This window comes from Maniola jurtina, chromosome 15 (assembly GCF_905333055.1).
Source record: "Maniola jurtina chromosome 15, ilManJurt1.1, whole genome shotgun sequence".
NCBI lineage: Eukaryota > Metazoa > Arthropoda > Insecta > Lepidoptera > Nymphalidae > Maniola > Maniola jurtina.
Window position 1 is genome coordinate 8,838,697 of NC_060043.1, and position 118,133 is coordinate 8,956,829.

The window sequence follows — 118,133 nt, forward strand, 5'->3', positions numbered from 1 at the left end:
TATTTGTTTGTGGCATCGTAGCTCCTAAACTAAAGAACTGATTTTAATTAAGTTTTTTTTTTGTTTGAAAGGTGGCTTGATCGAGAGTGTTCTTAGCTATAATCTTAGAAAATCGGTTCAGCCGTTTGAAAGTTATCAGCTCTTTTCTAGTTACTGTAACCTTCACTTGTCGGGGGTGTTATAATTTTTTTAATTTACACTTGTTTTGCTGTAAGTTTTTAAAAAGAGTAAGCCTTGATTTCTTCCGATATCTTGAACAATATTATCGCTATATTTAAATAAATTATCACAAACTATTAGAGACCTTTTTCTTGAATCTCTCTATCTAATGATGAAAACCGGATCAAAATCGTATAGTTTAAAAGATCTAAACATAGGCAGCGCGAAGCGATTTTGTTTTAGACCTGAGTTTATACTATGTAGAGATAACTAGGTACCTGCATATTTTATATTATAAATGTTTAGAATTTAGAGAAACATGAGTAACGTAGTAATTATTTAGGCATACAATAAACTATAAGTGATAAGTACTAAGTAGGTTACCGTAAGGATTTACTGAAGAAACTTACTCAGTTTCTAAAAACTAACTGAAATGTGTAACATTCCTCCTAGTAACTAGGTAGTTTAGTTATTCCTAACTTAAACCACTATTATTTATTCTGAGCCAAAACATAAAACATTGTGAAGGTGACCTAATCTCCTACCTGATTCAAGCTTGGAGGTAATGAATAACCGGCAATGGAATGGTAAAAAATTGGTCAAGTGTGTATCAGAAATCAGATAAATATTTAAGATAGGGATCCGTAGTCTTGCTAGCTGCTACAATTTTTAAATGGTCATTATTTCGTAAATGGAAGCTTTTTCCAAAAACTGTCTATGAAGCCTCATAATGACTAACCTATGCAACGAGGTATCACTTGAGGTCGAGAGGGTTAATTAATTTTTTTATTCGGTTTTTGTGTTTCGGAATCCGGAGTGCCTAACCCTATTATTTTTTTCAAAATTTTATGCCTGTGTAGCGGTAACATGTTTCATTACGGTGCTGTTTCAAATTTCAACCTTAGAGCTCTAATAAAGTTTCTATTTAAAATGGATGTGACACAGAAACAGACACACAGACGGTAGGTACGAATCTATATTCTTGAAGGTTCCTTGTTTTACTACGGATCCTTAAAAAGTTAGCCAGCCTTCAAACCACATGTGTTCAAACTGCGAAGTCGAGGTTATTGACATACCTCTACCTACCTACTACGAAATACTGGACGGCGATCGCCGTGGTCGAATTTGCAATATTATACCAACATATACTTACAATATCATACGACCGTTGCCGAACAGTGACGAAGATTTCTATGCGCATTATTAATTTGGTTGTACTGTACCAACCTATCTACTATGCACGTTTGAGGCTTTGGAGTGACGTCCATACAAACGGAGTTTGATTCTTATTTATATATATTTTTATGCATTATTGTTTTTGATCGATCGTGCAAAATGTAGAAAAAAATACCCGAGTATGAAACCCCCTCAGTGCGCGAGTCTGACTCGAACTTGGCCGGTTTTTATCAATCTGTAAACTGTTTCGTTTACAAGGCTTCAAGAGTTGCAAAAATATACCTACAATTTGGAAACTCTGTCAGTGAATACCTACGTACTCGTAGATCTTGTTGGTGCTCCAAACACAGCCAGGTGTTAGGAATGCGGTGAATGTTTCGGCGCGGTTTGGAGGGCACCTTGAACGCAGCCATTGACCGTGGTCAGGGACGCGACCCTGAGTCGGCGTCACAATCCGTGATGTAACGCTCTCTACAATAGCGGTAGTCTATTCAACCAATTGAGGTAGACCTACCTACATTCGTTTATACGAACATACAGTTATAGAGCATGTTATATTCACGAATAGTTGTCTGTACTCGTGCCAATAGCAAATAGTATAATAATTAGTACTTACCTAAGTATACCTACTTATACAACAGCCGGATGATGGGTAGGACGACAATATAATAGATAGTTAAGTAGGAGATAGGTATATTTTATCAAAAAGCAAACTATAGTGTGTTACATAGTTACATAGATAGTTATATAGATACATAACTACTCATAAATTATTATTATTTACGTCTCTGTATCTATACCTACCTATTATATTATCATTAAATAATATTATAAGCTTTTACACGCGACTTCGTTCGCCTGGATTTCGATTTCATTAAAAATCCTATAGCAGTCCTTGTAGGTAGTTTTTCCCGATAGATCAGATAGATCTATATGCATTTCTCGAAAAGGATTTTCTGTCACTAATAGCACAGTCTTACGATATAGTATAGCGACATCCCAGAGTGCTATAAATATACGAGTAAGTATGTAGCGCGGTCGAAAAGTAGTAAAAAATAATAGGTAGGTATAAGAAGTGCCTTCCTTATGTCCATCTCCATTCTCCAGTGATATCGCTGTGTTGAAATCCGGTAAAAAACTGAATTGTGTTGGCGTTCTTACCAGCATAATCTTCGAAACACAGAAAAAGCTATGGAATCTTACCAGTTTAACATATATAGGTGGTACCTACCTATTTACCACGCTAGGTAGGTACCACCTACCTACTTAACGATCAATGACTAGACATAAGTTTAGATAACTTAGGATTCACGGACGGAGTGACTAGGTAAAATAAGTGACACCACCACCTCGCATAAAAAATACATAAGTACCTAGTACCTACCTATATGACGCTTGTGCGATTAAATACAGGTTGCTTGGAAGCGAATCGACAAGGAAAAAACCGGCCAAGTGCGTGTAAAGCCACTCGCAGTATAGGGTTCCGTAGCTGCGGACCTAGAGTTGCTATTTTACAGCAACCAACACCTGGCAAGAAGAGGAAAGATGAAAGTACTAAAGAAGACGGACGGACATAGCGAAACTATAGTGTTCCTTATGTTAACTAAGACCCTAAAACTAGTCAAGTCCGTAACTGCTAATACTATTCTAGATTTTCCTAGTAATTTAGGATTTAGAGACTAAGAAATGCAACTCGCGTAAAATTAACATTTTAGGATTCATTATTTCATAAACGGAAGGTTTTGTCGAAAAACTGTTTCAGATAATATAATCATTTTGAAAACCTACCTATTCAAGAGATCCAATATCTTTTTATCAACTGACCTGAAAATATGGATTTTTCAAATTCTGAATAATTATATTTCATATATCTACTATAATATAGTAGTGGCTCCGAGTACGTAATAGTTACTTGTCTACAACAGCTGTGTTGTAAAAATATAACGACAGAACCCTAAAATGACATTTTTAAAATAAATGTAGGAATTCATTACATATTCAATGCCACAAAAACTTGTTATCATTATTACCTACCGCTCTGATTTTAGCGATAGGTACAGTTAATTGAGATTTGTTATAATATATACCTACCTATGCACAAGATAAAGTTAAACAGCACTAAACGCGACTACTACCAGCGAACTGCCGATAGATATAGTAAAATTGTTTTTCTGTCGTACGGGATTTTAACATTGTGCTATTATTTATTTATGAACTCAAAGTTTTTCCTCTTTCATTTGATATCCCACTCGATACAATAGCAAAAAAAAAAAAAAATTGAATACCCTCACTTTTTTGGATGTAACATCCGTCAGGTCGATTTTTTCATATAAAATATAGCCTATGTCACCCGGCCCATAATAAAGAATCGATTGACACTCCACTCCATTCATCAAAATCAGCTCAGTAGTGTAGACGCTACGGTCGAACACGCATAAATACAAACTTACATATATAGACTGCTAAAATCATAACCCTTCCTTTTAGCTTTGCCGTAGTCGGGTAAAAACAGTAGCAATATAAAATATTATTTATTATCACCATTGCAGAATAGAACTAACTATTTTTGTGAATTTTATGTAATTGACCAATGCTCCAGTAGCTATAGCCAATCACATTTTTTTTTTGGATGGTATTTGTATGAAAAACATAAATCATTATCAGTTATCAATATGGAAGAATTTAATGAAGTAGTAGGTACACAACTTTTCAGACTAAACAAATATTAAGTGATAAATAGTAAGGTAACCTAAGAATTCAAGGCAGAATTTCAAGGTGGAATAAAAGAAAAAGCAATGTTTTATCCTTTTTATTACATACACAAAAGTAATATCAATGTAAAGAAACATTTTGGTCGCAAACAAGCCATTATAATTAAACACAAAACTTACAGCTAATACAAAGAAATCAATTAGGTAGATAATCTTAGAAAATACATGATTGATTTCAGCGAAGCACAAAACTTTGCTGCATTGATAATTATTTTTAATGCCATCAATTAACAATGTACTCGCATTACTAACGATGTATTTTTGGTTTTACTTATAGGTACAGTAATAGCAATTCTAAGTATTTTCGCATAAAACTTTAATCGAACTAAATTGAAGTGACTTCGATAATAATTAATTATTATCACTTGAATTTTCATTCAATTTTGGTTTTATTAAAGTTTTATGTATACGGGTAAAGACTTAAAGTAAACGTAAATAATAAACATACTGCGCTCCGCTTATCGCCATTCGGGGTACTAAACAATTGATCGGTGAAGAATCTATATCAGTACCTCTAACGCATCGACTTTTCCGTTTTCAGCTACAGTAATTATTAACAGGGCTCTCTCCGTCACTCGCTTCATACAATCGTAGTTCCAATTTCATTTGAATATTAAGCAACCAAAGTCCATGAAATTTTGCAGACATATTCTCGAAACTAATATCTGTGTCTGTGGTGTTTTAGATTTTTCTAAAAATATTTAGTTTCAAAATTACAGGGGCTCAAAGATTTGTATGTAAATTTTTAAGACCGCGTAACTTTGAAACCGAATATTTTAACAGAAATCTGGACTAACGTTTGTATGAAACGAGTGACGGAGAGACTCCTCTTAAATCAACTGTGTTGGAGTGTGTCGTGATTCGCAACGCATCTAAGCGGCTATAAACCGATCGGACAGATTGGTGTCAAGTGTGCACGTCTTCAAATAATAAAAATATTCATGAAATAAAAAAATATCTCAGCCTGGAATATACAAAATTAAAAAAAAACTGTAGTTTTTTCTAAACATGTCCCCGCCTATGATGCCCTTTAGTACTGAATTTTAATGAAACTTTGCAGGCTTCGACGCAGTCGGATTTATTAAATAAATTCTACTCGTAAATTTTCTTAATTTTTTGGTAAATCGTGAATATTCTCGAAAATTTGTTAAGGAATTAGGGCTAAGAGGTACGAATTTTTTTTTTCAACTTTCGTTTTCATATCATTTTCAAAATATACCATCCACTGCTACTGCTACAACAAAGACAAATCTAACGACCCCTCATTAAAATTTATTCATCAATTTAGGCACTAGAAAATGTGTATTTATTTCCAGTGCCTAGCCTCCGCCATATTGTTTCTTAGTGCCGGCACACACACAGAATAACTCCCACAGCTAGACGAATCTAACGACACCACATTTACTGAAATCTAGATTGCAGACGCCAAACAATTGTTTTGGATACAAGCTACATACACCCGAAATACATTATCCTCCTTTGGTGCAGTCAGATAAAAAATGTGATTGGGCACGACACACGACAACATAATTGCATAGCCTTTATACCTAGTTGTACTGATTACATTTTCAGTCACTTTTCAATACACAGACCCCTGCAACTTCCCAAACTTTTTCATTTTCAGATAAAGAATGCGATCTACCAAGCCCAACGAGTCAGAATATTTTTCACAACCATTATTATATCTTACACCCACACATTAATTTTATGTATTACATGCAACACATTATATTGTTTCGAATACGATAAGATGCATGCAGACACCAAATAACACCTTATATAACCTATAGTAATATGTACACGAACATTACCATTATCTCCCACCCACCAGTTAGGCACAATTATTATATGGTCGGCACGTATAATCTTACATTTCTTTACATTTAGACAGTCTAATTTCATAAGTTATGAAATCCCTATAGAAAAGAAGAATAGTTGCTTGAAAGTCATGCACTCAAACGGTGCATAAAAACATCAATACAAAGATCATTCTAGAAACTAATTAATTAGTTTTAATTACATCATCCACAATATATGTTACATTGTTGAGCGATCGCTTCACAAATATAATATCATACCTATGCGAAGTACTTAATGACATACATAATAAGATGGTAAACAACAACTTGATAATAAAATCATGTAGGTATACCCATAAAATTGTTATAATATTACTTGAGTAGAGTCTGTCTAGTGAAAGCTGATAGTGAGAAATAGCGACAAATAAAAAAAATAAAACACATTTTAATTTTCACCCTTATAGGATCACTTTGTTGTCTATCTGTCCGTCCGTCCGTCCGTCCGTCGTGTCTGTCAAGAAAGCTATAGGGTACTTCCCGTTGACCTAGAATCATGAAATTTGGCAGATAGGTAGGTCTTATAGCACAAGTACAGAAATAAATCTGAAAACCGCGAATTTGTGGTCACATCATTAAAAAAAAAATTGAAATATGTTTCAATTTTTAAAGTAAGATTACTATACCAAGTGGGCTATCATATGAAAGGGCTTTACCTGTACATTCTAAAATAGATTTTTATTTATTTTTATGCATAATAGTTTTTGATTTATCGTGCAAAATGTTGGAAAAATACCCGAGTACGGAACCCTCAGTGCGCAAGTCCGACTCGCATTTGGCCGGTTTTTGTTATAGTGGCAATAGAAATGTACACATTCTGCCCGGATACAGCCCGGTGACACACAGACGGACGGGCGGACAACGGAGGCTTAGTAATAGAGTCCCCTTGGCACCCTTCGGGCACGGAACTCAAAAAGCACTAAAAATTCACTATCAGCGTTCGTAGAGAGATTCTAGAGCTATGATGTCCCGTAAAATTGGCTCAACCTGACTGATGTATGAGAAAACAACATGTCTTTTTAGTACATTAGCGCTGGAATTGTTTTTACTGGGTTTGACAATAACGTCGGTTCTTTATCATAATGAGTAATGCCCCGCTACTCTCACAGTAATGAAACAAACCATAAGTTAAAAAGATTATGTGAACATATTTCTAAGCTTCGGTCTTTGTAATAATTAGGTGGGCGCGTTTTTTTAACTCTCGATGTATAAGAATTGCTTCTCTAAAATCTAACTCAATATGTATACAGTACCTAATTTAATATTAAAGTAGGTATATACCTACAATGTGTATATACAATGTATGTAAATATCAACTCTGGATTATGAACTTCGGAAGAATTTCATTTCTTTTTTTACATGACATAAACGCGAAATCATTAGGTACTACTAATAAATGTTTGCAGAAAAGGTCAAGGAAAGCAAGACTTGCCTCCATCCTCATTTTAATATTATGTAGAACAGCGACAGCCATAGTTGTGGCGCTTTAGCCTGAAATTGTGGTGCTATAAAAACTATCAATTTTAGCTAATTAGCACAAGATTGTCAGTCAATCGTAAGTAGGGTTGGCACTTATTTAAACAAATGTTTAGATTTTTACTAAAAAAAAATCAATTTCAATAAGACTGTTTCAGTCTGAACTCTGCATATAATAAATATGATGTCACAGGAGGCATTTTTTTTATAGTTCCTGAGTCAACAAAAGCTAGAATAAATCCCTTTGTCAGCGCTCGTAGACCCATTGATGTAGATCACGCGTTATATCCCGGCACCATCATGATTTTATATAAAATGGCACAGTATAATAGGCCGTTATAAATAAATAAGCAAAGTAAAGAAAAAATCGGGCATAAAAAATAAATCGACGACCTTGCGAAGCAAACATTTGCATACGAGCAACAGCTCTGATTAATTTTACGAGTTCAAAAGAACTTAAATTGACCAATATCACTGATTGGAAACATTCAAGATCAAAACCTTACATCCATTATCTAACACTTACATGCCTATCACACTTAACACAATTTTACTGATATAGATATCTCGTCAACTGAAAAGTGTATACATGCATTTTAACATGGCAAGAGTAATAATGTTTTGTGCTCGTTCTATACAATAATACATTAATTAGAATGTTCAGATCATTGAAGAAATATCGATTAATTACTTAATAACAGTCAGCAGTTTATATAATATTAATCGTACACATGCTCCATTAATAATAAACCTTAACACCGACAAAAATCCATTAGTTCAACTCGGTAGTCAAAATAATTCTATCTATTTACAATTAATAGGTACACATAATATTAGGTAAACAGGATAATTATAGTAAACAAACCTACTGCCACAAGGGTTGCCAATTCTCAAGAATTCTGGCATTTTCATAGTCAACTCAAATAGTAGTTTAAATCCGAAGACCGTGCAGACTACAGATACATAGACAGCTTACACGAAAGAGCAATAATGTACTAAGTTACCTTCAGTTCAATGTCACAACTCAATTATTTATAGGCCCACTGGACTAACTTGCGAGTTTAACTATTTAATTAAAATTAAATAATTAAAATAATTAATCATATTAAATATAATGCTGTCACTTCTTGTAATAATTATTACGTAGAAATAAACGTAAAGTAGACATCATAATATTTAATTTGATTAGCTGAAAGGTCATCCATATTTTCAATGCTGTGGTAAAGATGCCACACATACAACAATAAATGTTCGCAAGCTTATTTGTTCACAAGATTGCCTTGCACATGTTTCATACATCACTTACAGCCGTATTCACAATCATTACTATGAGGCTATGAGGTCTCACAGTGCGCTCGAACGCATAGTGTAGGTTCCACCAATCAGATCATTGTAAATGACGTGATACAGTAATCTGATTGGTGGACCGGTTTGAGCGCAAACGTTACTATGAGATCTCATAGTAACGTTTGTGAATACGGGTGTCAGTACTCTTTTGAATAAACCCGAAATTCATATTCTTCATGTCTACAAGATTATAGTATATGTATGTATGACTCTTTTTAAGTAAAACAGTTATGCAGTACTATAAGACAATAAATTACGAGTATGTATTTAGAAACACAAATTCATTTATTTTTATCTAAATCAGATATCAAACTATTTACATTATTTTTGTATACTTAATTTTAATTTACCCTGCTAACAGCACAACTTGCCTCCCAACGAAACAAGTATTGTCAATTGAATTGGCCTGTATCCTTATATCAAATTACATCACCCTGCCTTTATAAATTCGCCCATTAAGTTCACTTTATCTACCATCAATTTTTATCAAAGGTTTTTGAAAATGATACGAAAAAACACTATTAGATAAATAAATTCTTTGATTTGATTAAAAATAACTACCCACATAAAAATTAAATGATTGCTCATAAATAAAGAATTTGAAAACTATCACAAAATTATATTTTTGGGTTTTATACTCATAATTTCAATAGAAAAAATATTGGACTTACCTAGTTACTTTTTCTTTATGATCTTAAACTTTTGGCAACCCTATTTTCGTCCTTTCTTCGTCCTTTATATCTAAGGAATAAATGAATTGAAACTGGGCATTATAAAGCTGTGATAGCCTAGTGGTTAGGACGTCCACACTTTAATTCGATCGGGATTCCATCTCGGGCACGCACTTCTAACTTTTCGGAGTTATGTGCGTTTTAAGTAACTAAATATCACTTGCTTTAACGGTGAAGGAAAACATCGAGTGGAAACCTGCATACTTGAGAGTTCTTCATAATCTTCTCAAAGATGTACGAAGTCTACCATTTCGCACTTGGCCAGCGTGGTAGACTATGGCCAAAACCCTTCTCATTCCGAGAGAAGACCATTGCTCTGTAGTGAGCCGACGATGGATTGATCATGATGATGAAGATTATAAAATGTTTTATTTATTTATTAAATAGGTATTCGTAATCAACAATATTTCACAAAAATGATTTCGCAGGGTTAATCTTTATTGTTCATAGGTTCCAGCTTAGGTCATCACTGACAGGCCTTACACATCATCAACTAAAATGGAGTACGACAAAATCTGAGGACCTATGAGCCACTAACAAGACAATGGTGCTAATTCTGTTGTACACAAATCTGCAGAACCGTAACTAGAGCTTGGCATCAGGCGAAAAACCAGAGGCATAAGACTTCTATAATAAATGCGTCCTCGAGGAAGACTGCAAAATGCGCAATATTAAAAGAACTTTGGGACAGTATTTTTAAGTACATTTGTTTTTCTTCGAAACGAATTATTTTGTGATCGCTACGGTCACGTCAACGCAAGGGTTATTTAATTGCGCAAGGCGCCAGCTAAATGTTATATTTTTATGGTTATTTTTAACCCCCGGCCCGAAAAGAGGGGTGTTATAAATTTGACGTGTGTATCTGTGTATCTGTCTGTGGCATTGTAGCTCCTAAACTAATGAACCGATTTTAATTTAGTTTATTTTTTTGTTTGAAAGGTGGCTTGATCGAGAGTGTTCTTAGCTATAATCCAAGAAAATCAGTTCAGACGTTTGAAAGTTATCAGCTCTTTTCTAGTTACTGTAACCTTCATTTGTCGGGGGTGTTATAAATTTTTAATTTACACTTGTCAATTAGGTATAATAACAAAATTTCTCACTCGCTTCGCTGGCGCCTTATCTATTTACGACATGATTTTAACATGAACACATTCATGACATATTCATAATCTATTTTGTAAGAATACTTCTTAGGTAAAAATAAAATATATCCATATTTCACCCTAATCCATACTTAACGTTATACATTAGAAAGTGTGTCTGTCGGTCAGTCTATTAGTTTTAACGGTCCATCCGCTTAATTGACTGTTTTTCAGGGACGGGTACTTTTTGTCCCGGAAAATCATAAAGGATGTTTATAAACCTTAAATCCACGAAGACGAAGTCGCGGACATCATCTAGTAATAAATAAATTCGAGTGCTGCCAAGGGCCCTCCAAGCCTTAGTTACGGCCTTATATCTACAGTACATAAAAAGATTTAAGTACGTTCATCCAGACCAACTGTGTGCTGCCCTAAACCTGTGCAGTAGGTATAAAGTAAACTAGTGAATGACAATCCCACAATAAATATTACTTTATCGTAATGCATTAAAATTAATTATAAGATTACTAATATTTTAATACCTGATAACATTAACTGTGTAGGTATTTTTTTTGTAAAACCATTTGTATTATAGACTTTCATTCATTTATTGATGATTAAAACCCGATCAAATTGCGCGTCAGAAATCAGAAAACGCATATTGGGTTCCGTTCCTATGCTAATTGCTAAAAAATTTGGTGGTCAACGATAGTTCATTTCGAAAAACTGATTAAGAAACCTCACAATGATTTTAAAACACCTATTTAACAAGGTGGCATATTACTCCAATCACTCGATGGGGTAAGCTGTTTTTCGGGTAACACTTTTCATATCACGTTTTTTTTATATAAAAAATTATCTGTGGTATGGTTAGATTCCTGTAACAGTACTTTTCATCCTTACACCTCTAATATTTTATCTTTAAACTGGCTGGACACAAACAGGCTGGACGAAATGAAGGCTTCCTTGTTTTACAAAGGAATCTTAAAAATGAAAGCTGCATTGTAAATAATTACAGTATTGTAGAGATGTCCCAAATTAAAGTTACACTATTAGGCTTTTAATTGTGTCGTATTTTTAGCAATTTTAAATAAGTAATAGGCGTAGAGTTGAAATTAACACAGCGTGTATAGTTATAAATAATAAAAAAATCCAAAAATACATAGTGTTATATCTCGAATGATGGTACGGAACCCTTCGTTGTGGAATCCGAGTCACCCTTGATCGGTTTTTCTAATTTCTCCGGAACATCTCTAGTTTATTAACTTATTTTTTAGATACAATAATATTTTTAGGTAAAATATTTACAATATTATAAAAATAGAAAAGATATCAGTCGTGTACATTCTAGATGAGTAATGATTTTAGCGATCAGAGTTAAGTGCAACAAAATAGGTAAATGTTGATGCTAAAATGGATTTACGTCTACACATATTTTTTGATATTTAAGAGAAAACTGCCTAGTGCGCTCCCCACACAAATCTAGTTTGGTTCTCATTTGAATAGTAACTAACCAACCAAACTCAATGAAATTTTGTTAACATGTTTGTAAAGCTAACTATGTCTGTGGTATGGATGTTTGCTCTTGCTAAGATTTTGAAACCCAAATCAAACTTGGCAATTTTCATTACCTATCATTCCAACAAATCTAAATTATCAATATCAATTAAATTGCAATGGCTTTTTTTAAGCTCATTTCTCAGTATGGGATATAAAATATAATATAAAAGTCTGGTCAAAATAGTCATTCAAGGTTATAATAATTCGCATCTGAGCTAAATATTTGTATGAATGTTGGGAACACCAATATAAATGAAAAAAAAAAATTGTATTCAATTTTTGCATTTTCCAGCTAAATGGTAAGTTTTATCATAAAGAATTCTTTACGATTTTAAAATTTGAAGGAAAACTTATAGCTCGCAATATCTCAGGAATGGTGATTCTTAGAAAAAAAAAGTATAAGTAAGACAATTTTTGTAGATAATTTTATGATCTACAATGTTTATCTAACCTATTTTATGATAAAACTTACCGTTTAGCTGGAAAATGCAAAACACCAATTCTTGTGAACTTTGACCTTGAATATATATTTTTTTGCAAATGTGGTATTGTTGGTGACTTCTGACCATTCATTTATAATGGTTTTTCCAATATTCTTATCAATTTTTAGCTATACACTATAAAATATATAAATAGACTATCTATAAAATATATCCCACAGTGAAATATGAGCTTTAATGGTAAGATGGACTAAGTAGCATTCGCTCTGCAGAGTGACATAATGAAATAAACATGAAATATTTTTAAATAAAAAAACATAAAAAATAAAATTCTGAAAATGCACAGGACACAGGTGTTATTGTTAGTTTGAGAAGTAAAGCAATGTGCCTAATTCTGTGAACTAAAATCACAGGTCTAAATGTATTGCGATACATATGGTACACATATAACTGGGATTTCATTATGTTGCAGCCGAGCACTAGATTTAGACCTGTAAATCTAGTTTCCTTTAGAGATTGTGTACAACAAACGTAGCCACAATATCTGAAACTAAGAAATAATGAAATTAGGCCTATGGAAATAGCGACAGTTGATAAATTTCATCTAAAGATTTAAAAAGATCAGCCTGTAGGTATCATACTCCATATAGCATAGCATATGAAAATTAAGTATTATGTACACACCTCATTGTGATCACTGGTCCAGTTATAATATAATTGCAGTCATCACATTGAAGATACAATTACACTACAGAAAACACTGATTAAAATGCATTTTAGCAAAGAAATTTTCATTATGACTAATGAATTAGGCGCACAAAATATTTACACGGTGATAATCCAGTTGGATATATAATATGATAAATGATATTAAAAACTATACCCTTTTACAATGTTCTTTGTAGAAAAGGATAACATTTATTTTTAACCACGTCACTTTAGATAAAGATGGAAATATATATATAAGTGCATTTCTTTATAATCTATTGCTTCAGATAAGACTAAATGATAAGTCAATATTTTATTTTATTTTTCGTTTAACTTCAATAATATTTTATAGTCAATAAGACCAGGACTTCCCTTGTTTGGGCTTTAACAGAATAACAGTGTTGTGGTTACAATTTGTATCTACAGTACTTAGCAAAATTTCAGCCTTTTCACATTTTATAGACACTGTGTTAGTTATGTTCGATTTTAAGACATACCTACTTTCTGTAAATGTATGTTGTGTTTAATATGTGTTGGATTAATTAAAACTAATTCTATTCTATTGTTAGTTTTTGTGTTTACTGGAAACACATTTGTAGCGCCCCACACCCAAGTCTGAGGGTGCGTTCTATAGGCCGCACTTATACCTAAGACAGTATTAAAATGAGACAGATGTATATCTCTCGCATAAATCTCTCTCATTTTAACTCAACCTTAAGTCTAAGCAAAGTCAAAGTGCGCTCTATAAATCTCACCCTAAGTGCTCAGGAGCATACTATCGAATTGTGACTAGTTTTGTTGTACACTTAACTAAAATGACAGGTGCCACAGATAATGAAATGTATTGCGGTCCCTTTCATATTATGGTTCCCGTAGACAAGGATAGCTCTTGATTTAGACCTATCAATTTAGTTTAGAGATCGTGTACAACAGAATTAGCACCATTGGGATGTTCTCCTGAGTTGCAATGTATCTGTTAGGTTTCTTGGTTTAATTTTATCTAAATTGAAAGACAATAACGTAATAATGCATTATTAGATGTATACCTGCCCAATTTCACGATTTGTGTGCAAGACTTAGCACCATTAGAGAAACAGCTGCATATAATAATAGTTGCATTAACAGGGCTCTCTCCGTCACTTGCTCCATACAATCGTAGTTCCAATTTCATTTGAATATTAAGCAACCAAAGTCCATGAAATTTTGCAGACATATTCTAGAAACTAATATCTGTGTCTGTGGTGTTTTAGATTTTTCTAAAAATATGTAGTTTTGAAATTACAGGGACTCAAAGATTTGTATGAGAATTTTTAAGACAGCGTAACTTTGAAACCGAATATTTTAACAGAAATCTGGAAAATCACAGACATAGATATTAATTTCTAGAATACCTATGTCTGCAAAATTTCATGGACTTTGGTTGCTTAATATTCAAATGAAATTGGAACTACGTTTGTATGGAGCGAGTGACGGAGAGACCCCTCTTAATACAAGATTTGTGACAGAAAATGTTGATAGTCAGATTATGTGGGCTTTTGTATGCAAATATTTTAATATTATTTAAAACTTTTTAAGACATCCTTTCCTAGGATATTATTATTTTACAAGTGATTAGCTATGTGATATGTCAAAGTTTTATGTGTAAATAAATAAGACATGTACTTGGAATAATAGGACTTGTATATTCAAATAAGACAAAATGTGCAAGATATTGGAAAAATGGATTGTTGATATCACCAATAATTGCAAATCTGCTAATTAGAATAACATTTGGCACATTTATATTCCTACATTATTAATAACTATTACTTATAATTCATTAATAATAAAAATATTAACTGGTATACACAGATAATAAAATTGTACTCACTGATTTTTTTTTAAATCTGCTGAAAAATGGATTCTACAATTTCATACAATAATGTGGTCATCAATGTGCATGACTGAAACTCATGTAAATTATTAGGTATATATACTTAGTTTATCCATTTAGATTCAGTAAGGCTACTATGCCTTTTCAAATTTTCACTGTTGTCCTCACAGTCAGATTTTTTTCTTTTGCGAGTATCAAACCGGACACCAGTTTCTTGGACGACCCTTTCACTGTTCTTAATCGCTGAGATAATATTCTCCTTCGAAGGTGCTACCAATTTTAACTCATCCACATTTTCATTGGCCGCTGGCTCTACCAAGTGCATCACAATTCTTTCTAAACGCTTGGGGTGCTCAACAGGAGCCTCATCCAGAGCTGCAGTTTTGTCATTCTCTAACTTATCAGTATCTACCATCACAGAATACTTCCTTTTCATCTCATCCATCATCCTCTGCCCATATTCCTCTCCTATCACACTGTTTACACAAACAAAGCTTTGAACTTTTTTAGTTTCTTTGTCGATTTCAAGGAATCCTCTTGTCCTCATGTAAATGAAATGACCGGATCGTGACATCAGCCTGTAATAAGACTCTCCGAACTCCCTGCTTTGGTCGTACATCTGACGTAACACACAAATAACCCAACGGACATCATCTTTGTGCATGAAAAAGAAAGCAGACGTACCCGTGACCTCTTCTGTCATGTAACCAGCTGCCAGAGAGATGCTTTGATCACACTGCACTATTCTGCCATCAATTAAATGCCTGGTCCAATACTCCGAGTATGCTGTAGGTGGTAACATTCTTGCCGGCAAGCTATTGGTTAGTGTATGGACCATGCCTATGAAAACATAGTCATTTCCACTGGAGGAAAAGGTGCGGTGATGTCTCACCCGCTGCCTCTTGATAGTTTGTTCTTCTTGCACCCCATTAGCAGTGGCGCGGTCTGAGCGACGGAGCACACCATCTATTCTACAGCGCTCATACCTAGGAGGGTCAGATCTGGCACCAGCCCTCATTATTCTTATGTGGAAATTATGATGTTGTTCAAATAACTTTGGACTGCAACCAGTCTGTAATTCTACTGGAAAAATGTGTTGTCTTAGAATATCTTTATCTTCAGGATGAACATAATGATAAAAGTCTTGGCCTAAGAGATCTATGTAGCAGTATCCCAACTTCTCCTGAACGTTGTGGGATACGTTACAAATGCGACCCATGCAAGTCACAGCCAACATGAAGCCACCGATGAGATCAAAGAATTTAAGTATAGCAGATGACCATGTTTCCAGATGACGGCATTTGATAGAGTCGCCGAATATGTGTTGGTTCCGTAGTTCGCTGGCCACGAGTCGCAGCACGCTGGTTTTATCCACCTTTCGTTGTGAATGGACGATATCAGACAAAAGGGTCATCATTTGAGCGATTTGAGAATTAAATTCACTTCTTCTGTGTTTCTCAGCAATAATTCGCGACTGACGATCGCTCGCTTTAGGGATCGGTATATCGGGAGACTGAGCATCTGACGAGGAATCCCCATGGCTTGTTGTAGCTTGTAGCTCAAACGTTGGAGGGATGGCGACAGCCATACCCGGTAACCTTGAGTGGCTTGTACCGGCGGTGGACGCCATCATGACTGTCTGGTCAAAGTTCCCTTGTTTAGACGCCATTCATTAACATTAACAAAATCTATGAATATAATATCAGAATAAACATCGTAGGTAACAGCACTTGTGATTGAATAGCAAGTCCGTCACACCACATCACAGCTGTTTACATTGTGTTATTCTGCCGCTGTACGATCGTAACACTTTTAAAAATTATGATATTATTCACAATTCACTAATAGGAATAATAATTCCTTTTTATTAGAATCAAGTTCAACACACTACAAAAACCAGTAACAAGTGCGGCGCAGACCAAACAACAAGCAGCCTGCAGCAAGCGCGACTCAGCGTGAAAAGTTCTCTGTGGATTTCCGAATTCCGATTAATCAGTCAGTGTTTCCACTCACGATTTTAGTTTTACCCTAGTCTCTATAAAAATTTGCCCTAATCCGCTACACCTCCTCGGACGGAGCAGGAGATATAGACCTTACAATGCACAAAATCAAAACCTTTTCCTTGTATATCATGGACTCCGCAAAATAACGCCTGCTAACTGCTTTTAAACATAGGTAATAGTAATAAATAAATCTAGTACTTAGATACAGGAGCGTTTATTTAATAAAACCAGTGAAGTTATAAAACAACAAATGACATTTCCCGGAGTTGCAGGTTTTTCTGCTTTCGTAAGATAGACTCTATCTTTGCATGCACATAATTTTAAAGAACAATATAATGTTTTAATTTTCAGTTTTTAAATTATAATGGGTATCATTTCGTGATAGTTACTCAATCTTCAATCTTGATAAAAATGGTTGGTCATAATTTATTTGTTTTCTTATGTAATATGTACCACCTGGAGTTCGCTTTTACCTTAAATTACCCTAAATCCTTGTCAAATTTCAACATAAAAAAAAGCCACAAGTCATACCTAATATTATAGCCGTTTCACCCAAAATAGGGTGAAATTCGTAAGTCTTAAAACACTGGATTAATACCTGTCACATGTGTCAATGTCAAAATGAGCCAAAGAGTAATAACTAAAAGTGCTTTATGTTTTTTAAATTCGTTTCACGGTTACGTACGAATAGCTCGTATACAGTAGAGGCGGGTAAGATTGGTATAATAGCGATGTAACGCAGGCATAATAATATTATATTCATCAAAGGAGTACCGTGTAGTCCTGTTGGACCGTTAATGGGGCCAACGGGATAAGAATAAAATTATTAAAAATCAGTCCCGTTAAATTCAAATTCAAAATATTTTTATTCAATTAGACTTTTACAAGTACTTTTGAATCGTCAACAGCTAAACTACCACTTAGCCGTAGTTAGCCATTGCTATAAGGAGTGCACGTAAATCCTATATAGCATTTTGAGGTTTACAGATTTGATGAAATATAGTTAATTTATTTATCACTAAAACGCGCTCCATTTAAGGCTGCACCATCACTTGTCATCAGGTTTGATTGCAGCTAAGCGCTAGTCTACATATTATTTGAAAAAAAAAAACAATCGATAGATCAAAATGTTAGTTTTTTTTTAATTTAACGGGGCCAACAGGACTGATTTTTAATAATTTTACTCTTATCCCGTTGGCCCTGTTAGCGGCGACACGGCTAACGGGGCCAACAGGACTACACGGCACTCCTTTGAGTGCAACGTGCACTCACGAGGAGTGTAACTTCTGTTTCGTCATTAGAAGCGATGTGTGATTGTCGCACAAAACAATCAAATGAATCGACATTCAACAATATTGATTGATTTTATTTTTAATTCCGTGGCGGCTAATATTGCGCTATTGCCACCTCTTTCTCGGTGTCCTCGATAAACTAGTGAATATAATATATGAATCACATTTTTTGCTTGCTTTTAGCCGGCCTAAGGCTGGCCATAGTAGCCATAGTAGTAGTATAGCGCAAATTAAAAACTATAATTCCATATACAACTATATCAGTTGGTTGGTTTTATCTGCGAGAAAAACGCATCCGTTGAAAAGATCTTTGTCTCAGTAACTAGTCCTTTATACTGCGTTTCGTTAGTATAGTTATTATCCAGGGTCTTGAATTTAAGAAGTGGAGCCTTCAAGATGCACCATCAAGAGCCCTCAGTGTGATCTCGATAGTCGATACTAATTACTAGAATAACTTTGGTATCATTTTCGAATATGAATCATATTTTATGGAATCATATTGACATCATTCAGAAGAAAAAACCAGTAAAATGATGGTTTTTTTTTTACATATAATATATTTAGAAAGAAAAAACTTGTTGCTTTTGTACACTACAGAATCAGGAATGTAGTAAAATCGGTAGCTAGCTACTAGACGTTTGAACAGATAGGTAGGTATTTTTTCTAAGCATATAACTAAATAAAAAATGAAAAAATGGCTTGCCAATACCAATACTGAAATGAATAAAAATTGAAATCAAATTTGGTTTGTGATCTTGGAACTGTTGCATGCAAATAAAGTACAAATAAGTAAAATAATATTTTTTATTATTGAATCATGAATGTAACAATGTAGAATATTTCTTTGGTCATCAATCATTATTATATATAGTATAAAGTACATCTGTGAAGACACTGTATGAATCAGTCATTTTGTGACTGTCGCGCGATTTACCTATTCTGTGGATACTACAGCTGATGTTCTATTTCACGAAGACCGTTTGGCTATGTTTGTGCACACATTGTTATAGTGTGTGTGGCGCTCAGTTTCGACGGTGCGACGCAGTTTACGTTACGCACACATCCAAGGCTGAACGGTCAACGTGAAATAGACATCTTTACAAATATTTAATCGCGCTGGATGTGTGACGTCGCGTCGCCTGGGCTCAGTTGGACCACACCACGCTTTCGATCCAGTCGAGGTATCGCGACACGCGCGTGTACACGCCGGGCACGGGCGAGCCGCAGCCGCGACCGTATGAAGTAACCCCCACCAACCTCAAAAACCCGTCATTTGTCGTTAATCCCATGAGGGGTCCACCTGAATCACCCTGCCGACAATAAATAAATTAGTTTATCTAAATAAATAAAAGGACAAGCTGACTGACTGACTGATCTATCAACGCACAGCACAAACTACTGCACGGATCGAGCTGGGCATGCAGATAGCTATTATTATGTAGAAATCCACTAAGAATTTTTGAAAATTCAACTCCTAAAGGAGTAAAATAGGAGCTTGAAAGTCCACGCGAAGTCGCGGGCATAGCTTGTTGTTTTTATAATCAAAATAATTGGAAAATATACCTGAGTACGGAACCCCGGTCCGCGAGTCTGACCCGCACTTGGCCGGTTTTCCTTACTAAGGCGAATTACGTAAGCGACGCCAACTTGCTTTGTCCGGCGCCTTCGAGGTTTTTTGTATGGAGTGTATAACTCCATAATTTCATGACGGCATGCATATACCTGGCACGTGTCGCGCAGGCCCTTCGGATCGCCGGCGCAGATCTGCTCGTCGGAGATGCCCTGCGGCAACTTGCGCCATGAGGGATGCGCCTCCTCGCACTTACTCTTCGAAACCACAACCACGGTTGCCTTCTGCAGGTATGGATTCCTCACATTGCCTACAAAATAACGAAATCATCTTTTATCCAAGACGTACTGCCAATATCCGTCCTATTGTTGAAAAGCAGCTAGCCCCAAAATCTTTTTTGGTCAATGCCAAGAAAGGTGAGAAAAAGAGATATTTCTAGTTTCAAACCCTCGTAGCTTTAGTTTTAAGTTTACGTAATTAATAATCACCACTATATCATCTTTCAAATCTAACAAATCGGACAAACAAAAATAGTACCTATTTTGAATAAATGATTTTGACTTTTGTGTAGGACCGAAATAAAAACTAACTAAAAAACCTTATACATATACACATAGACCATAGTATACCTAAGTACTTTTTAAAAACATCAGTTTTTCCAAATTCCGGCGTTTTTTAGCAGTAACTCAATAACTTCTTGGAGTACATCACTTTTTAGCAAAGACGCGGACGGTAGCAATCGAATACTTTACGTGGTGGTGTCAGAGGTCACGCAATACAATCCAATTGAAGAATAAACTCACGTGTGGTATTGGTTCTGCCCCAACCAGTGATGATGAGAGGTACCGAGGGGTCTTCGTTCTTTGTATACAGACAGATGGGGTTCAAGCTTGGCGTGAACACGACGGACTGCTCCAACCTACAATAATAAATTAGTTTCACCCTTAAACAGTAAAAACAAAATATTGAGTCTGAAGGGAAAACTTCTAGGGCGATTTTGGGATGGTTAGGTAAAAACTTCAAGGTTGCGTCATAATACTTAGGTAGCACTCGGTACTCGGAGTGCCGATGATCAAGCCATCGCCGGCTCACTACAGAGCACGGGCGCCATAGTCTACCACGCTGGCCAAGTGAGGATTGTCAAACCTTACAAAGGCTTACCTTTGAGATATTAGTAGATATAGACTAATATTATAAAGAGATAAATAGATACCCGGCGTGTGCTACTAAGCTAACAAAAAGAATGTGAATGATGCAGTGTTTTAGGGGTCTAAAAGCACCTTCGCATTATTACCTTTCTAAAGAAAACGGCTTGGGGCATATAGTTTAGTAATAAAAAAACTTACTTGAGCAAGGCTATGTCGTTGTATTTCAAGCGTCTCACGTGATGCGGGTGCTTTATGATCTGCTGAATTCTGACGTCAGAGTCGTTGTTCCACTCGCCGTCGCCGAGGTATATCACTCCCATACGAGCTATCGCAGGTTTTATGCTGTAAGACATTAACTCGAGTAGGTAAGTATTCACTAATATTATAAAGCCGAAAGTTTATGTTATGTGTGTGTATGTTTGTTACTCCTTCACGCAAAAACTACTGGACGGATTGGTCTGAAATTTGAAATAGATAGATAATATCCTGGATTAGCACAGAGGCTACTTTTTATCCCGGAAAATCAAAGACTTCCCACGGGATTTCAAAAAACCTAAATCCAAGCGGACGAAGTCTCGGGCATCAGCTAGTAAGTACCTATTTATTATACCTACCTCCCTCCGTGTCATAATGTCATACAAGTTTTTTTTTGGGGGTTTCTTGATACAACACTGGTTGGCTTCCAGACCCATCTGTCTAAGACTCGACTAGCGTTTCTTATCAGATACTAGACGATGCCAGCGACTTTGTCTGCGTGAATTTAGGTTTTTTGAAAATCCCGTGGACCCTTTTCCGTGACAAAAAGTTGCCTATGTCAATTTCCGGGATGGAAGGCTACCTTTGTACCAAACATAAAATCGGTTAAATGGATGGTGCTTTAGGGATCCCGTAGAAACTCTTTGATTTTCCGGGATCAAAAGTGGCCTATAGTCTTCCTCGGGATGTAAACTAACTCTATAGGTACCAAATTTTATCAAAATCGGTTGAACTATTGGGCCGTGAAAAGTTAGCAGACAGACAGTCAGACACACTTTCGCATTTATAATATTATTATTATTATATGGAAGTATGGATGAATGATAATAATAAACCGGCGATTTAATGTTTTCCCACCACGTCTTTAATTTGATTTAATTTGAATGGACTTTACCTACTAAAAAAGCAGTGATAACCTAGTACTTAGTTAACACGTCAGCCTTCTATTGTGTCCACGGTTCGATCTTGGGCACGCAACTCTAACTTTTCAAAGTTATGCGCGTTTTAAGCAATTAAATATCACTTGCTTTAACGAAGAAGGAAAACATCGTGAGGAAACATGCATGCCTAAGAATTCTGCATAATGTTCTTAATAAAGGTGCATGAAGTCTTCTAATCCACTATATCTTCTCATGCTGAGAAGAGACCCGTTCTCAGTAGTGGCCCGTTGATGATGGTGATTACCTACTAACATACCTGTCCAAAGTGTCCACGCAATGCGCTGCCGTTAATACGTAAGAGTCCGATATCAACGAACCACCGCACCGGAATTCATATACACCAGTAATATTGTACCCAAGCGTCACCTAAAGAATAACCTCTGTACAAATATCTTTACAGGAAATCTGATAATTAATAATATATATTACAATTTATGGGTCATCATTTATTTATGAGTCATAGTGTGATTCGGTAAATCCATGTATAACTTTATCTGTACTCATATACATTATGTTGGGATTTCTATAAGTGTTTGGGGCAGTCTATCAAGATGACGATTCAAAAGGTTTTTTATTATTTTACCGGAGAAATATAGGAAATTTGCTTCTTATTATACTATCTTTTCTGTTTATAAGTACAGAAGTTGAGTTAAACATTCATTTTCTTTTTTACAATGAAATTTAAAAAAAAATGTAAAACACGTGTAGGACGATAATATTGTAAAAGGCAAAATAATAGCTGAAATTTGGCATGTTATCATTGACATCCTATAAGAAATGATTTTTGAAATTTCAATCCCTAAAGGAGTAAAATAGGGATTATAGGAATAAGATAGTTAAATCTGTGTAGTCCACGCAAACGAATTCGCGAGCATATGCTTGTAATAGACAAGCTATAAAAATCATAAATGGAAACGCTTTAGCCTACTAAGGGGTTGTTAACTTTGTGGCGTAATATGAGCAACGTTTTGATTCTAGGACCTATCACCTAGGTGTACTAGAAAAAGATTATTTAATAATTACTGAAACATAATTAAATAATAAAAAGCATTATTGATTGATTGAAGTATTAATTGAAGAAAAATATCTTACCATATGTGTGAATTCTCCAAGCGAAGCATTTGTCCCACCTGTTATATGTGATTCCAGGGATGGTAAGGTTGAGTCAACAATTTTCTGACACTCTGTGAAAATTATTCATACTTATATACCTACTATATTAGCTTATATTCCGGGGACGGACATAGGCTACTTTTTATCCCAAAAAATCAAAGAGTTCCCACGGGATTCCTAACGACCCATCCGTTTAACCGATTTGTATGAAATTTGGTACCTAGGTAGCTTGCGTCCCTGTAATTAACACAGGCAAATTTTTATCCCAGAAAATCAAACAGTTTCCACGGGATCTTTAAATACCTAAATCCACGCGGACGAAGTCGCGGGCATACTCTAGTACTTAATAATATTGAAAAATTATTCTCTAAGTCTTTCAAATACTACTACTACTAATATGTAATTAGTGCTACTTTTTGATCTCGTAATTACACATTTCTTTTGTTTGTTTTACTCGTTTTCCACGAAATATTATTTTATTAACGATTTTAACCTAAAGCCAACCATGAGGACGATACAATTTTTGCTAAGCTGGTATCATTATTTTTTTTGTTAACAACAATTTGGAACTAAGCAATTTCTCACAAAAAAAAACCGGCCAATTGCAAGTCAGACTCGCGCACTGAGGGTTCCGAACTCGGGTATTTTTTCCAACATTTTGCACGATAAATCAAAAACTATTATGCATAAAAATAAAAATAAAATCTGTTTTAGAATGTACAGGTAAAGCCCTTTCATATGATACCCCACTTGGTATAGTCATCTTACTTTGAAAATTGAAACATATTTTAATTTTTTTAATGATGTGACCACAGATTCGCGGTTTTCAGATTTATTCCTGTACTTGTGCTATAAGACCTACCTACCTGCCAAATTTCATGATTCTAGGTCAACGGGAAGTACCCTATAGGTTTCTTGACAGACACGACGGACAGACAGACAGACAGACAACAAAGTGATCCTATAAGGGTTCCGTTTTTTCTTTTGAGGTACGGAACCCTAATTAACAAAGGTCACTTTATTACTAAGACAAGTTTTCCTGTGTAGATTTATCTTTGATTTTAGATTTTAATTAAAGTAGGTATATATGGTTATACCTCTACACTTACCTCTGTCAGCTATTCTATCTCCACTTCCTGTAAAATATATGAAAGTATGGTTACAGATTATATCATCACTACATTACAGAGATAACATAGGCTATACTTTTTTATTGTATGTATTTACTATTTAGTATTTAAAATTTCACGCAAGTGAAGCAGAGGTGGGTTGGCTACTAAGCCGTTATAAATTGATAAAATTATTGAAATTTAAATGAAACGAGCAAATAATAATTACTGTGTAGGTATTTTATCCCATTACCATATTTTTCCTGCCCCATGGCACCAGTGTTTGGTCTTCGTCTTTTAGTTGATGTTGGTGGTTGGATGTATTTATGTGGACAGCATACTATTTCGACCTTATCAATGAAGCCACATCTACTAAACGGATGAAAGTCTATCGCCTGAATGAAACTGCAAATAAAACCAAAAAAACCGGTAAAGACCCGGGTCTCTACCTAACGGGGTGGAGAGGAGATTTGTTCAGTCGACCAATCAGATTGATATAGATAACGCGAAAAAATTATCACATCATCTTTTAAAAATCTGATTGGTTGACTGTACACATCTCCTCTCCTCTACACTCTCTCTCCTACGGAGACCGGGCTTTACTTCCTACTCAACAAATCGATAAATCAACATATTATTTTCATAATGTCATATTACTGAAGCATGGATTTCCGCGCGCAGGATTACGCTAGATTTTTCTTTTGCCTAAGTTTGATACAAATTTAACAATTTTTACCATCAAAAGAAGTAAAATTGTACCTATTTTGAATAAATGATTTTGACTTTGACTTTGATCTATCTCCATTTCAAAGTTCAGCCAAATCCGTCCAGTAGTTTTTGCGTGAAAGAGTAACAAACATAATTCCTCCATACATACAAACTATCGCGTTTATATTAGTAGGATGTATTGGTAAAAAATATATTTACTGATTCGCAGGAGATATATTTACAGGTTCGCAGGAGAACAAAAGCGACCGACATAGCTCAAAGGATTAGCAAGCTGAAGTGGCAATGGGCAGGCCATGTCTGTCGCAGAACCGACGGCCGTTGGGGCAGACGTGTTCTGGAGTGGAGACCGCGTACCGGTAAGCGCAGTGTGGGACGACCTCCAGCCCGCTGGACCGATGAAGACCTGATGACCTGAAGAAAGTGGCGGGGAGCGGGTGAATGAGGAAGGCGGAGGACCGTGTTTGGTGGCGCGCTCTTGGAAAGGCCTATGTCCAGCAGTGGACGCTTACAGGCCTGATGGATGGATGGATGATATTTACTGACCTTATAGCATTTTTACAATCCGTCAACAATTTACATGTTCCTCTTGATATTTCCTCGGTGGGGGCACATTCTTCACCAACTATTTAATTAAAAAAATGTAATTATACTTATCAATTCAAAGCCCAAAGAGTTAAATGATTTACTTTATAATATCATATGCATAGGTTAGTACATACATATACATTGAACCTAGATCAATTTGTCAATAATTTTGAAGTAAGATTCTCAGTTTTTACCTTCTCCAGCAATAATAACTTTAAATAGTACTAAACAGCACAAAACAATATGATCATATCCGTGATGCAACATGTTGGTTTAATTAATTGTTACTAATCACTAGATAAAGGCGATTTTCCTCAATCCATGAAAATAAACACTCTTGGGGAAATCCTACATAACAAGCACAAAAAACGTATAAACATCACTTCACTTTAGTCGCGATGTTATTAATTAATATGAATGTTAACTATTTTATATTTACATAATATTTATATTCTGTTGACGTAATCACAACCATACGGTTTGAGTGCAAATTGCAGACTACAAATTGAGAACTTTTCTACATACAGGCACGTTTGGGATATTGTGGGGAAAACCAGATCTGGGAAAAACTGTCTATAAATTTAAAATATTATCATAATCTGTTCAATACCTGGGGTTTTCACCATCAAAATTCTGGTACTTGTAAATGGAATAAATAATTACAAAAATAAATAAATAAAAATATTTATTTTTTGAATCACAACACTAGAGAGCTTTTCGATTGCTAACATTCATTGACTAGTAAAAGTGTACCTATTAAAATATATAAGTACTTGTACATAATATAAAAAATCATTGATTGTTCTGAGTATTGACTATGTATTAGGAAATGTATTGTTTACTAACTCATGTTATACAAAATATTATATTATAATTTATATTGATTGAAGACAATAATATTTTTTCTTATACTTATAAAACTTTTTAGTAAAATATATATAAATTTCGCATATACTCCAGATGGTAAATACTCTTTTAAATTACAAAGGCAGTATAAAAATGTACACAAATGTTACAAAAAACATTAAATAAAACTACACCACATTTAGATAGGACAATAAAATGTACAAACTTTACGTTAATCCCAGAGCCAAGAGTATAATTCTGCATTTCGCGCCCACCTAATCTATGGCTTGGACTAAAGCAAGACTTACAGCAAGAATTGCTGCAACTGTGAATTTTAGCCAATAATGAGTCTTTTTTTCAAAATTTATGCATTATACTCTATAATGCATAAATTTTGAAAAAAAGACTCCATATTTACTCTACACATCATTGTCAAAAGTATGGTTAACATATGGGTATAACCTTAGATTAAACACTAAAATCGTACTTTAGAGATGACAGTTGACACAGAATAATATGGCGAGTTTTTTAAAATTTATCCACTTAAGAGAGAGCCCGCACGGCGATGCGGCGAGTTGCGGTGCGTTTTAAAATCCGTAAATTTGAATTTAAATCGATCAAAATCTCGTGCGGAATTAATTCTGGAGTGCGCGTTCTTCTATGTAGTTTTATAGTTCACAAATATTGCGGAAAAAACAAACGGAAAACCGTGGTGCGCGCTAGCTCTAAGAGGGTTGAAATCACACTGTAGCTGTCAAATTGCGATGATGCTAAACCATCGTACACAGAACTTAGAAGAACGTTGGCAGTGAGATTACCTCTTACTATTACTATACTTACAATTACCTCGTCCGAATACTAATAGAATGACATTCTTCTTCTCTCTGGGCTGGTTTCCGCACTTAAACGTTTCCGTCTGTTGTGCGTGCGTTGCCCCTCCCCGCCGAAGTCTTCACTCCAGCCATCCAAGCTCGCTCCAGAAGCCAAGTAGACCGCCCAGGTTGCCGAGGACTTCATGGAGTGAGGTTGGGGAACCCAAATGGCGTTCTCGTTGTTAGAATGACATTGTGCCCAATTCTGTTGTACACAATCTTTACACTAAATTGACAGGTCAGCGCTGTGCCTGCGTTCCCGACACAGGCGCAGCAAATGCTGAGTGGAGTCCATTTTGGCACCACACACCACGCGTCCCATTTTATATTTTATTTATTTTAAGTTATTGTTGGTACCAAATAAACAGTTTTTCTTTCTTTCTTTTCTTTCTAAATTTAGAGCTATCCTTTTTCGTAGGGAGCATTATGAAAGGCTTACAAATATATTTAGCCCTAATCCCAATGCTACTAACATTTTTATATGTGGGGTAAGTGTGAACGAGCTGTCATGGCATCTTATTTGCATTTGACCGAAGTAATATCAGGATTCATAAAATGGGATGATGCCTATAGCAAAAATAAATTATTTCTTAGGAATTATTGAATAGAGTCTTCCAGAATTCGTAAAATTTTAAATTATCGATTTAACAAAAAAAAGTACGTTAAATTACGTCTAAATGTTTATAACGTCACATCTATGAATATCATACAAGCTCTCTTACTAAGCGACCTTTTTAACGTTTGATAAAAAGTAACTGATTTGACTAGTAGTCATCATTCCTATTATTCAGATTTCTTGTCACAATGCATGATGTACGTCAACCGTCAAGTCAGTATACCTAATATATAAAAGGAAAAGCTCCGACTGACTGATTTAACATGCAGATAGCTATTATGAAGTATATATCCGCTAAGGGTAAAATAGGGGTTTAAATTTGTGTAGTTAACGCGGACGTAGTCGCGGGGATAGCCTAGTTGCATTATAAAATGATTACTAAAATCTTTAGATTAGACTCGAAGCAATGCATTTCACGAGTTTCACCCACGTATGTAGGTAATTCGTTAAGGGTCCGGTAAGGTCTAGGTCCGGTTGGGCCACACCACGCTCTCGATCCAGTCGAGGTATCGCGACACGCGCGTGTACACGCCGGGCACGGGCGAGCCGCAGCCGCGCCCGAAGGACGTCACCGCTATCAGCCGGAACTGCCCGTCGCTGGCCGTCAGCCCCTGCAGTGGCCCACCCGAGTCGCCCTGCCAACAACAAACATTGCTACAGTGGCGTCGGGTTAAACGACCTTTTTGACAGGCCGAAAAATGTGTCTGTGCATAACTGGTATTGTTCTTCTAATAACGGTTTACTGCAAACATTTTGCAATATTTTGTCACCAAAATACACGAGAATTCGGAAAACAGATGTTTCTAAAACTCACTGCATATATCACCCAACCAAAACCTTATACTGTATTTATTATAAGTTGTAACTATTACAATAGCATTTTTTTTAAACTCTCACTTGCTGAAAGTGCCTTGTGCACTATATCTCCTGAGCAGTGGGCTAGTGTTCGTTGCGGTTGGCAGCTGTGACGAAAAAAGTCCCCTGTAACATCAAGTAAGGAGTACCTGGCAAGTGTCGTGCAGGCCCAGGGGGTCGCCGGCGCAGATCTGCTCGTCGGAAATGCCCTGCGGCAACTTGCGCCAGTTGGTGTATGACTCGCCACACTTGCTCTTCGGCACCACCGTCACATTCGCCTTTAGAAGGATTGTACTCTTAATGTCCCCTGTAATACAACCACAGAATAAACAGAGGAGTAGGTACTTCGTAGCCTTCACTTTTAGTTCATGTATTTGATTATCACTATTTCATAATTATTTTACAAATTCAACAACTGACAATCAAAAAGTGTACAATGGTTCTTATTTTCAATGAATGCTCTGTTTGAGTATTTATTTATCATTAGTGTCATAGTTGACCCTGCAGTGTGAGCGGCAGCCGTCCCATGCAATGGGGTTTTGTGAACAATGTAATAAAATATGTATAATGTATATACATTATAAACTGTGACTCAGTCACATTCCAGGCACAGCACTGTTTAACAGCCATTATTCTATTATTTGATATTCTAGATCTATAACTAAGCCACATATTGATTTATCTCTCCATTATCTATGCCCTAAAATAATAAATTTAGTCAAATTATATTTATTTTTAAAGTTATGGTGAAAAATCTCCATTTTAGGCAACTTCGTGCGTAAATAAACTATATAAGAAATTCACAGAAAGTTGTTAGCCAAAAGCCAATGTTATAGCATAACTCACGAGTTGTACTGGTTTTGCCCCAACCAGTAATGGTGAGCGGTATCGTGGGGTCGTCATCCATTGTGTACAGGCAGACGGCGTTCAAATTAACCGAAAACTGCACGGGCTGCTCTAACCTATAGCAGTAAAAGACACTTTAACAATAATATGCATGGAAAAATTCTTCAGTATGTTCAACATCTTGGATTTGGAAATGGATGTTATTTTCGTAATCAGCTACTTGAAAAACTTTAATGATATCATATTCATAACGCACGGCAACCGTGTGGCATATTTTGAAGGTAACCACATGGGTTATCATAGTACAGTTCTTGCAATTCACGAAGGCGAGTGGCTTATGCTTGTGTTTAGTCTATTGGTATAAGTAAGGTACCCTAAATGTGTGTGTGCGTTTGCGAGTGCTTGCTCGCGACTGATTGGTCCGACATGCACGCACACTTACGCAATGCCATGTATAAGACGTAACCACAAGTAAAGTTCACTCGCCTTCGTGAATTGCAAGAATTATACAATTCTTGCAATTCACGAAGGTGAGGCAAGTTCTCTATAACCGTTAGGGCAAACTTGCAGAGTGGAGTCGAAGCGGCTTTGTAGCAATTGAAACTCAGTTTTATTGAATTTGCTATATGGTTGAAATTAGATTGAATGAGAACAAAATATATAAAACGATTTTTTCTGTATTTCATTTTCATGCAGATTCGACAAGACTCGGGAATAATAACTATATTAAACGTGTGACTTAAGTATTAGTCGTTAATAGTAAGTTTAATTATTGCACTGCGCGAGTTAGCTGCATTATTGGACTACAGTCCCAGATAACCGTTACTAAGTGCAAGTTTAGATAACACAGTGCTATAAAAATAGAATACCTACTTCAATAAGGCTAAGTCGTCGTATTTAGTGCGTCTCTTGTAGTCCGGGTGTGTTATGATCTCCACTATTCTCACGTCAGTCTCGCTGTTGAACTGTCTGTCGCCGAGTTCTATCACACCCATACGGGCTATCGTAGGAGTCACTCTGCAAGACACAAATACCTATTAGACCCAGCGGCGCGCTCTGCGGTAAATTTCCATACGTCTACTCAAGGCTTTACTTTAATTCGGACTTTTACAGTGGTGCCTGATTTTTTGCTTTTTGCAGTGATCCTCGCTGTGCCTCGAAAAATTTATTGTCGTGATTTTTTGTTTTGTCTAGTGCTCCGATCCTGAAGTAACAACGAGTACCCGAGAATGTAGCTATAATAAGCATAGCAGTCCTATATACGTTAGCCTTAGACTGGGGGCATATTATGATGCGTTGCAGCGCCGCACCGCAAAGATTTCACCGTATCAGCGGGCACATGAGCGGTGCGGCGCCGCAACGTTGTTATGTCGCAGCGGCGCCGTAGCAGCGTTCGTTTACACCATATTTGTATGTATTCATAAACAACTGAGCGGTGCCGCTCCGACGTCGCAACGCATTCTCCCCTCCCCGCCTCGTGTCGATGGTTGCAAGTCCGGTGCGGCACCGGAGTGCATCGTGTGACATGCCACAGATATTTCTAAGTAAGACGACGCAACGACACCGCTACGGCGCCGCACCGCCGCTGCAACGCATCGTGTGCCCCCGCTGTAACGTATTAGCCCAAATGTTGACCCGCGTTTACGTACCGATCCAATGTGTCAACACAGTGAGCTGCCGTGAGTACATAAGAGTCCGAAAGTAAAGAGCCGCCGCATTGAAAATCATAGCCGTCCGACCGGTCGTATCCTAGAGCTACCTGTAATTTAAAAAAAAATGTTACCTATCTTCGCAAATGTCCAACCAAATGTCAATGGTTGGGCCAACACATTCAATTAGTAATAAAGACACTGTTTGGACTTTGGCCTAACTTATATTCTAATTTGGATTTCAATGACGAAAAAGATACCGCATTCAAATCGGTTAAGCCAGAAGCATAGGTATATACAGACTTAGATGCATACATACAGGTCGAAATAAGAACCTGCAGTTTTTGTATTGTTGAAGTCAGTTTAAAATACGATAAGTACATTTCTACACTTTGGGCCCGCTTATTTGCCCAATATTTTGCAAAAGGCTCAATGAAAGGCTGCTTCGCAAACAAAACGTTGCCTAAATCTTTCATTTTTAATTTTTAGGTATTTTAATTATATATTTATACTAGGTATTTACAAGCAAATCAATTATTTAGTCACTCGTATAAGTACCTCCTGACCGAAATACCTGTCTAATGATAAATATGAAACGCACTTACGGGATTTTACTATGTTAGAATAGAACCCGATATTTGAAACCTGTCTTACGGGAAATAAATTGACTCACGAACGAGATGTAAAAACCCGAATCCATTTTACATGGCTTTTACTTAACGGTTACTCTTCTACAAACCTGTTTCTCATAACTGGTAAATAACATTTATCATTGTACTAAGATCCAATCTGTTTAGATGGTTACAGGGTACCTAAGTAACTTGTGGAATTTGTATGATAGGATAGGTTTGTAGAATAAGATGGAATTGTATATATAGATAGAATTGTAGGATAAGATAAGGTACAATTAGGCTGACATGCATAAATGTAAAAGCCTATAGATAAAGGATTAAAAAAAAATGTACTAAGATCAACTTAAAATTAAAGCTACCTTCTAAAAACTTCAACTAGGCATGTAGAGGTGAATCCATACTAAGATTATTAATGCAAAAGTGAGTTGGTCTGTGTACTCGCTAACTTTTCATGGGCATCCATTTTACTGATTTATAATTTGGTATAGGGATAGCATGCATGCAGGGAAAGGACAAAGGCTATTTTGTTCTGGAAAATCAGTTTCTACAGAATTAATGATTTTAAGGTTATTTTGTGGTTTAACATTTTATATTGAGGATGACGGGTACATACCATGGGTACGGTAGGGTAAATTTCGGCAGTTAAAAACACCAAATTAATCATGGTGTGTACCCATTATCTACAATAGTATAAAACTCCGCAGGATTCTTACTAAACTGAAATCCACATGGATCTAGCTTGCATCTAGGAGATGGATATAGAAACACTTTTATCCCACCACCATCAAGTTATCACAGGAATTAAAAGAAACTAATTCCATGTGAACAAACTCGTAGGCATCACCTAGTAATTAATTTTTTACAACACAGGCTAAAATAATAATTTAGAGATAACAATGACTGTGAAGAGTGAGGGTTATCTCTATCATTAAATTATGTATGATTAACAAAACAAATAATGTTATAAAGGAAAATATAAGTACATACCATATGTGGGAATTCCCCAAGTGACGCTGATTCACCACCTATTATATGTAAACCTAGAGGTGGTATGGTGGTCTCGACAATTTTTTGGCATTCTGAAATTATTAATTAGGTATTATTTTAAGCAACAGTAACGAACCAAATTAATATTATAAATTTGCGTAAAAATTTGTGTGTATATTGCCTATCACAGCTTGACACAAACATAGTTTGCATCCTGGAGATGGATAAAAGCTACATTTTATTCAGAGAAAAAGGTGTTCCAACAGGATTTTTAAAAACCTAAATCCATGCGCATGAATAAAAAGAGTTACTTATTTAATAAATAAATGATATTTTTATTTATCGTCAGAACCACAGTAATTACTATTGATTTATCACTAATAAATCACATCACATCACACTAATATTATAAAGGCGAAAGTTTGTATATGTGTATGTGTGTGTGTGTGTGTATGTTTGTTACTCCTTCACGCAAAAACTACTGGACGGATTTGGCTGAAATTCAGAATGGAGATAGATAATATCCTGGATTAGCACATAGGCTACTTTTTATCCCGGAAAACCAAAGAGTTCCCACAGGATTTCGAAAAACCTAAATCCATGCGGACGAAGTCGCGGGCGTCAGCTAGTAAGAAATGAAGTTTGAAAAAAAAAACAAGAAAGCTCACCTCTATCAGCTACTCTTAATAATCTTGTATCTCCTGAAAATAAAAACATATATTTACCAGGATAAAAGTTAAAGGATTTTAAACTTAGACTTACATTCCAAATGCAGTTTGTTTGTTTAGAACCTAAAATTTAGGTCCTAAATCAATACTATTAACTTAAAACTTTAAATATCCTCTGACAGATCAAAGTTACAGCTAGGTATCCAATGTTATGGAATTGTACTAATTATTATATCTTCAAAATCTATTGAAAATATCAATCAATCCGCCAGTTTGCATCCACTGCTGGACGTAGGCCTTCCCAAGAGTGCAACAGCACACACACTCTCTGCCTTTCTCATCCATTGATAATATAATGTGTCCAAACAAAGAAAGGGAAATCATGTCTGCTGTTTTGTGACATTCTAGCTAGTAATATATTTTGATTATATGAATAAATTTTTTTGTCCTACAAAATCCCTTGAAAATAATAATATATCGAATCAAAATATATTTTCTAACTAAGATGTCACAATATAGTGGACACAACTTCGCTTTTTTTAGACTAAAGCCTATAGAGCATACTTTGACTTTGCTCAGTTTCAGTTTCTGTTAAAATGAGACGGATATATGCCAGTGATATAACGCTGTCTTGTTTTAACAGTCTGAACAAAGTCAAAGTGCACTCTTTATATCTATCTCAGCCTTAGTTTGGATGCATTGTATGTTGAATTAAAATATATTTCTAGCTAGGATATAAAAACATGACAGAAACTTTTCCCTTTGTTACTGGAGATACTTTATAATTAGGTTGTGGGACCTGTTACCTGTTTTTACAGTTAAGTGAGCATTTATATTAAGTGTGATTACAGCCAATTGTCAAACCCAAGCCTATATAATAAAATAATTAAAAAAGGTTTAAACTTTAAATCAATTTGTAATGTTTTAATTAAAAATAATAATGTAACATGGTACTTACCAAATTTATCCTGTCCAATGGTACCAGTGTTTGGTTTTGGCCTCTTATTTGGTGTTGGTGGTTGGATGTATTTATTTGGACAGCATACTATTTCTACCATGCCACTAAAACCACATCTACTAAATGGATGATGTTCTGTTTTTTGAATGTAACTGTATAAAAAATATAGACTAAAATTAGACAAAATACTTAATATAAACATTTCAGCCATTGAGATGGTGATCTAATCACCATCTAAGATGGTGGATCATGATTAGGATAATTGTTAGGTATTCCAAAAAGTTTATTTAATTTCACATATTATATAAATTTATTATAATGGTATATTTTATTTTTCTGTATTAAGTAGGCAATTATAATGATAAATTAGAACTAAATATTTCTAAAACTTTAATCTGTAAGTTTAATCTTTAGGAGTGGCACTACAGCTTTTATTATCTAACTGATCCCTTGAGATCGATTCCCCTTGATGGAAACCATTGACCAGCAAACTGGTCTGAATTGGCATTGTCTTGTATATTGTGTGTCTCATATAAAGTGTTAAAAAAATTGTAAAAATTAAGAACAGTGGACCCCCAGTAATACGACTAATGTTTTGCAGAGTTTTATAGAGTACTGCCTAAGACCCCCTCTAATCCGGATTTTTTTACAAAAGAGTACCTTGTAATCCGACAAATTATAGATCCAATGATTCTATATGTTAAACATACTCTGAAGTACAAATCATACTTTACTATGTAGGTCAAATTTAGTAAATTCAATAATAATAATAGACATGTCGGATTACAGGGGGTGCCGGATGACGGGAGGGTCCATTGTATAACATTTAATTTACTAACTTGATAGCAACTTCACAATCTGTCACCAGTTTACATGTTCCCCTCGATATTTCTTCAGTAGGAGCACAATCATCACCAACTAAAATGAAATAAGGGCATAAATAACTGACTTTCGAAGTACAAAACAATAATAATTAATCAATATTGTTGTAATTACATACTATAAGTCTTTACCTTCTCCAGCAATTATAACTTTAAATATTAATAAATTGCAAATTAAAATAAGATTATGCCACATGATAGTGTATTAAGTTCCCACTTATTGATTATTCACGGTTCGATTTTCCTCAATCGAAACAAAATTTAAACAAGATATTCTTCGATAAAACCGGTTTAACTGGTAGTAAATTAAATATCTAAGATGATATTTTTTTATGACTTCTCTTCCAGTTTAAAGTAAACAACAGCAACAATTATTATTATTATTGTCCATCAGTCAGCTATTCCCTTAAATGCGTTTTGAGTTTTAATTCTTACTGAATACCTAAAATATTCACAAATCACAATCAAACTGCACACTGTACTGTATATTATGTATATACGAGTATGTACTGTTGTATTGTTTAATGTTTTACTTCAAACTTCCAAAAAAGTGGCAGAACTCAGAAGGTAGGTACCTAATTCCACGAAAATTTTGCTCTTTTGATCGCTTTTGACTTTGAAGTTTGAAGTTTGAATTGAAGTTTGATCTTTTTTTTTTCTCTTTTGTCTGGCTTTACTTTGATTAGCCAATGTCAAGTTGGTATTTAATTACAAGTTAGGGAAACTTTATGTATAAGTTAAGTATAGACTTCGTCTGCGCCGGCGCCCGCCGACATACACGCGGCGCCCCTTTAGAGCGCTTCCCAGTCAGTTCCACCATCAATAAACACCAGCAGAACACAAAAACCAGCCACTTCTAACAAAAAAAAACACTCCAAAAAGGCATAACACGCGCGGCAGGAAACGCCACCACAGACGAAGTCCAAAAGTTTGATCTTTGGACTTCGTCTGTGATGGCGTTTGCTGGCGCGCGTGCTGTGCTTGTTTGGAGTGTTTTTTTTGTTAAAAGTGGCTGGTTTTTGTGTTAGTTGGTGTTTTTTGGTGGTGGAACTGACTGGGAAGCGCTCTAAAGGGGCGCCGCGCGTATGTCGGCGGGCGCCGGTGCAGACGGAGTCCAAACTTGTATAAATTCAATAACTTGAAAATATCACAAACTTGACATTGGCTAATCAGAGTAAAGCCAGATTTAAAGAAAAAAAAAAAAAAAGTTTGATCTTTGATGAACTTTGAATGCTAAAGTTTGACAAATAAATGACAAATGTTTGACAGCAATGAGAAAATATCATTGAAAATATAGGTATGGAAAATATGCAAATGCAAAATGACTTTTCTACTTTCTACTGTCTATGGTGATAGCGAATAAATGCAGACAACAAACAAAAAAGGGCAGTTTCTTTAATGTTCCGAGCTCGTTCGAACCAACACCGTAAGAAAAGGTAGAGACCGACTATACAAGTCCAACGTAATCAATGTAGCATGCTGCATTTCGCATGCCGCATTAGATTTTTGTGATGCCTGTTACAGGTATAATCCTTCATCCTAAACGCGTCCCATGCAATGTCAATCTGCGATATTACGAAATGGCGGAAAGGATCATAAAATTGTAAGTCTATGGAAAGGATAGTCTTACTCCACAATAGGTTTTTCATACGTAATGTGAAAAACAGTGTGTTCCTAACTAGATCCTTTGGGTACGTACGTACGAATCCAATAGAAAACGTTCAAAATTGTGGATTATGCGTGTCCGTGTTACAAGTTTAGAGTCATGCACATTAAAATATTGAATTGCACATTACGTTGCAGATGTGGGATTAATCTGTTCTTACTTTTACGCGCAAAACTAATAGTCATTATATTTAATGGCGGATCTACATGCTTGCGATAAACAGCAAACAGTTTGTCACCAGCATCTGGCGTTACCATAATGGTAATTACCCTTAAACCACAGACAACTTCCTCCTAAAACACGTCCTAAACGATGTAAAATGTTGCTATAAGTACCTAAATTGATTTACCTTTTAAAATGGGTAAATATCACGGTTCTGTCATCGTAACATAAAAAATAATTTAAAAAAACGTAAATAAGGTTCACGTCTTAAAATTAAATTTAAATGAAAAAAATTCATAGGCTGACTTAGGCCTCATTCATACGAAAGTATTTCAACGTCCGTTTAAAAAGCGTCCAAATTGAACAAAATAGGCATGCATTCCATGTAAGTGTCTGTTCACACGTAAAAAAGCGTTGACGTGTTAACCTATACGTGGGAATACATTTGTTCTATTTGGACGCTTTTTAACGGACGTTAAAACAGTTCTTGTGCAAATGAGGCCTTATTCTACTATTATCTATTTGTTTCAGTCAAGACTATTTGGAATTTAAATTGTAAATTTGAGTTTAAAATAAATTAAATAGTTATATGATATTATTACAAAAAAAAAATTTGGTGCAAGACGTCAGATGCCAATTATTTTATAGGTACTTTATAGTGATATTTTTTTTTTTTTTTTCTTCTCGTCTGGCTTTACATAGATTAGCCAATGTCAGGTTTGTATTTATAATTACAAGTTAGGGAAACTATATATTATGTATAAAATAATGAAAAATCGGGATTTGGAATTGGAAAGGAAAAGGATTTTTTTTAAATAATTACATAATATACATATATCTAAACATATACATAAATAATAATATAATATAAGTAACTATACATTAACTATATCTTGATATCATTATGTTCTATGAACAAAGATAAAACTTTGTAAACATTAAATGAATTTGTGTATAACAAACATAATATAGATGTAGGAAATGGAATGTGCAATGATTCGAGATTAGCAAGAAAGTCAGTTCGATCATATAGAGTGCATGCAAAGAAAACATGGTTCAAATCCCCATACTCCCCACAGGAACAGTGAGGATCGGGAACAATTTTCATCCTGTGTAAATGCGCCGGGGTACATACATGACCCAGGCGCATTCTACACAGAATAGAAGTAACAGTTTTTGAGAAAACTAACTGGCTGAACCATGGTTTCCTCGGAATGGACGTCTGAATTTTTCTATAATGTTTACCCACTGAACCATCGTTACTCCATACCCCATCCCACGCTTCATACAAATATACTTTGGATAAATTTATCAAATCAGAACAATAATTGGTGAATGGAACAGTATCTCCAACACGTATCGCCTCATTTGCCAATTGGTCAGCTCTTTCATTTCCGGGAATGCCCACATGGCTTGGAACCCAAGCCAACACAACATCACAATTTTTCTGTGAACACTTATATAAAAGATCTCTAATGCCAAAAACAATTGAAGACTGCTTATGGGATTTGAATGGAAATCTATTGATAGCTTCTAGAGCACTGCAGGAATCAGAGAATATGACTGTTTTTGGTATCTTTAAAATTAAAACATATTCTAAAGCTTTAAGTAAACCATAACATTCACCCGTGTAAACGGAAGCTTCAGGTGGAAGTTTAACTTGTTGTATACCCTTATATTGTGAATGATAGATCCCAATGCCAACGCAACTCTTATCCTCATGTTTAGATGCATCCGTGAACACATAATGCCAGTCAGGCCATTTATCATTGAGAATGTTTATAAATTCCTGTTTTGAGTTAGGGTTATTTTTTAATTTGGATCCTATGTCGAATTTAATTTCCGGGACAGTAATAAGACCCTTGTAGTTGTGTTGGTATAGAGGAAGAATAATACTTCGATGAGTGGGAGCTCCCAAACTTTCATATTTTCTAAGACTGTTTACAAGACATGGAGAATCTCTATTAGTCCAGTAGTTACCGGTATCAACCTGATAAGCAAGTTGACGTATCTTTAAAAACAAAGGATGAGAACTTAGCTGTAATGTACGGAAAAAGTATTTATCACAAAGGAACTGTCTCCTTAGATATAAGGGCGGATCACAACATTCTACCTGAAGACATTTTATTGGAGTTGATTTCATCGCACCCGTAACCAACCTCAAAGCCTTTGCCTGGATTATATCCAGCTTTTTAACTGCAGTTTTATTACCAGGATGTAATAGGAATGTTCCATAGTCTAAAACACTTCTTATTAAAGCATTGTATAGCAGTCTCATTGTAAAAGGATGAGCACCCCACCATACTCCTGTAAGACACCTTAAAATATTCAAATTTTTCTCGCATCTTAATAAAACATATTCCCAATGTGGAATTCCAGTAAGTTTAGAGTCCAATATTACACCTAGAAATTTCGCCTGATCTTTAACTGCTAGCGGAATTCCATTGTAATTAATATGAGGAGATGGTAGATTTCGCTTCCGAGAAAATACTACAACAGAGCTTTTAGATGGTGACAAATCTAGACCATTATTATGTAACCAACATTTTAAGGCATTTAACGCTAAGTTTAACAACTCACTAACATTATCTAAGGATGGCCCAGCAACATACAAAAGCAAATCATCTGCATATTGAAGCACATTTGCATATCTATTTACAGAAATGTCCAAATCGTAAGTATAAATGTTATATAAAATAGGGCTCAAAACAGAACCTTGTGGCAAACCCTTCCACACAGTTCTATAAATAAATTCATCTTCGACCGAATCTAGCGAATACTTTATATATCTTTCGTACAACATATTTACAATAAAATTAATTAATAAGTTAGGAATATTCAGGGCAAGCAATTTATGTTTTAGAATTGAAATATTTACATTATCGTAGGCGGCTTTTATGTCCAGGAAGGCAGCAACCAATGACTCATTTTTAGAGAAGCTTAGTCTTATGTCTGTGGTAAAAATGCTTAAGCTGTCAATAGTACATTTACCTTTCCTAAAACCAAACTGGTTTCTCGATAATAATGTATTATGTTCTAAAAACCATTCCAGCCTGATTTTAATAAGGTGTTCAGCAGTTTTAGCTAATACTGACGATAATGCTATTGGTCTATACGATGTTGGATCTGAACTCGGTTTATTCGGCTTCCGTAATAAGATCAAAGTTTGGGACCGCCAGGATTCGGGGACGATACCCGCCATCATAACGTTGTTGATCAAAGAAAGGTAGTACCTGAGACCATTGTCGTCAAGATTCGATAAGAAGGAATAAGGAATTCCGTCTTCACCTGGTGCAGAGTCTTTAGTCGTTGAAAGTACGCCTTTCAATTCGTTAAGTGTAAATGGCGAATTTAAATCTACATTACAATTATTAGACAATATGGGGGTTAAGGCCATGGGACATTCAGGTACATAAGGAGGACCCAAACGATCCATGACTTGCCCTGCTAGAACTGGAGATATTTTATTCTGTTGGGAATCTTTAAATGCAGATCTAAACCTTCTTATATTTTGCCAAACAATTGATGGTGAAACATTAGGACTTAAGGATTTACAAAACCTGTGCCACCCTTCATATTTTTTTACCCGAAGTAGCTCCTTAGTAGTATTAGCAATTTCTAAGTAACGCTCAAAATTGTCATCAGTCATATTTTGGCAAAATTGCTTCTCTGCTTCTTTTCTTTGCTTAACTGCATTAGTGCATTCTACATCCCACCATGGTGGTGATGGAATAAATTCCATACCACACCTTTTTACAGGAAAAGTTTCATTTGCAGCTTCAATTAATATTGTAGATAATGCTTGTGAGCATTCTAATATGTTAGAGTGACTAATTTCTGGTAAATTATTGATTTTCTTTTCTACAGCTACACTATACAGACTCCATTTAGCGTCTATCAGTTTATGTTTTATGCGTGGCTGTCTTACATGTTTTGGAGGTTTTTCAAAAGGGAAAGTAATGATTAAAGGGTAGTGATCACTACCACCAGTAGATTCAGCGGGAGACCAGATGAGAGATGAAGCAAGATCAGGAGTGCAAATGGACAAATCAGGAGCACTAGGTGTCCGTGCCAACCGAGTGGGAGACCCAGTATTCAAAATGCACAGATTATGGGAGCTTATTAAATCTAACAACTTTTCTCCATAGAAGGTTGATGTGGCACAACCCCATAATTCGTGATGAGAGTTAAAATCCCCTAAACATAAAAATGGTTTCGGTAAAAAATTAAAAATTTCACTAATTTCATTAAATATATCATTATTAGGACGAGAGAAATATACAGATACATAACATATACTATTTACAATAACTGCAATAACAGACAAGTTATCGCTATGTACAGGAAGAGTGATAGGTGTGAATGTCAGAGTATTTTTGATGAGTATAGCCACTCCACCATACCCATCAGGTCTGTCTTCCCTGAGACAAACATACCCCGGCATTTTGAATAAAAATTCCTTTCTCAACCATGTCTCTTGGAGACAGATGAGAAAAGGATCATGTTTATTTATGAGATGTATTAAGTCTTGTTTTCTACTGTTGAGACTCAAGCAATTCCACTGAATCACTCTGGCTCTGTGATCCATTATTATTAGATATTTGATATAAGGCTTCAATTACTGTGGCAACGTGGGACGGTGTAACTATATTCGATTGTGATAATAATTGAATCAATATTTTAATAATGTCTGCCATTTTCATGTTATTTTCAGTACTATTGTTATTAAAATTAAACTTCTGTTTAGGTAAAACAGGATCTCTTATTATTTCTGAGTGGGCAAAGTGGTCATAGCCTTTGCTAAGCTTTGAGGGTAATCTTGGCTTTGCGAAGACTGTTTTTTTATATGAATGAGGCACTGAGTTTGAAGTGGATGGAATGTTGGATTTTTGAGGACCATGTATATACTGTGGTGGAGAGGATGATACAGGTGTTGAAAACAAAGCTTCAGCATATGACATGTTTGAAACTGGTGGATGCATTTTAATTGCTTCCATATAAGAAATACAACTTTTGCTCATGGTTTCTTTAATTGCTCTTTGTCTGTTATGTTCTAAACATTTTTTATTTATAGCTTGATGCGCTCCCTTGCATAAGCAACACCGGTAATCCTCCTCTTCCACCTGACAAGTATCACCAGAGTGCCCTTGGGTACATTTATAACACTTTGGCACTGACCTGCACTGATTTTTCACGTGGCCAAAACGGCAGCATCGGTAGCACTGCACAGTCGGATAAATATACAATTCAACAGGTAAAGCCGTGTAACACATGTATACCCGGGTAGGTAAAATTTGGCCATCAAAGGTTATTATTACTGTCCCAGTACTAATGAATTGGTTTGTATCATTTACAACGATTTTTCTTTTGATCCGCCTTATTTTAATGATTGGACCACAACCAAGTGGAACACTCATGTTAAGTAATACCTCTTCTTCGGACCAGTCATTAGGTACACCTTTTACTACACCCATGCGTGTGACATTAAAAGTAGGTATAAATGCCCTATATTTTGCGGATTCAAGAATTTTGTTTGTCAAGAAATTATTGGCATCCAAGTAGGAAGAAAAAGCCATACTAATGCGATTCCTTCCTACCCGTTTCAAGCTTCCGTTCACAACACCATTGAATTTATTATGTTTTAAAAAGCGACCAAAAGTTATAGGATGCAGAGTAGTTGAGCTATCACTATTTTCGCATTCTTTTTGTATATGCACTACATATGGGGCACTATCGGATTGTTGGTAATAAGTACGGCCAATTGGCACTCGAGTTGGTAGTGAGGAGGTTCCATTATTATCGGTGGGGTTTGTAGATTCAGTAGGGTATGTCGGATTTGGGTTAGCCTTGTTATTATTACTATTATTATTAATTTCAAACTTGCAATCGCAACTGTACTGTTCTTTTCCATCTCTAGTTTTTGTTTTCCTTTTTCGTTTATTACATGTTAAACAAATGCGTGAGAATATTTTCCTTTTAAGAGTTTTGTCGACATTGGACACGACAGATACATCAGTGTCCATTGACGACTCAACCGCTGCTATTAGTATATCCATTTTTGATGTATTATCCAATGATCCCGAAGGATTTGACCCCCCTGGATCGGGGGGCCGGATGTCCATAACGTTGAAATTTAAACTATACTAAATTTTAAAACTTACCTATATATACAGCTATCTACTATGAAAATGTCACTAAAACTACAATATTTACACTATAAAACAACACCAATCGCTTTCCAAATTGTATTAAAAAATTAAAGGAAGAAAATTTCACGTCCGCTTATGTACGCAGTTTCCCGCCCTTTTCTTTATAGTGATAGTCTAGTGAACAATAATTACACTAGCGGCACGCTATGATGGCCGGTTTGACACATTACAATAGTGATGTGGAATGTCAATTTATTCTCGAACAAAAAACAATTAAGTTTTGTTTTTGTACCTGATTAAATAGGTTTAATAAAACAAAAATGTATATGTTTATTTAATTTATTTGAACGAACTGAATATTTGAACGAAAATGAATATACATACTTTATATGCACACAAGAAACATATGAATACAAAAGATACCAAAAAAGGTGCCACAAAAGGCCATAATTAATCAGATTCGTCCATACTACTATTTTCACTGTCGTCACTGCTATCATCACATACATTAATAATTTTATGTTCGTTTTCTATAATATTATCTATTTTCACATCTCTTTCATAATCTTCCCTTATTAATTTAACAGTTCTATTCACAACCTTTTCCCAGTCTCCTTTAGTCACATGTTCACAAGCTTCTTCTAATAATTTTAGCATTTTTTTTGTGGTAAATGGGGGTTCTGTATTGTGTCTTGCAGCATATCCCTTAATTTGAGCCCACACCAACTCAATCGCATTATACTCACAATGGTAAGGCGGTAACCGTATAACTCTGTGCCCATGTTCTAATGCTATTTCGTCAATGACGTATCGGATCTTGGTTGGTTTGTTTTCTTTTAAAAGACGTACTAATTCCGCTTTTAACATATTCATGTTTGCATCTACGCCATTTTTACGAAGCCATGCGACGATATCAGCTTTCTTTTGGGATTGGGCAGGTGGCTTGTCAATTTGCATCGAGTGGTATGGGGCGTTGTCCATAATTATAATAGATGGTTCAGGGAGGCTACACAACATTGAGGTAAACCATTCAGTAAACTTTTCTCCATTCATGTCTTCATGATAGTCTCCAGTGGTTTTTGACGCAAAAGCCATGAGAGAACCTTCGACAAACCCGTTGATGGTTCCGGCGTGACAAATTATAAGTCGCGATCCTTTTCCTACAGGAACTTTGGAAGTAGATGCTGCTGTGTCATCGTTCCAAGAACGGCCTACAGTATGGTTAGCATTAAGCCATGTTTCATCCAAGAACACAACATTTTGCCAATTTTTGATTTCTTTCACTTGCCGTAAAAAAGTATACCTTGCCATCGCTATATCAAATCTTTCCATCAATATTTTGCGTTTGTTACATTTTTTGTATCGAAATCCAATGGTCTTCAAAATCTTCGTTAAAGAACTTTCCCCACCGAAGAATAATCCAGCTTCCTTCAGTGAATGCACCAACTTTTTTCTTGTTGGATACTCCTTCTGTAAATAGTAGCCGTAAACATGTCTTCGGATAGCATCGGCATCAAAGCTATCGATGCCTACGACTGGTTTTGCTCGTTTTCTCTTTTTTGGTGTGTGAAGTTTATTTTCTTCTGTGCCAGTCTCGCCATATTTTTTTTTAGTTATCCGTCTAACAGTTCGTTGTCCAATATTAAGCGCATCAGCTACGCGTTCAACCACTGACGTTATAGGTAAAATTGGCCCTCCATTTTGAGCTTCACGATCGAAATAGTTACGAAGGCGTATTACGAACTCACGTGTCTGACTATTTAGAACAGTTCTCTGCGTACGTTCGGTCATATCGACGAAATCCACAACAAAGGGCTTGAACAGAGTCCAAATTAACGAGCAAGGGTCAACAGTAATGCAGTATCAATATTTGAAATCCAAAGCCAGGTCAAAACTATATCACAATCGCATTGCACTGACAGTTTATACTTTTCGAAGCAACGTCAATTCGAAACTGCTTTGTTTTGCATTGAGCATTGACGCGAGTTTGCCGGAGGTCGTAGTTGTGCTAGCCAGCGATCCTATGTGACGATCGTATTAGATTCCATTTTTAAAAATTTATTGATATTTTTTTGCGATTTCAGAGGTTTGTCCACATAGTGAAAATTGTTCATATTCACAAGTACATTCACCCCTTAAATGGTGCAAACTGATTTTTCTACACTTGTATACATTTAAGAAATCAATTTAATAAATAAATTTTGAGTCCTAAACCTAAAACTACATTCGATAAAATTTATGAATCTCTGCACATCACTATCGTCAATAAAGTAATACAATTATTTCCTTCAAAGTCGTTATCAATTAATACGGAACTTCATGAGCGGACAAACGTCAAACCGGCCATCATAGCGTGCCGCTAGTTTAATAAAGATAATATTTCCCAAAAGAACATAAGTGCCCGGCCTGGCCAGGCCTTTTTCACCCGATGTTTATCTTCTAACCTAACATAACTTTAGCCGAGCACTTAGGTTCTATTTATCTTAATTTAATAAATTTATCTTAATATCATCAGGTGTTTCATTTTCACTTTCGCTACATTTTTTTTTTTTTTTTTTATTCACTATAGGCAAGCGCTTGACCACAATCACACCTGATGGAAAGTGATGATGTCGTCTAAGATGGGACGCGTTTACCTAGAAGGTGCCTATTCACTCTATTCATATTTGTGATCGCAGTTTACAATCTTTCGACAGTTCACAATCTTGCTAGATAAATTATAATCTAACCGTCTTTACAATTTTACGTTGACGTATATAAAATAGAAAAGGGCAAAACCCCCAGCAACAAGCTATACGATGTATAGAAAGAGCGAGTCTACCCGAATTTTGTAGAAAAAACTTGTAAGTAAGGGTAAATTAAAAATAACATTGCAATACTGCAACGACGCGACGGTGACAAATTCTTCTCGGGACTTTTCGTCTATATGAATCAATGAATGCTGATGCAATAAACAGTAAACAGTCCTCCGTCACCGTCAGACATTTTCAATCTCATGGTACCATGGTACATTCATTGTACTTCTAGTTCCCTTATAGGAGTGTTGTGAAAATAATACGCAGTGCAGTTTTATATTTAAATTGTAAGTATACCATAGAAATAACCCAGTAGAAAAGTAAAATAATGATTTCTTGTTAATATTTCAAATGCCTAATGGCGTCTTTGTTTTGACGAGAATACTTTTTTGTAACTTCTCTTACAATATTTCATGAAAGTTGGTAGATATATGATATATCTGGTTTGCGACCAAGCCCCGCTTGGCGACTGCCGACTTTCATTAAATTGGATTTATTCGTAAATTCCTGCAGAAATAAGGATAAATGAGATATGATGAACAAGGATTGCATTGTCTAAATACCTACCTACCATCCAAATCGTCAGAGCCGTTTCCTTGAATTCCCGCTGGAACTCAGGAATGACGTCTTCAATGACTTATTATTGCGATTTGTAAATTAGCTGAAGCTGAATCAATGATTAGGTATATTATGTTGCTACAATGCCAACTATGATTTGCTGAATTTATGGTATTTTTACTGCAACTATGCGTTTTAGTCAGTAGCAAAAATGTCTGACAATCAATCAGAGGTGATTACGGTCATTGATGTATATAGGGTTAGTAAGGTATATAATATATGGTCATGTATATAGAGGGTGGGTAAGGTGTGATTACGGTCGTCACGCGTAGGTATCACGTATGACGTACTATTAGCCTATTAGGGCATTTGTGCACTCATTAGTATTCGTTTCGTAAAAATACGATTCAAAGTGGCTAACATACAAAACGTACACTACGCGTATGCACTCACTCGTATTTTTACGATTCGTACCTAATTGACGGATTTTTGACGCAAAAATACGGATCGTGTTTTTACGAAAACGAATATGAATTGAATTCCAATGCAAGCACAAACGCCCTTATGTCGATTAAATGTAATCAGCACGGATCACCCCTTTACATTAAATGCAAGAATAGGTAGCTGTAGGTATAGGTACCTACGAGGTAGGTAGTAAACTGTAAAGTTGGACAAGATTTACATAGAACCATTCCAAATATTACAAAGTTGATGATAGCTGATAGCATCAAATAGGTATAATCAGCCTGTTTGCGTCCATTGCTGGCCTTCCCAAGAGCGCGCCACCACATGACCACACATGATCTTCCGTCTTCCGCAACCACCCACGACCCGCTATCCTCTTAAGGTCGTCAGTCTAGCGAGTCGGAGGCCGTCCCACACTACGCTTGCTGATACGCGGTCTCCACTCCAGAACACGTCTGCCCCAGCTGCCATCAGTTCTGCGGCAGACGTGGCCTGCCCACTGCCACTTCAGCTGGCTAATTCGTTGAGCTAGGTCTGCCACTCTGGTTCTCCTACGGATTTCCTCGTTACGGATTTTATCCCTCAGAGAGATCCCTAACATAACCCGCTCCAGAATAAAATTATTAGTAGGTAATTAGTACCTACCTACTTAACTAAATAGTGAACACAATGAACACCGAGACACTATGTAGTGTCTAGGTAGGTATGTACCTACTATATAGTCTTTGATCACGGCGGAAATAGGTATGGCCAATGAGCTCGTTTTTATCGTTAATTTTATTTAGGTTGGTAGGTACCTAATGGAAACTAAGTAGGCAGGTACCTACTTACCTCACATATTTTTTAACTAGCTGATGCCCGCAGCTTCGCCCGCGTGGATTGGTCAGATCCCCTGCAGCATCAGGATTGAGGAGTTGGACTCCAAATTTTTTATGAAACAATGTCGCAAAGTTCCTCTATCGATTAAAAAAGAAATGACGCAAATCGGTTCAGAAATCTCGGAGAAATTTCGGTGTACATAGGTAGAAAAACACAACTCCCTTTTTGAAAGTCGGTTAAAAAAGTAGCCTATGTTACTCCCTGGTCAATTCTCTACTTGTCTGTGAAAATCCCGTCAAAATCGGTTCAGCCGTTCCCAAGATTAGCCTTTTCATACAGACAGACAGACAGACAGACAGACAAAAAATTTAAAAACGTGTGATTCAGTTATAGTATCGTTCAAATAACCATATGACCTTAATATGCGGTAGTTATTTCGAAATTACAGACAGACACTCCAATTTTATTTATTAGTATAGATTTGCTACAAGTACCTAGGTATACCGTATGCATGTTTTGTAAATTATAGGTACTGCCCTACCTACTTTGAGTAGGTAGTAGGTAGATTTTTTTGATCACACAATTTGATCGATTTAGCTCGGCTTTAGTAGGCATAGCGCCTAACTATAGCGCCCGCGCCAGAGGGGGCTTCACGTCAATGGTAACTAAGGTATTTTTCGTACTACGAAATAAGATTAATTGCTACTCCGTGGTTATATATTCCATTTGGAAGATAGGTACCCTTAGGTAGGGTCTTTAGGTAGGGTCTTTAGGGTAAAACTGTGGTACTAGTGAGAAGGTAATTAAATAGGTAGATATACAGCAGGTATATAAACCTAAACCTATTTTTTTTTACAGAAAGTGAATGGGGATAATATAAAAATGGATGAGGAACAGAATGGAGATGGAGAAAATGGGCCAGGGCGAGGTAAAAAATTAACATGTAACTACATACTTGTATACAGAGTGCAAAACAAGTCTAGTCTGAATACGAGGCGTACGACTGCGCATTGTACAAAAACAGCGGGGCCTGTGTCAGTCAGTCAGTGACCTCCGTAAACTGCCGTGTTGCAGCTTCAGATTAGACTAAGCGGTTTGCGTACGCTCTATCTACACACTGTAGTCTTTGCTTACACTGTAGGTACAGTCAAAGGCCGTTAGTCGTTAAGCACTTTAATAATAATCATATTCGCGTGGCGCGGTTATCCACTCTCTGTGTGAGCGCTGTTTCAACGCACAGGATACCTATGTGTTTATAAAAAAGATCATAAGTGCGACTGGTTTTTGATACAATTGCTACTCGAGTTCAGAGGCCGACAGACCTTTTAATAATCCATACTAATATTATTAATGCGAAAGTGCCTGTTTATCTGCCTGTTTGCTACTTTTTCACGGCCCATTTCTTTAACCAATTTTGGCCTGGTACAGATATAGCTGGGCATCCCGGCTCTTTTGCCCCGGAAAATCTTTGATTCCCACAGAATTAAAAAAAAAAATTTGAATCCACAAGGACGAAGTTGCGGGCATCATGTACCTAATAAATCACCCACGCTGACGCTCGTTGTATCAAACTGCCGTTTACGCTAGTTGTATCGGAAATGATTTTACAATAGGTACCTACATAATTTGCTGGTAAAGTTGCTCTTGATTCAGTGCTAAGTATAAAAAATCTAAAGTACTAAACTTCCTTTTCGCTTTGCCACAGTCAGGTAAAATAGACTTATTTTATCATCTAAAATAAGTCTATTTTACCTGACTAGCAAAACAGTTTTTTTTTAATTATATAGACTAGCGCTTGGCTGCAATCAGACCTGCTAGCAAGTGATGATGCAGCCTAAGATGGAGCGCGCTTGCCTAGAAGTTGCCTATTCACTCTTGACTTGAAGGTACCCATATTAAAGGTGGAAGGGAAAACTGATGCCGGAAGGGTGTTCCATAGTAGGGAGAAGAAGATATTGTAATGGTTGTATCATTTAATTATGAGCCATAAACGTGGCATAGTCTCCATTTGATTTGCGTTGCTTACTTATAATCACGTTTTGTTTGCAGGTCCTCACAGAGGTAGAGGTAGAGCTAGGAACCGTGGCTCTGGCAAAAACCAAAGAAATCAGTCTTTAAGCGCTAGAACCATGCAATACAATACCAACAGAGTAATGTACCGCGCTGGTTCAGAACAATCGCTAGCACCATTGATTCCTTCGTTGCTCGGTACGTACCTACACTTGTTACTTACCGAAGTTACAAATCTATGTTTAATATTTTTTTACATCTGCATAAACTTGTACTTACCTACCTACTTCTATTATATTATTTTATACTAGCTGTGCCCGCGACTTCGTTCGCGTGGAATCAGCGCGCTTTCTATAGCCACGGACGCTCAGGCGCGAGGCGTGTAGTACGTACTCTGTACGTTAAAAATGTTCGCCGTGATTCTTTAAATTGACATAACTTTTTTATTTATGAACCGATTGACATGAAATAAACACTAAATGTTAAGTGAAGCTTACTACAATATATTAGTGAAAACTGTATCTAAATCGAATAAGCCGTTTCTGATATTAGCGTGCACAAACACACAGACAAACAGACAAAAAAAAATTAATTACAATTTCGGGTTCGGCATCGATATAATAACAACCCCTGCTACTTTTTTTAATAAATTTCCATTGTACAGACACCACTTTTCTACAATTTTATTATATGTATAGATTATTATTATTGTATTCTGTCTTTCAGCTATGCCCTATCAGAGAGGACAACCGCCGCAACTGCAATATCATACCACAAATCGGGCCAATAATACGTACCAAAGGCCAAATAATCATGCTAGGTCGACAGTGAGACCCGAACATCATAACAATGACAGCGTACCTCATAATCATAATCGTCCAAAAAAACCAACTAATATGGGTTTTATAATGTTACAAAATCTCGCCAAATCAGAAAGCAAGGAAATCATTTCTCAAATTAACGATAAAAGGGAGGCGTTCATGAATCTATTACAGTCGCCCATAGAGAGGCTGGATGTATATGCTCTGGTTTTGGAACTATTGGCAAAGGTTTGCCAGTCATCATTTGATCAATTGAAGTTGACGATACTTTTGGACGTATGCAATTCGCCATTTATACTCAGTTTGCGAAACTATTTGATGGATCTGCCGTACTCAGAGCGCAAGTCTGCTAACAACATGTACTGGAAAAACCCTAATGAATTTTGGGTAAATTTTTTAACATTTTGTGAATGTATAACCACCTTATCCCCATCTATAGCCCTAGCCAAATGCAGGTCTCTCATAGATGGAACTTCGAAACTGTGTTTGGAAGCACTTGGCGAAAGACATGATTATAAGTTACCTGAGAATTGTGATTTGACACTAATAAAATTGCGCGAGGCTTTAACAACACATGAAAAAGAGAAAACAGTTGTAAGTATGATCGAAACATATTCAGAAGCTCCAATCTATTGTACATGTTACAGTCAAAACTCTTTAGCTATCAAAACTACTTTTAACCAATGAGTATTTTAAGACTACCTTCTTTATACCATTAGCCAAAAAGTAGTTTTGACTGTAATAAATCCAAATAAATTTAATAAAAATAAATATGTGAGGAGATTTGACTGACTTAACGATTGACGATAGTCTAAACGATTTTTTACCCATGTTTTAGTCATAACTAACTAATTTTGACCATCATCATTAGTCAAAACGAGTTTTGACTGTTTTAGTGCTGTTTTGACTTTTGACGTAGGTATATTGACTAACTCTGATATGACTATGACTAGCAGTTTTGGCCGGATAAGAGTTTTGACTTACAAATCTAACTGTAAAATTACATTGAGAATTTAATACTGATAGAAATGTAATAAAGGTGTACCTATCTAATAAATAATTAAAGTGCATAGATGCCTACTTGACTCAAGCATACCTATCCAATTAATATTATCTATTCGATACTAATTAGTTACTTAGGACGTTGATTTATCTAAATACTCACGCATGTACCGTACCTACCGTCACAAAATAACATGCATATTGCATTAGGTATATTTTTGTTGTTGTTTGGTTATTCTGATTTACACTAATTAAGCCCTCAAAATAACATTCATTTTTTTTACTTTACATTTTTTTCGAACATTGGATGGGAACTTTTAAGAGTTCCGTTAGTAGGTACCTTTCAGGTGCTAACGGAACCCTGAAAAGTTTCTACTCTTACTCTAATACCAAGCCTCCGCTGCCCGTCCGTCTGTCCGTCTGTCAGCGGGTTGTACTATCTCGTGAACCTTAATAGGTAGAGAGTTGAACTCAGAGATTGTGTATTTCTTTTTATTTTAAAAATGGCCAAAAAAGTTTAAAAAATTAAGAATGTTATTTCTTGTTCGATGGTAGGTAGCTTGATTTTTTATATTACTTCCATCAATATTTTGACGTCGGCTATTAAGTCTTTCTCTTTTATAATGGTGTAAGTACAATAAAGCATATTTCATTCATTCGTTTCAACAGACTGGAGAGCAGCGCAAAAAACCCAACGTAGACGATGAGGAACAGGAACCACCTGAGAGTTTTAGACAACTCTGTGTCATACCTAGACGAGGCGATTTGATTGAGGAGCGTCCGTTCCTTCGATCGAATGTCGTGAAGGGTGGTTATCGTGACGTCGAACACTACTTAGACGTGCAGTTCAGGCTGTTCCGTGAGGATTGCTTCGGCCCACTCCGTGAAGGCATACGTAAGTCATCTAATGAACTGGGCCTTGATTTTCTATCATTATCATCATCGTGTTTGCCAATCCGCACTTGGCCTGCGTGGTAGCAATCGAACTATACGCAGCTATACATTTCACGTAAAAATGGTCTGTGGCAGTGTGGACGACAGCGGCGAGGATGCTGAATGTGTCTGCTTGTAGATATAGTAGTGTTGCTCTTACCTACAGCTAGCAAAACTGAAGGTTGACTGACCCCAAGAGCCAATGCGCGACGGAATAGGCACCCCCGCCGTGGCCTCTCACTTCATGCCACAAATTAGATCGATAAATCACCCACTGCGCAGGTACGATATCTTTTTACGCGGCACCATCTGAAATTAGATTTCAATATCGACACTTCACCAAATATATTTACTGGATATTTTTGGGCATTTTATTTCTCGATCTATGATTAAGACCTAGGTATTACCTACCTACTTTATGTAGGGCTTTTGATAAATCATAATCTTTATTGCCTTTAAGTTGCAGTGAGAAGTTTAAAAATTAAAAACTATTAAATAGACCCAGGTCTATGTCTAGGTCCAAAATCAGGACTAGGACTAAGGCCTGACTAGCAACACTGAATATATATTTTAATACTTTCAATTACAGTTCAGTTTATACGGGATCCAACAAAAAGGAAATACGACCATATAAGGTAAGGTTTTTATAAATAATTTGCTGTCTAGGCACTACCTCTACCAATACAATTAAGCTAGAGTTGCGATTGCCGACCTATTTCAGCAGGTATATTATATAGCGTAGATAGGTAATTACAATTAGGCAACTGCCTACTCAGGATATACATTTTTTTTTTAAATTTATAGACTAGCGCTTGCCATCCCCCCTCACCCTTTCAGGTTAGTCCGCTTTCATTCATCCATCTTAGACTGCATCATCACTTACCACCAGGTGAGATTGCGGTCAAGGGTTAACTTGGTATCTGAATAAAAATATGGGCGAAACGTTCGCGTTAGGTTACTTACCCGCTCTCAAGTCGCGCCTAAAGAAATTTTACTTCCATTAATTCCATGTTAATGAAACCATGCTTAGGTCTAAGGCTGAGGCCTTGAGATCTATAAAGCGTACTTTGAAAACAAGATAGATTTAAAAAATAGATTTTGTCTGCAAAATTTCATGGACTTTGGTTGCTTAATATTCAAATGAAATTGGAACTACGATTGTATGAAACGAGTGACGGAGAGAGCCCTGTTAGGTCTGAACAAAGTCAAAGTGCCCTCTATAAATCTCAGGTTAAGATTAAGTATATGACTAGGTATGTACCTTGTATTAATGTTTTCTTTCTTTTTTTTAGAGTATTCCGTAACGTCAAATTTGTTCAACCTTATGTGTCGTCGCAAAAAGTAGGCGCAGTCGTGGAATTTGATGAAGCCACAAAGAAAAGATTTAAAAAAATGAACTGGGCCCATAACAAGCGTTTCATTTTTGGGTCGCTCGTTATATTCACAAAGGACAACTGTAAAAACTTGGTTGTGGCGACAATCCTTGATCGAGATGTGAAATATCTTGATAAAGGAAAGGTAAAGAAATATTTTGGATCCTAAATATCAGTTTGAGAGACGTGTGGTTCATTGGTGTTTTTGGTCTATTAGTGTATTTATGTCAGTCGATTCGCGCTGATTTTGCACGATAAATCAAAAACTAAAAATAAATAAAAATCTGTTTTAGGATGTACAGGTAAAGCCCTTTCATATGATATATAGTATATAATATAGTTGGTTATGTTGGTATAGTTATCTTATTTTGAAAATTGAAACAGATTGGTTTTAATTTTTTTTTTTTAAATGATGTAACCACAAATTCGCGGTTATCAGATTTATTCCTGTACTTGTGTTATAAGACCTACCTACCTACCAAATTTCATCATTCTAGGTCAACGGGAAATATCCTATAGGTTTCTTGACAGATACGACGGACAGACAGACAGACAAACAGACAGACAGACAACAAAGTGATCCTATAAGGGTTCCGTTTTTCCTTTTGAGGTACGGAACCCTAAAAATAATTAATCGTTAATCCTAAGAGTCGGAAATCGGAATCAATAGATTTCACTCTCTACATTATAAATAGCCAATATCACTCAGGGACAATGTAGCTGTCTATCGGTAAAAGAATTTTCAGAATCTTGTTCTGTATTCTAAAATCGGATCATTAGTTCCGAAGATTACCCCGTACATCCAAACTTACATTTACTTGTCTATAATATTACTGGCTTTGGAAGTCGACGTCTAAGCTGCTGGATTAGAATATACTTGGCATTAACGTCAATGGCGAGTAGAGGTGTGGGTACATCACTCCTCTTCGATTAACTGATAACATAGTGGTTGAAGAGACTCTGGAAGACCTTAGCAGAGTTTCTCAACAGCGGGGCCTAAAAATGAATTTGAGTAAGAAAAAAAACATGTCTGGTGCTCATATCCCGCCCCATCTAGTGATTGTTGGAGAACGGATTGTCGGACACTCGGAATTTTCAAACCCGCAATGCATAGCGTGCAAAACTCGGGTCAATGCCCACCCAACCACGCGGCATTGACTCCGAGTACCTAACGTAACCGGCCTATTTACGTGACGTTCGTTGACCTCTAGCGTCAATCAGCTGATGTTTTATTTGCAAACATATTCTGAACTTTTGAAAAACATAGGATTATTTTTATTTTTTCTCGCGTTTTTTTAATGGTACCTTATCAGTAATCATCTTCACCTGTTTTCGTTTTTGCTAGCGTTCTGGTTACACCTTGTATAAACCTGAGACGCACAATCCGGCCAGGTAAGGTCTTCCCGTCGCTGTGGTGTGTGAAAGTCCCCACAATAAAGACCTTGGGTTGTTTGTTTTTATTTTAAACCCAATGGAGAATTGTGGAAAAACAGTTCACAAATCCCCATTAGGTGCTTTAGAAAATGTCAATGGGGTTTAGTGGAATAGCCCCCTATGTCATGCAGTGGACACGTCTTCGGTTGAGGATGATGATGCTGAATATTAGTGTAAAATGCTTTTTGTAATAAAATAATTTCAGATTCCGGTATCAATGGTTGATGTAGAAGTTGGAGATGATCTGTATAAAAACGAAACTTACACGATGATAGAAAGTGAAGTATATTTCGAACCGTACTATCACGTACTAAAAGCTATGCAAGAGCCTTCTTTCCCGAATCACATAGCGATGAAGAAATACATAATTGATGTAAACGTAAGTTTAATCAGGTTATAGAATACTTAGGTAGGTAGGTACATATTAAGTTTTGATTCTCCTTCGAAGACTGTATTAATAAATTGAGCCACTGGAATAAAGCTTAAATAAGAATTTCGAATTTAGGCATTACAGTATTTTAAATACCTTTCTATATACTGAAATAACTTTACGTGTACATACTTATAATTATCCGTCGTATTATCCGCAGCCTGAACCCCAGCCTGCGAAATACGTAGATGAAAATAGATCATACACCGTGGAAACTGAACTAAATTTAAGAGCAAAATTTAAAGTATTAGATTTCGACACTTGGCCAAGCAGTGAAGAAATGAATTTGAATGAAAGCCAATATGAGGCGTACAAAATGGCTCTCACCCACGAGTTCGCCGTCATTCAAGGGCCTCCTGGGACTGGCAAGACTTATTTGGGTGTGAAAGTAGCTAAGACATTAATAGAAAATCTCAGATGTACCGCAGGGTCTCTTTTGCTTTTAGTATGCTACACGAATCACGCTCTAGATCAATTTCTAGAAGCAATCTTGCCTATCACAGACTCCATTGTACGCGTCGGTGGCCAGTCTCGGAACGAAGCAATGGAGAAAATCAATTTGAACACTATAAGGAAAACAGCGCAGAAAACGCCAAATTCGAGTCGCAGACTTTTCTTTGAACAAAGACAGAACTTGAAGGAATGTATTCTTAAATTGAAAACTGCTCAAGAATGCATTGAATCCTTGAACACGTCTGTTCTCAGTCACAATTGTATTAGAAGCTTTGTCCCGGAAAGTATAATTATTGGCGATTTTCATAAACGTTCTAATGGGAACTTCAAAGATCCATTATATTGTTGGCTATTCGAGAATGTCGTGTACGACTTCAACGAACCCATTACGCTCGAGGGTGAAGATACTGGAAATCCCAACAATAACGGAAATGACCAATCCGATAACAGACAAGAAATTACTTTGGATGACTTAGAAACAGAAAATCTAAGTAGTACTTTTGACATGAATATTCAAAGTTGCTTTTCAATAGAAAAGGCTCAAGAGCAGCTCAAATATTTGACTGCGCGTTACTGGAATTCAAAATCTAGGCAGGAACAGTATGATTTGCATAGAGAAATAATTATAACGCGATCCTTAATCCGGACATTCAAAGTAAGTTATCAATATCATATTATTAATCCATACTTCCGTACTAGTGTTGGTTCCAAACTTAAATGCGAAAGTGTGTCTCTCTGTGTGCTGGCGTTTCATGGTCCATCCGTTTAACGACATTTGGTACAGGATAGGTTGCATCCTAGGGAAGGACATAGGTTACTTCTATCACGCAAAATCAAAGAGTTCCCACAGGATTTTTAAAAACCTAAATCCATGCGGATGAAGTCGCGGTATCATCTAGTACAAAATAATTCGTAAGTATATAGCTACGTAGCACGTTGAATTGTTTCGAAATTGTCAGTATCAGCCAGGAGTTGAAGAGTTGAGGAGTGGATCTGAGAGCACGTAAAGGCGTTAGCCCTGCGCCTGGTCTCTCCTGTTGTGTTGGATTGCCGTGCCCACAGACTGAGAGTGAATGAATGGAGTGTTTGAGCAAACACTGGTTTGTGCAAACACTCTGTAATATCTCCTGTTTAGTTGACTGCTTTCTTTAGAGAATTGAGATTGGCTAGAATAGCCAGAATTAAGTTGGGAGCAGGAACATTTGTTTTAATTGGGATGATGCCTATTTCAAAAAAATATTATTTCATAGGAATTATTAAAGAGAGGGTCTTCCAAAATTCGCAAAATTCACGTCTGCTTTTAGTTTTAACATTTTAAATTATCGATTTAACTAAAAATTGCGTCAAGTGTTTATGACGTCACATCTATGTATTTCATACAAGCTCCCTTACTAAAGTGAGCGTTTTGACGTTTGATAAGAAGTCTAACCTTCTCGTGACATTGTAGGAGATGAGAAACTATCACCGCCAAGGAGTTGAAGTCAGCAAAGAAGTTAATTTGCGAAATCCTTCCCGTATCGACCCAGTTGATCGCTGGATGTTGTATTTTAAATGGACCAATTATGTAGCCAATGATCTACGGGAAAAGGTTCAGCCGCTGCAGGTATGCATCAGAACTTAACTGAATGACATTTGAACCGATACCTACAAATTTTTTTTACCGGTCAAGTGCGAGTCGGACTCGCACAGGGAGGGTTCTGTATCATCGTACAAGATCACTATGTCCTTTTTAATTTGCATGGCGGCCATTTTGAAAATTTTACTATTTGTTGTTTTATGGCTAATAGAAATATACTGAAAATTTCAACTCTTCATTTAAAAAAAAAATAGAGACATTTCTGCGGGAAAAAATATTTCGCTTTATGACGTCATTACCTTACATTAATACATAATTAAAAATAAATAAGTCTTGATTTTAATTTAATATTGAATTCTAGCCCCATGAACATCACATCATTTTATTACTAAGTACAGTCCAAAACCCTGTTGGTTTCTACATAATATTATAGTATCATACTGTAACACTTAAATCGCTGGCGACATGGCTTTGCTAACTGGGTAGAACTGACATTAAATAACACAACATAACACTTTTGTGTTTTATGTATTAAGATATTGACGCGCGCCTGATTATTCTTTTAGGACACTCTAAAAAGAGTTAGTGCTGAATACGAAGAGTCTAGAATGATAGTGGACTATGAGTTGTTGAAAAACTACAAAGTCATAGGCATGACTACAAGTGGGGCTGCCAGGTTGAGAAAGCTTATTCAGGCTTTGGCTCCACCTATTGGTATGTACCCCTAGCATCTTATATTTTTCATTTTATCTAGGAGCTTTTTTAGGGTTGCATACCGCAAAAGGAAAAACGGAAACCTTATAGGATCACTTTGTTTTATTGCCATACGAAAAAATGTATACAGGGTGTAACCATAACGCTAGTAAAAACTTAGCGTTATTATTATACTACGGGGGTGCTCTGTGACTTAAACACAATCCAATGCCGGTAGCCTTTATAAATAAATTGCTTATTTTGTAGTTTTACTGATTTAGTATTTTTCAAATCCGCAATGTATAGCGTACGAAATTCGAGTCAAGGGCATTGACTCGAAAAACTACTAACTACGACGACGCATGTTATTGACTCCGAGTGGCCTATTTACGCAATGTCCGTTGACCTTTAGCGTCAGTCAGATGTTTTATTTGCAGTATATTCTGAACTTATAAAAACACAGAATTTCTATTTATTTTTTCGCGTTTTTTGGGTATTTTTTATCAGTAATCATCAGTAATATCACTTGTCTTCGTTTTTGCTAGCGTTCTGGTTACAACCTGTATTAATCTATGGTGCATCGCTTACGGATTTCCGCGAGAATCAATTTGTTTGGCTTTCAGATACTTACTATAACTACGTATCTAATCCGTTTTTACTAACGAGTTTCTTTATTCAGTGATAGTGGAAGAAGCAGCAGAAGTCTTGGAGCAGCACATAATTACATCTTTGACGAAAAAGTGTCAACACCTAATTCTAATAGGTAAGCAAAATTGAAACATTTTTATTAGAAGGTCGGTCCAGGTTATTTTGATAGACTACCTAGGTAGATTTATGCAGCTTCCAATTATTGTTAACTTTTCAAAACTTCCTCCTTACTACCTGAAGCTGATGGCAGAGTTACTACAAATAAAATGGACTTTATATTTCAAAGAGACTAGTGCCTCTTTTTTATTAATGTGTTGGTACAAAACAAACTGAAAAAAGGCCTGTACCCTCCATATAAGATTTTACTTTTCACCAACATTGATATTTGAGAGTCGAAACATTTTAGCGTTAAAGTAAAATGGCCTTTAACTACCTTGTTTTAATGCTCAAGTTTGTACATACATATATACATATTTACAGCCAGCGCTCCAAGCGGAAATGTTGCGAAATTAAAATCAATGTTAGGTACTGAATTTTTCTGAAGTCTCCGCGCTCGACAGCGAACTCAACGCCGCCGTCGCGCGGATACTAATCCCGGACTAACAACACCGGACATACAAAGAAGCCCACTAGGGCCGTAAGCCAAGATGGCGGGCCCTAGCCGGTGAAATCCCGGCTAAAAGATCACCACCAGGGTACAATGTTGCCCTGCGCCTCACCCGGGTAAGGAGGCCATGCCTCGAGGCCCGTACCCCCGCTTGGCCGTTCCGACCAAACGGAGAAGACCTGCACTACTGAATTTTTGACTTTAAATCAAGGTCCGTTTGGTCTATTATTTTGTTTCGACTCTCAAATACTATCAAAATTGGTGAGAAGTAGAATCTCGTACTGAGGGCACTGCTCAAAATAAACGTTTTTTTTTTGTTAGGAGACCACCAGCAGCTCAGACCGTCCGCGTCGTACCTGAGGCTGGCGAAGCATTACAACATCGAAGTGTCGCTGTTCGAGCGCATGATCTTGAACGACATGCACAGTCGGCGCCTCGCCGTGCAGCATCGCATGCGACCGCAGATCGCGGCTCTCATCGCCCCGGCCATCTATCCCGACCTGCAGAACCATCCTTCTGTCGAAGACTTTCCGAACGTGCGGGGTGTCACGTGCAACGTTTTCTTCTACACCCATGATCACAAAGAACAGGTTCGTACAGAGTACTCAAAACTACGCAAAAGCAGTCCAATCTGAAATTGCAACATGGCGATTTGCGCCTGTGGATTATATACCTACCTAGCTACAAAAGCACGCTGAGATCTGTTTTTAGGTTTCCATACCCAAAGGGTAAAAACGGAGTCCTATCAATGTTACTCTGCTGTATTTCTGTCTGTCTGTAGAACGTAGACGAAATAACTACTTAGTTATAAACCTGAAATTTTAGTATTTGGTGTAAAACGTTGACCCGAACCTAAATATTGAATTAGAAATTTAATTAAATTATTTTTTAGGAGGGCTCCCATACATGAAAAAGGAGCCGGTTTTTTCTTTTTCTTAATGGAACAATGCGCAGTCATATGCTTCGTGTTCAGATTGGACTATGTACCTACCTATACCTACGTATCTTTAACTTTGCTAATAACTCACAGTTAAAGTTAACTTGTAGGGTAGGTAGTTCAATAAATAAATTAAGTCAACATCTTGACAAACACAATATGAGTTACCTTGAAAAGTTAGATTCTTTTGGTTTTATCTATAATAGGTACTTACTTAGTACTAATAAATAATGATATCTGCTTATTTTAGGTTATAGACGACAGTGCTAGCAAAACAAATGAAAATGAGGGAGATATGGTCCTCGGTTTGGCAAACTATCTAATGCAGCAAGACTACCAACCCGAAGATGTCACAATTTTAGCTGCATACTCCGGCCAAATGTTCTACATGAAAAAGGTATAATACAAAGAATTCGTATACAATGCAACAATCGAAGACAACATCTCAGCTTTATAATATCCATGTTACCGTCAAACTCTCATCCAGTCAAAATTACTTTCAACTGAAAGAAAACAGTCAAAACTAGTTACCTATACCGAACCCCGTTATTCAAAGTTAGTTTTGAGTGAATAATATTTGTCTTTAGTTTATTTAAAGAAAAATAATACTTTTTTTTTAATTAATTATTTTTATTTATTTATATGATTATTTTTAAAAGGGCTACGCCGGAAAGACTTGCTTCGTTGCCCGTTCATTCTCAACATGTCATTCTATTTCCGACAATGGCAGTATCATCTTCACAGGATTACATAAAAATCTTTACTTGAAAGTGTACAGTTTAAGAAATTAGTTAAAATAATGAGTTTGACATGAGTTACTCACAAATTAGTCGATACTAGGTTTACCTAATTTCTTAAACTGGACCCTTTCGAGTAAAGATTTTTATATAAATCTGTTAGAATGATACTTCCATTGGCGCAATTAAAATGCCATAAGCCTACCTTGTCGTATTAGTTTACGAATTGCGAAAAACCAAACTAAATATGAATTTCGCGGGTGCCCCTTAAATATGCATTTTTGAATTTCAGTCAAAACTGCTTTTGACCAACGGCGTTCGCTGAAACTAAGTATTTTGACTTACAGTCAGTTTCAGTTGTAAGTATTGTTGAATGGATAAAAGTTTTGTCTGTGACATCTACCTATACCTAACTTTATGATCCTTATTTGATGCCTTAATCTCTAGACTGAGTATTTTATATTTATTTTCAGCAACGTTTTAAATATTCCCACTTGTCAAAAGTGAAGATTACAGTAGTGGATAACTACCAAGGCGAAGAGTCTAAGATCATTCTTCTGTCGCTCGTCAGGAACAACGACGACAACAAAATTGGATTTTTGGCCATCGAGAATCGTGTCTGTGTGGCCTTGTCCAGAGCCAAAGAAGGTAATTAGTAATCCATACTAATATTATAAATGTGAAAGTGTATCTGTCCGTCTGTCTGTTTGTCTGTCTGCCTGTCTGCTAGCTTTTCACGGCCCATCTGTTTAACCGATTCATACGAAATTTGGTACACAGGTAAGTAGCTTGCATCCCAGAAACTGACATAGGCAACTTTTTTTTCGGAAAATCAAAGAGTTCCCACGGTATTTTTAGAAACCAAAATCCACGCGGACGAAGTCGGGGGCATCATCTAGTTACCTATAATATAACTCAACAATTCATGCAAGCCTTTTTCTATAACATATTTAGCGCTGGGTAGCAAACTCAATTATAATCAAACTGAAGATGTCTGAATTGAATCTACACTGGCGCGCTTTCCACTTGGGTAGGTACGTTAGACGAATTTAATTTACCTACCCAAATCCCAGAAATGTCTGTGCGAATGCCTAACGTTCTTTGATAATAGAACGTGCATCAAACTCTGTGATGCACGCAGGTAATAACGCACGCACTCTCTTACATCCTCTCCCTCGTTTTTTTGCCAGGATTTTACATATTCGGCAACATTGAGATTCTGAAAAGCAATTCACCGCTTTGGACGAAAGTTGCTGCCACATTAGAAGGCTTTGGTGCGCTTGGTACAAGCATACGACTAATGTGTGAAAATCACAGTAGTCAAATATCTGTTGTAAGTACTTACCTACTCAATTTATGGCTTTGGAGAGGCCATCGGCTTGCCATAGGTATATACTTTACCCACAAAAATATTTAGCTTTGAGTGTGGGTAAAACATTATCATCTAAAAAAAATATAAAAATACTTTTATTATATTTTCTTATGGCGGCCATTTTGAAATTCTTATTATTTATTATTATAGCGGCAATAGAAATACATATCCTGTGAAAATTATGACTCTCTACCTATTACGGTTCACGAGATACAACCCTCTGACAGACGGACGGACAGCAGAGGCTTCTTAAGGCGTGTCCAAACATAGCGCGGCAATCGTGAGCGGCATGCCGCGCGCGATTTCCGCGCTGTGTTTGGACGGCCGCCGCGCACGAATGCCGCGTGTTGCTGCCGCGCGCGAACGAGGTTGCCGCGCGCGTAGTGTTCGTTCGTCAGTGAAGGTGTGTGGACGTAAACGATGGATAACGAAACGGCAATTCGACTTATTGAAATATATGGTTCATTTAATGCATTATGGGACACCAGGCGCAAAGAATATCATAACAATAATTTAAGAGAAGACATGTGGGATGAAATCGCAAAAAATTTCGAGCAACCGAAAGCAGTTCTAAAAACCAAAATGAAAAGTCTTTTAAGCTCATACAGAAGGGAGAGAAACAGAGAAAAAACGAGTAACATTACTGGTTCGGGTAAGTTTAATCTTTTATTTAATGATATTGATGAAATGACAATAAGTACTCCTACAGCAAACAATAACAAAATGAAGTACTTGTAACAAAAGATTCTATTCTACTTACATATAGGTATCTAAGTTAAATGTATACTGTGGTATATGTAGTTCTTGGAATTTACGTAACCGAGTGAGCTTTATTTGTGGTTACGTCGTGTACATGTATAATTGTGTAAGTGTGCGTGCCTGTCGGAGCCTAGGTGAGAGCGGTCAGGCGCATGCATTGCGCTCGCTCACACTTATACAGATACGATACACACACAACCATGAGCCACCCGCCCTCGTGAATTGCAAGAACTATAGCAGGTAATGATAGTAATATGGTTCGTACGCAGTTCGCACGTTTGTAATGCTCAACTAAGTATAGTACGTTTTTTCATGCACGACCCAAAATATAAATAAATATGGCAAACCGATTGAGTTTGACATTTCTTAGAGCGCAAAATCATTGAATGAATGTTTTTAATAAATCAATGAATTAATGCAATTACGTAGATTGAATAATTTTCGAAATACGTATAATCATCATCGAAATATTTTGGTTAAAATATGTGACCGTTGTAAAATATGTTTAACGGTCTGATCAGCTGGTAAACTAGACTGATGGTCGTGAGTTTATACACACATGTTTAGGAAAGTATTTCTCACAAGCAGATGGATATAACAGAATTGACACTTTTATTGTTACAGATAGAAACAAGGCCTACAAGTCTAAATGGTTTGCCTACGAATCTTTCCACTTTTTGCATGATAGGGGTAATCCTATTGACACAGTGGTAAGTACGCTAATGAGCTGTGTCTCGCGATTGCCGCGTGTTGCTGCCGCGCACTCGCAGCGCTATGTTTGGACACGCCGTTAGGGTCACGTTGGCAACCTTCGGGTACGGAACCCTAAAAATGCGGCAACTTAAAACGCGTTTCTTTCAATTTTACAAATTTTGGGTTACCGTGTTTTACCATTCGAGGGCAGCGCGGCAGATTCGTTTGTAATTTGTAACGTGCCAGGCCTTGTCTTGGATGCCTATGCAAATCAATAACTAATTCTCTTAATAATACCTACCTGTATAGGTATTTATCGCTTGTCCAAGTTAACTGTAAGTTTTATATTATGTATACTATTATTGTAGATTTCGACTGACCAAGATTTTAATAGTAAAGTTCCTGAAGGCGGTTGTCTTCTGAAATGCAACTACAATCTGCCGTGTGGCCACGCCTGCCCGCTCATGTGCCACGGCTACGATCGAGGCCATATAAACACAAAGTGCACGTTGAAATGTGAAAGGTAACTTTTACATGACCTCAGGTTTCTTCAATACAATCCTTTATTTTCATAATGTGTGTAAGTATATGAGGTGTCACATCTAAGAAATATAGCTCAGCACTTTAGCCATGTCGGCGTACAAATATAGTAGACAGTTCTACTTGCAACTCTTTTATAAATACCACTAGATACAATCAAATAAAGAAACACAAGGAATTAGGAAAGCTTTACCACTTTGCAGTCCAGCATATTATTATGATAGTGACGTCACGCCTCAATTTGACCATATTTTTTATTAATAGTAATTGACCCTACAAAATAAAGATTTTGAGCTATTTTATAAAATTATTTCTATTTTTATTTTTATTTTTTTGTAATGTAACATAGGCCTAGTTCGGACTATATTAGTATTTAAGTTGAGTAGCGAGGTGTGAATCTGATAGGACAAAAGGTAAATAGGTGATTTAATATATAAAAACAGATATGTAGGTACATTGACTCGAAGTTTTATTTAGGTAGGTACAGGTATTTGTTGATAAATAGGCACACCCAAAGGCTAGTTCAGACTATAACACTCCTGTAGTATCTGTTGTCAGTAAAAATATTCTTTGGTTCACAGGATTCTTTGCGAACTGAATCACGTTTGTCCGTTGAAATGCGTGGAAGAGTGCAAGCCATGCCAAGAAAGAGTGGTGAAAAAATTGCCATGTGGCCACAATATGTCGGTGTTTTGTCACGTGGACCCTAATGATCCCAAAGTTCGGTGCTTGACAGTGGTCCCCGCTAAGTTACCAATCTGTGGCCATGAGGTAAATATGTCGTACAAACCACACGTTTCTATTTTTAACCCCCGACCCAAAAAGAGGGGTGTTATAAGTTTGACGTCTGTATCTGTGTATCTGTCTGTGGAATTTTAGCTCCTAAACTAATGAACCGATTTTTTTTTTTTTTTGAAAGTTGGCTTGTTCGAGAGTGTTCTTAGCTATATAATCCAAGAAAATCGGTTCAGCCGTTTGAAAGTTATCAGCTTTCTTCCGAGGGTGTTATAAATTTTTAATTTACACTTGTCAAGTAGTACCTAGGTAGTTTATATCTTACCGGAATTGTATGACGGTTCAGTGATTCTTTAGAATACCTAGTAATTCCATGAAATACCGGGATTGTTTTGACAAAGTATAAAATATGTAATCTATTGTTGGGTACTTCGTACTCGCTACTTCGTCCACATGGATTTTAGTAATAATCCCGTGAGGAAAAAGTACCTACCTAGTATGTGTCCTTCCCTGGGATGCAAGCTAACTAAGCAGAGAAATATACACTTGCGTTATCATAATATTAGTATTTAACTGGAAGCATTGTATATGGAAATAGGTACCTCCAAATGGTGAATCTTCTAGGCAGGACTATCTTCTAGGCGCGCTCTATTAGTCTGAAATCTGAATCATCACTGGTCAGCAGTTTGTACTGCACAGCGCTAGTCTATAAATTAAAAAGATAATTCCTACAAAGTTTTGTTACTATTGTAGGTGAAGAAATCGTGTTACATGGCGACTGAAAAGGTAAAGTGTCCGGTGCCTTGCGAGTACCGTGTGGACAAGTGTGGGCACGTGTGTATGCGCACTTGCCACGTCACGGAAGACCCGCATCACGAACGGGTAAGTACCCAAACTCATAATATACTCTATCCGCGGAAAGAAGTTAGTATAGCGCTTTCTTTACCCGAGGAAGAGGGTGTCGGAAGCGGTCCTCACGTAGTCGTATCCCGGCCCTGCGGGGTGAGACCGGCCGACGAGAGGCCCAGCAAGACGACCGCTGGGAAGTGAGGACCGCTCCAGGGCATCTAGGATACACTCGCAGCACAAATAATGCAATGTCCTTTTATTATGTTTGTTGTTTCAGTACTTGTGTCAGAAACCATGTGCGAAGGCTAAGAAAGGATGCACCATGGAGTTCGAAGGTGACCGCGGTGACCACCAGTGCGTCAAGAGGTGCCACGAGGAATGCGACGAATGCAATGTCGAAGTATGTTACGGTTACATTATAATGTTATGGTTTTCTCTTGACGTTTAGTATATCTACACTAAATTAATTGTAAACGGGCGCCGATCCAGACCTCAAAAGAGGTTGTGGTTAAAGTCACCTGAAAATCGGCAAAGCGCAAGTCGGAGCATGAATTCGCTCATGATTGACATAGTGCACTCCCACAAAGGAGATGTTTACAAAACATAATATGAAGCCCTGACCAAGATTTTCAACCGTGTAAAAAGTTGGCAAAGCCGTGAAACGAACACTAGTAAATTATAAACCTGTAAAATGTTAGTATTTTCCCTCACAAAAATTACAAAAGTAAATATGTCTTATTTGCACATCACAATATCACAAAACTTTGAACTACTAAATCGATTTTGATAATATTTTACAACTTTAAAGCCGACCGCGAAAGTATGACGTCACAAGTCTGTTAGGGTTGTGGGCATGCCCATCGTTCCCACAACGGTGGATGCGCGCTTGATTGTAAAATGTGTACCGAACAGACACACACACATGCACACACAAAAATTCGCCTTTATGATATTACTGTGATTTATATTTTGTCCTACAGGTAGACAAAAAGAGACAGTCCTGCAAACACAAGGTGCGCGTCGCCTGCTCCAAGAGCCCCGACGAGAAGCCGTGCTACAAAAAATGTGCGCGCGCTCTTGCTTGCGGACACTTCTGCACCAAGAAGTGCTTCGAGGTCTGCGGAAAGGACTGCAAACAAATTGTGAGTTACCCGTTGTTACTTTTGCCTGACTAACAACAAAGTTCAAAAAATAAATAGTCAAACCAAGGAAAAAAACCGGTCAAGTGCGAGTCGGACTCGCGTACGATGGATTCCGTACCATCGTACAAGATATTTTAACATTCTTTATGTGCAACACTGCAAGTTATTCACAATAGCGTCATTTATAGTGATTCAGTAAATTAATTTTTTCGTGGAGACATTTTAATTTTTTTTTTTGTGATGTAACCACATTTCACTGTTTTCAGATTTATTCCTTTACTTGTGCTATAAGACCAACCTACCTAGTAAATTTCATGATTCTAGGTCAACGGGAAGTACCCTATAGGTTTTATTGACAGACACGACAGACAGACAACGAAGTGGTCCTAGAAGGGTTCCTTTTTCCTTTTGAGGTATGGAACCCTACAAAATACGCCACTCGCCTAAGAGAAAGAGGCTGCGATCCGTACTCTCGGGCCTACCTGCTCCATTTAGGTTGTCCATCGCCATTCAGCGTGGTAATGCTCTCAGCTTGATGGGTACCCTTGGATCAGGTATAACCAGGGCGGACTTTTTAATGACGTTCTTACGGATTCTTATAAGTAATATTAAGTATTGACATTGTTTTATATAAAAATTAATCTTTCGTATTTATATTTATAGTATCTTTTAATAGCAGTAAAGTATACTTAATGTAGAAAATATTTTTAAATCTTTGTTAAGAATCTATGAAAATAGTGGAATATGAAAAAACACCCCATACTCTAAAATGGTCATTAGATGAAAAAACAGGCAAAGATTTTTCCCCAGTGACCAACTTCATGATTTCAATTACTAAGGTAAAGAAGACGATCCCTGAATGTGGGCATGAAATCACGCTCGAGTGTGGATTAGAGCCGGACCGTCGGTTCTGCAAGACGCCGTGCGAGCTCACCATGTCCTGCGGCCACCGCTGCCGCGGCCGCTGCGGCGACCCTTGCGACCCCACCAAGTGCAAGGAACTCACGCCGCGATACTACGCATCGCCTTGCGGGCACAAAGTACAGTTACCCTGCCACGTTGTCGCCGCATCTGGTAAGTTACTGTTATTTCGACACTGAATTTGATTGCACGATCTACTAGATACTAGACAGCTCCATTATTTAATGTTGCCATTGATCAATGACTAGAAAGTCATTGCCATTGATAAAAAAAACCGGCCAAGTGCGAGACAGACTCGCGCATCGAAAGACGAGAGATGAGACAACGCTTGAATCCTGGAGAATACTTTTTATTCCAAAAATCCCAAGAGATCAAAGTTTCTATGCGATTTTTATAAGCTAAATCCACGCTGGTATCGATTAATTTGAATTAAATAATTTGATAGATGCCGAGTTGAAACCTGAGCTGCTACTGAAGTACTGCGCAGAGCCGTGCGGCAAGGAGTTGGAGTGCGGGCACGCGTGCGTGGGCACGTGCGCGCGCTGCCGCCAGGGCCGCCTGCACGAGCCCTGCGCGCGCCCTTGCCACCAGCTCAACATCTGCGGACACCAGTAAGATTTTTTTTTTTAAATTTTATTCAGATACAAGTTAGCCCTCGATTGCAATCTCACATGGTTGTAAATGATGATGCAGTTTAAGATAGAAGCGAGCTAATCCATAAGGCCTATGGCAGTTTTTATTGAACCCATACCCCTTTGGTTTCTACACGGCATCATACCGGAACGCTAAATCGCATGGCGGCACGGCTTTGCCGGCAGGGTGGTAACTAGCCACGACCGAAGCCTACCACCAGACCAGACCAATGATTTAGAAATTATAAAATTCCAAACCCTGCCGGGAATCGAACCCGGGACCTCCCACTAATGAGACCACAGCGCTTACCATTGCGCCAGGGAGGTCGTAAATACTACTTCTTATGGCCTCATTCAAGGAGACGCGGATGTAAAGAAAGACGCAGTAGTTCGACGCCTTAAACCTTGTGGTAAATGACGCCCATGACGACCCTTCAACACAGGGCCCTAAGTACAGAGGCTAGTTCGGGTCACCCCTTTATCCCGCACTTACAGTACGATTGCACTGTCTAAACGGCTTCGTCGAACTTCTGTATGCAATGTATACCTAAGTGTTTTGCGAAAATTTACGGTATTTAGCTGTATCATTATAATTATAAATTGAATCGGGAAAAATCGTCCCACTATCTGTATAATGTATGCAATGTATGTGGAAAAATTCCTCTCTCTTTAGAGAGGAAGTTATACAGGACCAGCAACTCGTTGACTCCCAGCGTGTCAATGCAGGCACGAAGATGCACGGAACCTTCCAACCCTTTGATTAATCCAAAAAGTCGCCGTGACTCGCAACGTGTTGTCTTGTTGCAGATGCATGGAGCCTTGCAACCAGGTGTGCCCGCCGTGCAGGAAGCCGTGCGAGGTGAAGTGCCAACACTCGCGCTGTCGCCGCGAATGCGGCGCGCCCTGCGTGCCGTGCCAGGTGACCGGAATTATACTTAACGTCCAATACATAATATTATATGTATACAATCTAAATATTATATTTTACAATCAAACTACTAGGCATACGCTAGGTCTGCATCCCCTACATAATCGAAATCCCACGGTCACCTACGAGGCGATTTGCTTCCTCGGTTTTAATACACACTGATAGAATATGAAATGCCCTTCCGGCTTCTGTTTTTCCCGCTAGCCACAAAATTGCTACCTTCAAAAGAAGAGTGAATAGGCACCTTCTGGGCAGGCGCCCTCCACCTTAGGCTGTATAATCTCCAGCTTGGTGTGATTGCAGTAAAATTATAAATACGAAAGTGTGTCTGTCTGTCTCTGTCTGCTAGTTTTAGATGGCCCATCTGTTTTACCGTTTTTGATGAAATTTAGTACAAACTTAGATAAGCTTTTACCACAGAAAAATGAATTCCCCTGACACCCATGGGATTCATAAAGGAATTATGCAAATGCTCGTGGACGGGCGACATCGCGGTTATCATCTATTTAGTATACAGAAAGGGCTTGCATCCCGTACACAGTAGTGAAAAAAGTAACTTTTTATCCCGGAAAATTATCTGATTGTTGTACTTCACAATAGACGTTTCCTGTACTTATTTGCCCTTTATATGGTTATTAAAAACCGGTCAAGTGCGAGTCACACTCGCACACGAAGAGTTCCGTATATCATCATACAAAATATTTTAATATTTTTTATGTGCAATACTGCAAATTGATAACAAAATTGGTGGTGTATCTCGGGTCACGGGACCAAGTGTTACAGCAAGCCCGCTCTAACATTGCCTGGTGGGGTTATAGGAGCAGTGCAGCCGCGCGTGTCCGCACGTCACGTGCAAGCGGCGGTGCGGAGAGACGTGCGCGCTCGCCGCGTGCACGCAGCCGTGCGCGCGCGCGCTGAGCTGCGGCCACCCGTGCCGCGGCCTGTGCGGCGAGCGTTGCCCCGACGTGTGCAAGCTGTGCCGCCCCGAACAATTCCCCACCGACTTCCTCGGGGACCAATTCGACGACGACGCCCTGTACGTCATTTATTTTTAATATTTAGCCACTAACTGATCCGCATCGCTCCGGTGAAATATATAGCACTTGTATATTATCTATGTACATAATCTTAATATATGAAACACAAAAATGTTTCTACCGGTGTCCCTTATAGACTTTGAAACCATCCAACCTGGTTTCATAAGAAACACAATAATGCTAAGATGGTTTCAGACCACTAAAAGATATTTGTATACTAATAATTACTATATTAAATAAAGGCTTTGTAAAATCTTGTTTACTTATCAAACAATTCTGCCTTATTTACCATGAATTTGTGCCAAGTGCAAATCTGCCGTCCTAACGAAGAGAGCAATAACTAGGTTTCGACTACTTTCGAGATATTCGCGGTTATGATTAGCTACTTACAAATCGTAATATTACATATTGCAGTTTTGATAACCAACAGAACCGAAACTACTGAAGATACAAAAAAGACGTCTAAGGCGAAAATATAGAGCTCATTTTCCTGATTACGGATATGGTCTTAAGTCAATTTGCCCAAAAACTCGACTTATTGCACTCTTTGTTAGGACGGCAGAAATATTTTGTCAACTTTTTTAATTCTGTTTCAGATTCATCGTACTAGAAGATTGCGGCCACGTCATGGAATTTGAGAACATGGAGAACCTAATGAAAGGAAAAAGCGATCTTATAGCAATCCACCGCTGTCCATACTGTCGTGCACCTATCATTAACACTCCTCGATACAAGGACCTCGTTAACCGTATGCTGAGAGAAGATATCAATCCCATCAAAGAACGAGTCTATGGCAACGCAGAAAAGATCATTGCCCGAAGAGCGGAGCTACATGAAACTGTAGCAAACTTTCACAACGTTCACAGCAAAATATATAACGGTAACTATACTAAAGATTTCTGGTAACTACTTATACAAAAGATTTTTTTTTCGTTCTTTTCATAGCAGTTTTAATTATCTTGCCAGGAAATGTTAAAACAACATAGGGACCTCCACCATTTTGTAGATCAAACTTTTAAGAAATTATAATATTGTACCCATTTATTCAAAAATCTGAAAATTTGTGGCAAGTAAATTTAATTTACAACAACAAATTCCTGAAAAGCCAGCAACGCATTTGTGGTTCCTCTGGTGCTGCAAATGTTCATGGGCGGCGGTAAATACTAAAATCGGGGGACTCACCTGCTCGCTATATTTTTTTTAATACTATACATATAAGTAAACTTAATCTGACTGTACAAACTGTTTTTCTGTTATTTTGTTACATGTTTGTTTCTTTCCTTCAGCTTATATAATATTTATACCTATTTTTTATTTTTATTTTTTATAGTCATCAATACCAGGACTTTCCTCGTTTAGGCCCTAACAAAATAACAGTGTTGTGGTGACATATTTTTTATCCACAATATTTGAGTTTAGGTTTTTTCGTTGACACGACATATTTTAGACGCTAATTAAGTCAGATTTTATGTACCTACAATTAAAAACAAATTCATTTATTCATTAAATTCATTTTGACTTGTCCATTGCAGATCCATTATTCTCACACTGGAAGAAGGCGTTCGAACAAATGATCCTCGTGGTGAAGTCAAAGAGGAAGTGTTCGTTGCTTCAGCTGGAAATGTACTTCGTTTACTTAAACATATTGGAACTACTTTCGGATGTTCACAAGAAATACACTTCACTGAATTTGATAGCTTTGCAAGACAGTCTGATCGATCAAAACAAAATGATATGCCGAGTTCTCGTGAAGAATGTACACAAGATAAGTCAACAGCAGCAAGCCGACATAGATAACGAGATAAAGCGCACGAATGCCATCGTCAATCTGGCTATTATAATAAGTCATCCATCTTACCTCGCAAGCCAAACTGTTTCCCAAGTAACGGAGAATGCAAATGCCGCTAAAAAGGTTATTTTTAAATGGGGAATATACGAACATGACAAAGCTACAGAAGCTATAAATGAACTTCAAAAATCAATTAAAGTAAGCGGTATCGTTTCAAAAGCGGAAAGGGAACTGATCATCAAAGCTATAGGGGCCAAAGCGGGGCAGTGGTTCAAATGTCCCAATGGCCATTTCTACAGCATTGGCCAATGCGGTGGAGCTATGGAAGTATCTAAATGCCTGGAATGCAAAGCTGAAATTGGTGGAACGAATCATAGGCTGTTAAGTTCCAATCAACATGCCAGAGAATTTGATAACTCGAGGTTCCCGGCTTATTCCGAAGAGGCCAATAATTTGGCTAATTTTGATTTAGCTAATATTGTTTAAATTTGATGTTTGAAGAGATTTGATATTGATAATATTAAGTTTTAACATTTTTAACCTAAGCGCAAGCCTAAGGGAAGAAAAATTTTGACATGACACAGTTTTATCCAAGTCTTTATTTTTTTTGCTTTTTTTTATTCAATAACGGGACGTACCTAATCATTTAATTCCTAATTTTAATTATGTTTGTGTGTTAACCCTTAGTTTAGGACGATAATACACTATATATCAATCAGTCCATGATATTACAATCACATCTGTATTTGATGCATGCTTTGTAATAATTGTATGAGTAGATTTAAATAAATAAATGTTTTTCTTTGATTAATTATTTCTTTGACTTTGATTTAATCTTTGACAGCGGTTAATATTAGTTGAAATAAATTGTTTGGAGTTTGAAAAGCTTTTTCGTGTGGATATTTTTAAATTGGCATTTTTAATGACAAAATCCCTATCCCTGGACAGTCGCTTAGTAACATTTTCAATATGTGGGACAAATGTCAACTTTTGGTCATATACTACCCCCAAATCTCATATTGTCTTCAATTCGTCTTATTTGTGTCCGTATAATATACGGGTATATATAAAGAAAATTAAAATCAGAAAATTAAAAAGATTTTAATTTTTTATGTAGTTATAAAAAAAGCCTTTCTTTTTATTTAACATCATTTTATTGTTTTCACACCATACACTCAACTCATCAAGGTCTTTTTGTAAAGCATGCAGTCATCAGTAGCCTCAATCTTTCTGGTAAATTTCAAGTCATCAGCATACAGAAATGCAAATGAATATTGAAAGCAATTAGAGATCTCATTGATAAACACATTGAATAATATAGGACCAAGGTATGAACCCTGGAGTACATCGAAAGAAATCTTGCAAACTTTGGATTGGTAAATAAAGTGCGATCATTTGAATAAGATTTTAACCAATCAAGAAAGTTTTCTAGTAAAACCATATGCCTAATTTTGAAACGAGAATTTTTAATTACCGAAGAAACTATTACTTTTTTACCTAAATGAACCAGTTATTAGTCTGAGTGTCGACTAATATGTGAGTAACAGTCAAACTCATTATTTAGTAAAGATTTTTATATAAACCTATGGAGATGATACTGCCATTGGCGCTATTAGAATGCCATAAGCCTACTTTGTCGTATTAGTTAATAAATTGCGAAAAACCAAATTAAATTTGAATTTCGCGGGCAAACCCGGCTAGTGCACCTTATGTTATTAATTGTGTGTGCTATGGTGTCAACAATAAAATGTCTGGCGTCAAGTGAAAACGCGGCTCAAAAAAACAAGAACCCAGAGCTGTAAAACCAGTTAAAAAAACCAAATATGTACCTAGTGACATTGCCATTGAAGCATTGGTCAAATGTCAATTTGACATTAAAGTCTTGAAACATTTGAAATAATTGGCTGAGCAACAAGTTTTCTATTTTCCATCTATTTTCTAACATTTTAACCACTAAAAATTAAAACGCTTGTAAACCAGTGAATTAAAAAAAAAAAATGGAAGACAATGCAAATAACGGAGAGCAACGAGAGATCGGCCCAATTGAAAATGCTTGGTCGATGAAAACTCCCAAGTTTACACCGGAGGACAATCCACATGGTCTTTTAGAAGAAAGTAAATTCGCTACACTGTTTCCGAAATACCGAGAACAATATCTAAAGGAGTGTTGGCCTTTAGTACAAAGAGTATTAAAAGAACATCACATAATAGCTGAATTAGATCTTATAGAGGGAAGCTTAACAGTAAAAACAACAAGAAAAACTTGGGACCCTTACATCATTATTAAGGCGAGGGATTTAATGAAATTACTCTCAAGAAGCGTTCCATTCGAACAAGCAGTGAGAGTCCTAGATGATGAAATTGGCAGTGACATTATAAAAATTAATTCATATGTTCGAAAAAAAGAAACATTTTTAAAAAGGCGCCAACGTCTAATAGGTCCCAATGGTGTAACTCTTAAATCAATTGAATTGCTTACTGAATGCTATGTTCTAGTTCAGGGAAACACAGTGTCTGCAGTGGGTCCTTACAAGGGATTAGTACAAGTGAGAAGAATAGTTGAAGATACTATGAAAAATATACATCCAATGTACAATATTAAAAGTCTTATGATCAAGAGAGAGTTAATGAAAGATCCAAAGCTTAAAGACGAAAGCTGGGACCGATTTCTTCCCAAGTTTAAAAGTAAAAATGTTCCTAGGAAGCAACCTAAAAATAAAGTTAAAAAGAAGCCATATACACCATTCCCTCCACCTCAACCGGAGAGCAAAATTGATCGAGAGTTGGCCACAGGTGAATACTTCCTTAAAGATGAACAGAAGAAAGCCAAACATCTCCATGATAAAGATGAAAAACAAATGCAAGCCAAGAAAGCAAGAGAAGAGAAAAGGAAAAAAGATTTCATACCTCCAGAGGAGAAAGTCATTGTTGCATGTAAACCTTCAGAAGAATCTTCTATTAATATTGACCAATTTAAAGCCAAAATGAAAAAGGTTTCAAAGCAAAACAAATCTCTGACTAAGAAATAACAGTGGAATGTTTACACAGCAAATAGTAATAACTACTTATTTACACAATATGTTAATTTAAGAATCTGTGAATAATAAAACTTGACCCTTTAGTTATCTGTCTGTATGAAAATTATTTTTAATTCCTAATAAAGGCAAAAAAGAGAATTATGACTATGGGAAAAGAATTTACTATATTATTTTTCTTTCTACATAATCCATATTAATATAATAAAATGTGAAAGTGTCTGTTATCTGATTACAATCCATTTAACTAACTTAGACAAACCCAGTACAGAGACAGCTTACATCCCCAAGATGGATGATGGACATAAATTATTTTTCTATCCTGGAAAATCAAAGAAATTCATCAGGACAATAGCTTTCATTTTGAACATGATAAAATGAACATAGTTTATTTTTATCCCAGAAAATCAAATTTTCCATGGAATTGTAAAAAACAAATCCACACTGACTTAAATCATTGGCATCATTTAGTATAAATAAATTAAAAGAAGCAGTTGTCTACAAATTATTTTATTTTTTCCCCTTAGATAATTTTAATTTTGGTACATTTGAATTTTTACCAATAAATTGTTTTGCATTGATAAATGGCTGCAGCACTAACGGTATATCTATTCTTCCTTTTGGATCTTGATGTGTTTCAAGTAGTGCAATAAGCATTCTGGGTATAGCACATGCTGTGCCATTCAGTGTGTGAGTATATTGTTCTATATTTCCATCAGAATATTTTATGTTCAGTCTTCTGGATTGGTAATCAGTACAATTGCTACAGCTAGAGATTTCACCGTAATTGTTACGCCCAGGCATCCAAGCTTCAATATCATATTTCCTGAAGAAAAACAAACTGGTATAGTGAAGTATTTACACTATTCTATACTGTTTTAACACATTGCCTGCCACTGACACTTATATGTGTTTTCAATTTATCTCCCAGGTCCCCTAATCGCACATAAGTGCCAATACATTTTTAAGGATCATGAAAAAAAAATAGCTCAGTTATAAATAACAATAGTCTAGCTTCAACAGTAACCTAGTCCACATGTTTTTAGAATATTGATTCTATTTTTTTGAGATCATAAATATTCTGTTCCTATAATAATAATTAATGTCTTTTTTTATTATAAGTAAAAATTATTTTTTCATGGATAAATTTTCCTATTTACAATTTTAACAACTTTGATGAAAAATTACAAGTTTATGAGCATCAAAGTGTCTTTGATACTGGGCATATATTTATTGTTTAGGCCATTTATATTTTAAACGTTTGGAATAGAAAAGAATATATTTTTATTCAAGTAAACTTTTACAAGTGCTTTGGAATCGTCAAAATAATTTACCATTTAACTAAAATGCCTGTCACAATGCAATGTATATCCTATCTATGCATATACTTTTTGGTTCTGTTGTAAACAAAGCCAACACATTTTCTGTCAGATTTTGTATGTGACTATGTTTCTTTTCGCAAAGGTGTAAACATTAAAAAGTTAATAATATAGTTTATACCTATAAGCTGGGGCCCCAAGTTCATGTGGGGGCATGTCTAAAACTTTCATATGTAATCCTAATGGCGAAAATAAACTTTCCTCTGTCCGTCTTAAATACTCCAACATTTCATCAGACTGCTCTGATGTGGTGACAGCAAACATCTCAACTTTAGTAAATTGGTGAACCCTACAACATAAAATTATGTTTTTCAAAAGTATTACATAATATAAAAAATTGATTTCTAAATAAAACTTAAAAAATATGTAGTTCATCCATGCTTTTATTCGCATAAACAATAGACAGACCATTTTTAAAACAATTCCTATATTATTTTAGTTTATGTACTAAAATAATATATATCCATACTATAATAATATAAATGGGAAAGTGTGTCTGTCTGCTACCTTTTCACGGCCCAACATTTTAACCGATTCTGACAAAAGGTACAGGGTTAGCTTATATCCCGGGGATGGACATAGGCTACTTTTTATCCTGGAAAATCAAAGAGTTCCCACGGGATTCCTAAAAACCCTCCGCTTAACTGATTTGTATGAGGTACAGAGGTAGCTTACGTATCTGTAATGGACATAGGAATTTTATCCTGGAAAATCAAACAGTTCCCACAGGATCTTTACTAAATCCACGCAGATGAAGTCGCGGGCATCTTCTAGTTCTATAATAAAATAATACAAAATAATTGTTTTAAAAATTTCTAAGCATATTAATGATGCATTTTATTTTTTGATATCAATCAAGTGGGTAGCTTGTATACATAACAATTAATGTAATATTTTTAAGAGAATTATCTTGGCAGAAGTTTAAATACAAGTCCAGTACTTTTGACAATACTTTTAAACACACAGATGTGGTGAGATAACTGATTTTATGCTATACAGTAATGATTATTACCTATATGTGCCTCTTTCCTCTACTACATTTGATGTCTCCGCTCGATAGCATCTGCTAACTGCTGCAAGTTTCAAAGGTAAATCGGTCTTATCATGAAGAGAATTCTTCAGTAGACCAGCCAAAGACATTTCTGCTGTACCTGACAAATACAAGTCAGGCCCATGAAGTGCTGGATCTAAAGAATATATCTAAAATTCATTACTTATTAGCACCCTTATTATATATACCCATTCATAATTTTTACTAAAATGTCAAGTGAATTAAATATTTAAATAGAAGTTTATAATACTAATAATTTAGTAAATAAATGTTTACCTGAGTTCGATCTGTATTTATCATCATTCCACAACTTTGTAGAACATTGCTTGACAATATGTCAGGTACTGATACTAATTTAAAGTTTTCTTTCAATAGTGCAGATATGGTGTATTTTATTAATGCCTCTTCCAGTTCTGCTAACTCCCCAAAATAATAGTAACTTTTATTGCCGCATGTGTTTCCAAGCTTGTCCACTCTCATCAAGTTTAATTGCTGTGTTATCTCACTGAATTCTAAGGGTTTATAATCCCCAAAATTTTTCTTTTTGTTTACCTCATGAATTATGTATGGATTTTCTTCATAAGTCTTTACGAGGGGATGGGTTCTATTAGGCAAACTGGCTAGTTCTTTGTATAAATTTTCTTTAATACTATCATATGCCTGATCAGAATTTGGCGTCATCATTAATAAATTGTACATTTTGAGCACTTTCGTAATGTCTCCTACACCTTTTCTGCTATGAATGTTCTGTTTTATTTCCGAAGTATTTTTCACATCACAATAATAGTTGATATCTATGTCAGGTAAATAGCACGTAGAATAACTATTAAACCATTTAGATTTTTTTACGAACCTTTGTAAAATTAAGCAAGACTTTATCATTTTTATGGTTTAACAAAATTACAGATCGATCTGTAGTTTTTTTTATCGATAAAATTGAGAAAACCAAATGACCTTGTTTCTGCAAATAAAAAATCTTGTAGAACTCAATAAGCAAGTAGGTATTTTATGAAGCTAATTTACAATTTTTAATTTCCATTTTTGTTTTGACTTTAAAATTAAAAATAAATTGTTGTTTTGATTTTGTAATCAAAGATTTATATGTTATTACTCTGTGGCTGTCTACGGTGGTTGTTAATTTTATCAACTGGCTTTACGGCTCTGGGATCTAGCTTTTTCGACCCTAACCTATAAACCTACTCGAAGCAAATACTTACCTTTTAAAAATGGATTACTGTCTTTTTCCCACTTATAAAGATTTAGCTAAGCTAGAGCGTATTTCCAATCAACTATTTTGTCATAGGACATCTCTCCTTTACTCTATGGTACTACCACAGCACAGACTTTATGACTTTGACGTTTCTTTGGCCGTTGCCGATTTGCGCGCGAAAAATTATCAATTGTTAACCAAAACTTTTTTACTATTTGATTTGGCCTGTGTTTCTGGTTTAATTTTCAGATAATAAATGAAAAAAATGTATACACACTAGTTCTATTAACTAATTTGTAGAATTTGAACGAGCAATAACTTTTAATAATTCCTTATCAAGTGTGCAACTATGCCGGCTTCTTTGGAAAAAGACATTCTCCACGAAAATGGGACTTCATCACATAAGAAAGATCGTGTTTCCGATTCATCAATTTTACCCCTTCGCCAGTATGTTGAAATAAATAAAAAATACTTTGATTCGTACTTTCTATATTTTATATGAATATAGGAGGTAGTGTTTGTTTTGATCGGGGAGAAAAGACAGCTGCTAACATATCAAGTTTATTTCAGGTCATCTCGACTTTCTAAGAAGAACAGTCAACTGAAAATTACAAGTATGTTTCCCGCGAAACGCAGCAGGAGTCCTGTGCATAGTCTTGAAGCTAAGGAAAATGTAGGTATTTTCTTATTATAAAGAGCTGGTGTACAAATAAAACCACATAAGTAGTACTTACCTATAATAACAAAAAAAAAACATTCAACCAGCATCAAATAAGGAACAGCAAAAAATCATTCAAGCAGCATCAAATCTAGCATCCAGGCAAAACCTCATCATTGCTTTTTATTAGGTACTAGATGATGCTCACAACATTGTCTGTGTGGATTTAAGTTTTTTAAAAATTCTTTGGGAACTTTGATTTCCCGGGGTAAAAAGTTACCTATATCAATTTCCGGGATTCAAGCTAACTCAGTGTAGGTACCAATGGAAATTGCTGCACCAAGATTTCATATAAATTGGTTAAACGGTTGGGCCTTTAAGAATCCCATGGAACGGGATAAAAAGTAGCCTATGTCTTTCTCCGGGATGTAAGCTAATTCTATACTAAATTTCATCAAAGTCAGTTAAACTGTTGGGCTGTGAAAAGCTAGTAGTCAGACAGACACACTTTCGATTTTATGATATTGGTATGGAGTATTGATGATTGTTATAGATTTAGATGTGTGTAGATTAACAATGTTGAGTGGAAGTGTGTGTGTGTGTGTTAGTATTTTTAAATTAACCCTATATTATTTATGGATCTTTTGATTTCAGAAAAAAATTAAACTTGATAATGTTGAATTTCCTAAACCAACAACTGACTGCCACAATAATAACATTTCCAATAAAAACATATCTTTGGATGAAAAGAAAAATGATGATAACAATCTAATCAATGTAAACAATGAAATAAGTAATAATAATACTTCTGAAATGAACAAAAATAAAGCAATAAGTGACAATCATCAAAATAATGAAGCAATCCAAAATGAATTGAAAGAAAACGATAATGCTGATAGTCCTACTATTGAGCAAAATGTAAATACAAAAGACCAACTACAAAACCTGGAGAAATGTACCATTTGCAGACAGTATTTGAATAACTCTGATATTATCTACTACCAAGGTCATCCCCAGGATGCTGTAGAAGAATTTATAGCTTTAACTAATGAAAAATTAATACTTGCTTCTGGTAAGTTAAAAATAGCCAAAAATGCTAAATATACATTTAAAAAATCCTTCTAATACTGGAAGGATTTTTTCCAATCCAATTCTAAGGTTAACAGTCAAAGGAGAGGAAAGGAAAAGGTAAATATACCTAAGTCAGGTCATATTTACTATGTGTATGTTTATCAAAACTCATTAAATCAAAACTAATTTTAATTAAAATAAAACCCTAGTGTTTTTAAAAGTATGAAGCAAGACTTCTAGCATAGCTCATTTAAAAATACTAGGGATAGAACAGATAAGACTGTGGAGCCGGCGTATTAATATTTCATCCATTTTGTTAAAAGAACTTGACTAGGTAAAAATATCAAGTTAAAAAAAACCGGACAAGTGCGAGGCAGACTCGCGCACCGAGGGTTCCGTACTCGGGTATTTTTCCCGACATTTTGCACCATAAATCAAAAACTATTATGCATAAAAATAAATAAAAATCTGGTTTAGAATATACCAATTTTGACCAATAATGTTTGACAAAACTAGTTTTGTCTGGTTTTATTTTTTCAGTTAAAATGAGTTTTGATGAAACCATAAAAGAAGTTTTAAAATAATTTCAGGTGATGATGGAGACATAATGGAGAGACCACAAACAAAAATAACTGGATTTTCAGTATTTGATGAGCACGGCCACTTGTGTCCAATTGATGGAGGCCTTGTTGAAAGTGATGTACGGATATATATGTCTGGGTATCTCAAGTCCATCTGCTCTGACTCAGCTGATATTGACGAGGAATCTATCCCAGTAAAAGATTGTGGGCCTATCATAGAATGGTAAAAGCTCCTTATTAATTCTTACTATGTATGCTAAATATAAACTAAATGTTTTTGAATATGTAAACAATTTTTTTCCTTTTTAAAGGTATATCCATGGCTTTGACGGTGGAGTAAATAACTGTATCACCTTGTCTACTGAATTTGGTGAATACAATTTGCTTAAGCCTAGTATAGCATATAAACCTCTCATGGACAATCTGTATGAAAAAATATGGCTCAGTAAAGTCGTAATAGAGTATATAGAAGAGTATCATTATCTTCAACCGACCTATGAAGATCTATTGGAAATAATCAGAGGGCATACGGTTCCAGATCTAGATGATAAGAAAATGTCAGAAGAAATGCTCCACAAACATGCTCAGTTTATATGCGACCAAGTCGTAAGCTTAGAGGCAGACGAAGACGACGAGCCTTTGATCACACTACCTTGTATGAGGGAACTCATTAAATTAATGGGAATCAGATTCGGCAAACGAAAATTCCGTGCCAAAATCGATTACAAAAAGGTTGATAAGAAGGCATGGACCAAAGCGACCACCACTCCTCTCGTGCGGAAAACATTCGAAAGTTTTTTCTCTAACCAATTAGATAAGACAAACCATGAACTTACTTTGAGAAGAAAAAGATGTGGGGTGTGCGAGGCGTGCCAACTGCCGGACTGCGGGCAGTGCAACGCTTGTCGCGCCATGTGTAAGTTCGGCGGGCACGGCCGCTCCAAGCAGGCGTGCGTGCGGCGCCGCTGCCCCAACATGGCCGTGCAGCACGCCGACGACTCCGAGCCGGAGGAGGACGACGACGACCAAACGGCGGAAAAGCTAAAGCTCGATAAAATCGACGATACTGTACCGGTCAAAGTGACCGGAGGGAGTCGCAGGAAGACTAAATGGATCGGGGAACCGGTCAAGGTAGATGCTAAGAAAGTGTATTATGAAAGAGTTGAAATTGGTGGTGCAGAGTTTTCATTGGGAGACTTTGTAATGGTAGAAACATCGCAATCGAATATTCCTGCCCTGGTTGCCAGGCTGACATATATGTGGGAAGAAATTGATAATACTAAAAGCGGGTACTTTCATGGCGAAGTTTTCCTTAGAGCTTCGGATACTGTACTGGGAGAGGTCGGTGATGCGAGAGAAGTGTTTTTGGGGGATCGATGTTGCCACGGCGCCCCGCTTTCTGCTGTTTTAAGAAAAGCTTGTGTCGAAAGGCGAGATCCTCCGAAGGATTGGTTTGAATTGGGAGGGAAAGACGTCGATGAAGAACTTTTCGAAGATGATGGCAAAACATACTTCTATCAAAAATATTATGAGAGATTTGGTGCACGTTTCGAGGACCTACCGATCGACATCGAATGCCCTAATGTCCTAAGAAAACATAGATTTTGCTCCTCTTGCGAGCGCAAATTGAGACGCGATGCGAAAGATATTCCTAAAGTTTTCGACAAAATCACAGAAAAGTCGGACGTTGTTCCGGAAGCGAATAGAACCGAATGGACGACTGTCAGATGGCGAGATAATGACTACAAGAAAGGTTGCGGAGTATTTCTTAAGCCGGGGACTTTCAAATTTAAAAATACTGTCAGTAAGAACATAAGTAACGGGAAAATAAAGTTAGAGAACGTTGACGAAAATATATATACAGAGTATTACAGGAAGAGCGATAATAATATGCGTGGCTCCAACGCGGACACGGGCGAGCCGTTCTGCGTGGGGCACGTGGCCGCCGTGGCCGCGGCCGGCGCCGGCCCGCTCGTCGTGCCGCAGGACATCTACCTGCGCGTCAACGTGCTTTACCGGCCCGAGAACACCACTAGCAAGTTTCCACACCACGAAGATCTCAATCTAGTCTACTGGAGCGAGGAAGTCAAAGAGATACCGTTTTCGGCCGTCGTAGGACTGTGCCATTTAGTGTACGTGGACAACATTCCCCAGCAGGACTATATACATGAATGGCTGGAGATGGATCCCAGCAGAATGTATTTCAGACAATCTTTCGACCGAGCCTCCGGAGAGTTCGGCGACGTCCCGCAGCACGCGAAGCACGTCGGTCGAAGAGACAGGGGGAAGGACAAAGGGAAGGGAAAAGGCAAGTCCAGCAAACCGGCGGACTCGAGCGTCCCTCAGACTCGGGAGATAAACGTGAGACCTCTGAGGACCCTGGACGTGTTCGCTGGCTGCGGCGGCCTGTCGGAAGGCCTGCATCGCTCCGGTGTAGCCGAGTGCAAGTGGGCCGTCGAGAACCTGGAAGCCGCGGCTCACGCGTATTCCCTAAACAACAAGAACTGCGCGGTGTTCAAGGAGGACTGCAATAAGCTGCTGAAGGACGTGATGGCGGGCTCCACGCACAGCGCGGGCGGCCTGCGCCTGCCGGCCCGCGGCGAGGTGGAGCTGCTGTGCGGCGGCCCGCCCTGCCAGGGCTTCTCCGGCATGAACCGCTTCAACTCACGCGAGTACTCCAACTTCAAGAACTCTCTGGTGGCGTCGTACCTGTCCTTCTGCGACTACTACCGCCCCAAATACTTCATACTGGAGAACGTTCGCAACTTCGTCGCGTTCAAGAAGGGCATGGTGCTGAAGCTCACGCTGCGCGCGCTGCTGGCCATGGGCTACCAGTGCACGTTCGGCGTGCTGCAGGCCGGCCACTACGGCGTGCCGCAGACGCGGCGCCGCCTCATCATCCTGGCGGCGGCGCCGGGCCAGCGCCTGCCGGCTTACCCCGAGCCGACGCACGTCTTCAGCCGGCGCGCCTGCTCGCTCACCACCACCATCGACGGGAAACGGTTCTCGAACAACATTCAATGGGACGAGTCTGCTCCGCGCCGAACGTGCACGATCAAAGATGCGATGAGCGATTTGCCTCAGATATGTAACGGCGCTAACAAAATCGAGATAGAGTACGGCTCGATGCCCGAGACGTATTTCCAGCGGTTGGTGCGAAGCCGCGACGAGAGCGCCAAGCTGCGCGACCACATCTGCAAGAACATGGCGCCGCTGATTCAGGCGCGCATCGCTCGAATACCCACGACGCCCGGCTCGGACTGGCGGGACCTGCCCAATATATCAGTTACACTCTCCGATGGAACTAAATGCAAGGTACATCTATTTTATTATTTTCACCAAAATAGCTTTAAATTTTGAGCAAGATGGGGGAAAAGTTCTTATGGTAGCCATTCACTTAACGTATAGTAACTTCAGTTAACGTTAACCTTCCTCATTTTTGAGAAAGACTGCGATGAACGAAATGTAATAATCTTTGTCAACCCTTACAGGTGCTGCAGTATCGCTACGAGGACAAGAAGAACGGGCGTTCGTCCTCGGGGGCGCTGCGCGGCGTGTGCGCGTGCGCGGCGGGCGGCGCGTGCTCGCCGGCCGACAAGCAGGAGAACACGCTCATCCCCTGGTGCCTGCCGCACACCGCCAACCGCCACAACAACTGGGCCGGCCTTTACGGTGAGTGTGTACAGCGAGTTGCTACCAGGACAGGAACGGGCGCAAGTGCCACGCGTGTTCCCAGGTTTCCACAACACCTTCCTCCTCAATGTTCTTCTTCTCAATCGTTCACTCTTGATAGACTGGTCGTGGCTATGATTCTTTACTGCTGCTGGTGGCATGACGTGCACACACGGGAGACAGGCATGTTCGTTGCGGAACGGATTTCGACCTCGATGTATCCATGTTGATTTCGCTGTGTGTGCAGGGCGCATCGCATGGGACGGGTACTTCAGCACGACGGTGACGGACCCCGAGCCGATGGGCAAGCAGGGCCGCGTGCTGCACCCCGCGCAGCACCGCGTGGTGTCGGTGCGCGAGTGCGCGCGCTCGCAGGGCTTCCGCGACACCTACCTCTTCGCCGGCTCCGTGCAGGACAAACATCGTCAGGTAACTTTCATTTACTTATTAGATGATCGCAAACATCTCTGATGATGGGACTGTGTGAACAAAATGTAGGTATCTTCGTAAGTGGTTTATTGGAGACTAACCAATATTTCATGGAATTGTAAACAAGCGCCATTGCTATAATATTATATAGTGCAATAGACATGCCTTTAAAGGCATTGGCAATGTTGAAGATTTTTTTTTCTACAATTTTAGATTTTAATAATTACAGTAAACGATAAATCCATGGAAGCAATAAATTAAACTAGATAAATTCCGTGTTCAATTACAAATTCACGTCACAATCCTTTTAAATTTCAGATTGGAAATGCAGTACCGCCGCCGTTGGGTGCGGCATTAGGCAGAGAAATTAGAAAAGCTTTGAGTGCCTTGTAATAATCGTGACATATCTGTATGCGAAGACTTCTTTAAAATAATTACTTAAAAATATATTACTATTGAAATACATTATTATTGACATCCGAAATTCCTCTTTTATTTCAAACATATTCAAATATTTCTAACTAATTGCCATTGAAATCATAACAGTAATGTGAACATCGCAAACGCAATACGAAAGTAAGCTAGTGTTGAAAAGAAACAACAATGATAATTTTATTTCTTTAATACATCCTTTGTTTTCCGCTTAATATTTTTTACTAAAACATTCAATTCTGCGTCTTCCTTTGATTTCTTTGTTTTAACTTCAGGCACAGGGTCGTCTTTTGGTCTTCTTTTCAGTTTCTCATGAATAAGTTTTTCCATATTCTTTGTTTTCTTAAAGTTGGGGTCGGTAGGATCAATGTTGAATAGGTGTGAATCATACAACGCCGCGAACCTGCGATCGTCCAAATTTATTTCGAAATCTGGAACTGCTTCCTTCTGCTCTTTGATTTTCTCTTTGAGTTTCCTTTTCCTCTTAGATTTCTTATTAATATTCTCTGCCTCTTGTATTTTCTTAAGACTGAAGTGCTCTTTAGCTTCATCTTTGTCTATTAAGAGTTCCAATTCCGCCTTTCTTCTTTCCTTATCTGCTGAATCCTCGTCTTCTTTTAGAGATTGCCTTTTCGCTTTTAATTTCTTATTCTTGAAGTCGGGTTTGTTAAACTCTTCAGCAAAATATGGGTCGCTCATGTCGACGTCTGAAGGTATTTCGTCAGACGAGCTTCCATCAGAATCTGATTTTGTGTCGTCTGTCTTTTGTTTATTATTTAGTTTTCTCTGTTTCTTTTTCTCTTTTCTTTTTTGTAATAGTTTTTCGAATGGAGTTAAATCCTTGTCATCTAAAGAAAGTAAAATTTCACAAATAAATTACTAAAATAATATTTGCTGACCTTACGAGTGGAAGCATAAATTCTAACTCCAAACTGGATGAAACACATAAAATAAATATTTTGATTGTAAAAGATACTTTACCTTCATTAATCTTTTTCTTAACTAGTTCTTCAGCCTTGTCTTTAACCCCCAACCCCCAGGTGATTTCCATTTCCATATCTTTGTTCTGTTTCTTCTGCTCTTTAGTCTCAATATCATCTAGCAACATCTTGTACTTCTGTATTGGATCTTCATTTTCATCTTCAATATCAGATTTGGGTTCTTCTTCTGCACTGTCTTCAAAGCAAAGATATTTGTTAGAAATGTATGAGGATAAAAAATACTACACAAGAATAACAATCCAAAAAGTTTTGTACTGAAAGGTATGGGTTGCAAGCAAAGAAGTATATTTCAGCCTTGAGGCTTAAATCTTTGCGTTATCAATAATAATGAGAGCTTGTACTGATAACTGAAGAGGAATATGATTAACACAATATTAAATTATTTGAATAAAAAAAATTGTTATTTTAAACAATTTTAATGTCCTATAAAGTTTTAGTCATGACTTTTGTTTCTAGTGTTTCTTTCAACTAGAAACGAAATTCATAACAAAAAAATATGTTCATAATAAATATCTAATCTTTTACATACCGTCACTGCTGGAAGCTAAATATTCTTTCAAATCTAGATCATCAATTTTTCCATCAAGGGCACCTTTAATCAATTCTGCACGTTTTGGATTGGTGGCATCCCAAGTAAGATCCACCTTGGCTTGCTGCAGTGCTGTAGTTGTAAATAATCGTGGCTTGTATTTAGTTAGATCTGGCAGTTTGGTGCATGTTTCACGAGGTTCCTGGAAAATGGGCATTTTTTTTCAATTATCATCATACAAATCAATTTAACAAGTCTGCTTTGGGATACCGCGAAAAACCACGAATGTTTACGTGTGTGTCATGTATAACTTGTCAATGCACAAACAGCCATGTTGCTACTTCAGATTGGATTATTTGTTTTGCCATCACTACAATGCCATTCAATAACCTAGTAGGAGTATGAGCTTAATTTTAACCGTCATATTCCTTCCAGGTTTGCCCACTTCCATTCAGACTGCATTATCACTTTCCACCAACAGACCAAGAATCGATAGATGTTAGAGCCCCCCGTTGTTTGAGTGACAACCTCACAATGGATAGCGCTAAGGTTGGATGGAAACCGCTTAAGTTTGGAACGCCCTTCCGGCGTCCATATTGCCTGCCACATATAACTTAAGTACCTTCAAGACTAAAGTGAAAGGGCATCCAGCAAGCATGCTCAAACTTAGACCTTATCATTGCTTTCCTTAAGAAACGAAATTCGTCAAACGCAAGCCTATCCTATATTAAAAAAAACTACACCAAGGTTTCACAAAGGATCAAGTCAATCAATCGAGCATCACGTTCATTAAAAAAAAACCAATAATATCATAACAACCTGGTCAAAGGTGACGTCATCAGGTATGAACCTCATGTCCAATTTGGTAGCACTGCTCTCATACTCCATGCCATCACATTCACTGTACAACTTGTCTGCAGTCGCCACAGTATCGCATTCCACGACAGCATAGAAATACTTCAACCTATTCAGTTGATATCTACGGAGCTTCTCCATATGGTATGTGGAACCTGGAATATGTTGTGACTTGATACATTTGAAGTTGAAACTTTGAATGGCTACACAAATAAAAGGGTATTTTACACCAAGCAAGAAATAATCTAAAAATGTATAAACAAGACCGTACCTATTAGCAAATAGCAATATGCAATCAAAAAATGTTAATTTCAGTTAATGAAATTATATTATGTTAATTATATTATTAATCTATGAATAAGAATAAGAATAAGAAGTGTTTGTGATGGATGGAAACGTCTGAAATAAACGTTTATTTATTTATTATTATTTATTTATATAATTAATTTTAAAGATTTCACTTTTTATCTGTTCTCTAAATGTTCAAAACGCACAAAACTATAGGTGCCATGGTGAATACTGACTGACATGGACTTACATGGATTGAAATTGTAATGTATATTGCTAAGAAAATGCTGTGGTTAACCTATCCCTGTGACATAGTGACATAAACCTAAAAAATTGTAACTTTAAAAAAAATTTACCTTCTTCATTTCCACCATTATCAGAAAGATCACACTCATCTGTTTTATCTTCCGTGAGCTCGATAGGGCCCCTTATATCCTCTTCTTGCATTCTTTTTAGACCATATTCTGATGGATATACCTATTTTAAACAAATATACTTATTTAAAAGAAAATTTATAAAAGTAAGCAGCTCCTGCATATTGTTCATAAAAATTGGATTTTTAATAATGGTTTAATATCTTTGGCATAATCCTTCAGGATGCGTTTATTATTCTAAATTGTTATTAATAGAATAGTCTATTATGATTTAGAATAATAAGCAGAACTTGATTAATAAAGCAAGGATTTACTTTTAAATCTAATGTGTTAAGGGGCATGAGACAGGCAAAATTCAAATTTAATTTGGTTTTTCGCAATTTGTAAACTAATAGGACAACGTAGGCTTATGGTATTTTAATTCAATTAAAATACCATAAGCCTATGTTGTCCTATTAGTTTACAATTTGCGAAAAACCAAATTAAATTTGAATTTCGCAGGCAGGCCCATCACTTCCACCTTAATTTTAGTCTGCACAAGAGAAGATGTACTCTACTAACAGTTATATGATGTATAACACCTCCAGGAGGCAAGAAAGAACTGAGAAGAACCATTAAATCTGTCGCTTTTATATTGTCCCAGTCCATATTGCAGACAGCTATCCTGAAACATAATAAAGCTTTATGGTAGTTAATAGTTACATTCAATTGGGTATCCCATGATGCCTGTCTCTTCAACCGATTTCCAAAAATGAGGAGATTCTCCAGTAAGCCTGTTTTTTAGGGTTCCATACAACCAACCCTATAGGGTATTTCCCGTTGACCTAGAATCATGAAATTTGGAAGGTAGGTAGGTTTTATAGCAGAAGTAAAGGAATAATCTGAAAATTGTGAATTTGTGGTTATATCATTTAAAAAAAATTAAAATGTGTTTCAATTTTCAAAGTAAGATAACCTTACCAAGTGGGGTATCATATGATAGGGCTTTACTTGTACAATCTAAAACAGATTTTTATTTATTTTTAGGCTTGTTAGTTTTTGTTTTATCCAGCAAAATATTGGAAAAAAATACCTGAGTACGGAATCCTTGGTGCGACTCGCACTTGGCCAGTTTTATATTTTTTATACTCATGGACCGTATTATACAGTACAACCCACCTTCTAGTAGATTCATCAGTGGTTTCTGCATCAGCATCAAGTTCTCCCCACTCATGTTCCAAGTCACTTTCCTCCTCACTCTCACTGTCCTCTTCCTCACTAGAAGAGTCTGTTAGGAGCACCCCTGTAAAATTGACTCATATTATTATTTCATACTCAAACTATATGTTATCTACTAGCTGGCTGTGTGTGAAAAGACTCTTCAAGTTGCTATATTTTGTTATCACACTAATATTATAAAGGAGAAAGTTTGTATGTATGTATGTGTGTGTGTGTGTGTGTGTGTGTGTGTGTGTGTGTGTGCGTGCGTGCGTGCGTGCGTGCGTGCGTGCGTGCGTGCGTGCGTGCGTGCGTGCGTGCGTGTGTGTGTATGTTTGTTACTCCTTCACGCAAAAACTACTGGACGGATTGGGCTGTTTAGAATGGAGATAGATTATAACCAGGATTAGCACATAGGCTACTTTTTATCCCGGAAAATCAAAGAGTTCCCACGGGAATTTTAAAAAACCTACATCCACGCGAACGAAGTCGCGGGTATCAGCTAGTTAAACATAAGATAGCTTTTGTATTAATGTTTTTAATTTTGTATTGCCTATCAGTAATAAAATATCACATGTTAACTCTTTCAGCAAATTACTTGGACAACCTTTCTAGTTTATAATAAGTAACTAACTTATAGTGAAGGATAGTGTCCATCAGGCTAATCAGATATTGATAGTAGGTATCACTATGTATTTGGATATTCTAGAAACTCCTGGTCTACTAGAATTGCGATACAGTATTGATAGTGTAACACCCGCCCAATAGAAAACTGGCGTATTTACCTTCTCCACGAGCATAGTCAATATCTAAGTCTAACAAACGTCTCTTAGTTTTAATGTCCAAACTTCCTCTGATTAATTTATCATTTTTAAAATTAGTAAGTGCTTTTTCTTCTTCTTTCCCTTCGTCCTCACTGGGCAAACGTTTGACGAAACGACCTGCTTCTATGTCGTTGTCTTCTTCGGGAATACTCGTTGTTTCTTGTTCTTTTGTTTCAGCATCATTATTAGTTGCCGGTTCCTCATCAGTACTCTCATCAGATTCATCTAAATCGTAATATTTACGTAAATTTTCAGTAGATGTTTCGTTCACCGGCCGTCCTCGTTTGTCCACTGTATATTTAACTTTAAACTTCTCATCACTGAACATAGATTGAAATCTTTTATCTATCTTGACCTTCCTCTCATGTTTTGGTATTTGTCTATATCGTGGGTCATTTAGATACTTTGCGAAACGACTATCCTTCAATATATCACTCATTTTTCAAGCTAGTAAATCACGAAAAAAATACTTCGAAATCAGAACATTTAATTTATTGACCTAACCTCTCGTAAGAGAGTAGTATATTCTTTGGACCCCCTAATATAATCCTACTCTATGTTTGGACCTAACCTAAAAAGCAAAGGGTAAGTCAGTCAGGTATGACAATGACAAGTGTGATGACAAGGAGTGTTATTTAATCTTTTGGCACTTGGATGACATTGACAGAAGGGCGTAGTTGTAATCACTACCTACGGGTATGTGCCAATTTTATAAAGCAAAAACACGCCCACATAGTATGTGGGCGTGTTTGCTTTATAAAATTATTATATAGAATCTTCTTTAATAATAACCTCTTTCGGTCTAAGATTTATTCATATATAGAACCTCCTTGTTCAAAAACCTCCACGATCCTAGCGCCGCCTAGTGAGTTTCCTGAATATCTCTTTTTCATACTGAATTGGCGCCAATACTGTAGAATTATTGTCCTAATAGAATTTATAAGTTGATAACTATGACCTTCTGTTGTTTGTTTTGATATTAATTAAATATCTTATTATTCTTAAGATATTTAATGTGTTATTCAACTAGATAATTATTTAATTAAGAAATATAGAAAATGTTAATTGACTTCATTTTCGACAAATCACGTTGGCCACGCCAGAGGGCGTGTCTCGGCGGGAAAAGCTAACTTTTGGAAGAAGAGTGGAAGACTAGACATGTTTCTGAATACTTAATTTTATTAATGTGATTTTAAAGGCTAGAGTGTAAATAATTATCATTGTATCTTGAATTAATGTTTGTTATGATCTATGAATTACAATAATGGCTTTATATTCTGGGATTGACGCCGACAGGTACGTAGGTACAGTGCGACAAGGATCTCTTGGCGCGTGGCCAAAATCGGAACTAATGCCGCCATCTTGTGAAGTTTCACGCTGTCCCCTTATATCTGGTGTTGCTAAATAAAAAATCTGTAATTCACTGTTTTTTTTAAATATTAGGGTCATTCCTTATACAGTACCTAACATTACGATGTACTGTTAATAGATACATAAATAGGCATATAAATGTCTCTGCATCTCATAACTATATATATTTATCACTGCGTAAATATAGCAAGTGTATTTGAGCAGGTAAAGTAAACATGATAGGTTACAAGTCCATGGCCTATCAATGGTTTTTATTATTCTTTCTCGCTGCGGAATTAGGGGCGGATTTCTCAGTTTTTCATTCAGTTCAAATTAAATAAAACTTACTCGGTTTTCAACATTGACATTTTCAACTGATTCTCTAAAATTGAGGAGATTATATTATTTGCTGGCAGCCTTTGTTCTACAACTAGTTACGTCCTTCTGTCAATGTGTATCAAGCGCCAAAATATCCTTGTCGTACTTACTGGTAGCCACACTCTAGCCACACTGAGTGCTGAGTAGGTACCTATGACATAGCTTGGGCAACAACCACATTCAGCTGCATTGCCGAAATGTCAATTGTCATGATTGTCAACTGTCAGTGCTGTCAACGAATGTAAATCACAGAGTACACATTGAATATGTAAATTGTAAATTAGGTACCTATTTATTGGAGAAATCATCGATTGCATTTGATTCTTAATTTACTATTTCGTATTACAATGAACAGTATAGGGGAAGAGTGTACTGAATTGAAGAAAAAATATGATGATTGTTTTAATTCATGGTTTTCGGAGCGCTTCCTAAAAGGCGATCATGATGACTCCGTATGCGCTGGAATTTTCAAAATTTACCAAGAATGTGTAAAGGTATTCAGTGTTATGTAATTTAATAAATAACTACTCGATGTACTTAATATATTATAATATAGTATTATAAACTGCCATACTTTACTTCCATTGGTATCAACATTCAAGTTCAACAAGCAACATTTATTTTTAACATAAGTTACCTACCTAGTTTTGTTTTATTTTTCAGAAGGCAATGAAGCAACAAAATATAGATTTCAAAGAAATAGACAAGGATGTTTTAGGAACAGATGGCGAGTTCAAAGCACCTCCAACGGACAACCACAGTTGACAGATGGAAACTTGCAGTCTCCTTTGTGCTTTTAGTCCAATAACTTTGTGGAATGTATTTCATGTGGGCATTAGTGACTCAGAAATCAAATGAATTTAGCCAGATGATTTTTCTTTCAATTATCATCTGCACTTAGTTTTTTGCTGATTGCCATTTATTTATAACAGTTGCAGCATCTGAAAATGATGAGAATGATGGTTGTAATTTTTCCATTCACAATAATGCAACTCTGTGTGGACACATTTATTTTATGATGTTGATGATCACTCATCGTTATAAACTTTAAAGCTAACTTCTTTAGTAGGAAATTGTATCCCACCTTCTTGATTCTTAAAATGAACTGGTATATCATATATTTTTAATATCTTTGGGATGTACTTTGTTAATGTGCGTGCAAAATAAGTAGGTAGTCCAATCTAAACATGAGATGTATGACTGCATTGTTCGAAAACAGATATCAGCCATGCTTGTGAATTTAATCCTTAGAGTTAGACTATGACCTGCACAACTGGCCATGTTGCAGCTTGTTTCACAGCAGTTTGTATTTGAGGTAATGAGTAGAGTTTCATACATAATGTTTTATTGTAAGACAATTCAACTTATCTTTTAGTCAAGTGTATGCATTTCTACATCTATAGCATTTAACAGGCATTATTTTAGATAACTTACAGTGCAATATATTGTAGTTAGTGACTAGCTATAGTTTGATTATACTAAAAATATTAGTAGCATACTTAGTCACTATAATATATGGAAATCTATTTCAGTGGTGAACTATTCTAAATCTATAACTATTCTAGTGTATGTAGATTTTTGTTTAGATACAGGCATTTTGTAATTTACTCATTTTCTTGATGTAATTGTTAAGTTATAATTAAAAAATATAGTGCAAAATTTTTTGTGTAATAATATTTTTGCTTTACTTTCAGGTTTTACAAACTTATAATTGACTAGTGACCCACCCGTCGCACGGGAGGCTTACTACAATTTTCGTAGGCTCTCTAATTTTTTGAAAATAGAATATAGTCTGTCATTCAGGAATAATGTAGCTTTCTACTGGTGAAAGAATTTTCAAAATCGGTTCAGTAGTTCCAGAGATTACTTCCTACAAACAAACTTACAAACTTTATCTCTTTATAATATTAGTAGCATAGAAGTATAGATTACCAGTTAGCTTTCATCAAACAAATTAGCTACAACACCAGGCATTACTAATTTTTAAATTAAGAAGGTAATGTGGTTATTCTGTTGTACACTATCTTTAAAATTGGCAAGTTAAAAATCAGATTTTTTCATTATTCATTTCATCATCATCATCATTCTTAATTTTTATCAGGAGCATTATGAAAGGGAAAGCAATAAAGACCTGTCATTTTAGTTTGAGATTGTATCCAACAGAATTAGCCACAATTTGTTACAATTAAAACTAGGAACAAATCAAGAAATAAGATGAGATATATTTATGTGATTTCTTAGATTTTATACAATAAATTACTTCTAGAGTTTTATCTCTTATCTTTGGCTGGTATCCCGAGGTCTGTATGCAATTCCACGACTTTTCATTTCTCTGATAACACCAGCAGGAAGTCGGCCGGAGACTGATATAGCATAAACTCCTTTGCAAAACCTACCTATAATAAAAAAATATATTAAATCAAACCGTTTTGGGGGTTGTGATGATAATTTTGCTGGTATAATGTGCAAAAACAAGTAGTCCAATCTGGTTATGAAGTACAAACTGCACATGGAACCACCATGTCACAACCTCAAATCGTACTACTTCTTTTGTGAGCACTATAGTGTAAACAAATCGGTTAAAAGAATAAAATAAACATTTAAGTTAACCATATTACACAAGATTTAAACATTTTTTGGAATGAAAATCACATTCAAATCCACAAAAGTATTTTTTAAACTTACTTATCCTCTGCCATTTGCACACCCAACTATCTTCGGGGCTCATAACTGCAATCATTCTGTAATAAATACAAAAAGCATTTTTTGAATTTTATCTTATAAGAAACTTTCTTAAAGAAAGACAATATTAGGAAAATTTCATAATTCTTGTCAATTTTGAGATCATTCATTGAGCTTCCAAAAGGAATTTGATGGTTATACTGTATATAGGCATATAAATCAGTAACTAGTTAAATATTTAGCCCATTCATTTACTGCTAGCAATATATTTGTGGTTTTAATTTGACATTATTTTAGGGAAGTAGTCTGCTTAATACTACTTAACAGTTTGTGACATTTTTTATTCAGAGTAATGCATTGAAAGTGATGTTGTGATATTAACACCGAAATCTATGAAAAATATATTAAAAATTGCAAACAAAATCAGTGGTAGTGGCTATTTAATAATAAACAGAGGCCACTATCCCCACGCATCTGTTTTGGATAATTATGAGGGTAAATTGTAGAGAGCGCATTATAAATAAATAATGATATTGCTTACCCGTCAAAGTTATTACTAGTGCAGTCATAAACATTGTCTTTATTATTTTTCATCCGAAGAAACTCGTCGCAATTGTCACATCCATCATATTCAAACTGATCGAAAGTCTAAAAATAAAAAAATTCTTGCACAAACAGTGTATTATCAATGTGAATTAGAATGGAACTAGGAACTAAGGAAATTCATAGTTTCCGGCCAAAATGCTATGATTTTTATAAAATAAATGTGTTGAAGTTACCTTTATCAATGCACACACTAGGCAGGCTCTGAGGCCTCGTAAATCTTTAGGAACGGTGTCCAAAGACATTTTAAACTTGTGAGACGAGCACGGCTTTGTAACAATACTTTTATTGAAAACTATTTTGTGAAAAGCTTATTATTTTTGTTTAGGCCTATGAGTACAGATATTGAATTTTCAATTTGCATAAAAAACACCAATGACTTCAATAAAAATACAATGAAAATCACGAAAACCCTTTTCGTGGTGGATACAAATCAACAAATTAATGACAAATTATTATTTCTCAACTCAATTCTCATGATTCTCATTGCTTGGTGCTGAGTGCTGACATTTTGTGTTTGTGATTTGACAAGACATTTGACAAATCCATAGACAAATCAGTGTTTTCAGGTTTCTACAACTTACAAAATACAATCTAAGTTTTACCCTAGACGAGAAAAAAAAAAAGTTTTACCCTAGTTTCTTTAGGAGTTCCCCCTAAATAACCGTAAATTTTTAAAAATAATATAGAAATACTAATATTTGTTTTGTCATATTTGTATTTATAATGTCATTTATACAGAGCTGTGATAACCTCTGTTACGACGCGACGTCTACCCACGTCTACCTCCTGTTTGGGAGATCGGGAATTCAATCTTGGGCACGTATGTAACTACCTCTAACCTTTCAAAATTATGAGCATTTTTCTAAAAGGTGTGTGAAGTCTGCCAATCCACATAGCATGGCAGACTATAGCCTGAGCCACTCGCATTTTGAAAAGAGACCCACGCTCAGTAGTACCCTGAGCACGATGAGTCATTAACAGTTCACAGTCAGTCATATAGAAAATATTTCGTCAGCATTTTCTTCCACTTTCTCTACCATCATTATTAACTCAGTCTCTTACGAATAATAAATCTAACTAATTCATTAGTTTATCTAACTAGTTACCTAACAAGTGTAAATTAAAAATTTATAACACCCCCGACAAGTGAAGGTTACAGTAACTAGAAAAGAGCTGATAACTTGCAAACGGCTGAACCGATTTTCTTGGATTATAGCTAAGAACACTCTCGATCAAGCCACCTTTCAAACAAAAAAAACTAAATTAAAATCGGTTCATTAGTTTAGGAGCTACGATGCCACAGACAGATACACAGATACACAGATACACACGTCAAACTTATAACACCCCTCTTTTTGGGTCGGGGGTTAAAAAAATACAATATTTTATATTTTCACAACGCAGAATGAACTATTACATCCAATGACTTTCTAAGCATGGACACATCGTGGCATACAACACAAGAGCCCAAACATGGCACACGTTTCTAAATTCACCCTATGTAGCTTCAACTGCTCCATTTATACATTCCCGCTAACATTCAAGTCCTGTAAACTAACCTCAGTGATTAAGCCGCAATGTAAATCGATTATTGCACTCGAAGCTGAATAAGGTGATTTTAGAAGCAAACTTGAACAAAAAATGGAATGGAGTAGTGTAGCACTATTAATTTTTGTTATTTCTTTGAGAGATTTTTCGTTTTTGTAAATATGAAACTATTATACTATATCTATACTATATAACTATTATACTATTCTGCTCGTGCTGATTCACTGACTGACTGACTGACTGACTCATTTGATCACCTCTTCTGTAAAATTTTGTATGTTTTTTTTTTACCGATGGTTTCGTATAGAGGACAAAAAATGATTCGGAGGAAAAATATGGATAGAGCTGATGATTGAGGATTTCGGTGAGGAGCACGGTCAGGGTATTGAAGATAGGTGGGGGGTGCTCGAACAAATGTCACTCAGAACTTCATCCAATTGACAGGGAGCTTAAAAATAAAACCCAAATGGCGGATTCAAGATGGGCCTTGAATCAAGATGGCCAAAGGCCTCCCACCAGCCAACCTAAGCCAATTAAGAAAATCTCAATCGGCCCAGCCGGGAATCGAACCCGGGACCCTCGTCATACAAATCCACCGCGTTACCACTGCGCACTGGAGGTCGTCAAAAGATCTATCTATACATATAATAAAATTGTAGAAAAGTGGTGTCTGTACAATGGAAATATATAAAAAAAAGTAGCAGGGGTTGTTAATAATAACAACCCCTCTACTTTTTTTTATCGATGCCGAACCCGAAATTGTAATTAATTTTTTTTTTTGTCTCTTTGTCTGTGTGTTTGTGCACGCTAATATCAGAAACGGCTTATTCGATTTAGATACGGTTGTCACTAATATATTGTAGTAAGCTTCACTTAACATTTAGTGTTTATTTCATGTCAATCGGTTCATAAATAAAAAAGTTATGTCAATTTAAAGAATCACGGCGAACATTTTTAACGTACAGATACACGCCTCGCGCCGGAGCGTCCGTGGCTATATAAAGCGCGCTGAGAGCTATTCCACGCGAACGAAGTCGCGGGCACAGCTAGTAATAAAATAAATGTGCTACAATAATGGCCAATAGATTTTACATTGAACAAAAAAAAGCTACTCCACAGTTTTGTTTTTCCGACATTCGTGACGCGCCCTTCCATCTGTCTCTTTCCGATGTGCGTGAGAGAAAGGAATGGGAACATTGTAAATAATTTTAGATATTTCTAGTGTTTTCAATGGTTTTACTAAATATTTTACACTTTTTCGCATGTTATCTTACGTAAATAAAATTAACTTACCGGTGGAAAGTCACACCATCTCTTTTCTGCGTCGTTAACGTATTATTTTGGCACTTTTTGATCGCGCATTTAGACGTCTTGACAGCTTTGCAGTCAACATGCGACTAATGAAGAAAGTGTGCTTACACCGAGTATAAGCACACTTACTTGGTCCCTTGTTATGCGCGCCAGTGCGATGTCCTTGCTTAGAAAGTCATTGATTACATCATTCTGCCCTTTTCTACCCTTTCGAGTCTTCGTTCGAAATCTAAAAAAAAAACAAAATATATACATTCTTCACCATTGAGTGAGTATGAGAAAAAGGGTAACCACCTGAAGTGCCTTTAGGCGTCAAATTGCATTGAACCAAACCGACCATAATATTAATAATTTCGCCTTAAAGTAGGTGAAATTCCTAAAAGTGGAAACATTCTATCACATTGACCACAGACCACGAATCCGGAGACATTGACATCGATTGACATTGACTTGATGATTAGAGCATAGATAATAACAAGGGGAGTCAGTTATGCTACTCGTAAGCGGAAGTAAAAACGGGTAACATTGGTGCAACAATGGGGGGTGTTGGTGTCACCTACTTTTTAATATGTACCTCAGTACCTATATTGCTTTAGGGCATAAAATAATGGAGTGATAAATCACAGGGATAATTCGACATCTACGAGTAGTTAGCTGCTTTAGATCTAGAATAACAAAAAATAGAATGACATACCTACTTAATATCTTTTAATTTTCGCGTAAGGAAGCACATTTTCAGACCTCGCGCGGGCGGCGCGGATCAACGCACATGATCTGTCCTGGTTAGTCCTGGGCGCTGGGACTTCGAGGTCACGAGTGGCTGGACTGTGGCTCTTGCTGGTGACCCTGAGAAGACGGCAGCTTGCTGTGGCACAAGCTGTCGTGCCTACGTCCATGAGTCCGGGAGAGTATATCCTTTAAGGGGCATGAGACGGGCCTGCCCGCGAAATTCAAATTTAATTTGGTTTTTCGCAATTTGTAAACTAATACGACAAAGTAGGTTTATGGTATTTTACTTGCGACAATGGCAGTATCATTCTCACAGGTTTATATAAAAATCTTTACTTGAAAGGGTCCAGTTTAAGAAATTAATTCTAGTATCGACTATTCTCACAAATTAGTCGATACTAGAGCTAATTTCTTAACTGGACCCTTTTAGGACCTCCTTTTACAGGGGGTGTAAGTGGGTAGCAAACCCACATAACCATCTGTCCCCAAAGAGGTCGTGTAGGTATCTTAAGATTAATTCCCCCCGACAATAAAAAAAAGGACCCTTCTATCGGAGTTCTCATTCGTTTAATTTTTTGCGAGTTACAACCAGCTTTGTTTTAATGAATGCTGCAATATACGCAATATTAATTGTGATTGAGTTTTGTTCGGGTGTTAAGAAATAAAACGCAGTTATATCTACTTTAACGATAACCTAAAGTTCGATTGTAGAAGTACACTAGAATCTGTGAATGAATAGGTGAAAGGTCATAGTTTCCTTTGGCGTCATGAGTGCAGCGGGCAGCTGCTGGGCACACGCCGCGCCGTATCGTATTGGAGTAAATCCAATGCGCAGTTTATTTCATTATTAGTAGGAATATCTAGTAATTAAGACACGGACATAACAATATTGTAAGGAGTAGGTATGACTCGTCACTTGCACTTGGCCGGTTTTTTGAGCTTACCTAACTTTTATAATAATAATTGACATAACTTTTTCAGTACTTCACGTCGCACCAACTGGTAAACTTGTATCAACCCCACGCGACGTCAGGCCGTGCATTGAGTACTGTACCTACCGCAGCAGTCATCTCTACGATGCTTTCGCTAAGTACCAACTAGCATCTTTAGACGCCGTCGATTGTCGGGCTTAGGGGACTCATAAGAGAAGTTTCACCACTTTTGGTAAAACTTCAGAGCATTGAGCATGTTTTACAGGATATACATATTTCGGAGAGTGTGCTCAGCTCAGGAGCGTTTCGATCTCGACCCTTCACTTTTTTACCACTGGACCGCAAGGTGCCGAGCTAATTTCCACCCAATAGGAATGTCATCGACATTTTCTTATTATGAGTAAGCCACTCAGTTCTAGTACGATCCAGCTTAATTTATGACTAATAAATAGTTTAATTTGAACCTAAGCTATAATAGTTTTTGATGTATCGTGCAAAATGTTGGAAAAAATACCCGAGTACGGAACCCTTAGTGCGCGAGTCTGACTCGCACTTGGCCGGTTTTTTATTTTATGAACGCTGTGTTTTTATAAGTCAGTGGTCCTGGGAATGATTGCCGTAAGGGGTAGGTAATTTGAGAATTTATAATTATTTCTAAACAGGTCTTGCTCTGGTCTGGCGATAGGCTTCAAAATGCTATACCTATTCCAAATAATACATCAGTAGTTATGTATTAAAAAAGTTAGTAACGGGAAAAGGCTGCTGCTGCCATAGAACTGGTACAATAGTAGGTACCAGTAGGTAATAGTAGGTATAGTCACATAGTGCGTTTCATTGAATACCTAGTACCTATGGTGTTATGTTGGCACCCCTGTATGTTGGGTGGTCATTGGCACCATATTGGCATGAGAAGACGCAGATTTAATACTTACTTTACTTTATTACCTTTTTCACAATTTTGGTACATGTAATCAACATCTTCAGCCCTATCGCTGGCCCATTACAGAACACAGACCATTTTGATATGGAACCCTAAAATTGTCGAATTTAAATGTTAAACATTGATTTAAATTTGAAAATCGAAAACCGTCATTTTGTTTACATGGATTCTGAAATATTTTAATATATTTCAGTGTCAAACAGATGTTGAATTTTATAAAGTTTGATTATACCTACCTACCTACCGAGCATAATGTAACACTCGTTTTACATTACCTTCCTTCGTACCTACGTTCGGGAACTTTGGCAGCTTATTAATTAACTAGCTGTGCCCGCGACTTCGTTCGCGTGGAATAGTGACTCTTCGGGCGAGGCGTGTAGTACGTACTCTGTACGTTAAAAATGTTCGCCGTGATTCTTTAAATTGACATAACTTTTTTATTTATGAACCGATTGACATGAAATAAACACTAAATTTTAAGTGAAGCTTACTACAATATATTAGTGAAAACCGTATCTAAATCGAATAAGCCGTTTCTGATATTAGCGTACACAAACACACAGACAAACAGACAAAAAAAAAATAATAAATACAATTTCGGGTTCGGCATCGATATAATAACAACCCCTGCTACTTTTTTTTTATATATTTCCATTGTACAGACACCACTTTTCTACAATTTTATTATATGTGTATAGATTACCGGAGAAATCATCTACCGTAGTCTGTACCTATAGGAATAAGAACCTACCTATTGATAGCTAACTTTTCTGCGTTAATATAGATCAGTCAATCACCTTGTCCTTCTATATATATGTATTTAGACGAACTAAACTAGGTATATTATTATCTATAGGTATAATAAAACTGAAACGGAGGCACTTGACCGAAGAAAAACGTTTGCTTGGACTAAGCCATAGGTTCCAAACCTTTTCCAACCTATGAGACCAAAACAACTTTCCACGCAGATTTCAAACGACAACGAAAGCCTTTCCTAGCTAGTGAAATGAAAAACGATTCAGATAGGTACTTAGGGCCGGCGCACATAATATGGCGGAACGCGGCGGAGCGCAGCGCAGAGCATGCCCGCGAAGTTTTCTAATCACATGACACATTTATACGCGAATTTCTACCAGAGAATGCGCGAGCACGCGCGGGACTGCGCGCGGATGCGCGAGTATCCGTTAAGGATGCACAATTGGTTTTAGATATTATTTCAATGAGGACAATGTCAATAATATTTTGACTGTGAAAAATGCTCTGCGCTGCGCTCCGCCATATGTGCGCCGGCCCTTAGACATTCCACCGCCCGTCGCGGACGTCCGCGCAGGTCATCCGCGTCGCACTGAAAAGGCCCTCAGTTATATATTTAGGTAACTGCACTACAAAAATTAAGTTTGAAATGAGAGCTTTCGAGAGCTTGTTATTTTGCGATGCATTTAATTTGATGGCGAGTCATAAAGCAACTTTACCTTCGGAATGTCTAATTGGGACCAATTCGAAGTGAATTGTACAACCTCAAATACGAAAGGTTGTGTTGAGGACGAACGCTTTCGTGGGCATTGCGCCCTTCTTTTCACCTTCGCTAACAGTTAATACTAACCGAAGTGACCTCTTGAAGGAGATAGACCTACCTACCTAATTTAAAAGTTAAGTAGGTTATACTTATTTGCGTATGGTGATAGCTGTTAACCTTAGTTTAGATCACCAAAAAAATAAAAAAAATATACTTAGGTACCTCTATAGATTTACTAAAAACCACGTTATTCACAGATGTTACCGAGATTCGATTCCGATTGCGAAAGTTGGAACTTCCGAATAATTTTATAAACCTTGTGTAGTTGTTTGTTGTTTTGTTTTTTACCCGACTGCGGCAAAGCCAAAAGGAAGGGTTATGATTTTAGCAATCTAATCTTGTTAGTAAACCGATTAGCTAAAAAAAAGGATTGAACAATCAGTCACTGTCTTTTGTTGGTGCAGTGAACTCAAATCGCAGTACGCAAACCGAGCCAAGTCATTCTGGGTCACGCAAACTCGTCTTCTAGGGTGAAGAGTGAAATTTATTTTCTTTTATTTCTAAGAGAAATTAATAATTAATACTATTAATAATTAATCAACCAACCAGAACCTTCCAAACACATTTATGAAAAAAAAGATTCGGACGAATTGAGACCCTCCTCCTTTTTCGAAGTCAGTTAAAAAGACTTTCCTGACTAATACTATCAACGCACTGTCTAAAACTCTAAACCGCTGGGGTTAAAACTTAAAAGACGATAAGGCCTTCACTAAGAAAGGATTGTTCGAAATTGCACCCGTAAAGGGGTTAAATGGGGGATGAAAATTTGTATGAAATTATGCCATTTTTAAGGGTATCCAAGGAAGGGGTGCCAACGGGACTCTATTCTAAGCTTCCGCTGTTCATCCGTCTGTCTATCCGTCTGCCAGCGGGCTGTAGCTTATAAACCGTTATAGTTAGAATTTCAGAGAGTGTGTATTTCTCTTGCTATCATAATAACAAAATCTATACTAATATTATAAAGAGGAAACCTTTGTATTTTTGTATGTTTGTATTGAATAGACTCAAAAACTACTGGACCGATTTCAAAATTTCTTTTACCATTACTTAGGATTCTTCCGAATCCGTATAGGCTATATTTTATCCCGGAAAATAGATAGGATTTTTCGTGATAGTGTCCACCCGTGCGAAGCCGGGGCGGGTCGCTAGTACCTAATAAATCATGACAACGAGTTTTAAAATGGCCACCATGCAAATTAAAAAAAAGTACATTATACTATGGTACGACTTGTGTGCGACTCCGACTCGCACAAGAACGGTTTTATTCAAGTTATACCTAGGTATTTATGAAAATTGTTATTTGGGCTTTTGATTAAAAATGAAGAAATACGTGTTTCAGGAGTTTCAGGAATTACACCCCCAAGTGGATTACCTAAATAACGAATGAAAAGTATGATAGTCGGTTATTTTTCAAGTTCTATGAAAATTGGTATTAGGGCTTCAAGGCAAAAATGATAAGGTAAAGGTAGCCACGTGTTTCAGGGTTTTTGGAAATTTCACCCTCTTACCAATTTTCAAAATTCCATTCGAGTGAAGCTAAGCTAACTGTTATTTAACAAGTGTAAATTAAAAATTTATAACACCCCCGACAAGAAAAAAGCTGATAACTTTCAAACGGCTGAACCGATTTTCTTGGATGATAGCTAAGAAAACTCACGATCAAGCCACCTTTCAAACGAAAAAAACTAAATTAAACCTCGACCTGTCGCGTTCTTCACATTTACCTAACTAGCTTGTGGTAATTCCCACATCATTTTATGGGTCTGTAAAAATGGTGGTTTCTATCCACGAGTATATTCTATACCTATGTAAAAAAATATCTTAGAGACGAAATCAATGAGCCATATACTGTAGGTAAGCGTAAGACACTATTTGTGGAATTTTCCACGTTTTCACTGGAAGTGATGGGAAGTGGAATGAAAACGCGTGTCAGACAGCCCTGAAAAGATCACCAGGTGTTTGGGTTGTCTCTCTATAAATAAACAGTGTATAATTTAAAGGTGTTTGGGTGTTGCATCATTTCGTGGCCTGTCTGTAGTTATTATCGTCGTCTTGTTTTCCGTTTAGTAAAGTTGGAAAGACGATGAATAATGAGCAGTTCTCATAATACAAGTAACATTAGAAAATGAATTAAAATAATATTCGGACGGTTTGTTTATAATGGCGTTCCTTCGCATCGCCATCTAAATAAAATTTAATCAATGCTTCGTCAATTGTGAGTGATGATAAATGATTGATAAAGCAGACGCAGATCGACTCTCCATAGTCTTAGTATTAGACGACATAGGTTAGCCATCAGTCACAGTAGTCTATACTCTATACTAATATTATAAAGAGGAAACCTTTGTATTTTTGTATGTTTGTATTGAATAGGCTCAAAAACTACTGGACCGATTTCAAAATTTCTTTTACCATTACTTAGAGGGATTCTTCCGAATCCGTATAGGCTATATTTTATCCCGGAAAATAGAAAAAATAAATGTCCACCCGTGCGAAGCCGGGGCGGGTCGCTATCTCTACACAAAGACAGTCGCAGATCATGACTTTCCGAAACCCTTTAATTTTATGGGGACCTTGTGGCTCTTACTTCAGAAAGACCTGCTTATCGACGATAATCAGACAGTTTCAGCCTGATTTATTTTATTTCATTTAAGAGGATTTCTCAGTATTTGGACTGGTCGAGGCTCTTTAGAATATTAATCCAATTTTTTTTTCTTTAATCTTGCTGAAATGAATTTAAAGTAGGTACGTACTTACCGACTTTAAAGATAGTACTTCCCACAGATAACCAGGCTCTTACCAAAGATAATTATTTCCCTACTTAGTGAAAATTTCAGCCTTTTAAATTTATTTAAATTTTACCTAATCAAAAGGATTCCTCAGGATTTGGATTAGAGGCCACCTAATATTGAAAGCCTGCAAGCCGCAAGTGTACGAAGGTTGACAAAAAATGTTTGAATTCAGAAACAGATATCAGTACACTCAGCTAAGGTGACTCACTTTTCGTTCAGTGTCAGCCAACAGGGAACAGACATAGGAACAGACGGGAAAATAAATCACAATAATTAACGAGACTGTTGCGTGGAACCAGACGAGTAGGTACCGACCTACGTCGCATCACCTCGTCATGCTCTTTTTGTGGGAGTCATAAATTGGGGGATTTTCGGAGAAAGACTGCTGCGTAGATTAAAAATGTTGGCCACAATCCAAACCATAATGAGTTGGTCAGCCATAAATACTTATTAAAATTTGATATTAAATTATTAGGCTACTTAGGGCTTGAAAGTCTAACTGTAAGTACCTACTATGTCAGCTACATTTTCACGGCCCATCCATTAACCAATTTTGACAACATCCGGGGACGGCCAAGACAGACACCACCAAATGTTGCACCAGACAAATCTGTATGGTGCAACATATATCATGCGATATGCACCACCCACCCTCCCACTGCTAAACATGTAGGAAAAGCCAGCCACCAAGCAATCAATACGCACCACCACCACGCAGCTCCACACAAAGCACCTATTATATCATGGACTTCAAAGATTTACATACAAAATTCTTTGAGCTGGTGTAAGAGGAGGATACAGACTACAGATAATTAATCAAATAAATATCTTCTTGGTTCCAAACCTCTATACATCTCCAGACCAGGATGCCCCTATTTATCCATTCAGGGTTAATTCATATTTATAGCATTTGCGTCTGAAAATTTCATGCATTTCATTGCACTTAATTACACCCACTGGCACCTGACTGCATTTGCTATTCCTGGAATAGATTCTCCGGTATTTTCCAAGGGCGTGAACACAATCAAGGTCAATTTGTTCTCACACAATATTCCTTTAGGTACTAATATACCTAGGTACTATACTAGTTTGTTAAAGTTACATCAAAGTTGATAACAGTTTAGCAAATGGTTGGGAAGCTTGGAAAGAGCCTCGGTAGCTCAACGGTTGAGGAGCGGACTGAATTCCGAAAGATCGGCGGTTCCAACCCCACACGTTGCACTATTGTCGTACCTACTCCTGGCACAAGCTTTACGCTTAATTGGAGGGGAACTATTGGGGGAATTTTGTCATGATTAGCATGGCTAATATTCTTTTTTTTTAAAAAAAAAAGCTTGAAAGTTGCACTTCCACAGAAAAAAACCGGCCAAGTGCGAGTCGGACTCACACACGAAGGGTTTCATACCATCGTAAAAAATTCATATTTCATACAGACCTACCTAATTAAGTATGATGGTAAAAGTGTTATTTTATGTAGATTCAGCAAGTTAATGAAATTATAACCAGTACAATACCCAAAGGTTGAAGTCTAATAATAATAATAATAATTAATTAGACTTCAACCTTTGGGAATAATTGTCATCGAGGAGAATAGGCATGACTTTTCAATATTTTTTCTAAGAGTAATGACGGGATCGGTTTCAACAATATTTAGATAGATAGAACAATATTATTCAACTACCGCAGTCCCCGTTGAACGAGAATAAAGAACAAGGGCAACGTGATGACTTTTCAATAATTTTATTCAAAACCCGCGGGGATTCGGCTAACTACGGCTAAGTGGTAGATTCTGTTGACGATTCAAAAGTACTTGTAAAAGTCTAATTGAATAAAAATATTTTGAATTTGAATTTAACGGGGCCAACGGGACTGATTATTAATAATTTTATTCTTATCCCATTGGCCCCGTTAACGGGGACACGGCTAAGGGGGCCAACAGGACTAGACGCTTGTGCGTGTAGTCCACGCGGACTAACATTTTTTTCTAAATTTATAAGTCCCACTCCCAAGGTCCTCAAGCCACGATAAGGCTTGAAGTGGCTTGACTGTAATCACACCAAACAGGATGATGCAGCCTAAGGTGGTCTGAGGTACGTTTCATGTACCAGTATCTAATTAGATAAGTAGGTAAGTATTTTGATTCGTCTCTATGTTTAAGTGAGTAGGCAAATGCTTATTAATTACGAATGTTAGTTTTTTATAGCTACAATTTTTTTTACGAACCTATCTAACAAACTTTTTAAATATTAATCATTCCAAATAATTCTAAGAACACATATATATGATTTTCCACGAATACTAGAAAAAAATCTCTTATCTCACTGAAATTACGCACAATAGACGTAGGTTTATATCTTTGACCCTTTAAAAATGATAGAGCCGTTTATGGAAAATGCGTCATAACTCATAATTTTAGTGATAGACAAAGGAGGTAGATACTAGATACCTACCTAATTACGTCAGTAGATATTCTCGAGGATTCCTGCCGTTCTTCGAGAAACGTTTAAAATATAATAATAATGCCACGGTAGGCGCCGTTTAGTCCAGGGCAAAATCACGAGTTTGTGAGATTTTCGGTTATAGAGTGGGCTTAAATGATGACTAATAAAAGTTACCATCTATCTTTTATTTAAACTTGTAGGTAGCTATGATTTTGTCAGGTAAAGCCTAAATGTTAAATCATTTAACAATTAAAATCAAGCAAAGCAACTACTGTATTATTTAGTAAAAGTAAGAATCCTAAACTGTTTTCTAAAATTAAATAAGTTAAAAACCTAATCTATACTTTCACTTCAATAGATAAAGTTAATTAATTACCAAGAGAGGGTAGGTAGTAAAACAAACCAAGCTGAATAATAATAATTAGTCGTTTATTCAGATATCTTTCTCACTTTAATCTTTATAGATCTATCTGTATTTTATTGTATTGTTCAGCATAGATCTATTTATTTAAAGATGACTCTACCGCCCGTTTCGCAAAGGTGTTTCGTCGTGGAGAAGAAAGGGCAAAGAAACTCCACGACACACGTCTTTTTAAAACCATTACAACATTCAATACATAGTACTAAAACATATTTAACAATCAGTTATAACCAGCAAATAGTTATCAATTATATCAATTATCAATAAAATATAAGAATACTTAACTTTGGTATAACCTGCCGCCCTTGTTTGCTCTGGCATCATGAACTTCACCGTTTGTACCAGACTGACTTTACTATTTGAATTATATCACAAGACTAACACAAGAATGTCGTAGACTGAATTACTACACAAGAATGACGTAGACTGAATTATTACACAAGAATGACCCCTCTCCGTCGAGGTAAGGTACTTTTATAGACACTGCCATCGCAAACAAGGCGGGAATCCATTGTGACGTCCATCTTAATATTTATTTGAAGGTTGGTACAATGTACCAACCTAACACAATATTTAATTTAACATAATAATATCATCAGCAACACATATTTATGGTTTACATATTGTTAATTTGACAATAATAATTAATTACATAATAAATCGATGGTTTACATATTATTTCACATAATAACTACACACAACACTGACAACTGTATACCAAATCCAGCGGTATCATGTCAACCCTAGTATAGTGACAGTATTTAATTTACAATTAATAATTAGTGACATGTATTGATAATTAACATCATAATATTCTCTTATTCCTTATTTTACATAATAACTATTGACTACTATATGATAAATGTTAAATCCAGTAGTATCATGTCAATCTTAGTATATTGACAGTATTTATTTTACAATAAATTAACTAGTGATATGTATTGATAATTTGCATCTTAATATTTTACATATTGTCATATTCCTAGATACCAAATTAAACTATGATGAATAATAAAAGACATTATAACAATATCATACTCTTGTTTGATGGCAGCACATTGGCAGTGAAAATTGTCGCGGAATAATAACGTTTCCGTTCCAAACATAATAACCAATATTTACTTCAGTCTCTAAGTTTACGATTGGATCAATATTAGCATAATAAATATAGGCATAAATTTATCTTGATCTGACACGGCCAGACTGACAAGTACTTCGCTCCCGAAGTACATAGGGAAAGATAAATTTTAGCATATAGAAATAAAAGTCATTCTGAGATGACATAGATAAATTTTAGCATAAATATAGACGTTACATATAAAGGGGCCGAGAAAGAAAAGAAAAAAAATGCCTAGCTAAGAGCTACAAAAAAAAAATATCTGTAAGCTATATAAAAAAAATATATATCTGTCAGCTATATAAAAAAAATATCTGTAAGCTAAAAAAAAAAAATATGTCTGTAAGCTAAAAAAAGATCTATAAGCTAACAGCTAACCTATTAGTAACTGAGTAAAAGAACAAGCAGCCTAACAGTCCCTAACTGGCTGCTCCCCATAAAATTATGGGTCTTGTACTAGACTGTCGTCTAGTACATATTTCTGTACTAGCACCGTCCGAACAAGCCGTCTAACATTACTAAACCAGTTTTCCCCTTTTTTTTTTTTTGGTAATAGTAATGATTAGTGCCAGCAGCCCTAACTAACTGGCCTAACCGCTGCCTCCCCATAAATGGGTCTTGTACCATGGCCAAGTACTAGATCACAGTACTAGCACTTGTCCGCACAAGCCGTCTAACATTACTAAACCAATTTCTCTCTTTTTTTTTTTGTGGTATTAGTAATGATTAGTGCCAGGCAGCCTAACTACCTAACCTACCTAACTGTTTGCCATCCCCATAATGGGTCTTGTACCATGGCCAAGTACTAGATCACAGTACTAGCACTTGTCCGCACAAGCCATCTAACATTACTAGACCAAAAATAAAAATATACAATGTAGCATTAGTACTAGTAATGATTAGCGCCAGGCAAACCTAACTACCTACCTAACTGTCTGCCATCCCCATAAATGGGTCTTGTACCATGGACAAGAACTAGATCACAGTACTAGCACTGATCCGCACAAGCCATCTAACATTACTAGACCAAAAATAAAAACAAATAATGTAGCATTAGTACTAGTAATGATTAGCGCCAGGCAGACCTAACTACCTACCTAACTGTTTGCCATCCCCATAAATGGGTCTTGTACCATGGCCAAGTACTAGATCACAGTACTAGCACTTGTCCGCACAAGCCATCTAACATTACTAGACTAAAAATAAAAATAAACAATGTAGCATTAGTACTAGTAATGATTAGCGCCAGGCAAACCTAACTACCTACCTAACTGTCTGCCATCCCCATAAATGGGTCTTGTACCATGGACAAGAACTAGATCACAGTACTAGCACTGATCCGCACAAGCCATCTAACATTACTAGACCAAAAAAATTTAGTACTAGTAATGATTAGCGCCAGGCAGACCTAACTAACCTAACTCCTCTTGTTCCATTTGAGAATCCCAACATTTGTCCCATACGGGAATTTTAATATTTGTCCCATTTCGGGAATTTAAACACTTGTCCCATTCGGAATATGTCCCATAATATTTTTCCCCATTGCGAAAATTTTTTTTTTTTTCTTTCTCTCTTTTTTTTTCTTTCTTTTTCTTTGTGTCATTTAGCATTTAGATTATTAGTATATGTATATATTGCTCGGCCATTCTGATAAGTACTTCGCTCTCGAAGTACATAGGAAAATAGAACATTGTATCCAGTGAAATTAAATCAACTGCGGTAGTAAAATACCGACATAAAAAAAAAATATAGAATGATGTTATTCGTAACAAAGTACAACGTATAAAAAGAAGTTATGTATAAATACGATTGTGTCATTCGTAACACAATTAAAATTCAAAGATTCAATGTCAATGTTACTGCCATGAAAACTAAGATAGCTAGACGTCAGGCCGAAATTGGATTATTAAAGAATTTGTTTTATTTGTTGTTATAAAACATTGTGCCTATCTTTTGCTATGTGAATAAACATCGTCTTTATTTTTATGTGATTTCTCCCTTCCTTCCTCTGTCAAAACAACTCGAGAAAAACAAAATTATAAAATGTTATAATGTAGGTATTTCTAAAATAAAATGGATGTATTACTATTAGTAGGAAAACTTATTAAAATTAGGTATCTATGTACTTGACTGTTTTGCTAAAGATAAAAACAGTAAGGATATTTTATTAATAAGGTTAGAAATCAAACTATACTTAAGGGGAATAATTTTAAGTAAAGTTGTTTGAAGAGAGACAAAAATATATACTTCAGTGACAAAGATTAAAAGAAAGTAAAATAAAATAGGTTTTTTTTTTAATGCTTAGGTTATGTAAATCATAATTTAGAAAATTCACACAGTCTGTTCAGTTTTGTAGCTGATGTAAATGGTTATGATATTATTCTCAAAAGCAAATCTACTGATTTGTTGTTATTTTTGCTTTGACAGAGTATTATAATTTTGTGATTATTTCACAAATACATTTTAAATAAATCGTTCGGCCAATCTGACGCCTAACTAGCTTTGCTATTAATCTAAGTAAAATTACCTTAATCTATATTTGTCTTATTGACTAAAACTTTTGTAACCACCTTCACTAAAAAAATAAACACTAGAACTTAGCTGTAGCATTGAGCTTCACCAACGAAGCGACGTTTTAACTAGCGGTGCTACACTAGCACCAAGTGCCACTGACGACAGGGTTGTCCACCACTCTCTGCCATCGAATCTCAAATGCCGTTGACGACAGGCAGCAGCCTGTCGTTTCGAGGAGAGGCCGCATCCACGATTACTGAAAGTATTTGAAAAGTATTAGTATTTTGACAGGAAAAGATCTTATCGTATCCCACTTCTGATGTGAGATTTTCGGTTATAGAGTGGGCTTAAATGATGACTAATAAAAGTTACCATCTATCTTTTATTTAAACTTGTAGGTAGCTATGATTTTGTCAGGTAAAGCCTAAATGTTAAATCATTTAACAATTAAAATCAAGCAAAGCAACTACTGTATTATTTAGTAAAAGTAAGAATCCTAAACTGTTTTCTAAAATTAAATAAGTTAAAAACCTAATCTATACTTTCACTTCAATAGATAAAGTTAATTAATTACCAAGAGAGGGTAGGTAGTAAAACAAACCAAGCTGAATAATAATAATTAGTCGTTTATTCAGATATCTTTCTCACTTTAATCTTTATAGATCTATCTGTATTTTATTGTATTGTTCAGCATAGATCTATTTATTTAAAGATGACTCTACCGCCCGTTTCGCAAAGGTGTTTCGTCGTGGAGAAGAAAGGGCAAAGAAACTCCACGACACACGTCTTTTTAAAACCATTACAACATTCAATACATAGTACTAAAACATATTTAACAATCAGTTATAACCAGCAAATAGTTATCAATTATATCAATTATCAATAAAATATAAGAATACTTAACTTTGGTATAACCTGCCGCCCTTGTTTGCTCTGGCATCATGAACTTCACCGTTTGTACCAGACTGACTTTACTATTTGAATTATATCACAAGACTAACACAAGAATGTCGTAGACTGAATTACTACACAAGAATGACGTAGACTGAATTATTACACAAGAATGACCCCTCTCCGTCGAGGTAAGGTACTTTTATAGACACTGCCATCGCAAACAAGGCGGGAATCCATTGTGACGTCCATCTTAATATTTATTTGAAGGTTGGTACAATGTACCAACCTAACACAATATTTAATTTAACATAATAATATCATCAGCAACACATATTTATGGTTTACATATTGTTAATTTGACAATAATAATTAATTACATAATAAATCGATGGTTTACATATTATTTCACATAATAACTACACACAACACTGACAACTGTATACCAAATCCAGCGGTATCATGTCAACCCTAGTATAGTGACAGTATTTAATTTACAATTAATAATTAGTGACATGTATTGATAATTAACATCATAATATTCTCTTATTCCTTATTTTACATAATAACTATTGACTACTATATGATAAATGTTAAATCCAGTAGTATCATGTCAATCTTAGTATATTGACAGTATTTATTTTACAATAAATTAACTAGTGATATGTATTGATAATTTGCATCTTAATATTTTACATATTGTCATATTCCTAGATACCAAATTAAACTATGATGAATAATAAAAGACATTATAACAATATCATACTCTTGTTTGATGGCAGCACATTGGCAGTGAAAATTGTCGCGGAATAATAACGTTTCCGTTCCAAACATAATAACCAATATTTACTTCAGTCTCTAAGTTTACGATTGGATCAATATTAGCATAATAAATATAGGCATAAATTTATCTTGATCTGACAAGTTCGATGTCCGCGTGCGGAATTTTTTTCTTCGTTGAGGAACCCTCAGTGCGCGAGTCTGACTCGCACTTGGCCGGTTTCTTACGATTCCGTACGCGAAGGCTAAGCCTCAAGCCAAATTTACAGCGTGTAACCAGAACTAAACGCCAGCAAAAACAAAGGCAGGTAATAGAACTGATGATTACTGAAAAGATACCACAAATAAACGCGAAAAAAATTTTTAAATCCTGTATTTTTTTAAAGTTCACAATATATTGCAAATAAAACACCTGACTGAATGACGCAAGAGGTCAACAAACGTTGCGTAGATGCCCATCTAGGACGTGGCATTGAACCCGAGTTTTGCACGCTATAGATTGCGGGTTTGAAAATACTAAATCACTAAAACTACAAGATAAGGCGAATGGTTATTGGCATTGGATTGTGTTTAGGTAGTATAGTAGTAGGTAATAATTATGCTAAATTTTTGTTAGCGCTTTGGTTACAGCCTGTATAGAATATGTGGATTTTTTTATTAGATAAGTAAGTACGTAGATATCTAAAATTTCCAAAAAATGAAATAAATAAATGTAATTAAATAATGACAACATAATAACTACCTACTTCTCATATTTTATTTTCTAATCAAAATGCTAATAAAATGTACAACAAACAAGCAGTTAGGTATTTTGATTGAAGTGGCGTGGCACTACGTAATTTTATTCTTAGAACTAGCTGATGCCCGCAGCTTCGCCCGCGTGGATTGGTCAGATCCCCTGTAGCATAAGGATTGAGGAGTTGGACTCCAAATTTTTTATGAAACAATGTCGCAAACTTCCTCTACCTATCGATTAAAAAAGAAATGACGCAAATCGGTTCAGAAATCTAGGAGATTTCGGTGTACATAGGTAGAAAAACACAACTCCCTTTTTTAAAGTCGGTTAAAAAAGTAGCCTATGTTACGCCCTGGTCAATTCTCTACTTGTCTGTGAAAATCCCGCCAAAATCGGTTCAGCCGTTCCGAAGATTACCCTTTTCAAACAGACAGACAGACAGACAGACAGACAGACAGAAAGACAAAAATTTTAAAAACGTGTGATTCGGTGTTGGTATCGTTCAAATAACCATAATATGAGCTTAATATGAGGTAGTTATTTCGAAATTACAGACAGACACTCCAATTTTATTTATTAGTATAGATAATATGAGGTAGTTATTTCGAAATTACAGACAGACACTCCAATTTTATTTATTAGTATAGATTATTGTTTGTAAATGACACGGGTTTGAGTAAAAAACAACGTATAAACGTGTCCCCTTGAAACTACGCATTTTTCTCTGGCAAATTCGTACAGCAACAAAAACTGGCCAAGTGCGACTAGTCCAACAAGGATTCCGTATTGCAGTCGTACTTTTCGACATTTTTCACGATAAATCAAGAACATAACAAGGGTAAAACAAGAATTTATAACACCCCGGACATTTGAAGGTTACAGTAACTAGAAGAGCTGATAACTTTAAAACGGCTGAATCGATTTTCTTGGATTATAGCTACCTATTATAAGAACACTCTCGATCAAGCCACCTTTCAAACAAAAAAAAAACTAAATTAAAATCAGTTCATTAGTTTAGGAGCTACGATGGTACATACAGATAAACAGATACACAGATATACAGATACACACGTCAAACTTATAACACCCCTCTTTTTGGGTCTTGTCCCACTAATTTTATTAGTTCATGACACATTTTAATTTTTTTTGTGATGTAACCACTTTACGGTTTCCGTATTTTTTGAACCTTTAGGGAAACACATAACTGCACCCGAAGAAGGCGAAAAATATCTCGGCAAAGAAGCTGCTGCTGTTCCTGGCAGTAATTAAGTAGTATTGGACGAGAACTGTAAAACGGTGGCCATCACAATAGATCGGCAACGGTCTGATACAGGGTCTGAACTCTGAAGTGCCCCGCATAGCTGCCAAACCAAACAAGAAGAAGAAGTGGTCCGTGTTGATTACGGAACCCAATAAATATTTGTTATTTAAATGTTATTTAAGCGCGTCGATTTGTCAATCGGGGACCATCGATCTTGTAGTACGAGCAGAATAACAAACAACACAATGTTTATTTATTGACCGCGTGCGTATTATCGGTTATCACGTCTTATCACGTCTTATCACTGGTAAATACCAACTAAGGCCCACTTAACAATAATAATAGGCCGCCCGCTTTCATTCATGTTAAATCGCTATATTAATAACTAGATGGTGCCCGCGACTTCGTCCGCATGGATTTAGGTTTTCTAAAAATTTCGTAGAAACTCTTTGATTTTCCAGGATGGAAATTGTCTATATCAGTCTCCGGGATGCAAGCTATCTCTGTACCAAATTTATATAAATCGGTTGAACGGATGGGCCTTTAAGAATCCCATGGGAACTCTTTGATTTTCCAGGATAAAAAATACCCATGTCCTTCCCAGGAATGTAAGCTAACTTTGTGTCTTTCATCAAAATCGGTTAAGCTGTTGGGCCGTGAAAACGTAGCAGACAGACAGACAGACACACATACATGTTTTTGCATTTATAACATTAAGTGTGGATAGTAATCAATAGGTAGGATCGGCCTTTACCTGTACATTCTAAAACAGATTTTTATTTATTTTTAACACACTAATATTATAAAGCAGAAAGTTTGTATGTGTGTGTGTGTGTGTGTATGTATGTTACTCCTTCACGCAAAAACTACTGGACGGATTGGGCTGAAATTTAGAATGGAGATAGATTTATACCCTGGATATCGTGCGCGAGTCTGACTCGCACTTGGCCGGTTTTTAAAAGCTAGTGAGTATTACTTGGAAACCAAGTTTTCAGAAGTGCGTGAAGTCTGCCAATCCGCGTGGTAGACTATAGGCAAGTCCTTCTCAAGAGGAGAGACTCGTTCTCAGTAGTGGGCTGGCAGTGGGTTGATCATGATGATGATGATGATGATGATGATAAAATTTTATAACTGACTGAATGT

General features: G+C 36.5%; 10 protein-coding genes and 1 long non-coding RNA gene across 16 annotated transcripts; 5 read left to right on the forward strand and 6 right to left on the reverse strand.

Annotated features, from left to right (window-relative positions):
- The first annotated feature begins 6,673 nt into the window (after window positions 1-6,673).
- On the forward strand, window positions 6,674-9,791 carry LOC123872692. The gene is made up of 2 exons (XR_006797513.1): window positions 6,674-8,748; window positions 8,927-9,791. It is a non-coding gene; the product is annotated as an uncharacterized LOC123872692 (long non-coding RNA).
- A 5,176-nt stretch (window positions 9,792-14,967) lies between these two features.
- LOC123872664 (aryl hydrocarbon receptor nuclear translocator-like protein 1) lies at window positions 14,968-17,156 on the reverse strand. Its single transcript, XM_045917101.1, has one exon. The coding sequence runs from the start codon at window positions 16,846-16,848 to the stop codon at window positions 15,283-15,285; it is 1,566 nt and encodes a 521-aa protein (XP_045773057.1). The 5' UTR covers window positions 16,849-17,156; the 3' UTR covers window positions 14,968-15,282.
- A 2,108-nt stretch (window positions 17,157-19,264) lies between these two features.
- LOC123872672 (trypsin-1-like) lies at window positions 19,265-26,432 on the reverse strand. The gene is made up of 10 exons (XM_045917111.1): window positions 26,119-26,432; window positions 25,883-25,961; window positions 24,864-25,015; window positions 24,611-24,637; window positions 23,481-23,572; window positions 22,645-22,754; window positions 21,391-21,534; window positions 20,848-20,963; window positions 20,197-20,354; window positions 19,265-19,784 (listed from the first exon to the last, which is right to left on the reverse strand). Exons 1-10 carry the CDS (start codon window positions 26,189-26,191, stop codon window positions 19,620-19,622), a joined length of 1,116 nt encoding a protein of 371 aa, XP_045773067.1. The 5' UTR covers window positions 26,192-26,432; the 3' UTR covers window positions 19,265-19,619.
- A 1,481-nt stretch (window positions 26,433-27,913) lies between these two features.
- On the reverse strand, window positions 27,914-36,343 carry LOC123872671 (serine protease persephone-like). 2 transcript variants are annotated; one of them, XM_045917109.1, is made up of 10 exons: window positions 35,867-36,343; window positions 35,693-35,771; window positions 34,854-35,005; window positions 33,896-33,928; window positions 33,228-33,319; window positions 31,609-31,718; window positions 30,833-30,976; window positions 29,960-30,075; window positions 29,263-29,420; window positions 27,914-28,893 (listed from the first exon to the last, which is right to left on the reverse strand). In XM_045917109.1, the coding sequence occupies exons 1-10, from the start codon at window positions 35,928-35,930 to the stop codon at window positions 28,723-28,725; spliced, it is 1,119 nt and encodes a 372-aa protein (XP_045773065.1). In that variant the 5' UTR covers window positions 35,931-36,343; the 3' UTR covers window positions 27,914-28,722. The 2 variants fall into 2 exon arrangements, with proteins under 2 accessions (XP_045773065.1, XP_045773066.1); XM_045917110.1 differs by having other exon boundaries at window positions 35,854-36,342.
- A 10,319-nt stretch (window positions 36,344-46,662) lies between these two features.
- LOC123872647 (NFX1-type zinc finger-containing protein 1-like) lies at window positions 46,663-74,213 on the forward strand. Of its 2 annotated transcripts, XM_045917058.1 has the most exons (28): window positions 46,663-46,793; window positions 49,207-49,276; window positions 50,398-50,556; window positions 51,085-51,773; window positions 52,851-53,076; window positions 53,704-53,749; window positions 54,407-54,632; window positions 56,127-56,300; window positions 56,512-57,459; window positions 58,252-58,407; window positions 58,947-59,094; window positions 59,753-59,836; window positions 60,650-60,918; window positions 61,516-61,662; window positions 62,476-62,650; window positions 63,193-63,335; window positions 65,195-65,349; window positions 65,948-66,137; window positions 66,855-66,983; window positions 67,228-67,350; window positions 67,931-68,092; window positions 68,932-69,166; window positions 69,459-69,624; window positions 70,453-70,564; window positions 71,392-71,609; window positions 72,207-72,490; window positions 73,143-73,871; window positions 73,920-74,213. In XM_045917058.1, the coding sequence occupies exons 2-28, from the start codon at window positions 49,231-49,233 to the stop codon at window positions 73,928-73,930; spliced, it is 6,150 nt and encodes a 2,049-aa protein (XP_045773014.1). In that variant the 5' UTR covers window positions 46,663-46,793; window positions 49,207-49,230; the 3' UTR covers window positions 73,931-74,213. The 2 variants fall into 2 exon arrangements, with proteins under 2 accessions (XP_045773014.1, XP_045773013.1); XM_045917057.1 differs by having other exon boundaries at window positions 73,143-74,213.
- Window positions 62,887-79,919, reverse strand: LOC123872667 (serine--tRNA ligase, mitochondrial). 2 transcript variants are annotated; one of them, XM_045917105.1, is made up of 5 exons: window positions 79,141-79,919; window positions 78,826-79,013; window positions 77,935-78,102; window positions 76,907-77,260; window positions 62,887-62,911 (listed from the first exon to the last, which is right to left on the reverse strand). In XM_045917105.1, the coding sequence occupies exons 1-4, from the start codon at window positions 79,744-79,746 to the stop codon at window positions 76,945-76,947; spliced, it is 1,278 nt and encodes a 425-aa protein (XP_045773061.1). In that variant the 5' UTR covers window positions 79,747-79,919; the 3' UTR covers window positions 62,887-62,911; window positions 76,907-76,944. The 2 variants fall into 2 exon arrangements, with proteins under 2 accessions (XP_045773061.1, XP_045773060.1); XM_045917104.1 differs by lacking the exon at window positions 62,887-62,911 and having other exon boundaries at window positions 76,883-77,260.
- On the forward strand, window positions 75,272-76,769 carry LOC123872674 (KRR1 small subunit processome component homolog). Its single transcript, XM_045917114.1, has 2 exons — window positions 75,272-76,444; window positions 76,609-76,769. Exon 1 carries the CDS (start codon window positions 75,397-75,399, stop codon window positions 76,426-76,428), a length of 1,032 nt encoding a protein of 343 aa, XP_045773070.1. The 5' UTR covers window positions 75,272-75,396; the 3' UTR covers window positions 76,429-76,444; window positions 76,609-76,769.
- Window positions 79,920-80,229: 310 nt separating the features above from the next.
- On the forward strand, window positions 80,230-86,969 carry LOC123872649 (DNA (cytosine-5)-methyltransferase PliMCI-like). The gene is made up of 8 exons (XM_045917060.1): window positions 80,230-80,521; window positions 80,645-80,747; window positions 81,387-81,804; window positions 82,394-82,607; window positions 82,696-85,699; window positions 85,876-86,056; window positions 86,304-86,485; window positions 86,804-86,969. Exons 1-8 carry the CDS (start codon window positions 80,424-80,426, stop codon window positions 86,876-86,878), a joined length of 4,275 nt encoding a protein of 1,424 aa, XP_045773016.1. The 5' UTR covers window positions 80,230-80,423; the 3' UTR covers window positions 86,879-86,969.
- A 122-nt stretch (window positions 86,970-87,091) lies between these two features.
- On the reverse strand, window positions 87,092-92,608 carry LOC123872656 (ESF1 homolog). Of its 2 annotated transcripts, XM_045917085.1 has the most exons (9): window positions 92,557-92,608; window positions 91,947-92,489; window positions 91,123-91,246; window positions 90,526-90,628; window positions 89,947-90,067; window positions 89,267-89,457; window positions 88,448-88,649; window positions 87,899-88,093; window positions 87,092-87,765 (listed from the first exon to the last, which is right to left on the reverse strand). In XM_045917085.1, the coding sequence occupies exons 2-9, from the start codon at window positions 92,422-92,424 to the stop codon at window positions 87,098-87,100; spliced, it is 2,082 nt and encodes a 693-aa protein (XP_045773041.1). In that variant the 5' UTR covers window positions 92,425-92,489; window positions 92,557-92,608; the 3' UTR covers window positions 87,092-87,097. The 2 variants fall into 2 exon arrangements, with proteins under 2 accessions (XP_045773041.1, XP_045773040.1); XM_045917084.1 differs by lacking the exon at window positions 92,557-92,608 and having other exon boundaries at window positions 91,947-92,533.
- Window positions 92,609-93,942: 1,334 nt separating this feature from the next.
- On the forward strand, window positions 93,943-95,529 carry LOC123872392 (TP53-regulated inhibitor of apoptosis 1-like). The gene is made up of 2 exons (XM_045916628.1): window positions 93,943-94,207; window positions 94,377-95,529. Exons 1-2 carry the CDS (start codon window positions 94,061-94,063, stop codon window positions 94,476-94,478), a joined length of 249 nt encoding a protein of 82 aa, XP_045772584.1. The 5' UTR covers window positions 93,943-94,060; the 3' UTR covers window positions 94,479-95,529.
- On the reverse strand, window positions 94,522-97,528 carry LOC123872391 (transcription elongation factor SPT4). 2 transcript variants are annotated; one of them, XM_045916627.1, is made up of 5 exons: window positions 97,175-97,528; window positions 96,937-97,043; window positions 96,399-96,454; window positions 95,974-96,109; window positions 94,522-94,654 (listed from the first exon to the last, which is right to left on the reverse strand). In XM_045916627.1, exons 1-4 carry the CDS (start codon window positions 97,241-97,243, stop codon window positions 95,991-95,993), a joined length of 351 nt encoding a protein of 116 aa, XP_045772583.1. In that variant the 5' UTR covers window positions 97,244-97,528; the 3' UTR covers window positions 94,522-94,654; window positions 95,974-95,990. The 2 variants fall into 2 exon arrangements, with proteins under 2 accessions (XP_045772583.1, XP_045772582.1); XM_045916626.1 differs by lacking the exon at window positions 94,522-94,654 and having other exon boundaries at window positions 95,916-96,109; window positions 97,175-97,527.
- Window positions 97,529-118,133: the final 20,605 nt, after the last annotated feature.

Excerpts from the sequence above, each read along its gene's own strand:
- LOC123872664 (XM_045917101.1), bottom strand. The coding sequence starts at position 16,848 with ATGGCGTCTAAACAAGGGAACTTTGACCAGACAGTCATGATGGCGTCC.
- LOC123872672 (XM_045917111.1), bottom strand. The coding sequence starts at position 26,191 with ATGTTGCATCACGGATATGATCATATTGTTTTGTGCTGTTTAGTACTA. Across the intron at positions 23,573-24,610 it reads AGATAGAATAGCTGACAGAG|AGTGTCAGAAAATTGTTGAC; the intron begins GTAAGTGTAGAG and ends TAATTTTCACAG. Across the intron at positions 20,355-20,847 it reads GGGCAGAACCAATACCACAC|GCAATGTGAGGAATCCATAC; the intron begins GTGAGTTTATTC and ends GTTATTTTGTAG.
- LOC123872671 (XM_045917109.1), bottom strand. The coding sequence starts at position 35,930 with ATGTGGCATAATCTTATTTTAATTTGCAATTTATTAATATTTAAAGTT. Across the intron at positions 35,772-35,866 it reads AGTTATAATTGCTGGAGAAG|TTGGTGATGATTGTGCTCCT; the intron begins GTAAAGACTTAT and ends ATTTCATTTTAG. Across the intron at positions 28,894-29,262 it reads GCCTGCACGACACTTGCCAG|GGCGACTCGGGTGGGCCACT; the intron begins GTACTCCTTACT and ends TGTTGTTGGCAG.
- LOC123872647 (XM_045917057.1), top strand. The coding sequence starts at position 49,231 with ATGGATGAGGAACAGAATGGAGATGGAGAAAATGGGCCAGGGCGAG. Across the intron at positions 51,774-52,850 it reads ATGAAAAAGAGAAAACAGTT|ACTGGAGAGCAGCGCAAAAA; the intron begins GTAAGTATGATC and ends TCGTTTCAACAG. Across the intron at positions 60,919-61,515 it reads CCCATGATCACAAAGAACAG|GTTATAGACGACAGTGCTAG; the intron begins GTTCGTACAGAG and ends TGCTTATTTTAG.
- LOC123872674 (XM_045917114.1), top strand. The coding sequence starts at position 75,397 with ATGGAAGACAATGCAAATAACGGAGAGCAACGAGAGATCGGCCCAATT.
- LOC123872667 (XM_045917105.1), bottom strand. The coding sequence starts at position 79,746 with ATGATAAAGTCTTGCTTAATTTTACAAAGGTTCGTAAAAAAATCTAAA. Across the intron at positions 79,014-79,140 it reads TAAATACAGATCGAACTCAG|ATATATTCTTTAGATCCAGC; the intron begins GTAAACATTTAT and ends AATGAATTTTAG. Across the intron at positions 77,261-77,934 it reads CTTGGGGCCCCAGCTTATAG|GAAATATGATATTGAAGCTT; the intron begins GTATAAACTATA and ends GTTTTTCTTCAG.
- LOC123872649 (XM_045917060.1), top strand. The coding sequence starts at position 80,424 with ATGCCGGCTTCTTTGGAAAAAGACATTCTCCACGAAAATGGGACTTCA. Across the intron at positions 80,748-81,386 it reads GTCTTGAAGCTAAGGAAAAT|AAAAAAATTAAACTTGATAA; the intron begins GTAGGTATTTTC and ends TTTTGATTTCAG. Across the intron at positions 86,486-86,803 it reads TGCAGGACAAACATCGTCAG|ATTGGAAATGCAGTACCGCC; the intron begins GTAACTTTCATT and ends TTTAAATTTCAG.
- LOC123872656 (XM_045917085.1), bottom strand. The coding sequence starts at position 92,424 with ATGAGTGATATATTGAAGGATAGTCGTTTCGCAAAGTATCTAAATGAC. Across the intron at positions 90,629-91,122 it reads ACTGATGAATCTACTAGAAG|GATAGCTGTCTGCAATATGG; the intron begins GTGGGTTGTACT and ends ATTATGTTTCAG. Across the intron at positions 88,094-88,447 it reads TTTAGCTTCCAGCAGTGACG|ACAGTGCAGAAGAAGAACCC; the intron begins GTATGTAAAAGA and ends TTTGCTTTGAAG.
- LOC123872392 (XM_045916628.1), top strand. The coding sequence starts at position 94,061 with ATGAACAGTATAGGGGAAGAGTGTACTGAATTGAAGAAAAAATATGAT. Across the intron at positions 94,208-94,376 it reads TTTACCAAGAATGTGTAAAG|AAGGCAATGAAGCAACAAAA; the intron begins GTATTCAGTGTT and ends TTTATTTTTCAG.
- LOC123872391 (XM_045916627.1), bottom strand. The coding sequence starts at position 97,243 with ATGTCTTTGGACACCGTTCCTAAAGATTTACGAGGCCTCAGAGCCTGC. Across the intron at positions 96,455-96,936 it reads ACTAGTAATAACTTTGACGG|AATGATTGCAGTTATGAGCC; the intron begins GTAAGCAATATC and ends TATTTATTACAG. Across the intron at positions 96,110-96,398 it reads GTGCAAATGGCAGAGGATAA|GTAGGTTTTGCAAAGGAGTT; the intron begins GTAAGTTTAAAA and ends TTTTTATTATAG.